This window comes from Salvia hispanica, chromosome 4 (assembly GCF_029641045.1).
Source record: "Salvia hispanica isolate PSC_SH4W2 chromosome 4, Shi_PSC_v1, whole genome shotgun sequence".
Lineage (NCBI taxonomy): Eukaryota > Viridiplantae > Streptophyta > Magnoliopsida > Lamiales > Lamiaceae > Salvia > Salvia hispanica.
The window spans coordinates 7666186-7781746 of NC_142695.1; the positions used below are offsets into that span (position 1 = coordinate 7666186).

Here is a 115561-nt window from a genome sequence, read left to right on the forward strand (position 1 = left end):
ATATACCGACTAAATTTTCGGTATCTCGTGATTTTCGGTACGGTATGATACCTTACCGAGTAACGGTGTAAATTTTCATATAACTAATACTCTTTATGTCCCACTTTAGGAATCCCGGTTGAATATTTGGTGTCCCACTTTAGGAGTCCCGGTTGTAATATTCTATAAATGGTAATAGGCCCCAAGTTCCACTAACATTTTTCCACTCACATTTTATTATAAAACTAATAGTATATTATTAGGACCCACATTCCAATATCTATTATCACCCACTTTCCTTTGCATTTCTTAAAACTCGTGCCGAACTCAAATCAGACTCCTAAAGTGGGACAGAGGGAGTATAAAAAGTAGGACTCACATTCCACTATCTTTTTTTACCAACTTTCCTTAACATTTCTTAAAACTAGTGCCGAACTCAAATGAGACTCCTAAAGTGTGACGTGAGGTAGTATTGATAGTAAAATAGTCAATGAAATATTAACTTATTAATTATAATGGAACTCAATAAGTTGTAAATAAAATGGTACTCTATCCATTCCCTCATAGGACTGGGAAAAAGTACCGAAATACCGACCTTATCGTATCAAAAAAATACCGGCTGAGTTTTTGGTGTACCGTGATTTTTGGTACGGTATGATACCTATCTTTCGGTAAGGTAACAGTATGAATTTTCTTATACCGCGGTATAATATTGCATACCAAAATTCGGTATATACCGTAAAATATAAATATATATAATATATTTTATATAATTTTAAATTATACTATAAAATCTATTGTAAATATAATAATTATGAATAAAATATATTTAATATATTTTTTAAATGATAAAATATAAATAATACTTTCTTTGATATTGTAAGTAAGGGATGCCACAAAACTATGGTATACCGAACTTCGGTACGATATACCAAAAATGAAGTACGGTATCAGTATGAAAATTCACCTTACCGAAGTTCGGTATACCGAAAATTTTGGTAAGGTAAATGTATGATTTTTTAGCATACCAAATTTACGGTAAGGTATACGGTATGGTGGTTTCGATAAGGTATACCATACCTACCCACCCCTACTCATAGTTGAGTCATTTTTCCATTTCGGAAAGTTCCTTCATAGTTGAGTCAAGTCTATATATGGTAACACTTTTTCTCACTCTTACTTACTCTCTCTTACTTTATTTTCTCTACTTTATTCACTTTCTACTCTATTCTCTCTACTTTTTTTCTCTCTTACTTTATTCTCTCTACTTTATTCACTCTCTACTCTATTCTCTCTACTTTTTTTCTCTCTTACTTTTTTATCTATTTATTTATACTCTCTCTATCCCATTGAAAATGACTCACTTTCCTTTTTAGTGTGTCCAACCAAGATGACTCATTCCTAAAAATGGAAACATTTTTGTCTCTTTTTTATTTCCTTTCTTACTTAATTCTCTCCACTTCACGCACAAAATAAAGTTGCATAAATTCATATGCCGTCCAAGAAAGGGTCATCTTTCTTGGGACGACTAGAGTACAAAGATGTCCAACAAAAAGTTTTGGAATTTGAAAATTATTCAGTAGACTCGGATAATGGACAACTGCCACGTGTAAGAAATTATTCAGAAAACAAAATAATTAATTCCGCTCATAACTCATAATGCATGCAAAACTCTCACCTTTGTACACACACACAAACTCTCTCTATATATATAAAAGATTCATTTTCACAGCTCAAAACACACCTCTTTCTCATGGCGCAAAATCATTCTTTCACTAGCTTCTCCACCAATGCCATGCCTCCTGCGGTCGCGGTCACCGCAGATCCCCCTGCTCTCGCGGTCGTCGTCGCCGCGCCTCCTCCTGCACTCACGCCTCTTGCTCGCGGTCGCCGACATCGCACCTCCTCCTGCACTCGAGTCTCCTGCGTGTTAAAGCAAGTAATAAATCAACCGCCCACCATTTATTGTATTGGAGTTCCTAGAACACATTTATTGTTGTAGAGTCTCAATCCTCATTTATGGTTGTATTTGAAGAGTCCCAAATATCAATATAAATACTAAGGTGATGAGCACTACAATAACACACAAGAAATACAAAAGCATAAGCATTTTACCGGTATGTTCTCTATCACTAATCTCTCATCTCTCTATTACCATCTTAAGACTGTGTTGTCGCCGTCGCCGAGCCTCTGATTCGATTACAAATCTGTATCACTCATCTGGTTCTGAAATGAGGTCCTCTTCTGCTTGGAACAAGTCCAGAAAAACACAAAAGAGAGGAACAAGTGAGAGCAGCATGAGTTGAAGTGAGTAGATCATTTTGGTAAAGTAAGTAGATCCTTTCAATATTTTGGTGAAGTGTATTTCGTTTGTTTTTAAGAATGTGAGTAGTATTTTGTTAATCTGAAATCATAGAATGTCTGGTAGTTGAATGTCTATCTCGCTAAATGTATGGATCCAAAATCATAGAATGTCTGAAATTATAGAATGTTTAGTAATTGAATGTTCATCTCATTAAATGTATGGAACTGATATCATTGAATTTTTAATATGATTTGAGTATCTGTTTGTTGAATTGAGTGGATTATTCTCCTGTTACAGTTATTGAGAAGGAAAAGGAAAATTAATTTAATAGATAAATGCAAGTAAAAAATATTGGGAAAAGAAGACTTGTTTAATTTCTCAACATCAACTTGAACAAATTGCACTATTCCGGTGCCAGACTATTAAATTATTAAGGATGAATCAAACTTCCTTTTCTACTTAGATGTGCCACAGCCGGTGGTTTCTGCCAGCTTTATGAAGTAGTCGTCTACACCTTGACTTGCTTGGATATCTCGATGTAGTAACTCTGCACGGTGTTGCAATCCTTTGGGAGGACGACGGATTGGAAGAATATGATCTACCACAAAACTACGGTATACCAAACTTCGGTATGATTACCGAAAATGAAGTACGGTATCGGTATGGAAATTCACCATAACGAAGTTCGGTATACCGAAAATTTTGGTAAGGTAAATGTATGATTTTTTAGCATACCGGATTTACGGTAAGGTATACGATATGGTGGTTTCGATAAGGTATACCGTACCTACCCAACCCTACTCATAGTTGAGTCATTTTTTCATTTTGGGAAGTTCCTTCATAGTTGAGTCAAGTCTATATATGGTAACACTTTTTCTCACTCTTACTTTATTCGTTTTCTACTCTATTATCTCTACTTTTTTTCTCTCTCTTACATCTATTTATTTAACACACTAAATCGTGCCAAAAAATTGTCTCAACTAATTCCTCTGTTCCAGTTAAGATAACTCATTTCGTTTTTCGCACATGTTTTCATAATAAATAGTTAAAGTAGAGGGAAAGTAAAGTAAGAGAGAGAATAGTGTGGAAGAATGCCACGTGTAAGAAATTATTCAGAAAACAAAATAGTTAATTCCTCTCTTAACTCATAATGCTTGCAAAACTCTTACCTCTGTACACACACATACTCTCTCTCTATATATATATATAAAAGACTCATTTTCACAGCTCAAAACACACCTCTTCCTCGTGGCGCAAAATCATTCTCTCTCCAGCCTCACCACTCTACTGATGCCACGCCTCCTGCGGTCGCGGTCGTCGTCGTCGCGCCTCCTCCTGCACTCGCGGTCACCGACACCGCGCCTCCTACTGCACTCACGCCTCTTGCACTCGTGGTCACCGACACCGCGCCTCCTCTTGCACTCGAGCTTCATGAGTGTTAAAGCAAGTAATAAATCAGCCACCCACCATTTATTGTATTGGAGTTCCTAGAACACATTTATTGTTGTAGAGTCTTAATCCTGGTTGTATTTGAAGAGTCTCAAATATCAATATAAATACTAAGGTGATGAGCACTACAATAACAAACAAGAAATACAAATCATAAGCATTTTACCGGTATGTTCTCTATCACTAATCTCTCATCTCTCTATTACTATCTTAAGGCTGCGTTGCGGTCGCCGTCGCTGTGCCTCCTCCTGCGCTCGCCGTCGCCGAGCCTCTGATTCGATTACGGATCTGTATCATTCATCTGATTCTGAAATGAGGTCCTCTTCTACTTGGAACAAGTCCAGAAGAACTCAAAAGGGAGGAACAAGTGAGAGCAGCAGGAGTTGAAGTGAGTAGATCATTTTGGTAAAGTAAGTAGACCCTTTCAATATTTTGGTGAAGTGTATTTCGTTTGTTTTTAAGAATGTGAGTAGTATTTTGTTAATCTGAAATCATAGAATGTCTGGTAGTTGAATGTCTATCTCGTTGAATGTATTGATCCGAAATCATAGAATGTCTGACATCATAGAATTCTAGTCTAGTAGTTGAATGTCTATCTCATTAAATGTATGGAACTGATATCATCAAATTTTTAATATGATTTGTTGAATTGAGTTGTTTGTTCTCCTGTTACAGTTATTGAGAAGGAAAATAAAAATTAATTTAATAGAAAAATGCAAGTAAAAGTCCTGGGAAAAGAGGACGTTTAATTTCTCTACATCAACTTGAACAAAGAGGAGTATTCCGATGCCAGGCTATTAAATTATTAAGGATGAATTAAACTTCCTTTTTCTACTTGGATGTGCCATTGGGGAAGCGGCCGGTGGTTTCTGCCAGCTTTATGAAGTAGTCATCTACACCTTGACTTGCTTGGATGTCTTGATGTAGTATTTTTACACGCCATTGCAGTCCTTTGGGAGGACGACGGATTGGAAGAACGGGATCAGTTTTTTTTTAATCAAAGCCACCCAGTGTGGGTAGGGGTTTAGGAAGACCCCCAACCGGTGAATAGAACCAAAATATATTATTCCAAAACATGATCCAAACCGAAAAGTGACTAGGATCCAAAAGAAGAACAAGAACAAATATACTAGAGGTCCACCAAGTCAGGTATCTCCATGCTATCAAAACTAAACTAGAACTATAATGGACAAGTGTAAAAGTGAAATGACCAATGTAAAAGTGGTTGACTGGTTATATTTCAATAATGCTGCAACACAACGTAGCTAATAAATGAACTCGGTTTTTTATTATTTAGTAATATTATACTTCCTCCGTCCCTCTGTAGCTGAGTCGTATTTCTTTTTGGGTTGTCCCACTGTAGTTGAGTTGTTTCCTTTTTTGGCAAAAAAACAACATTTCTTCTTTCTTACTTTACTCTCTCTTACTTTATTCTCTATTCATCTTTCTACCTTTTCCTTTCATGCTTTATTATTCATTTACTTAACTCACTTAATACAACTTTTCTTAAATCTCATACCGAAAAAAACGCATCTACTACAAAGGGACGAAGGAAGTACATTTTTCAAAATTTTAATATCATCACATGTCATTTTACAATTGAAAATCCTTAGAAGAGTTGTATTAATATGACAACCCACGTTATTGTAACACAATATCACCATTTTAGACTGTAGATCTGAAGAATGTGTGATTCTCAAATTGCCATGTGACAACCCATTTTAATTAAATTGGAACATAAAAAACACTGAAGGGGAAAGTCGGCACTCTCTATTTTTAGTTTGTTACCATATTGCAGTGTTACTATATGCATATTATAGTGTTACTCTATGAATATTGCAGTGTTACGCGCCTACAACATTCGTAATAGTTTTTTAGCTTACTAGATTGTAGTGTTAGTTTATGAATATTGTAGTGTTACCATGTAGTATTTGCAATTTACATATTTTAGAATTGACTAAAATACTCACGCCTGCAATATTCAACACATAAAACTGCAATTCGAACTCTATTTCACCAATTCAATCCTAGGCGCCATCTTTAAGGGCTATGATTAGTGTTATGGTGTCACTCTAAATATGGTGTCACCCTAATGCTCCCCTCCTTAGATATCTTTATAAATCTTTAAAATTTAAAATTTTATACTCCCTTCGTCCCTAAAAGGTATGGACTATTTCCTTTTTTTCGTCCGTCCCCTAAGAGTATGAAAATTTCAATTTTGACAAATCTCTTCTCTCTAATGAGGTGAGACTCATTCTCCACCAACAATACTTAAAAAACTTTATCTATTTCTCTCTCTTACTTTATCAATAATGCATTAAAACTCGTGTTGAACCCAAAGTTCGTACTCTCTGGGAACGGAGAGAGTATATTTCTTTAAAAAATAATTCAGTTAATAAAAAAATGTAATTTGTATATATGTATAATTTCATACAGTAAGTCCTCTTAGGATTTCCATAAAATTATAAATTATAAATTTATCTATAAAGTTACAGACTTTAGCTAGGATTTTCTGATATTTTTCAAATTAATTTAAAATTCAAATACAATTAAAAGTTTAGTGTTTTAATGAATTTTCTCATTACCGAGCAATATCAATAGAATTAAACTATTTTATGTAGTCCTAACGTGTCAACCGGGCAACACCACATGTTAAGAACAAAACAACATACTGTATATGAATTTTAGAGAAAAGCTCTAATTAAGTTCATGTATTTGAATAAAAATTTATCATAATTAATAATTATATATCAATCAAAATTTGATCATAATATAATTATATGTCGTGTAATTAAAGACAAATAATCCAAATATATACACTGAAGATAAAATAGCTCTACGCAAAAAGGCGTAACTCTTTTTCAAGAAAATGATAACTATAGTTTCTAGGTTTATTATTTATGATTTCAATATATTGGGCATATGATTAAGATGTTACCAATTGAGCGAGGTACGATATCATGGCCTAATCCACCATTTTTTTATTAGAGACTCAAACACGAGCATTAAGAATATACTATACAGGAAGAACATTAATTTATTGTGTCGTATTTTATAGTCTTTAAAAACTCTTGTAATTTGAATTGGTTCAGAGAGATTTTTATATGAATAATGCTCTCATAAACAAAGTTTTTTGTACAGTGTTGGAGGCGAACACTATTCAACAATCAACTCTATACATCGATGTAACGTAATTGACAAATAAAAAGTTATTATTAAATTTTAAAAAAAAATCAATTAAGGAATTTTAAAAGAAAAAAAATTATAACTATACCATGAATCAATCAAATTCAGTAAAGAAATAGAAATAAGTTAAATTTGTTCGCTTTAGCACTATATAAAAGTAAATATAAGCAGTAAAAGAAAATAGATGAAAATATAAAAGAGGTATTTTAGAATACCTTCACTTTCTTCTCCTTTTCTCTCCTCATACCAGCTATCGAACCCCCAACCTAGAGGTTACTCAATGCCTCACCAACTAGGCTAGGAACGGCCGGTGTTAATGTGCTTGCTACTTATTATATGTATTGATCATAATATACCATATAAAGGTGGGAAATTTTCTGCGATGCTCACAGATGAGACCACGATACTTTACGCAGAGAGAATTAATACAGACAAGATTTTTTGCTAAGAAGAATTTGGTGACGTTTAATTTTATTTTCGCTTGAATAGTTGGGCGTTATTGATTTTAACACAAAAATTTGAGTGATTATTTGTTAGTTTAGTCCACTATGCGAGGATTTCGTGCTAGTTTATATGCTACGAAAATTTAGGAGATAGTACTATATATTGATTTGTTTTAAGTAAAAAAGAAAAGATATTTGACTATATTAACATAAATTGTAAAAAAGTTAAATGTATTCCTGATAATTTACTTTTTAAAAAATTAAAAAAATATTATCTTTTTCAAAATAATAGAATGGAAAGTGTGAAATATTTTGAGGGATATCAATTAAAAAATTAATTTTGAAGGCCACAACTAGGTGTCTGATTAAATTTCAAATATAAATATTGTGTATCTAATGAATATTCAATCCACGAGGAAAATCGGAATAATTAATTAAAGATATTAGTAAAAGAAATCAAATCTAATTGTTACGCTATAAATCCGATAGGTACTTTGCCCATCCCTCAAGAAACCACTATAAGAGCACTCCCAATGGAGTTCCCTTATTTCTCCCTTATTTCTCCCTAACTCCTGCCACATCAGCGCCACATCAGCATCACATTTTATCCCCAGTTTTTAGCCAACCCCTACAATGGTTTCTCCCTTATTTCTCCCTTATTTCTCCCTAACTCAACATTTCATTTTTACATCATCACTAATTTAATTGTTTTATTTTTATATATAATAAAGCTAGCTTATTTAATTTATAAAGATAAATCAAATAAATAGTAATAAAGTTCGTTGTATTAAACACGGGTACACATTACAACGAAGAAAATTAAAAAAAAAAAAAGTACACGAATGGAAATAAAAAATCAAAAAAAAAATTCAAAGAAAAAAAAATTCAAGGGCGGTGGGCGCGGTTTCTATTTGCCCACAATTCTTCGATGATATCGTGTTGTAGTGCTTGATGGGCCTCCTTCTGGTGTATGTCCATGAACGCCTGGAACCGTTCATGTTCGTTGTGCGGTACACCCTGGCGGGCGGACTCGGTTGAGACACCGTGACTCGATGATGCAACACTTGGGTCGTTGGTGACGTCGAGGACGCCTTCGTGTTCATCTTCGATGATCATGTTATGCATGATGATGCACGCATACATGATATCGGCAATATCCCCCTGGTAGAAAAAGCGCGTCGGACCCTTTACCAGTGCAAATCGCGATTGGAGCACCCCAAATGCCCTCTCCACATCCTTGCGCGCAGACTCTTGCGCTCGGGCAAAATACCTTCTTCTATCTCCGAGTGGGCATCTGATCGTCTTCAGAAACACGGGCCATTGCGGATAGATGCCGTCAGCCAGGTAGTACCCCATGTTATGCACATTGCCATTGGCCGTGAATTCGATGGAGGGGCCTAATCCGTTGATCCGCTCGTTGAAAAGGGGCGAGGAATTGAGAACATTTAGGTCGTTGTTCGACCCGGCTATACCAAAATAAGCATGCCAAATCCAAAGCCGTTGGTCGGCAACGGCTTCAAGAATGATGGTGGGATGCGTACCTTTGTAGCCGGTAGTAAACTGGCCTCGCCACGCGGTTGGGCAGTTCTTCCACTGCCAGTGCATACAGTCGATGCTGCCGAGCATCCCCGGAAAGCCGTGGGTCCTCCAGTGCCAATCCAGTAGGAACTGGCAGTCAGCTGCGTCCGGCGAGCGAAGGTAGTGCTCCCCAAATATCTCTCGCACGCCCTGACAGAAATTCTTCAGGCACTCGTTGCCAGTCGTCTCGCCGCATTGCAGATACTCATCGAACATGTCGGCGGACCCTCCATATGCCAACTGCCGGATGGCAACAGTGCATTTCTGTAGGGGCGATAGTCCGGGCTTCCCTGCTGCGTCTCGCTGGAGCCGGAACTCGGGGTAACGCGCGGACAACGCATTAACAATGCGCAGGAAGAGGGAGCGGCGCATTCTGAACCGGCGACGAAATACATCTGCCGGATAACGTGGTTCCTCCGCGAAATAATCGGCGAACAGCCGATCGTGCGCACCAGTGTGGTTGCGAGGGATGTATCGGCGCCGCCGGCGGATTGGCCGTTGGGGGGGTGGCTGCTGCATTCGAGCGATCTCGCTTTGTATGCAGCGGGAGATATAGTTGTTGATTGGGTTGTTGGCGAAACCCGCTACATCCCATCCGGTGGGAGCGGGAGGTACCTCTTCTTCGGAAGAAGAATGTGATATTTCCTCGTCGGACTGAGCACGAGACGATGAATCAGAACTCATTTAATAAAGATGGAGAGAAAAAAGATTGAAAATTTGTGTGAATGAAGTTTGTGGGTGATGAATGGAGGAAGAGGATGAAATATTTATAGGGGTGGGATAAAATAGCCGTTCGGCCAAAAAAAAAAAAAAAAATTTTAAAAATCGCCGATTATCGCCGAGCGTCGCCCACAGTGGCCGGCGATCGCTCGGCGATAATCCGGCGATAAATCGCCACTCGGCGAAGCAACGGTAACATTATCGCCGAATTATCGCCGACTTCGCCACAATGGCCGGCGATAATTCGGCGATAATCGGCGATTTATCGCCGAGAATTCGCCACCTCCATTGGGAGTGCTCTAAAAACATCAAATAAATAAAACTTGAAAGCAAATCAAATTTTTTAGGCGCAGACTGAACTTCTTCTTCTCATAATCCTTCTACAGTTCAGTATAAACCCTAACCTCAAATCTCATCAGATCGAAAGCCTACATTTTTGGGTTATAGAATGGCTGAATCGGCATCAGCATCGGCATCGGCATCGGCATCGGCATCGGCGGCGACGTTGGTGAGTTCGGCGGGCGCGCTTCTGGCTATGCTGAATGAGTCTCACCCGGCTCTCAAGTTCCACGCACTCTCCCATCTCAACACCTTTGTCGACTACTTCTGGCCTGAAATCTCCACTGCTGTCCCGATTATGTAAGCCTTCTTTTAGTCAGTTTTTTATTTAATTAGTTTAATTATGAACTGGAATTTCGTGCATTACTATGACTGGGGCTCATGTTGTCAAATTGTGGATTCTTGGTGTTGTTTCTATTGAGGGAATGGTGGAGTTTGTGGTTCAATTGGGTTGAATTAGGGTAGCATTGTGGTTATTTACGAAAATTTGAGTTCTTTAGTGTTGATGCCACCAAGTGGTGAGAAAATTGGGGTTGTTCTTGTTTGTTAGTAGCTATTGTTTTAGAGCATAATCAGGTGAACAAAGCTAAGAGCTTGGTATTGTTTGGACTATGGCATTCAGTTTTAGATTATTGAATGTTTGTATTATACGTTTCAGCTTCTTGTGTTTATCATGATTATTATGTAGGATCTGTTGTTTGGGTTTTATTCACTAGACGCTGCATAAATTATGCATATAAGTTGGGTGAACTACTTTGTTAGTTCTGGAAAGCTTTATACCGTTGGTTGAGTTATAGCTTAAAGTTACCAGCTTGCCCTTTCTGACTTGTTAATGCATTGATTGTGCTCTTCAGTTCTTTTTGGCTATTTGTGCTCTCTGCAATATTAACTTTCCATATTGTGATTTCATGTGATATCTCTCTTGATTTTGATGACTGCTACATGGTGATGAGCTTTTTATAGTATATGTTACCAACCTTTCTATGAGCAATTTCTCCCATATTGAGTCATTTTTAAACTGTTTTTTTTCGCGGTAATTGAATCCTCTCCTTTTGCTTTTGGTTGCAGAGAAAGTTTGTACGAAGATGAAGGGTTTGAACACAGACAGCTAGCTGCCTTGTTGGTTTCAAAGGTTGAATTTTCTTCTTCTGCATGCATATTTTAGTTGGCTCATGGCTGTGTAGTTGGTTGGTCCATCAGAAATTGCATATCCGTGTCATGTAATTTTTCCAGTATTCTGCAGACGAGTCATGAAATATTCTCTTGGATATTTAATTTCTTAAAAACTATTAAGTATCGTGCTTTTAAATGAAAATAGATTTGTCTCACATGCCTTTTCTCTTTCTTTGTAAAATTGTCTTAGTTTTAGTCATTGATTTGTAATTCGTTGTCTCATATTGAGTACAGAGACAAAAATATGTCATGTAAACGTTGGTTGAATCAACTAAAAAAAGCTGCAGTTTTTACTCGGAAGTTTGGGGAAAAACTCATATAAGGACGTAATCACTGGTGATACCAGTAGGAATATTGATCCATATCCACATCAGGTTCACATAGGAGATGCTGTATTAGATTCACATAAAGTTTATTATATTATGGAATAAGTAGTTGTAAAACAGATTCATGGGTCAATTATGCTTGTGAGAGATAAGAGTGAGAGCCTGTGTTCTAACTCTTGTGATTTTGGATTACGGAAGTGTTGCTATTGTTAAGTAAGATTATTTAGTATAACAGAACTCTTATGTATTCTTTTTGGGTTATAAAGAAATTTACATTATAAGACATATCTTGCTATCTGGATATAAGTATATTCCAAGTATCATAAAGAATGCAGCAACTGCTGCTGCTAGGTCTTGAAGAAGTTGCATGAAAGGGCATCATGCTATCATATTTTGTTTGCTTACTTTATACTTTGTGAAGAAGGGAAGCATAGGATCTAATTTTTTATAGTATCTATTCATAAATCATAATTATGCATATATCTGGTATCAACTATATGAAAAGTATTTAGCTTCTTTCAGACTTAGTTTATTTCACGTTGTCTTTCTCTTGCAAATTATTGTGCGTTCTATCATTAGGTTTTCTATTATTTGGGTGAGCTCAATGATTCATTGTCCTATGCTCTGGGAGCTGGCTCTCTTTTTGATGTATCTGAGGACACAGATTACGTTCATACTCTACTCGGTGAGAATTCTTACCACCCCTTTGAATTTTTTTTCACACTACTTTCTCTTTTTCATTAAGATGATGTGGCCACTTGTTATCATTTTTCTCTAATAAGTAGTGCTGATGTCCTACTCATATGGATGTCCTTTAATGCTTTATTGTTTATAATAGTTATGCTCTATTATTGTCTCACTCAGCTAAAGCAATAGACGAATATGCAAATCTGAAGACAAAAGCAGCTGAGACAAATGATGAATCTATACTGATTGACCATAGGATGGAAGCTATTGTTGAGAGAATGCTGGATAAGTATGTGTAATAACCTTGTTGTTGGAAAACCTAATTATGTGGTATCCTGACATATATTCCTGTTGGCTATTCTCAATGGTTTACAGATGTACTGCAGATGGAAAATATCAACAAACCATAGGGATGGCAATTGAATGTAGAAGACTGGATAAGCTTGAGGAAGCAGTTATAAGTAGTGACAATGTTCATTCGACAATTAATTATTGCATAGATATCTGTCATTCCTTTGTGAACAGGCGAGAGTATAGGCGTGAGGTAACCTCCTTTAGCATATTTCGTAAAATATTCTGTAGGCCCGTTCATTTTGGTAGAAATTTAGCCTTCTCGTTTTGAACAACCCTATTTTCTAAATTAGTGTGGTATTAGTACATGCTTTGCCTTTCTTGTGCTATTTCTGTTATATACAGAGACTGGAGTAGACCTTGATTTCTAAGGTGTCTGAACAAAATTTGTTACTTTTACTAGGTCTCTAAATTACAATGAGACGATAATTTATTTCAGATTGAAATTATTGAATTTCATTCTGATCCATATTTGAGATTTTTCTGAATGCATGTATTCTTACACGTGGCTCTACAGATACTCCGCCTTCTGGTCAAAATATATCAGCAGTTGCCATCTCCTGATTATTTGAGCATTTGTCAGCGCCTAATGTTTCTAGATGAGCCGAACGGCGTTGCAAGCATATTTGAAGCACTCATAAGATCAGAAAATGTTGATGATGCACTACTGGCATTTCAAATTGCATTTGATCTTGTGGAGAATGAGCATCAAGCTTTCCTTTTGAAGGTGAGAGATCTGCTTCCGGCTCCCAAGTCAAAGCCTTCAGAGCCTACTCAGTTGTCTGAGTCAGCTCAGCCAGATTCTACACAAACTGAAATTGCTGTCACATCTGAGGATGTTCACATAACAGAGGCAAATCAAGCAGATGAAAGCATAACATCTACTGATCCACGTGAAGCAGTTTATGCGGAGAGGCTGACAAAACTAAGAGGAATTCTGGATGGAGAGACTTCCATACAGTTGACCCTGCAATTCTTACACAGCCATAACAAGTGAGGCTATTATTTTCATCTTTATAATCTTATATCAAGTCCGAACATATTCAGTCCACATAATTTGTTAGTAAAATTTAAGAGGCCTGATGGATTTTATTTTCCCATCTTTACAGATCAGATCTCCTCATTCTCAAAACAATAAAGCAGTCTGTTGAGATGAGAAATAGTGTCTGCCATAGTGCAACTATACATGCTAATGCTATTATGCATGCTGGAACAACTGTTGACACATTTCTGAGAGAAAATCTGGTAAGTACATAAGCATTTTCACCAGATTCTGTTCCGTCTGTTTTGGTGTTAATTTCAGCCATTATGTATATAAATTGTCAGGACTGGCTGAGTAGGGCCACAAATTGGGCAAAATTCAGTGCAACTGCAGGACTTGGCGTTATCCATCGGGGCCATCTACAGCAAGGAAGATCCCTCATGGCACCTTACTTGCCACAAGGTGGCAGTGGTGGTGGCAGTCCATACTCGGAAGGTGGAGCATTATATGCTCTTGGTCTAATTCATGCAAACCATGGGGAAGGCATTAAACCCTTTCTGCAGGAAAGCCTAAGGAGCTCTAATGTTGAGGTCCAGCCATTCCTTAAAACCTGTTTTTCCTCCTTTCCCCTCGAGCAATGAGTGTAACTTAATGATATGATAAATGGCACAGGTCATTCAGCATGGTGCCTGCCTGGGTCTTGGTTTGGCTGCATTGGGCACTGCTGATGAGGACGTCTTTGATGAAATAAAAAATGTGTTGTATACTGACAGTGCTGTTGCTGGTGAGGCTGCTGGGATTAGTATGGGTCTACTGATGGTTGGAACAGCTAGTGAGAAGGCTGCTGAAATGCTTGCATATGCACATGAAACCCAACATGAAAAGATTATAAGGTGACTTGAGTCATTAGTCTTAGTTTTATGGACTCTTTAACCACATTTTATCTCGCTTTTATATTTATATTTGTATTTGACTGTGACGTGATAACAGGGGTTTATCCTTAGGAATAGCACTTACAGTCTATGGAAGAGAGGAAGAAGCTGATACACTCATTGAGCAAATGACAAGGGATCAAGACCCTATACTGCGTTATGGTGGCATGTATGCCTTAGCCTTGGCATACAGAGGAACATCAAATAATAAGGCCATTCGTCAGTTGCTGCATTTTGCTGTGTCAGATGTAAGCGATGATGTCAGACGGACTGCTGTTCTTGCCCTTGGATTTGTGTTGTACTCTGATCCTGAACAGGTTGTGTATTTGGTTTTCCTTTTATACCCTTTTGGTCCTTGGATGCTGTCTATTGATGGACTCTGAGACTTTTGAGAAGTCAACTTGCATTTATTTGAAATTGTATTATCTTTTTTTATATTTAGTGCCCTCGCATTGTCTCTCTGTTATCGGAGTCCTACAATCCACATGTGCGTTATGGTGCTGCACTAGCAGTTGGGATTTCTTGTGCGGGCACTGGACTTAGTGAGGCCATATCATTGCTAGAGCCATTAACCTTGGATGTTGTCGACTTTGTCCGTCAAGGTGCTCTAATTGCAATGGCAATGGTGATGGTTCAGATCAGTGAAGCTAGTGACTCTCGTGTTGGTGCTTTCAGGTGTTGTATCTGAATTTTATGTTCACCTTGTCTATGGTTTATATTTCTCATTTCTCCCTGTTGCTAAATACTTAGGCGACAATTGGAAAAGATAATCCAAGATAAGCATGAAGATACGATAAGCAAGATGGGTGCTATATTAGCTTCGGGGATTTTAGATGCTGGGGGACGGAATGTGACCATCAAGTTACTTTCAAAAACAAAACATGATAAAATCACTGCAGTAGTAGGCCTTGCTGTTTTCAGTCAATTCTGGTACTGGTATCCACTCATCTACTTCATCAGTTTGGCATTCTCACCAACTGCTTTAATTGGTTTGAACTATGACCTGAAAATACCCAAGTTTGATTTCCTATCACATGCGAAGCCGTCATTGTTTGAATACCCTAAGCCTACTACTGTCCCTACCACTGCTTCAACTGTTAAACTGCCCACTGCAATTTTATCAACATCAGTAAGAGCCAAAACCAGGGCTAGTAAGAAAGAAGCTGAGAAGCAGGCCGAGAAGGCAGAAACCAGTACGGAAAAGGGTAAATCAAGCGACATCAAGGATGGAGATTCTATGCAGGTAAATGTTTTGTATGATGCCATTGTTTATAATTTTGATACTTTTCTTGTTAGAGTAAAAAGGCGAGACGGCTAACAAACAGTAAGAAGTAAGAACTGAAGATATAATATATATATATATATAGGGTTTTGATCTATGAAGACCAGATTTAAATACAGAAACGCAGAACACGGTCATACGTAAGGCATTTTTAGGTCATAGTTAGTTTATTTTTAGGTCATGCTAACAAAGCATGACCTAAAATGATCTTAACATGACATAAACCCAAATATTATAATATGACCTAAAACTACTTAATTATGACCTTCCGTGTTTTGGGTTAATTATTGACCATTAGATCATCTAATCCTAGGGCCAAGATTTGGGCTGCATTTCTGGATTTAAATGCATTCTTATTTTGATATCTCCCTATATATATATATATATATAATCTTGAACAAAACAAATGATAATCCTCTTACAAGGTCATATCTCTAACATGTTCCTATGCTAATATACCGTCCTTATGCTAAACTTAAGGTTATTCCTTGCTCTCAAACCTATAGGGACTCTCAACTTACTTAGTAGCTCGTCTGATTAATTACGTAGTAGCCCAAAGTCGCATAGAGCATTAGATTCTTCTGTCAACTAAGAATGATTTGGGTCAGAAAGTACTTGGTACTATGATCACTAGAGGAACAATACCTAATCCTGAGGATGCTCCTGAATCATTTTGACTGCTTGTTTGGGACTTATAGACTCCCAGCTTTCCAACTCTTGATCCATATCATCTCTATCTCTTGCTATGGGATATAAATATTGTAATCACGATCCTTCACTTTGTTTATGATTTATTTGCTTTCCTTTTCTGGGTCTTTCATGAAGCATATCTTTGAGGGTGGATATTACATCTCTTGATCCTAAGTTGCTAAATTACAACGACATTTCAATATTTCAGTGCTTTTGCTGCTCGGTAGGTTTTAATTGAATATTTGCTCAACTCGGATTCTCTTTGCTTCCTTTGTCAGGTAGATAGTAACACAGAGAAGAAGACGGAACCTGAGCCGTCGTTTGAAATTTTAACCAATCCTGCAAGGGTGGTTCGTCCACAAGAGAAATTCATCAAATTTCTTCAAGACAGCAGATACGTGCCAGTTAAGACGGCACCTTCAGGATTTGTGCTATTCAAAGATCTACGTCCGAATGAGCCTGAAGAATTATCTCTCACTGAGTCTCCCTCGTCAGCGACCTCTAATGCTACTGGCGGATCAGTCCCTGGACAGCAGGGATCGGCCACAGCAATGGCTGTCGATGAAGAGCCTGCACCTCCACAACCCTTTGAATACAGCTCGTAAACCTTAGCATTGGAGGTAACGTTCTGTGTTTACGTTTTGATGGAGAAAGTTGATGGGTTCTAGCCGGTCAGCAGGTGTTCAAGCAAGTGGCGTTCTGCTGCAGAATCTTGAAGTCGTAGCCAATGTCGATTGCTGCTGATGTTTCCAACTCTTTCTCTGCCATGTTTTTTTCTTCCATTTTATTATTTGTGGTTTTCAATAAGGATTATGTACACTAATGGAGGGCCAAAACCTGGACTCTAGAAGCTGCGATGTCTAAGTAGCTATGTACGATTTATTCTTTTCCATCTTGTAGTCCTTATTTAAGTTGAAAATTAGGGTGTGAATTATTCTTTCTCTGATTCTTACTGTTATGATTATTAATGCCAAATTATAGTGCAGCTATCTTAGTTAATCTCTAATTATTGAGATGCGCATGCCCCAACCGCACTCATGTGAAGACACAACCCTTTTTAATTAATTAATTTAATTCATTGAATTCATTAGTATAATTAGAAATTTCAAATTAGAATCCATATCATTTCTACGTACTAATCCTTAATAATTGTTAAAGTATTTAATATACTAATTAACATATATTGTAGGCGTCCGCATAAAAATCATTGCACTTTGCCGTAGTTCATCTACGTACAACCATGTTTTTAAAATTCATACCTCTCTCAACCCCATATATACCTCTCCTCATACATCTCCCTTTAATTTTATATTTACATTTTTAATCACTATTTAATTTATAAAATTGAATAACAGAATAAATAACAAAATCATTCATTAAAAATCATAAAAATTTATACAGAGTAAATGTGTTGGTATTTATAGAGTTTGTAATTTACAAATACAAAAAATTGCATAGTTAAATTTTGTAAAAATTACACCAGAAGTATATACTAATATAGATTTCTATTTTTTATTTAAAAAATAATTTTCAATTAAAAAGATAAAAACAAATTCTTTATAATAAAAATTCGAATTTATATAAAAAAATTATTGCAATGTGAGATTGCGTTCACAACAAGTGGCACGCTCCGTCCCGCGCCTCCAGGCTCCAGCACCACTCGGTGTCATCTCCCCGTATCCATCACTCCGCCCGACGCCCCCTCCCCACTCCCTACAACGGGCGCACATCACCATGCACACCTCTCAGTGGTGCAGTGCCCACTCATTACCGTTGCGCTAATGAACAACACGCACAATCCATCATTCATTTTCTTAACTATTCATGGATTCCACATTTTTATATTATATTCGTTACTCTACTATTTAAATTTATTTAGTATGAAATTTAAGTAAATTATATTTTCAATTGAATTAAATACGAGATTCTTTAAAAATAAAATATTCACCTGAAATTTTAATTTAATTAAATTTTTATAATAAAATATTCACATAGTTGAGTTTTGAACCCACAACTTTTAGGTATTTACTTAGTACTCCACTAGACAAAAGATTAATTTTGTATTAAAATTCAACAAATTATATAGAAAGCAATAAAAACTCTCTTAATTACATACTCCATAAAATACTACTCCATGAAACATACACATTGGTACTACTATCATTTACTCCATTTTACTAACAAAATAATTCTGTTTAGTCAAATATATCTGTGTGTGTGAGTGTGCCCTAAATTAAGATTTGATTTTACACATATAGGTAGAGAGAGCTTAGAAGCAAAGTCAAGATCCAAACCAATCTCCATTTTCAAGATTCAAAGTTCAAAAAAGGAGTTTAGATCTCTCGAGCGTTGGTCAATTACAGCAGTCATGAAAAAGAAGGTGGTGGTGCTAACCTGTGATATGCATTAATTAAAGAGTGAAAAAAGTGTAGCATGATAATCTTTTGTGTGAGGTGGAAATTAATCCACAGGCTCCTCTCTCCCACCTCATGACTCACACACACACATATATATATATGCATATTATAAAGTTAAAATACAGCTGCTTCAGACAACAAAATCTGTCCATTTTCTCTCAGATAAGTATGTATCTTTATTCATCACGATTAGATTAATAATTTGTCTCTAACTTTCTGTACAAAATCTACTCTTGAATTTTCTCAGGGATGGTATAGCAATAGTGTTGTTTCATCATGTTGTGTCTTTATTTCTTTTGTATGCTTGCACAATTAATCTTTTTTGTCATCATATGATATGTCAACCCAATCATTATACTTTTTTTCTTCTTCTTGGTATTTGACAAGATTTATATTCATAATTGCTGTTTCTTGAACAGGTATTTTTGGTGGACCCTTTTGAGCTGTAATAACATTACTACAAGGTTTTTTTGTTACTTGACTGGAGCCCAACTAAAATTTCAGCTATTCCACACATATATGGAGAAAGAAGGAAGTTACATGGTATGAATAACACACACACACACACTCTCTATATATATAGGTCCAAGAAACATTTATTTTCCATAATTAACTTACATATGATATAACATTTCAAAAAAATGTTGTCTTACTTGGAGCCTTGTATTTGGCAGGGAAATTTTCCTGGCCTTGATTATGAGCTTCAAAATCATCAACTACAAGATTCGATCAATCAAGAAATGGGAGAAAAATCTACAGATCACAACAGCAGCCAAATGGTGGATTGCATGCTACAAAATCCACCACAAAACCAGCAACCACCTCTTCTATCATCATCCAACTTTTGCGGGTCGAATTCATTCGACAAGCTGAGCTTCGCAGATGTGATGCAGTTCGCAGACTTCGGCCCCAAACTGGGGCTGAATCAAGGCAAGGCGCCCGAGGAAGGAGGGATCGACCCCGTCTTCTTCCTCAAATTCCCGGTGTTGAACGATCATCACAATCAGCAGCATGATGATGATCATCGCCACCACCTCCCCTTGATGGCCTCTCATTCGCTGGGTGATGAGCAGGAGAGAGAGGATGGACGCGGTGATGATGGAGGCCGAATGGAAAAGAGCCCTCAAGTGGAAGGCAAGAGCAAGAGGAAACGGCCTAGAACTTCTAAGACTGTTGAAGAAGTTGAGAGTCAAAGAATGACTCATATTGCTGTGGAGAGGAATAGAAGGAAGCAAATGAATGAGCATCTTCGTGTTTTGAGGTCTCTCATGCCTAGCTCCTATGTTCAAAGGGTAATTAATTAACCAAATCTAAAATTTTAATTAGGGTTACTTAATTGTCTGATTTTACATTACTTCATTTTCTAATTTTTTATTAGGGTGATCAAGCATCTATAATTGGTGGAGCAATTGAGTTTGTAAGGGAGCTGGAGCAGCTGCTCCAATGCCTTGAGTCACAGAAGAGGCGGCGGCTGTATGGAGACGGGGCGAGGCTAGGTGGAGATCCATCGATGGCCATCCCGAACGAGCAAGGGGGCGGGTATGAAACTGCGGGATTGGGAGAAGAAACGGCAGAGAGCAAGTCATGTTTAGCAGATGTGGAGGTGAAGGTTTTAGGGTTTGATGGTTTGATAAAGATTCTGTCGAGGAGGAGACATGGACAGCTTGTGAAAACCATTGCTGCACTTGAAGATTTGCACCTCACTATTCTGCATACTAATATTACTACTATTGAACAAACTGTTCTTTATTCTTTCAATATTAAGGTAATTAATCTTACTCTAATTCTTTTATTAAATGAGAAATTGTTTTTTATGAAATGTTTGTTTTGTGTGATGCAGATTAATGGAGAGGCAAGTTTCACAGCTGAAGACCTGGCAAACTCAGTTCAACAAATTTTCAGTTTTATCCATGCAAACGATATATAGCCTGTGATTACGATGTATAGATATATGTATACAGTATTTGTAAGAGTGTGGCCACTAATATATTCATTGTATCTTATCTAGTTTTTTTTCCCTTCACATTCTTTAATATAGATCTACTTGTATATATTGAGAGAAATGATATGTTATGGAGTAGTACCATACTGTTAGCATTATCTATTTTATTCTGTACATTTTATTTGATTTAAATTTCCTTAATATTATTGACATAATTAATTTTATAAATTACATGCACAATCCAAATTCAATTTTATCATTAATATATTTGAAATTATAGTGAAAATGAATAAATCAAGTTTTGATTTTTAAGTAGTACTATAAGATTAGTAAACTAAATATATAAACAAAATAAATAATGTAAATATAAACTAAACAAGAGAAGTATTATTGGACAATGCTCACAAAACCTATGTAACATAACATTTCTGAATTTATATGGAGTGTAATTTTACATAGCACAAATCAAAATTAATATGTGATAATGTATATCTGTTTGTCTTTTATAAATGATGATTGATATAAATGTCGTATTTTACGTTTCGTAGGTATTGATAACTCCATAGATATTAGTAACACGCGCATGTCAAAACATTGTTTAGACCCTCTGATTTGATTGCTCAACACCCATATGTTATATGTCTGTATGCAAGGCCTATTATTGGTTTAAACATAAGCCATGGATATTATGTAGGGCAAAGACAAAATGTGCAGAAGGTGTCTCTCTCATTTTGCAATAAATTAGAACATATATATGAATTCAAGGTCAACGCTTCTTCCCCACTCGTATATAGGTTGACTTGTCAGAAATGGGTCAGAATTGATTAAGAATTGATACAATTGCATGAGTAGTGTTCTCTAGTGTAATTTACAGAAATATCCATTAAAACTGAAATTTGATTTTGCGAAATTAGCTTGTCAACATTTGTTCGTATAAGGCCCATTCTAGGACTGCACATGGTGGTGGGGTATTGAACTATTGATATTTTTTTTGTAGTCGATATTTCTCTATAGTCAATTTAATTACTCTGCCATTTTCTAGTTCCTATACCTCTACTTTTTCTTTATATGATATGATATGTTTTTGGTAGAAAAAAACTACACCCTCGGTCCCCCAAAGTTTGCCCCATTTTACTATTTTCGTCTGTCCAACAAAGTTTATTTCACTTGAAATCTTATTAAAAAAAGACATTAAATACACTCTCAATCTCCTCAAACAATTTCTTAAAACACGCACCGAATCAAATTGGAACAAACTTTGGGGGACGGAGGCTACATTTTTAACCTGAATTTTATTATAATAATATTTACTTCCATTATTTTAAGAGTGAATTGCGAATTTGGTACTCCCTCCGTCCCGGTTAAGATGACACATTGCTTAGTCGGCACGGGATTTTAGGAGTTATTGGTTAAAGTGTTTAATTGGAGAGAGAGAAGGTGGGTGTAGGTATTAAAGTAGAGAGATGAAGATAGATGAATATTTTAATAGGAGTGAGAAAAAGTGGTTGAGTGTATTAATTGGAGAGAGAAGGTTACCAAAAAAGGAAATGTGTCATCTTAGTTTGGACAAACTAAAAAGGAAAACGTATCATTTTAAGCGGGACGGAAGGAGTATATGAAAAGAAAAGTAAAGGTTGTATATTTATAGTATTTTCATAACATTCAATGTCTCTGAACAAAAATGGAGTATTTCATTTGAAGTACTTTTTAACTTTATTGATGGTAAAATAACTACATTAATTAGAGGTCACTTTTTTTTTATATAAAATATGGTATTTATAAACGATTTAAGAATGAAATTGGAGGTTAAAAAATAAAATATAAAAATCGAAAAAAACGCTACCATTTGAGGAAGTGAGAAATTATATTTTACATAGATATTTTTCACTTTAAAATAAATATATAAAAATTTCAACGGTCAAAACGCTGCAGACTCGCGGGGGACGAGTGGGCGCCACCGTGCACTCCATATCGCGCCACGTGTGCCGGACACGTCTTCTCCTCAGACGGAGACGTGGTCTCCGCGGAGGGCGGCTCTCTCAAGCAAGACACATGCAACGACGTCCCGATGGCGGCTCGTCCCGATTGGACGAGACAACCCGTCCGACCAAACGCCGTTGCAGATGCTTCTACTTACATTTCAACAATGTGAAATTTGGATTCCGATCCGTTCCCGATTGCCAAACAGTTAATCTCACTTGATCACGTTGTACAACCCATCATTGCATTGCATGATTGAGTTGTTCAATCCAATACGTATTTGTTTTATGCTATGTTCCCCACCCACCAAAAAAGGGGTCGGGGAAGGCCCAAACCACGTGCATTTTACACCAAATTGGACCATCGGCCAAGCCCAATGCACCTGACTTTTGTTGGTTGGACAATAGACATGAAAGGATTAATTTAACAGTGGGAATTGGGAAAGAAATCAATTGGTGTTCCAAAACGTCGGTGGTTAATTTCACAAGCTAGTTGCAGATCTCTAGTTTCCATACATGCGTCTTGAATTATTAAACAAAATTTTGTATAAACTCGTAAATCAGATTCATTAAGAGTATTATTAGATATTATATTCCTGATATTCCAAATTCCTAACCATCATAAATTTTAGAAATCATAATCTTAAAAATTATAATCCAAAAACCCATAATCCTATGAATTATTTTCGGAGAACTTTACTTTCCCGCCAAATAAACATGGTTTAAAAACTCTCTCAGAGTAATCGATCACCATCACCCAGGGATGTGTTGGCAATTGAAATATAAAATGAATGTAACAATATCCCACATCGGTATACTAAAAAAGCTTAATCCACTATATAAGTCTCATGGACCCCTCCTCCTATCACCAATTAGTTTTACGATGAAATTCATGGATTTCTATCAGGATGGACCCATGGGGTCGGCCAATCCCACCGCCGGTCACGACACAGGATAACTCGATTTATTTGTCCGTGGCCCTGCGGCGGCTTCGCTTTCGACCCCACGGCAGCTTCAGCTTGAAAGAGTAATGACAAGAAAATTGGAAAATCATAGAAATATAGACGTAGATAAACAAATTACGCAACTAAAAAGAAAGAGAAAGAACAAAATAAGAACAAAATGCTGAGTTTGAACTCTTTAATAGCGAAGTTTGTTGGAAAACAATGACAGAATTGTGTGAGAGCGTTCCAGCGAATAAGAGAGGATGCCATACTTTTTATTGCTTCCCGTTATATTTAGTATTTTTATATTTTAAATTTAGTTACTAGAATGTTTAATAAGCTTGTTTAATTGTTTATGACAAAGGATGGTGCTCCTACTTCAATTTTTATGTTTATTTAACATAAATAATATTCTAATATTATTTTTAAATAAAATATTAATTTAAATATATATTTAGAATAAAATTAATTTATGATTAATATGTACCGTTAATTCTTATCTTTATTAGAATCCGTCACTGTCCTGTCGTCGCCCCAAACCCCTAAATACGAATGCTGTCGTCAATGTCATCATTCCTAAAATGTATAAACATATTACTATATTAGTAGTTGGCTATTAAAATACGAAAACGTACATTTTGAAAAAACTCAAGAATAATGCCTCTAGATTTGCAATTTCTCGATAACAAAAAAATATTCCGTATAAAACTGAATTGCACCAAGATTTTTCACACATCTCGCCTTGACCAACTGGGTAAAGCATAGCAGCCGTACCCAGTCGTCAGTAATATGGTGGGATGCCACATCGTGGCGCTGCCTTACCCCGGCAGAGGCCACATCAACCCAATGCTCAACCTCTGCCACCTCATACTCCACTCCCACCCCGATATCACCGTCTCCTTCATCGTCACGGAGGAGTGGCTCGGCCTCCTCTCCGATACGCCACCTCCGCCATCTCCTAATTTCAGATTCCACGCGGTGCCTAACGTGATTCCCTCAGAGATAGGCAGAGGCAAGGACTTCATCGGCTTCTACAATGCCGTTCTCACGAGATTGGAGGCGCCTGTGGAGCAGCTCCTCGACTGCCTTCCGCTGCCCAAGCCCACCCTCATTATATATGACACCTACTTAACATGGGTGTTGGACGTCGGCCGTCGCCGGAATATTCCGGTGGCTTCCTTTTTTACCATGTCTGCCACAGTCTTCTCCATCTTCCACCACTATGATCTCGTCTCCCAACACCGCCGTTCCCCGCCGGGTTCTATTTTCTTTTACTATCTCCATTTTTCTTATTTTCATGCATTGTAGATTTAATCTTTTCAATAATTGTGATGTTCAATTAATGGTGGATTTAGGATTCGGTTGATTTAAATTCAAAATAGAGGAGTACTATATTTTTATTTTATGGTTACCAACTTACTATTAATTATTGTTTAATAGTATAAATGAATATTTTATATTCTATCTCGTATTTTTTCCAAATAATTATTGCCTAAATACATATTGAGTTAGATATTATAAAGTGTGCACTTAAGGAGTAATAGTCCGTAAAATCACAAAGTAGATTGAAAATTTATCGAGAATATTTTTCACTATATTCAAATTTAACGTGACACACCAGATTATGTAATTGAGCAATGCGGCCAACATAAGAATCGATGTCGCTCTAAATGAGTGTAAACAAACATTATATTGAGTGTTACTCGAGTTTTAAAATCTCTTTCAAATTTTGTCAAAATTCGAATTCATTGGAAATTCAGTACATTACATGACTTCTTGATATTTGCTTCCAAATTTTAACTTCGTGGAAAATACTGAATTTTGATTTGTGATTTAGGGAACACCGTTACTTAATTAGTAAGACTAAAATCCACCCCCCCTACATATATTGTAAAATTGTCATTTTGCATTGGTGTTTCCATAAATACAAACTCAGTCTACGTTTGAAGATGTGCCTAACTAAAGATTCACATTGCATTTTTTACAGGTCAAATAGGAGAGGAAAACATTGTAGACTATATCCCTGGAGTCCCTCCAATAAGATTCACAGATCTCCCAACTCTAATCCATGGCAAATGCAATGAAGTTTTACCTCAAGTTTTACAAGCAATTCAATTAACATCAAAAGCTCAATATCTTCTCTTCGCCTCTGTTTATGAGCTTGAATCCCAAGTCATTGATGCTTTGAAACAAAAAATTTCACCCAAAATCTACTCATTAGGCCTTGCAATACCTACCTTGAACTCCGCGGTAGGTGAGAAGCCACACTACCTCAAATGGTTGGATGCTCAGCAACAAGACTCTGTTCTATACATCTCACAAGGTAGTTTCCTCTCGGTTTCCAAAGCTCAATTTGAGGAAATTGTTGTTGGGGTGATTCGTAGTGGTATTCGTTTCCTGTGGGTCGGGCGTGGAGAGGAGGATCTCCTTCAAGAGAAATGTGGGGGCAGAGGGATAGTAGTCCCTTGGTGTGATCAGTTGAAGGTTCTGTCACACCCGTCTGTAGGGGGGTTCTGGTCGCACTGTGGATGGAACTCAACTAAAGAGGGCGCGTTTGCTGGCCTTCCCATGTTGACATTCCCTATATTTTCAGATCAAGTTACCAATAGTAAGATGGTCGTCGAAGATTGGGGTTTTGGAATGAGAGTGAAGAAGGAGGATGATAGTTTGGTTACAGGGGATGAGATTGCTGAGCTTGTGTTGAGCGTTATGGATTCGGAGAGTTCGGAAGCGAAGGAGAGGAGAAGAAGGGCCAAGGAGATGCAGGAGATATGTAAGAGTGCAAGTGGTTTAGGAGGATCTTCTCATCTAGATCTTATAGCTTTCATCAAAGACGTTTGTGGATGCTAAAGTTTGGGCATGAGATTGCAATCTTGCTTGATTATAGTATTTCAGTCAACTTTATTCAAATAAGTATTTTGGTGTATTTCTAAATGTGTTGTTGTATGTTTAAGATGTATTGACAATTTGTGATAATTTTCTTCGTAGGATGGACAACATATTAGTGAAATGGCATGTTCTAGGCTATGGACACAAAACATGTAAGACATGTGAAATAAGATGCAATAAATTTTATGTTTAACAAAATTAAAACTAAATGCAAATATTTAAAAAAATAAAGGATAATTTGCATCACATTTTTATCACCAAATAGTCCGTACTGTATAATTTTTAGCTCATATAAATAGAAGAAAAAAGAGACTGCTTACAAATTGGAAATAAGAATGTGAAAGTCCAATCTAAATGGGCCGAATTGATAGCCCAAGCCAAACCCACTATTAAAGCCCAACTAACTAAACCCAACAAGATAAAAATACCACATTCACCTCCACCCTCAAACCCTAATCTCCGCCAGCGCCAGCCCCCATTTCGTCCGCCTCAGAGAGAGAGAGAGAGAGAAAAATGGTGTCGGGTTCGGGGATCTGCGCGAAGAGAGTGGTGGTGGACGCCAGGAACCACATGCTCGGACGCCTGGCCTCCATTTTGGCCAAGGAGCTCTTGAACGGCCAGAGAGTCGTCGTCGTCCGCTGCGAGGAAATCTGCCTCTCCGGCGGCCTCGTTCGCCAGAAAATGAAGTACCTTCGCTTCCTCCGCAAGCGTATGAACACCAAGCCCTCACATGGCCCCATCCACTTCCGTGCTCCTTCCAAAATTCTCTGGAGGACTATTCGTGGGTACGATTTTTCGTTTTCGATTGCACTCTACATTTTATTCATGTTTAAACTGTGTCAATTTTTTATTTAGTTTTCTTTTCATTATTTAGATATATTTTGGATATCGTGTTAAATGCTATGCACTTGTAACTGTAGTTTGACAATCAAATTTAAGATATGATCTATTGCTTAGTTTATTGAGATATATGGGACAATCAAATTTAAATGATATGCATTGTAGTTTTTCCACACTTTTGAAATTGATGACAGAAATTTCCAGCTCTATGCATAGAAATATCATTCCTTTCTTATATTTAGGATGATGGTTTAATTGTATTTGCAATGACTTATGTTTTAATGTACTATTTGTATTCCTTTGGATGATAATATTGAGGTTATGCTCATTTTAGTTATGCATTATCACAGAATGATTCCTCACAAGACTAAGAGAGGAGAGGCTGCTCTTGCTCGTCTCAAGGTTTACGAAGGTGTACCCCCACCATATGATAAGATCAAGAGGATGGTCATTCCAGATGCCCTCAAGTGAGCTTTTGATGGATCAAATGGCATTATAATTTGTTTGTCTGTTTTTGGTAATTAACCTTTTTACATATTTTGCCAACAGGGTTTTGAGGCTTCAAGCTGGGCACAAGTATTGCCTGTTGGGAAGACTGTCATCTGAAGTCGGATGGAACCATTATGATACCATCAGGGTATGTTCATCTATCATTTCTATTATCTGTATAGTTATTGATTATACTCAATAATACGTTGAATTTTATATCACTACCGCATAAGTCTATTTCGCATAGCCATACGTGTCTAACTCTGGGAGATTACTTTGTTAAAGTTGCACCATTTAGGATACAGTTATTGTAATATTGCACAGTTCTGCTATTTCTTTAATACTCCCTTTTGTTTCAAAACTTAATTCACCCTCAGCTAAATTACTCACTACTTTTTTATCCTGAATTTGCTGTTATTATATCAAATTTTGATTGCTGGTATTATAGTATATGTATCCTCGTATTTATATTGTGGCGATGTTTTGTAGGAGTTGGAGAAGAAGAGGAAAGAACGAGCTCAGGTAACATATGAGAGGAGGAAGCAGTTGACAAAATTGAGGGTTAAGGCTGAGAAGATTGCCCAAGAGAAGCTTGGTTCCCAACTCGACGTTATTACTCCGATCAAATATTGAATTTAGTGTTGTAGTCCTTTGCTGTGACAATTTTGATGGTTACTAGTTTGCTTTTTGGATTTGATTTGATTAGTAATTCATGTCCTCGGAATATCTTATTTTCGCATGTCAATTAAATCAGAATTTTATTGTGTATGAGCCTCGTTCATACCAATGCAATGCTGTTGAGAATGTTTTCAAATGGAATCGTTGATTTTCGAGTTAGATTAATATTATCTCTAGACCTCAGTAAGAGTTATAGCATAGGCTGAGATCATTGGTTTAAGTGGTTCTATTTGAGCTATTTTATAAACCTAGACCTGGCTCAGGCCTAGGACCATATGAGTCACGGCCTAGATCCAGGACTGGCCCAGCCTATGAACAGTCCATTAGTGGCCCACCTTATATAATTCATATTTTTTAATATAATCAACTCTTTAAATATAGCAACTTTCTACTTTAAAAAATCTTTACACTCCTATGTATCAATTTATTAACTTTTATACTAATACAATTAACAACTTAAAGTGGATCCCATAATTCATTACTTTTCTCTCTCCCTCTTTCTTACTTTATCAATTTTTTTTTCTTTCTCTTACTTTACCAATTTTTTTCTTCTTCTCTTACTTTACCAAATTGTGCATTAAAACCCGTGTCGTTTCAAACCTCCCTATTTTTAATAAACAGATAGAGTAGTATATTTCTCAATTTGTGCATGTCATCTTGTATATGAGTAATGCTAATATTCTCTATATTGTTTCAATTTTATTAGATGTCACCGAATGGATTTAATATATACTCAAGTTCTCAACTAAATCTACTTGAATGCAATATTCCATCTCGATTGTATTCAATTTTTTTTCTTATATTTATTTTTGTCCAAGATGTAAAAAGAACGATTCTAAAGTTTATTTTTAAAAATACTACTTATGTCTTGGTATTCAAACCACATCTCTAATGAATAATTATGGAATATGTTTTTTAAAATTTATTAGTTAGTTCATAAATTATATGTCATCATCTACTTATAATAGTGGTTCTTCCTTTAGTTATGCACTTTTAGATAGAGTAAAGAACATGAAAAATATATTAGTACAAAATCAGCAAATTAACTTGATCATTATTTCAATTTAGATTTCGTGTAAATGAGAAATAAATACAAGTAACAAATTATGAGTATGTTTTATTTTTCCATATAATATTTTTGGAATCTCTTTAATCAACATAAATAAAAAAAATTCAAATAAAGCTCAGCCAGGCTTAGCCAGGCCCACTTGCCATGTGGGCCTGGACTTGACCGGGATTAGCAAAATTAAAAAAGTCCAGTCCCGCCCAGCTCGACTCAGATATGAGTCTGGGCCGCACTGGGCCAAAATATAGGCAGGCATCGGAGGGCCTGGGCCGGGTCGACCCAGCCCACTTGACAACTATAGTCACATTTCATTTTTGTCATAAATGGTAAGTTGGTCCTACATTTCACTAACTCACTTTACTTATATTTTATTATAAAATTAATAAAAAAGAAATAGTAGGCCCTATATTCTACTAACTTTTTTATATGTGACTCGTATTGTTGGACGGAGGTAGTACTATTTATGCTGAAAATATTTTGGTGGCAGAATGACTTAACAATTAGACAACCAAAAAGTTTTTTTTGTTGATTTTCCATATTTTTTTAATTTCCGAGTTAGACATTTTATTTTCTTTAAGATTTCTTAACAATTTTAGTGGGTTTCATTGTTTTGAAGTTGGGATTTTGATTTTTCATACTTCCCCCCCGTCCCCAAAGAGTATGAACTATTTCCTTTTCCGTTCGTCCCTAAAAAATACTTCCTTCGTCCAGCAATAGAAGTCCCATTTCTCCAAGGCACGGGTTTTAAGAAAGTTTTGGAGTGTGCAATAAATGGTGTGTGATAGTGGAATTTGGGACCCACTTCAGTTGTATTAAAAAAATTTCTTCCATGCACGTTTATTGCTATGAGATGCAGCTGCCAAATTTGAATAAGGAGCAGAATTTTAAGAAGCTGCCAAAATTTGAATAAACATCCAAAATTTAAGAAGCTGCCATAATTTTTTAGTTGAATCACTGCTGGAGTTTCAATGGCATTAATTAGAATGACCAAATTTTGTGTCCTGTTTCCAATTTATTCACGGACAGAAATTAAAAAATGGATTTAAAAATTACACTCAACATAATCAGAATCCCTTCAAAGCCTAATTCTTCACATTAACTTCAAATCTGTTCAAAATACAAATTTCAAATCTGCTCAAAATACAAAGGGGAAAATGAAAATTTCAAATTTCCCTCTACAAAAAGTTTGAGGAAAATTTGAACTCCAAAAAGTACACCTCCAAATCTACTATAAATACATCACCTACCATCATTTAAGACATCTCTTACCAACCTCAAATCTGAAAAATCTCCCAAAAAAAAACTCCCAACATTTATGTAGATTTAAATCCCTCAGAAAATATTCATCATAGGGATGGATAATGGGCAGAGGTAAACCAAACACTTGAACAACAACATCAAGAAAAATATGGTGCAGTTTTTACTCAAGCACAACCATGATGGAGTGCTCGCAAGAGGGGTTGTAATGGAGGCAGCAAAGACGTTTGAAGTCAGTAGGAAGACAGTGTACCGGCTATGGAAGGCAGCCAAGGAGTAGATGCAACGGGGAGAACCTGCAATCATGGAAGGAAAGATCAAAGGCAACCATCATGCTGACAAATTAGAACTTGATGAAGAAAAGGTTAGACACTAATCTACTCTTGAGAGAGGTTCACTGCGTAAAATGGTTGTAAAATTGAATGTGAGCAAGGGTACAGTAGGTCAGTGGGTAAAGGAAGGTAAACTAAGGCCACATACAAATGCAATCAAACCTGCCCTCACCAATATCAATAAGCTAGCAAGAGTTAGATGGAGTCTTAGTCAACTTCAGCCACAAATTACTCAAGGTAGAGTTCAATATCAAAGCATGCACAATGTAGTGCATATAGATGAAAAATGGTTCTATAAGACCAAGGCATCAGACAGGTACCACCTCTTGCCGGATGAGGATGAGCCATATAGGTCATGCAAATCCAAGAGATACATCACCAAAGTTATGTTTATGTGTGCTGTTAGTAGACCACATTTTGGTATGAATGGGCAGGCAACTTATGATGGTAAGGTGGGAATATTTCCCTTCACTGAAGTACTGCCAACACATAGGAAATCAAAGAACAGGCCCAGAGGGACCATGGAAACCAAGGCAATCCATTCAGTCACAAAGGCAGTGATGAGGGACTGCCTTATCAACAAGGTATTCTACTTTTTTCATTCTATCAGATCTTAAAAACTCAATAAAGATCGTCATTTAGCTATGTTATTGTTCTTCATGCCAGATTATACCTGCAATTAAGGCCAAGTGGCCTGTTTGGGCAAGTAAAGACATTTACATTCAGCAAGATAATGCAACCCCACACATAACAACCATGGATCCAGATTTTCAGGCTGTTGCCAATTCAGATGGATTTAAAATCCAACTGATTTGTCAACCAGCTAATTCCCCTGACACTAACATCTTAGACTTGGGCTTTTTAGAGCAATTCAGTCACTGCAGCATGAGAAACCATGCAAGACTGTGGATGAACTTGTGGGGAATGTGTGTAGCTCTTTTGCAGAGCTTTCACCACAAACTCTCAACAGAGTTTTCCTAAGCTTGCAGGCTTGCCTCACTGAAATCCTACAGTGCAGAGGTGGAAATGGCTACAAAGTTCCACACATCAATAAGGATAGGCTACAAAGAACTGTGGGACTGACCAATGTGCTTGAAGTGGAGGAGGATGTTGTGAGAGATGTGCTACACTACTTACAAATGCCAAAGAACAATGATGGGTCAATGTATGATATTGGCCCTCTGTCAAATGCATTTGACTTCTAAGTAAGCCAAAGTGAAGTTTATGGAATAGGGTAGTCTGATTTTTTGGGTGTGTTGGTCAGCTCTATTATTTTTTGGGCTAGGGTCTGCTGTTTTTGTTTTTTTGGTGTATAGACATAGTGCAAACCTAATGTAATGCACATATTCAGGATGATGATACAAGACCCTCAGAAAAATTTCATCATAGGGCAGCAAGAAAAACCTCCAAACCAACTCAAAGGGTGGCTTTTACACATAATATAATCAACACATACAAACCCCATCATCACAGCAACAACCAACAACATATTCCACCAAGTATAGCACCAATTCACCATCACAAAAGCACCTCAGCAAAATTTCATCATAGGACAGCAAAAAAAGCCTCCAAACCTACTCAAGGGGTGACTTTTACACATAATATAATCAGCACATACTATCCCCATCATCACAGCAACAACCAACAACATATTCCACCAAGTATAGCAACAATTCACCATCACAAAAGCACCTCAGCAAAATTTCATCATAGGGAAACAAGAAAAGCCTCCAAACCTACTCAAGGGGTGGCTTTTACACATAATATAAGCACCACAATTGGATTAATCTGCCAAACATAAAAAATTTCATCATATAGCAATAGATTGAACCTCCTAACCCAAATTGGGGGTGGCTTAAACAAAATACAATCACCACAGAACCTCCAAATACACAAATTCCAGACCCCAACAACAGATTCCATCAACATAATCAGGCAAACATTACTAATTTCAGCATATAGGGCAAGATTAAACCTCCTAACCCAATATGGGGGTGGCTAAATCAACATAACAAAATAACCCTATGGAAACCCCTAAATACAGACCAAGCCAGAATCTCCAAACCCTAGATAGGGGTGATTATTACACAATTCACAATATTAGAGGAGATCTTTCATGTCGGGCAAGAGAATCAGGAGGATCTCCTTGAACCACTCATCTTCCTCAACAGGACGCCTCCGCCTCTTCACCCGTGGAGTTTCTGTTGGGGTTCGTATACTAAAAGATGCTTCGAGCGTACATGCCTTTGTACAGTCAGCTTGTGCATGTATACGAGAAACGCCACGTCCACTTGTTTACCTAATTATGAGAATAAATAATTTGATATAATGGTTTATTATTGAAATATGATAAACAAGTCTAAGGCTTTTTACTAAGAAGGTCAAGTAGGGAAATTCGATGAATCTCCTCATGAGTTTTCCAGTAGGGGACTTGGCCAGATCTAGTAAGAAGAAAAACGTATTCACAACCTAGATATGCTTTGGCTACCTATTGGTATGGTTGCGGTGTTTGTGATAATTCTCTCTTACCTAAGATGAGATTAGTAACACCGATGTTGTAAAGCACTGTAGAATCTAATCCGAAATGTATTCTTTATTGCTATCTACTGAAAGAATATATTTCAGAAAGTTTAGTATTTTCTAGTCTATGATATTAATATCAATATTGTTTATTCAATCAAACGCCACTTTGACTTATCAATATGTGAGAGTTTGTACGTAACTCAAGTTCATGATATCTTGGGTGGTAGTAATTGAATAACATGAAGGTATTGGAGTATTATTTCATAGAATTCGCGTGCCCAGTGTGGTATGATTAAATCCCTAAGGGGTGATCCCCAAGAGGTGTTTGAAAAAGGAATTTATTATTCAGAAAACTGCGCAGTTGGAATTTATTCCACGAATAATAAATAAAGTTTCAAACTAGAAAAACTCTTTGGAGAATTAATTTAATTCTAGTCACATAGCAGACAAAAGAATTAAATTGACGGATCAAGATAATCTTAAACGCGGGAAATATTATAAAATAAAATGGACCCAAGTTATTTGTAATTTGATGATTTAAGTGGGAGTGCAATATTATTCTTTAGTGAAACAAAATAATATTCCATTGATAATATATTAAATCATGGGTCATTTGATTTAATTAGTTAATTATCTAATGGGTGAGCCCAACACTTAAGTCATTCCATGAATCCCCTTACTAGCCCAATAAGGTCCACTATAAATAATGAATGAAAGGGAAACCCTAGCACACAACCCAAGACAACACAAAACCCTAACCCTAGGAGGCAAATTGGCGCATCCCTCTCCTCTCTCACTTGGTCTCGATTTTCGTGCCTAGCACGTGAGAGAATTAGGGTTTTGATTATTGTTCTTGATCTATCCTAATTCATAGGATTAGATCTAGACAATTTGGTGTTTGTATTGGGTTTCCCTAGATCCATTCAAAGTTATTTAATTGTTTATCTAAGATCCGCCCACACGGATGGAGAATCAAGGACAAGGGAATAGTACGGAAGATTCGTGGTCGATAAACCAAGGATCTCCGGGTGGTGCAGCTAGCAACGTCAATCCAATGATGGATTATGAGGTAACAATTGAATCTACATCGAATATGCATGATTATGTGTTTATTTGATGTTATATCTATAGATCTATGTTTATTGCATTAAATTGGAGTCGAATGCATAATCACCTAAATAGATCCGTTAAGGACCTGTTTGTTTTCCGTGTCTTCCGCTGCGGTAGTCCCAACAGTTTCAGGTACCACAGTGGACTCAGGACTCTCATAACCCGGCGTATCAGGGACGATAAGCTCCGAATCGAGCATGGTCTCCGGTGTATCAGGGACGATAAGCTCTGAATCGAGCATAGCTTCCAGATCTGGGGTTTCAAGGAACATATCGGGCTGAGAATCGGTCCAGGGGGGACTTCCACCATCGGAGTTTCAGGAACTATGGTGGACATCGAATCGACCGAATCTAACCAATAGATGGGGGTAAGGGTTTCAGACAGTAAATCATCCATTTACGCTAGAGTGGGGAATATGAGGAGGAGACGGCGATTGGGAGGAGGAAGAGGAGGCAGCGTGATTAGGGTTTCCACAGAGATGAGGGTGAGAGACCGAGAGAGAGAGAGAGAGAGAGAGAGAGAGAGAGAGAGAGAGAGAAAGAGAGTGAGGGTGAATTTGAGTGATCGAAAGAGTGAGAGAGAGAAATTAATTCTGGGAGGGGGGTGTGTTTTGTAATGGCAATAGAGTTAATTATTGATGAGAAGGGGGAGGGTAATTAAATTGTCCAAATATGGTAAGTAGAACCGGGACTCCTATTGTTGGACGGACAAAAATGGAAAAACGGGACTTCTATTGTTGGACGGAGGGAGTATGAACTTTCTAATTTTGGAAAATTCAAACAACATATTATCTACCCCTACACATTATTTTATTTACCAATTATACCATTAGCATTAACAACTTATACCATTACAATAGTGAGGACCTCATTTTCCACTAACATTATTTCCACTATCATTTCTCTTTCTCTCTCTCTTACTTTTTTCCTTATTTATTAAAACATGTGCAGAACTCATTGTTCATATTATTTGAAGACGGAAGAAATAATATTTTTCTTTTTAAGAAACTAGGATTTATCTGATTACTCGTTAATTTCAATCAATTTATACACGTTTTTGCATCACACACCTTTTTGGTCTAAACTATAATGTTGGCATCATAGTTTGCATTTGATTCTTTGGTCTGAACTATAATGTTGGCATCATAGTTTGCATTGGATTCATAAATGCAAGATTATTTAGAGAGAAATATGAAAATAAATTGAGAGATACTCCCCCGTCCACCAATAAATGTCCTATTTTGCTATTTTCGTTTGTCCATTAAGAGCATCCACAGTGGGGCGCCCTAAAGTCCGACCTATAGGGCGCCCTATGCTCCGCCACATCAGCATTTTATCCTCCTACCCATTCACCTGCAGTGGGATGCCCTATAGTCCGCCCTAAGCATTTTATTTATTTGAATATTTAAAACAATACAAAAAATTGGAAAAAAAAACTTCATTTCATTGAAAATTCAAACATTACGGTACGAAATAAAAAAAACTACAAATTCTCAATGACGGTCACGGTTCCAAACTTCTTCAATCATGACGTTCATGTGCTGAACATGGTCTTGTTGGTTGCGCATTGGGGCATGTCTAGATAGAACCTCATTGAAGCCCATCGGTAATCCTCGAACGTGGGGCGGGGTCGCCGTGCTGGAGCTAGATCCAGCTTCATCATCGCCCCAATCGGTGACTCTTCCACCTTCGTGTTCGACTATCATGTTATGCAAGATGATGCGCGCATACATGACATCGGCGATGACGTCCTTGTACCAGAACCGCGTCGGACCCTTCACTATTGCCCACCACGATTGGAGCACTCCAAATGCCCGCTCCACATCCTCCCGCGCAGCCTCCTGCTTTTGCGCGAATAAAACTCTCCTGTCATCCATTGGGTAGCTGATCGTCTTCTCAAAAACAGGCCACCTTTGGTATATGCCATCGGCCAAGTAGTAGCCCATATGATATTGGCGTCCGTTGGCAGTGAACTCGATGGTCAGGCCGTTGCCATTGCATTGCTCGGTGAAGAGGTTGGATAAGTTGAGGACGTTGATGTCGTTGTTCGACCCCGCTACACCGAAGTAAACATGCCAGATTCAGAGCTGATGGTCAGCGACGGTTTCGAGGATCATCGTCGGGTGGCTGCCCTTCTATCCACTAGTAAATTGGCATCTCCACGCCGTCGGGCAATTCTTCCACTCCCGATGCATACAATTGATGCTCCCTAGCATTCCAGGAAAGCCGTGCGCCATCTCGTGCATCTTCATTAGGGCCTGGCAATCCACAACAGTCGGTTTTTGCAAATATGTGTTGCTAAAAGCCTCCATAACTCCCCTACAAAAATTCTTTAAGCACTCGCGGCCAGTTGTCTCCCCAACGTGAAGGTACTCGTCGTACATATCCGCCGCGGTGCCGTATGCCAACTGCCGAGCGCAACCGTGCACTTCTGCAACGGCATAAGTCCAGGTCTGCCGATGCCATCTTCCCGATACTGGAAGTATTCATCTCGAGCCTCCAACGTTTGGACAATGCTGAGAAAAAGTTCTCGTCGCATTCTGAAATGGCGGTGAAAAACGGTCGGGCCCCACCGTAGTTGCTCGGCAAAATATTCTGCGAACAGACGTTGGCGTGCTCGTGGAGGACAAATGTCCGTCGTCGAATCGGCCTCGGGATCTGCTTCGCCTGGACCTGCTCCACCGCTTCGCGCTCGCGTTCCATTTCAGCCAAGCATTCCGCCGCAGCCTCGTGAAAGCAATCGAATAAGGCCCGAGTAATGCCCTTCGATGTACTCCAGTCGTCGCCGAGTCTCATTTTTTAGTGAGAAAATTAGGGAGAGAAATATTGGAAAGTGAGAGATGGGAGAGAATAATTGGTGTGGGAAATGAAAGAGAAATGGAGGTTTAAATAGATTAAAAAAAAAAAAAAAGGAAAACGTGTTGCATTGTCCGCGTCGCCCGCAGTGGGGCGGACGATGCAACGTCGAACGCCTATCGTCCACGGAAGATGGATTAGCCATCGTCCGCATGGCTACAGTGGCGGACGATAATCCGCCCGATGCATCGGGCGAACTATTTTCATTTGTCCACTAATAAATGTCACATTTCTTTTTTACTATTTTTAGTAATGAAGTAAATATTCCACTAACTTTATTTCATTCACATTTCAATAATATACTAATATATAAATGTGGGGCCCGTTTTTCACTTACTTTCTATTATAGTACTTATTTTTTTAAAATTCGTGACTGGTCAAAATTGGTCTTGTATTAGTGAACGAAGGGAGTATTAATGAAGCTGATGAAAAGTGTGGAAAAATGGGATGGGTTGGAAGTTGGAAGTTGAACTTGGAAGTGATATTTACAGGAGGAAATTGAATTAATAATTAAAAAATTCAAAAACGACTTTGGATAGTTGGTAAATTTAATAATGAAAATTCACACTTAGTTATTATGCTTGACAAGTTAAAGCCGGAGTACTTCCTCAGCCATTATTTATCAAAGTTAAATCGATTATATGCTTGTTTAATGATACTGCTGATTCAATATTTATTAGCAGTAGTATACTTTAGTTTCGAAAAGATACTGAAATGCGAAATTATAAATTAAATGCTTGTAAGCTACCGACATTTTCTATTCAAAGTCAATTTAAATTATTGAAGATAAATGACAACATACATTAATAGGAATTAGCTACACTTAGAGCAAAAAGACATATTCGCTACGACCGCAAAATGATATCACTTCCCTATTTTGTTTATGTCACATATCTATTTTATGAAAAAATAATCCTTTCATCCATGTGAGACAATTTTTTTAGGCGCATGTTTTTAGGAGCGTAAAAAAGGAGAAATAAATAAAAGAAAGAATAAAATAAGAAAGATAGAATGTTAATTTTTTTCTTAATATAAAATGTTTTTACTTATCTAAAAAGAAATATGCCTCACTTTTAATTGGGAGGAAGGAGAAGTAGTTATGAATTTATTCAATTTACCTTTTCTTTTTTCAAACAAAGCATATTATTATTATTAATGCATTAAACTATTTTTTTATTTCTAGAGTGACATATCTAATTACTCTTTTCTCTTAATTTAATATAGCAAATATCTCTTAAAATTTCGTATAATTCATCTAGTATGTCATCTTTTCTGAGACGGAGGAAGCATAATTATTTCATTAATCTTCTTTTGTACAATGATTCTAGTATTAGTAAATGAAATCAATGTTTAATTGTTTAAATAAAGCTTTAATTTATGAAAAGAAACAAATATATGAGCGCGTTCTCGGCCATATAGTCCTTAGAAAGCTATTGACCTGGTATATATTCTCTTTGTCCGCTATTAATTTTCCTTTGTTGCCATTTTATATGATGTCTACTTTATTAAATGTCATATTTTATTTTTATTATTTGTAATAAATATATATGCATTATATTTCACTAACTTATTTAATTGAAAAACTAGTGGGACTCACGTTCTACCAAAATTTCTTACATATTTGAAAATACTTATTTAGCGATAAAAAGGTGCATGGGACATTTAATCTTGAATAATAAAATTACACAATTGATTTCATCTTATTTTTTGAGTAAACTTTGACCATGAGCTAACTAATTAGGAATAGACATTAAGGGGTGGACAAAATGAAACTGGCAAGTATTAATTAGATTTGACGAAGTAGTATTAGCTTCCACCGCATCCAATCTCCTTATCTCTTTTCTGAAAGCATCCACCTCCATAGTTATGAACTTGCAGGATATTCATTGTTGTTTCTTTCATGATACAACTCTATATAAATATCTCCTTTGAGTTTCAAAAGTTATTATCTTTCTCTCTACCATATCCCATTATCCATATTACTTGAAAATGCCTAGGTTTCTGCTATGTGCACTGTTCATTAGTGCAATTATTTTGACATGCAATACATTCACAAATGGCATAGAAGCTATTAAAACAATCTATGTGGGTAAGTCACAAAGTATCCAAGCAGCCATCAATTCTGTCCCTTCAAACAACAAGAACTGGATTTGCATCTCTGTCTCAGCTGGAGTTTACAAGTACTACTGAATTTCTTAGCCAACTCCATGCAATATTGCATATATGTAATTTTTTTTTGTTTAGAGTAGTATTTATATATATATAGTATTTTTTTTGGGGGGGTATTTAATACATCTTCTGAACTGAGCTGTATTTGATGTGATTGTAATGGCAGGGAAAAGGTTGTAATTCCAGCAAACAAGCCATTTATTTATTTGAAAGGAGCAGGAAAGGATAAAACTAGTGTTGTATGGAGTGATTCCTCTGGCACAATCTTTCAAATGACAACTTTTAGTTCCATAGCTGACAATATTTTGGTACAAGGCATCACTTTTGTGGTAAGAAATGGAGTAATTATGGTTTTGGTTTATTCCGTTAAATACACCGACTTTAATATTTTTTGTTAACAATGTACTCACTTTTAAATCTTGGCAAGACATGTAGTTTTTGTGGTTTATTATATGATTAAGAAATTGCAGCTATAATATTAACGATCATAGTTAATTTTTCCTTATAAGTGTAAACCAAGAAGAAACTCTAAAATTAAATCTGTAAATTTTCTTGACAGAATGGTTACAATTATCCGCCAAGCAAGAACATGAATCCGGTGAAGGTGGCGGTGGCGGCGAGGATCTCAGGCGACCAATCAGCCTTCTACAGCTGTGGTTTCTCGGGGTACCAAGACACGTTGTTGGACGATAAGGGTAAACATTACTTCAAGTATTGCACCATTGAAGGAGCTGTGGATTTCATCTTTGGAAATGGTCAATCGATTTATGAGGTAAATAAAATTTAAACTGCTTAAAATTTGTGTTACTAACAATAGTATGTCTACTCATTTATTTAATTATGATTGTATTACTAATAATAATGTTGGTGACAGAAATGCAACATATTATTGAATGTGGGAATACCAAATCCTGCTTCAACAGGTTACATAACTGCACAAGCAAGAAAGAATAAATATGAAACTGGTGGGTTTGTGTTCAAAATGTGCAATGTTTATGGAAAAGGACATGCCTTCCTCGGTAGAGCATGGTACCCTTATTCAAGAGTCATTTTCTACGCTTCCTCTCTCTCAAACGTAATCGTTCCCGAAGGATGGCAACTTTGGAGCCGTGACGAGCCTAAGTAACTTACCATTTCTTATCACCTTCATAATTTTATTTGATTTTGTTATAAATGTAACTCTTGCTGCCATTTTATTGATTAGGAGCACAATAACTTTTGCCGAGGAACGATGCAAGGGAGCAGGATCGAACAAGCCCAAGCGCGTAGCATGGGAGAAAACCCTAACGCGGAAAGAATTTAAGTATTTTACAAGCTTATCTTACATCGACAATGTGGGGTGGATTCGTAGGCTGCCTGTTAGAATATAAGAAGAAAATAGCCAAATCCAATAGATACTTCTTGTCAAAGAAAAAGACAAATATGGAGTCAACTTACCCAAACAAGTATTAGGGCTTTGTGTAAGAGTTGTTAGAAAAAACATGTTTCGAATGTTTTTTATATGTAAAACTCCATATTCGTTCTATCCATTTATAATAGTTAAGAAATAATTTTGTTACATTGTTATTTGCTTATTTATTTAAGTCTTACTTTTATCATTTATGTATTATAAGGAAATGAGTTAAGGTTTTCTACTTTTTATTATAAAAATATATAAATGACTATTCTCTACGTTATTCTCCCACTTCCTTAAGTCTTTGGATTTAATAAGACTATCTAAATTAATTAATTCTGATTAATTAATTTTAAGTATATAATCAAGGGGATATACTAATATGCTAACTAATTTTAAAGTGCTAACGTACATCCAATCACGTGCTGACATATGGCATGAAAAATGCAATATTGTATACAGAAAAATGCAACACAAATTTGTAGAAGCTATAAATGAATTTCGGCAGATTGCATTTTTGTTATATGTAGATTGCATTTTTAATTGTTGAGTTTTGCATTTTAGATATTGACTGTTTAATTTGCATTTTATATATAAACGGATTGCATTTATATATAGTTTATTTTGCATTGTAGACAATTTATGTGAAATGCAAAGCTTAACAATATAAAATGCAATTTGCCTATAACTAAAATGCAATCTGCGGAAATGCATGTACAACTTGACAAATGTGTATTGTATTTTTTTGTATACAATATTGCAATTTTCGTGCCACGTGGCAACATGTGATTGGATGTACGTTAGCACTCTAATTAAGGATGCGTTCTAGTGCTCCTCTATAATCAAGTCTTGATATGATTTAATTGAGGTCACTTGATTAATTAATTATAAGAAAATGAACCTTTTAATTGATAAAGAGTTAATTTAGTCGATCCCTGATTAATTTTGATTAAATTTCATAATTCAATAATGTGAGGAAGAGTTTCGGAAGCTCCATAAAAAGACATAAGAGTAGGATGTATCTATAAATTCAAAACAAACCCTCAAAACTATCAAAATCTTTAGGGAAATTTTTGAAGCACAATTAGGATGTGATTTTTTTCAAATAGACGATATTCATTTTAATCATGACTTCGATTATTTTAATTCAAAAATAATTTCTATTTTTATTTTGAGAAATAACTTATTGGTTGGGCTATGGTTTGCTTGGTGGTTAGCCCAGGTTAGCCATTTGGTAAATTTCACAATTAGCCCCATGTAACTAATGGCGGCACATGAGTCAGAGTGTACCTCAGGGCGGAGCTCGAATGAGTATATCTTTAGTGGAGAAGTTCGAACAAAAGTATACCATAGTGTCGTGTAGCTAGCGAGAGAGTCTATATAAATGATTGCTTGTAAGAAAGTAGCCAAGGGTTTCCACGATCATGGTGGAGGTCCTTGGTCTCCAAGAGATCGTTTGTTCACTCCTCAATTTCTTCCATTTCGATCCCCCATCCATTCTATTTTGTTCTTTCTTATTGTGGGATGGAATCCCTTTTAGTGTAATGTTTATTTTTTTTATTAATTAGTTTAAATTTAAAAGTCGCTCCACCGAGGACTCAAATCTAAGACTTTTGGCCTCAGACATTAATCAATCTCTACCACTTGGTCAACTCTCACAGTGTAATATTTATTTTTGTTTCTATATAATGTTATTTTGATTGTTATTGCAGTGTTTCTTGTTAATATTTAGATTGTAATTTTAGTTGTAACTTTTGTTGTGTTTTTACAAGAACCGGGTCTTGGACTAATTTTGAAGATTTTTATCGCAAAATCAAATGCCTAACCAATAGAGATTGAAAGTCAATTTGAATTATTAAAGAAAAATGACTGCACATATGAATAGGCTAATAGGAATCAATGATATTGTTTTTCTGAAAATAAGTCAGTTATCAGTTTTTATAAAAAGATAAATAATTATTAATACATACAATTACATTTCTCTTTTGTAGAACAAAAGGTATATTATTATTAATACATCATTAAAATATTATATTTCCATATTTAATAAAAGGTAAATTAATACTAATACACCCATCTATTTCTTATTTCTATTTATTATTACTTAATTCACACTTTTCTTTTCTACAATAATATACCCAGTTAATTTTTTTCTCTTTATTTAATACACCAAACATTTCCTAAAATCATGGTTTTCTTTTGTACAATGATCTTACATTAGTAAATAAATTAATTTCTGGTTGTTCAGATAAAACTTAACATTGAAACAAATATATGCGTGTTCTCTGTCATATATAGTCCTTAGGAAGTAATCAACATGATATACTGCTATTAATTGTCAACTTTGATATGACTATTATTGAATATCTCATTTCTTTTTTGCTGTTTGTTATAAATGTACGTGTTTTTTTTTTAATTCATTTCACTACATTTCATTTTCATACTAATATATAAAAGTAGAATTCATGTTCCACTGCTTTTTTTTTACCGATTTTTCTTCACATTTTAAAACCCTTTCCAATCCAAAGGGAGACATTTAATAATGAATAATATAATTACACAATTCATTTCTTCGAATTAAACTTTGACCATGAGCTAATTAATTTGCCTATAGAATTTGTAGGTGCTATGGTAGGTATTACCTTTCCTCAAAACAAACATAAGAAAGGAAAAAAGTGAAATTAAAGTAGAAACGTGCATAAAAATAAAATGAAAGTTACTTTAATTAGAATTAACAAATTAGTATTAACTTCCACCGAATTCAATCTCTATATCTCTTTCCTGAAAGCATCAACCGCCATAAAAATGAACTAGCAATATATTCATTTTTGTTTCTTTGCAGGTAGAACTCTTTATAAATACCTCCATTGTGTTCCCTAAGTTATATCTTTCTCTCTACCATATACAATTATCCATATTACTTGAAAATGCCTAGGTTTCTGCTATGTGCATTATTCATTAGTGCAATTCTTTTGACATGTAACACATTCACAAATGGCATAGAAGCTATTACAACAATCTATGTGGGTACGTCACAAAGTATCCAAGCAGCCATCAATTCTGTTCCTTCAAACAACAAGGATTGGATTTGCATCTCCGTCGCAGCTGGAGTTTACAAGTACTACTGAATTTCTTAGCCAACTCCATGCAATATTATTATTGTTACATTTTTTCTGAATTGTGTTTGATGTGTTTGTAATGGCAGGGAAAAGGTTGTAATTCCAGCAGACAAGCCATTTATTTATTTGAAAGGAGCAGGAAAGGATAAAACTAGTGTTGTATGGAGTGATTCCTCTGGTACAATCTTTGATATGCCAACTTTTAGTTCCATAGCGGACAATATTTTTGTACAAGGCATCACTTTTGTGGTAAGAAATTACTAATGTTTTGGTGTATTCCATTAAATACACCGCCTTTAATCATTTTTGTTTACAACGTACTCACTTTTAAATCTTGGCAAGACATGTAGTTTTTGTGGTTTATTATATGATTAAGAAATTGGAGCTATAATATTAACGATCGTAATTAATTTTTACTTACAAGTGTAAACCAAGAAGAAACCCTAAAATTAAAATATTTTTCTTGACAGAATGGTTACAATTATCCGCCAAAACCGGGCATGAACATTAAGGTGGCGGTGGCAGCGAGGATCTCAGGTGACCAATCAGCCTTCTACGAGTGTGGTTTCTCGGGGTATCAGGACACATTATTGGACGATAAGGGTAGACATTACTTCAAGCTTTGCACCATTGAAGGAGCTGTGGATTTCATCTTCGGAGATGGTCAATCGATTTACGAGGTAAATCAAATTGAAATTGCTTAAAATTTATATATTGACTTTGATTTATGACATGTTGTAAAAGCACAGACATGTAAGATTAAGTCTTTTAATTTTATCTAAAGTAAAAAAGAGAAATAGGTTGATGTTGATTGCAAGATTTCCCAATTTCACAAAATCTGCATTTATTATAAGTTGCTCGTCTAACGTTGACTCATAGTTACGCCAACGGGTTTAGGTTAAGGATGAAAACATTATTGCTAAAAAAAATAAAATGCATTGTAACAATTGCAATTTATTCCCAAGGCCAAAATAGTAATAACCTCTTTAAGATTAAGAAAATTCCATAACATCTATTTATGATTGCATTACTAATAATTTGTTGGTGGCAGAAATGTGACATATCAGTGAATATTGGAGAAGTAAACCCTGCTGGAACTGGTTACATAGTTGCACAAGCAAGAAAGAACAAAGATGAAACTAGTGGATTTGTGTTAAAAGAGTGCAATGTTTATGGAAAAGGACGTGCCTTCCTCGGTAGACCATGGTACCCTTATTCAAGAGTCATCTACTACGCTTCCTCTCTCTCAAACATAATCGTTCCCGAAGGATGGCAACTTTGGACTGCTGACGAGCCTACGTAACTTACCCTTTCATTTCTCACCACCTTCATATTTTTACATGATTTTGTCATAAATATAACTCTTGCTGCTATTGTTTTAATTAGGAGCGATATAGCTGTTTCTGAGGAAAAATGCACAGGACCAGGATCAGACAAGTCCAAGCGCGTAGCGTGGGAGAAAACCCTAACACAAGAAGAAGTGAAATATTTTACTAGCATATCTTACATCGACAATGTGGGGTGGATTGGTAGGCTGCCAATTAAAATTTGAGTATTAGGGCTTATGTAATAGTTTGTGCAAGAAAATAAGATAATAGGATAGAACTAGACATAGCTTATTCTATAATTAGAATACATGACAAATACAAAAGCTCAATTTTAGCCTACAATGTTTTCTCTATGTTTTAAACATCTCGATATGAAAATGGATTGAGAAGAAGGTCATTCCTAACTCAACTCGGAGAATCCGTGATTTTGTTATAAACAAAAAAAGGATTAATTACGTAAGCTCAATTATGATAATTAATCTGTTTCCAGTTTAACTGTCCCGATCATTTTATTTTAAACGGCCCAAATAATAAATATTAAGAACCCATCAAAATTTAATCTAAGGCCCAAAGTTAAGGTTTAATCAAGTTTCGTATTTTAAATTTCGCATAAAATCAAATTTTAGGTAAACATTTCTCTGCAAATAAATTCAAATAATTAAATTTCAATACGAACTAAAAAAATACAAAAATTAAATTTCTTGTAAAACTATAGTGAAATTGTATGTTTCAAATCTTTTCTGGACGAGAATATATGATTTCATTAGCTTTAGACGACAAAATTAGATAATTTATTTTTAATCTATGCTTACACAGTAACCCTTTATATACTCTAATTAAATAAGTATAAGAGAAACATCTTACCAGCGAGACATCCATCTTTCTAATTAACGGTTTGAGTTTAAATTAAACAATACTCCTACAAACTAAATAAAAATGCATGATTAACTCAAATTCATTAAAGGCACACATGAATAAGCACATGTATCATGTATTGTCTTTGTGATGTTTATTTAAGCTTGGCCGGTTGGGATTTCGTCATTTCTTTATTGTGGAGATGTCCCCAGTTGACTTCAATGATTGAACCTCTCAATAATGCAATGTTATTTTTATAAAATATTTTTTATTTATAAAATGTAGACCATACAACTTGCTTCATATACTCTTAGAAAGTTGGTTTGGAAGACCTCATGGACAAGGACTTGACAAGACCAAACTATTTTTCTATATTGGGAACTCTCATTTATTAGTAAATTCATATGTCAACATACATCGAATGTTTCAGATTCTTCATTTTATTAATCATCTATTATATCGTTTTTATGCTAGAGACATATATATTAGCTTTATATTATTCATTCATAGGATCTGATTTGATAAGGGTGCAACGAAACTATTAACAGCATAACAACTATGACCTACATCCCCATTTATCTTATCTTAATTAAGATCATCTTTAAAATATAATTGGCTAAATCTTTAAAAAATGAGTAAGATACATTTAATACTATGGAATTGGGGTCTGAATTATTAGAGTTCTGAATGAATTTGAAAGTAGAGTCTTTGATTCAAAATTCACTGTTTAATATCAAAAATAAATTTGGATTTATAATTAAATTACAATTCTAAATATTCTAATTATACAAGTTGACTAATGTAGGCAAAATACATGTCTAGATAGTTATAAATTATGTTACATCCAAACACACTGAACACAACGCACATTCAATACACACACAGAAAACACAAACAAGCACACACAATATTGGACACAGATACGACACACAACACTCATCATACTATATATATATATATATATATATATATATATATATATATATATATATATAAATAATGTATAGCTATACAAATAAAAATAAAAAATTGTATATAATCAGTTAAAAATTAATACTATCAAATTTGGGTTAATTTTTTTTACTTTCCAACAAAAAATTTGGAATTACACTCTCATTTTGTATCAATTATTTAATTTTATTAAACAACTAATTTAAAATTGAATTAGAATATTAGAAGTAACTTTGAATCAAACTCCTTAAAATTATAATTACAACATAACTCCAAATTCTAATTTTCCAAATAAACTCAAAGAATTTTACAAAATAAATAGATGTTGAAGTTAGTTTTATATAGGTATAAAAGACAACAAGAAGACAAAAAAGGTGGATATTAATCTTACATTAGTTTCTTTGTATTTCCATTTCCGTTATAGTTGGTTAATAAGGAAAGCTTTAATTGTTGCATAGTATATATTTTCTTATTAAATGAACGCATTTCCTTGCACAGTCTTCAAATCCAATAAGGAGCAAAACTTAGCTATAATTTTGATTTTATTTATTGTTGTATTATAATGTTCACACAAAATGTAGTACTATATTGATCCAACAAAATTGTTGCCTTTAACGAGTAACTTTTACGATAGCTAAGACTGAAATTATTGCCCTTAACGAGATTTATACCCTTGTCCTATATTGATCCAATAAGATGATGCACTCATTGTATATCTTTGCACCTAATGAGATCTGAACGTATATGGTGCATTCATCATATAAGGAGATGCATTCATGCACCATCAACCTTTATGATGAAATAGTTGTAAATAATTCTCATTTCTCACCAATATAGGAGTACTATTCTCATTTAATCATTTTCCTATAGTGAAATTAACAATATTAAAAAAATGAAATATTGTCATTTATGTGATTTAAACCATGGGTGTTACACTCATCTAGAAAGGAGATACATGCATCGACAATAAATCATTGTGATCAAAGAGCTGCAAATTGGTAAAATAGAGACATTTGGGACGACATAAGAATCAATGCATAATCGGTAAAGAGAGATGAGGAGAAGATTAGTTAAATAGTGGGACTCACATTATAAGAGCATCCTCATCCCTGCTCTTAGCTAAGAGCACGGAAGTGGGCCCGGACCCACTTTTACTCCTTGTCCTTAGCTAAGAGCGCAACACTCACATCCGTGCTCTTAGCTAAGGACAAGCTCAAGGGTCCCACCATTCTATTATTCAATTTAAATACTCCAATTATTAAAAACATTTCTACATTATAAAAATACATTAAAAAAATAAAAATTACATAATTAAAATCCTAAAAAATAAAGATTGCATAATTAAAATACTAAAAAATAAAAATACATAATTAAAATCCTAGAAAAAAAAATTACACACGTGGAAGACTAGTCCTCTAACCCCAATTGTCTCTTAAGACCCCGGATCATTTGCTCATGTGTTGCAAGTTGATCTGAAGTCATCTTAGACGTATCGTTCAAATAGAGTTGACCTAAGAGGGTCCACAACGTATTGTTCGGGGGTGGAGGAGGCACAAAGGGAGTGGGGGCGAGGGCGGATGGAGTCGAGGCATGGCGGCGGGTGGTCGTCGCCTTCTTCTTTCCTTGCGGCCGGCGGGAACTGCTCGGGTCAGCGTCGGGGCTACCTAAGTTAGCTCCGGCAAGCTGGGTAGCCACATCATCGGAGGTGCCGTCGGATAGGGCTACCGACCTCGACCGTTTGCTAGAGGAGCTGGAGGAGGATGCTACTATGCCGCCCCTATACTTTGGATGTTGGCGCCCCTCCTGCCAACAATCGAGGTACTTGAACGGTTTGAACTCCGTGCGTTGGTAGGTCGCCAAGGCGGCAGTGATGATGTCGAGCTCACTCGTGCCGCTCCCCGCCGACCGCTCTTCCTGAAGGTAAATCCCTTGGAACTTACTGATTGCCTCGTTGCATCTGAAGATGCAATTGCGCACCATACTATCATTGCGATAGATGGTTCCCTCCGGTCGGGTTTCATTGTAAAGACGAGTGATGCGCCACCAATAAGTTTCCCCGGTCTGGTTCATGTCAACTTCCGGATCTTCGAAGACTGCTAAGTAGGCTTTGAACATCGCCATCATCTCACCCGAAGTGTACGGGGTGCGGGTGCCACGAATAGGAGGAGTAGGAGTAGGAACAGAAGTAGGAGTAGGAGTAGAGCTGCGGCTCCCTCCCGATCCAGGTTCGGGTGCCCACCCGAACCCGGAGGCGTTTAGGTCGTGCACCGGGTAAGGACGGTAGCCACCCGGAGCTTGCGAACCTTGGGTTTGAGAAGGGGCCGTAAATTGTGTTTCCGGACTAGGGAATTCGCCGAAGTCGAACCAATCGTGGTTCCAACCACGATTGCCGGAGGGGTGATTGCCGGAGCCGGACATTGTGTAGTGTGGTGGGAATTTAGATGAGAGAGTATGAGGAAAAAAGATGAGAGAATGTAGATGATGATAGAATAGATGAGAATGTGATTTTTTTGTGTTGAAGTGGGGGTATTTATAGATGAAAATGTGAATTTTGGGGAAAAAAAATTGAAAAATAAATTAAAAGTGGGAAGAAAACGGATATATTTTTTTTGGGAAGTGGGAAAATATTTTTTTTATTTAAAAACATTTTTTTCAATTAACTTCGCATTTAAAAAAATTAAATAAGCCAACGGCTATGCCGTTGGTGAATGAGGCGTCGCCACGTGTGCTGCTCAGCGGCACGGACGGACGAGCATCATCGGCGGACGGACGGCACCGTACTCAGCGGCACGGACGGACGAGCACCGCAGCCTTCACCGCTGCGGATGCTCTAATTAGTGTTTATAGTGATAAAAATTGTAAATAAATTGATGTATATAGGTAATGAGTTGAGGAGAAATTTTCATAAATGGAAATAGGTTATTTTTATGTGACGAACGGAAAAGGAAAATGTTTCTATTTTTATGGAACGTAATGTAATGCGTACTACAATAACGAATTCAAGGGCTGTTGGGGTTGGTTGAAGCACTATCAACCACATATTTTTGCTATATATTTTAAATTTTTTTATAGATCCAGTAAAAATTGTAGTAGTACTACTTAATTAACTTGAAATTTGAGAATGGGGCTTAAATGCTTGTTAAGTGTTTGGTCAGACTGAGACAACCGTGATCTTGGCAAGAGTTGAAGCAAAGAGAAGTGAGTACTGAGCTGGAGCAGTTTCAAATATTGGTTGCAACAGCTAGTTTGCAACTAACCTAAGTCTCGAAAGCAAGGCTGGGAACCGAGGCGGTTAGCTCACATATATGATCAGCGGATATACTGGACTCATATTTTGCTTTTGAGTTGAGAAAAGAGAGTGATCATACAGAGAGTTATATAGTTGATGGAGAACACGGCTGTACTTGCATAGTAATCTCTTGTTCTTGGTTTTTCTTTTGTGATGCACATTGTAAGTTTGATCGATTTAGTAAAGAAGTTCCTTTGTTCGCTCTTGGATGTAGGCTTACACCGAACCACGAAGATCATTGTCTTAGGGTTATTTTCGTTGTCTTCTCGTGTCATTTTCATTACTCCCTCCGTCCACGAATAAGAGTCTCGTTTTTTTCATTTTGGTCCGTCCACGAATAGGAGTCCCGGTTCATAATTATCATAAATGGTAAAGAGACCCCACATTCCACTAACTCATTCCACTCACATATCATTTAAAACTAATATATACAAGTGGGACTTTTATTCCACTAATTTTCTTCCACCCATTTTTCTTAACATTTCTTAAAACCCGCACCATTTAGAAATGAGACTCTTAATCGTGGACGGAGGGAGTAGGTCGCAAAGTTCACAAACGTGAATTACACATGCATAATCACTAAAAAATTTCATACGTAGGAGTTTCCTAAATAATTTGACACTAATTAATGCGTGTGTATTAAAATATGCTAACTCACGACTTTAAAATTTTCTGACTTAGAGCATTTGTTGTTTCATAGAGCCATAGAGGTAAAAAAAGGCTACAACAATAATAGTTATTCAAAAATGAAATTATTATATAGAATAATTAGCTCCGAAACATTATTCCTTATATATATAACTACAGACGTAAAAATGATAATGTATTAAGGCAGACTAACAATATTGAACTTTTTTTGAAGTCTCCATCCAAATTTAAAAGACTTTTTCTTCAATTCAGAAAAGGTAAAATTGCTTAAAAAGATGATGAATATTTTGGTAAATTTTACTCTATCTCACAATTTTAAAAAGTGGAGTAGTTGAAAATCATAAAGTTGGTTTTGAACGTAATTATTCCACATGTGGAGTAATATATTATTGAAAATTTTCATCCAAATAATTTTTGTATGATCGACGACATCGTTAAACTCAGCCATTATTATGTCTACTTATGATTTCAATGTTGTTATATTAGAAATAATTTTATCAAAATAGAATAATTAAAATAAAATAAAAATTTATTATTTTTTCAAATAATTTATAAAGCTATATCAAAATTAATTAGTAATGGAGTATTACTATTTTTATGGCATTAAAAAAAAAGATGGGTAGCCTCATATTTCCACAGTCCCATTCTATGAGTCCTATCCCATTGTTGCACATTTCCAAAACTTTAGAATAGCAAAATAAAGAGAAATTGTATAGAGAGAGTTGTACCATATTGGTGCAAATACAGCCCTCCATTAAAAAAGCAGTCCATAGAAAACATCGAAAATGGCAGTGCCAGCCCATGCTGCATGTTACCCTCCCCTTTCTCTCTCACACACTACACACACTCCCCCACACCTACATATAGTACCGCCGTGCCTTAGATATATATAATGACAAATACAGGCCAAAATAACAGACAAAGACAGTACATAACAAGACATCGCTGTCTTGTTTACCTCCCTCACCCCACCCCACCTTTTCCAACTTCAAAAACAAACCATCCCTCCTCTAAAACCACACAAAACTGGATTTTATTTCCCCTTCAATCTTGCTGACATTTTTTCATTAATCACACAGAGAGAGAATGTATTCGGCTTTGCCGATACACAGTTTAGCCATCGAGGCTGGAGCCGGTGACTATCCGGGCCCTTTGGACGGCACCAACTTGCCCGGCGATGCATGTCTCGTCCTCTCCACCGATCCCCGCCCGCGCCTCAGGTGGACTGCCGACCTCCACGAGAGATTCGTTGATGCCGTCGCGCAGCTCGGCGGCGCTGACAGTGAGTCCCTATTTCGTTTTTTTGAAAAATTTGGACTTTGTTCATCGTCTTCAACGAAATTTTGTTGGAGGGCGTGTTAAAGATTTGATTTTTATTGTGAAAGTATTCGTGTATGGTGTAATTTGTTGGAGATGAAGAAGTTGAGTCAATTTAGAAGGAACTGGGGTTTGAAATGCAGCAAAACAAATGCTTTTTGGATTCAAGTTTTGATGAAAAGCAAAAAAGTATGATCACATATTCCTATAAATGTAAATTTTTCAAATTTTGTATTTTTTTTTACCTTCAGAGGATATCCAGTTGGGCCTGTCTTCTGCAAATGACTTTTTTCCTTTTCTCTTTTTTTTTCTGATCATGTTTTTGCATAAAGCACCACTTTTCTGGTGAGGAGGGACACATATTTGTTCAGTTGTTTCTGTTTTATGTCCCCTGTCTCTTGCAAAGCTAAATTTCTTTAAAAAAATCGAATAAAATAATAAGCAGAAGGAGAAAAGGATCAAGATCACCATATATGCTGTACTGTGTTAACTTTAATGATATATTTAATGTCAATTTAGATACTTTTATCTCTTCATTGGTGTCTAATTGAGAGGGATGAGGGTGGGGGTATGTGTTACAACCCCAGAAATCTTGATGGAGCTTAATTCCTTTTCTTGCATTTGACTCTTTGTGATAAGCTATGGGTTGGTCAGGGGGATTCTCTTGGATTTGTTTGGTGTTATTTCATTGTGTTTTTAGAGTCCAACTTTGTTCTGTTTGACACAAAGTTGGAGAGCTGGTGGAATATATAAGAGCTATGGTTTTGACTAATTAGAGTCGAGGTATCAGTCTTTTTGATTCATAAGCATCTGTATTAGCCGGTCTTCCTTGTAATTTAGCTTGTCGTACAAGAGCTTCCCAGGGCTGTCCTTGGCCCATAACGAAAAAAAGATTTACTCTGGCTTTTGGTAATTTTGAAATATTGCAACCATATGTGAGATTGCAATAATCGATCTTTGTATTTTGAAGGCAAGTTTGTAGTTTTAATGGCAGGTGATGCTTTAGATATTTAGGTGGGTTTCATTCACTCCATCGTGGAATTCTTGAGAAAATTTTAATGGATTGTAAGGCTGTCTATAGTTATATTGATTGCACTGAAACACATTTTTGAAAATTTAATGAACATAGCTCGTGGCCATCTCTATCCATAGCATTACATTAGTAGCTCATTCTGACTTTGGCAAATCACCGGTAGATTGCATTGTATTGCAGAAGCAACACCAAAATCAATTATGAGAACGATGGGAGTAAAAGGCTTGACTTTGTACCATTTGAAGTCTCATCTTCAGGTATGCTAATAACATACCTCCGGCCTGAATCAGAATGCTTTTCCTCAATATGTGGCATACTTTGTGCACAAACATGCAGTAGTATTGAGTAATCTGATGATGCAGAAATACCGGATGGGGAAACAAGCGAGCAAGGAGTTAACTGAAGTCTCAAAAGATGGTAATCATTCGTGCTTATTCCTAGTACTTTTCAACTTACCATATACTTTAGCTATTGCATTGGCATCTATTAGCATGTTTTTAAGTAAATACTCATATCTTAGAATGCTAGTGAAGAGATGACTGAAAATCACATCGACACTAGAGTGCTACCCGTCTGAATAGTTATCAAGGGTTACAAATGTAGGAATTATTGAACAATAAAGTAGGAGATGAATCATAACCTGCAATAACACCATTAGCGTGAAGAAATGTCATAAGAATGGAACAGTCACTATGTTTATTCCTAATATGATGATTGATTACAATTTAGATTTCCCATTCACAAAAAGGATGGTTTAACCATTCCTTCCTTCTCCATTGTGTTAGCTACTCTTTCCAAATAGAAATGAATTTAGATATTCTTTTACCTTACGGACTACATTTATCAATAAAAAAATTTATTTTTTAACTTAAGTAAGAATTAAAATTACTAATTTAGCTAATGTTATTATGATTTTCTATAAGAAATTATTGATTTTTCTATTGACGTAGTGTATATACTAGAAAAAGTAACTTAGGTTGTGCTAGATTTTTTTAAGTTTTTTTATTTGTTAAAAGGTATGGGTTGTAAATGAGTTCCAAACACATAGATATGTATAGGGTACGGTAAAACCATGATGAAACCAATCCCTGTTCCTTTTTAGTTTGTTGAAGTCTTGAAAGTTGAACATACCTAGAGTTGGATCATCGTGTTTATAATACTCTTTTTTCCATCTTCATTTTATTCATTCATACTACACTAATCTCCTCCTACAAGAATGGATACAAAGCCCAAATGGTTTATGCTTCTTGGTGACTGTCTTGATATAGCATTCTTAGTGAAACAAAAAATCATTTTACGACATTTCTGAATTTGGATAAGAGTAAGAGATGGCTCATGAACTAATCACTTTTTGTTATTATACCTGTCGCAGTATCTTGTATCGCAGAGAGTCAGGATACTGGTTCGTCTACATCAACTTCATCGAAAATGATGGCCCAAGATATAAACGAGTACTATATCATTGCCTTCAAAGCATTGCATTTCACTAAATATTTTTCCTGTTTATATAGATATGTAGGATATGTAGTTATGTTCTTCACATTTTTAACAGTGGTTACCGGGTAACTGAGGCTCTGCGTGTGCAAATGGAAGTTCAACAAAGATTGCACGAGCAGCTAGAGGTTCGGTTTCTTGATATATCTGCTTACTGGTTGAATAATTTGAACTTATATGACTACTTATCTTTTATTTACTCAATCTATTGTATCACTCAAAGTAAAAGCCTACTAAAGTATTTCTTGTGATATCCGAACCAGGTTCAACGGCGCCTGCAGATCCGGATAGAAGCACAGAGCAAGTACCTACAGTCGATACTCGACAAAGCTTGTAAAGCACTTGATGACCAGGCAGTGGCCTCGGCTGGGCTGGAGACTGCTCGGAAGGAGCTCTCCGATCTAGCGATTAAGGTTGCAGACGACTGTAATGGTGTGCTGTCCGTACCTCCCGTCTCCCATAACGGCTCGGAGATGGATAGGCACAGCATCCCCCTCCTGCCCGCCCGACTCGGTGACTGCTCCATGGACAGCGGCGTGATGTCATCAAATGGAAGCCCGATTTCTCCCTCGACTCTTGAGTCGCAGGCGGCTGCCGCGCTCAAGAAAAGACCGCGCCCTCTGTTCAGCGTCGGGGAGTCGATGCCTCTCGACAGCGGCATGAGGCCGGTGGAGTGGATGATGTCAAATTTTGGATGAAGCATTCAAATCTAAGAATGGAGAAAGGTTGGGTTGGCTGGTTTGCCTTATTCTTCCTATGCTTTTGGAGTACATCAGTTGTTTATACATTTCCTCGAAAGTGATGATAGGAAGCTGTTTTCATGTGAAATTGATCCTTCTGTGTAATCATTGGGACAATGTCTCGTATATTATAGTGAAAGTGCAGAATTCTTTGGGTATGTCAATGCATAATCTATGTTCATCTTCATTATTGTTTAATGCTGAATTAGGTCCATTTTGTGGAAGTGAAAAAAACAACAAAACCATAAAGATAATAGTAACATTGGAAACATTTCTCACTAACTAAATGTGTGTTTTTTCTTTTAATATACAAAACCTGGCACACTCTGAAAAACAAAAAAACATAATCTCAAAAGCATATGTAATTACACAAATGAAAGAAGAAACATATATATCTGATCATTGCACTCCAAGAGCTTGAATTCTTCTAATCAGACACACTGACGGGGCGTTTCTCTGTCTCCATTCTTCCTTCCCTTCCTTCCTCGGGCATGTCTGCACCAGCCACTGATCATGACCATCAAGTATACTCACTATCTGCCTCATGCTCGGCCGCCTCTCCGGATCCGACCGTGTGCACGCCAGCCCTAATTTCACCAACCTCACCAATTCCCTATCCTCATACTCCCCATCCAGCCTCCAATCCACCAAGTCCTTGTATGGCCTTTTCTGTCTCTCAAACTCATGCACTCGTTTCACTAACAACACATCACGCTGACTGAAATCGACCGCCATACGTCCCGTCACGACCTCCAGCAGCACCACCCCGAAGCTGTACACATCAGCCATCGTCGTTGCCTCACCCGAATCCACATATTCCGGTGACAAGTAACCGAAAATACCTCTAACCGACTTTTTCTTATCTATGACTACATGATGACTGTGCTCGTTTCTAGTCAAGAACTCGGCCAGAGCGAACGACCCGAGCCTCGGGTTCATGTCTTGGTCTAGGATTATAGCAGAGGAAGTGATGTTCCTGTGGATCACCTGCTCATCCCACTCCTCATGGAGGTAGCAAACAGCGGAAGCAAGCGATTTAATCACATTGTATCTCTGTCTCCATCGCAGTTTCGACTGCCAGTGGTTTCGATCGTCGTGGTGGAAGAGGACGTTGCTGAGGAGGCGGCTGGCAGAGTAGTCGTAGACGACGAGCATCTCGCCTTGCTCAGTGCACCAGCCGCGGAGCTGGATGAGGTTGCGGTGGCGGAGCCTTCCCATGTTCTTGAACTCGTTAGCGAACCTCATCCGCAATGCAGGGCACGTCTTCATCCCCAGCCTCTTCACTATGACGTGGCGCTGCCCCTCCAGGAATCCGCGGTACGCGGTCCCGAAGTCGACCTCCGCCACTCTCCTCGAGTCTGAGAAGTTGTTAGTGGCGGAGACGATCTCCTCGTAGGTGAAGACTCTCGGAGTCTCCACCAGAGGGAAACATTTACCATTTCCGCCACCACAGGTCTTGATCGAGCTCCTGTCGGACTCTGCAGTCATGTATATGGTCTCTGCATTCGCTGTCACGAAGTCTGACGAGTAGAATGCCGTTGTGGTGGCGCTGCTCGTCCGAGACCCCGTGTTGCTCATGCTCGTGTTACTCGTGTTGCTCGAAGAGGTTAGGCTGATGTAGAGCGGATGCGTCTGAAACGACGGAAGCTCGGGGAGCTTGCCGTATATGTTGCCGGAGAGGACTTCCACCACCCATTTCATACTCGGCCTCGACTGCGGGTCGTGGAGAGTGCACATAAGGCCGAGGCGTAGCAAGAGCTCCATTTCAGAGAGTTTCGATGATCTATCGCTGAGGCGGCTGTCCCCGGCTTGCACGAGCTTCTCCTCATCGGAGAGGCGTCTGATCCAGTCGAGGAGGATGATCTGATCATCGGGGTACGTTAGATCAACGGCTCGCCTCCCCGAGACGAGCTCAAGCACGACGATACCGAAGCTGAACACATCCGCCTTTGCTGTGGCTGTGCTTCTCTTCTGGAAGCTCTCTGGAGGGAGGTAGCCTATTGTGCCGCCAATTCTTGTGGATTCAACTAGACGAAATTGGCGATTCTTGACAATTGGCGGCGTCTTGGGCTTGTAGGCGAGGTCGTGCTCGAGCCAACGGGCGAGGCCGAAGTCGCCTAGGCGGGCGTTGAAGTTGGAATCGAGCATAACATTGCTGGCCTTGACGTCTCTGTGGATGATCTGCGTCTCCAGCTTCTCGTGAAGGTAATACAGAGCAGCTGCTAATCCGTTGACGATCTTCTTCCTTGTTTCCCAGCTGAGGGGAGCGGAGTCTCCGTTTTTTTCGGGTTTTTTGAAGAGTACTCGGTCGAGGCTGCGGTTGGGCATGTAGTCGTAGACGAGGAGCAGCTGCTCGTCGTGGATGCACCAGCCGCGGAGGCGCACCAGGTTGCGGTGGCGGAGGTGCGCCACGGCCACCAGCTCCGCCATGAAGGTCTTCTCGAACCGCTCCCCTCGCTCGGTCAGGCACTTGACCGCCACCACGCTGCCGTCGCTGGGCAGCGTGGCGCGGTACACGCGGCCGAAGCCTCCGCTGCCGAGGACCTCGGCCGCGTCGAACCCGTTGCTGCCGACGTACAGCTCCGAGTAGCTGAATATCCGGGGGTTCTCGCCCCCGACCTTCTCCTGAATCTGGACGCCCTCCGCGTCCACAAACAGCGACGCGGCGGCGAAGGGGTTGGGCCTCTTCGCCTCCGCGTCGTGGTGGCAGTGGCAGGGGGGCATCCACTTAGAGTGGAGGAACCGCTGCAGCGAGCGGCGGAGGTGGGCCAGGGCGAGGCCGCCGCAGCCGCGAGTGGGAGGCCCGCTCGCGGCTGCTTTCTCGGGCTCGTCAAACTCTGTGGGTAAAACGAAACAGAGGCTCTTTAGATGCATGGTGCGGAAGGATTGATCAAAACTTTTTTTTAATGAACATCGGTGAAAATGGGAAAGCAGATTGAGCGTGAACTGATTTGATATGTATATAGAATTTCTAACAGGATTAGGTTGAGAGGGTTGAAATTAATGGAAGCGGCCAAGTCACAACTAAAACCTACCGGCTTTTGTCATTGAATGCGGAAAAATTAAAGCGGAATAAAGACAAGGAAAGAAGGTTCTTGGTTGTATTACGTTCACACACTGCAAAAGCCAAAAGGTTTTGTTTGGTTGTGATATTTAGCAAGTTTGCAGAGGTGGATTTGGTGAGGGTGGTGATGATCATAAAATGTACAAACAACTTTTTTGGGAACAAGTGTCAAACAAGTACAGCTTGTAAGAAACGCGCAAGGAAGGCGACTGTTGACCATGTGATATCCATGTCAATGGCGACTAGTTAATCCTATTAGGCAGTCTACGTGGAATTATTTGTTTCTTGTCAATCAAGAATAAATTTTAGATTGGGGTACTTGTGATATGTTATGATTTCCTAGTAAAGTTTTCTCTATTTATTGTAAATCAAGGGCATGGTATTTAAGAAAATGATATTTATTTAGTTAAGTAGAAAGAATAAATGTATGAGAAAGAAAAAAATAAGAGAAATAATCTTATATGATGGGACAATCCAAAATAGAAAATTGATTGGGAGTTGGACAAAGTGAGTAATGGAACAGAAGAGATGTGAATAACGTTTCAATTAGTGGATGAATATTACCAATGCGTCAAAAGTGTGAAGCATGGATGATGTTAGAATATTAGCCGATGAATGAAAGTCATATGCCTCAATATATACTAAATGCATTATATTTTAATTTATAATTGACCATCACACATAAAACTATAAAAGTAAGTATGAAACACGTAGTATGATTTAGAAACACAGATCCAATTGAAAACAACGAAATCTAGATACAATTCAATTTGTTATAAATTGATTGGCTATCAGTTTTCTCTTTTCCTTTTAATAATATCATCCACAAACTTGATAACACCAATTAAGCACAGTAGGTCTCAAAATTTTATAAAATATAATTTTCATTAGTGAAAATAATGAATCAATTATGCAGTCATTATGAAAAATCAAAATAATTGAAGCTTAACAGACAAGACAACGAGACTATTTTAATTGTCGATATAAAAGAATATATTTGTGGCGGAAAACATAGTGAGTTGGATGCCAAATTACAGGCTGTCGTAATAAAATAAATTATGTTGAAAAGTTTGAGGTCTAAATTATTATGAAAACTAGGAAAAGAATATGAATTAAATGGCACGTGTGGAATTTTCAATGTTTTTTATTCATTTATTTTTAAAACTAGTTAGTACAATTTACATGCCCCACTCTAATTCTTTTTGGTCAATTTATTTATTAAAACAGGCTACATTGAATAGTTATTGTCTCATGCTGTCTGCCCAGATAGCCTTTCGACTTCTACGGTTTACGCCGTTCAGAAGTTTGAATGCAATTCTTATTCTTTTGACCTGAGGATTAATCGTACATCTATAACTCCTACGAATATTAAAATAGAAGAACTCCACTAATTATAGCTTTTACGTCGTGGAAATTGGATGGTTATTTAGTTTAAAGTGATACTCAATCCAATAAAATCTTATAAGAATCCAACCTATTAAGTAACGGCTATATATTTAATATAATGCTCATTTTATTGCACTGCTACTTTTATATAAAGATTTTATTGCTATATATTAAATATAATGTTTATATTTTTCAATTATATGGTGTTAGGGTCATATTCTAGTGCTTATAGCACCCTATCCAAAATCAAGACCAAATCTCTACCCTTAGATTTTAAAATGTGGATGAGATTAAATCTTACGAATCTCAATAAATAGTAGACAAAATATCAACAAAAGGGTAATATCGTCATTATGTTATCATATGATAATTTTCGTGAATGTTTTTTATATCAACATAGTGTATTACAAATATCAACAATATGACATAAGAATATCAACACTAGTACAAGAAAATATCAACACATATTTATTGAGATTTTTACGTGGTTTTATTGAGATTTTTTTATTTATTTGTTGATAAAAATCTGATTATCAACATTTACGAAAACTAAAATAAAAAATATCAAATTTCATCATCCGAACGTCGTCGGAATTGATATCTCGTTGGAATCCTTATAAAATTATTTTTAATTTGATATATTTTTTGCGAAAAAATAATTTAAATCGAGAGATTTACGTAAATTTAAAGTTTTAAGATGATTTTAATAAGAGAAAATTGACATTAATACCCTCTAATTTTATTTATTAATTTTCTTAATTAAAAATATAACCCATGTGACATTATTTCAATCACTAGATCTTCTAATCTAATGGCTAAGATTTAGTCTTAGTTTGGGATTGCTAATTAGTTAGCAATTGATCACTCCCCATATAGTGTTGATATTTTATGAATATGCAATATAAAACAATATTGTTTAACTCATAAGCGGTGACGTCCACGTATGATTTTTTCAATTTCCAGATGAAATTTCACCAAAAAATCAACATGAGATAATTGAGAATAAATTCATATCAATTTCATATTTTTTCTAACTGGTTTTAAAAGTTGGATAATATATAAGAATTTGATCAAATATAGTGTATGTACAAAGAAAACGACAGTTTTAAAGAATTTCTTTAATTGGATTAGTGAAATAGGATTATAGCTAGGTTATTGCAATCAATGTGGATGTTAAGCCACGATCTCTACATCAAGAGATATACACGAGGCTAGGTCGGGAAGGAGATACAAATTTTGATTAGGTCTATCGTAGTCGTGATGTTTTTTTTTTGTACCCAAGAGGAACTTTTATTTAAGAGTATTTTAAAAAAATCTTATGTGAGGTACGAATCTTAAACTAATTTACAATAAAATAAATTAGGAATTTAGTACTACTATATACTAGATGTGTCATGTGACTCATGTGTGTAAGGATCGCCGCCAATGTGCACATATATTAGGAAATATTAATGTCAAGACCAATTTTAAATTGGGTTGTTGTAATACCTAATCATGGGACTTAAAAGCTCGAACCTCATCAGTCATTATTTCAACATAATTGGTAAGATATTTTACTTGGAATTAATAAGTTGGGGTAGATCACCTAATATGAGTGACTCTTTTTGAGTGTGAGATTCCGATTCGAAATTAAAAATGAAAGAAAAATTTGAATCCGAGTAAACAAGTTAATTTTACTTGGGCGTAACAAATTATATGAAAAGTCTTGCTCTCAAATAAATAGAAGAAAAGTATGTACATGTCAATCAAAGTAATACATGTTCAAATTTTTATTGAGTGGATAAGTTTTGATGTTTAATTTAGTGGAATTATAGTATATATACCTTGATTTTAAATTTCTTCCTTGAATCATTCACAACTTTGTGTTCTTTCTAGAATGATGGAATTTTGTAATTGACATTTTCTTAGGAAAGAAGATATTTTTTGTTTCCCATACTGTTCACAAATTTAATGGTGAACAAGACTCTCATCAAAGAAATTCACTTCCCTACTTGTTCCAGAAAATTATAATTTATAGAGATATTATCGTAACTTTTATGTATGAAAGGACACGCTGAATCAATAAGTGTGAAAGTGAAAACGATAAGAGCTATTTTACGTGTGGACTGATAAATAAATTTCAAAGTTCAAATAATCCTTTATATATATTGATTCGTTGAAGAAACGTAAATTTCAAAAGTATGGAATTTACTCATTTGTCTATCCAAAAGTAAATAAATGAAAATAACGCACACAAAAGACAACCTACAACATATATAAGAGTAGTAGTCAAATAAAAATGGAGACGCAACAAAAAGAGAGTAGCTCTGCAAATTTGTATTGGAATCTAAATTCTAAATTTAAAAGCTTCAAATCTAATTACACGACGTCGTTTGAACTTCACCAATTAAAAGGCGCTTTTGTATATTGATTAGACAATTGGGAAACATATGTTATACTACTACAGTATAATACTCCTACGGGTAGATTGGAGTACAAAAAATCAATATTCATCTAACAAAGAGTCAATTAGCTCTGACTAAAATCAGAATTAATTTTCACACAACCGTTCAATTTGATATACTTCTCTCAGTCACAGGATGCTCATATATATAGACCAATATATACTTCACAAATTTATCGTAAGGATCACATCATACCGAAATTTTGGTCTTGAAAATTTGGAAAAAACAAATGAAACAAGTGATTGTCTGTCTAATATTTATTGTTAGTAGTGTTCATGTAAGGTGACACAGCATGCCTCTTGCATATCTTAAATACTACTAGTATTATTTAAATGGGTTAATATCTTAAATACTATTATTTAAATGGGTTTAGATGGCCAACAACTACATTAAATCAATAGTTGGTTTCATGGTTGACACCAACCAAAGAATTTCATAGCAATGTTATAGATTAATCATCTTTAATTTGCCACGTCCCTGTCAATTTTGGTAAGAATTAAATCTAGACACATTTTTCTTGGATTCAAATAAGAATAAGTAGGAAATTAGGAGGGATGAAAAGAATATGAGGGTGGATTTGAGTGTGTCATGTATATGATACTCTTTGTATATCAATTACTTTATAGAATGCAAGGTAGTTGGCAATGAAAATGACACGCGTGACGATGGAAAGGAGAATACGCAATTCCCTCAATTTTTGTATATATTCCTAAAAATTGAAGGAGAAAGGGACTAGTAGAATAGAAATTTGATTGAAATGTTGAAAAATAGTGGCGATATGAAAAGTGATATTTGGTGTGAGATGGGACAGGCATTAGTGGCGGTAGTTTAGGCGTGAAATCACTCATAAACCGTAGATAAATAAGTTATTAAAAATTACAATATGACATTTAGCATATAGGAATAGGGGGTGTGTTTGTGTCCTTATAGCTTTTTAGTAGTATAAAATATGCATAAATTATAATTCTTGGATCCTTAGATTAGATGATTGTGATAAATTATATTATTAGACTGAAAATCTACATTATTAGCCGATGTACATTATTAGACTAAAAATCTACATTATTAGCCGATGTACATTATTAGACTGAAAATCTACATTATTAGAATAAACATCTATATTATTAGACTAAAATACTACATTAGTATCCGAACTACATTATTAAAAATCTACATTATTAGATGACACGTGGCATTAATCTAACCGTTAGATCACAAGATCCAATGGACAAGTGTTTTGTATTTTTCAAATATTTAGTTTAAGGATATGAATACGTCCCTATAAGGAATATGCTTATGTGAAAACTAATTAATTATTTTAAAGTTCTTTTTTAACAGATAAAGTTTTGTTATAATATTTGGAATTAGTGTGATAAGATATCTATTGCTGTGGCAAAATATCAATTGAGAGATGTGGGCTGATTAGGTCGAGGCGTTTGATTTAATGAGGAAAGAATTAGTGATTGGCATCATCATATATATTGCAATTATAGCGGATCATGAATTAACTTAGTTTGCAGATTATTTAATTGATAAGAGTCGTGTGAAATCTTTCTTTCCGCAATGGTTATAGTATTGTTTCGAATGATTTGGTCGACTACTTGGAAATAAGTTATTGGACTTAGTTTTATTCTTTAGCATCAAAATAATGGTAATATTGTATAGTACTTTAGACAAACACAACGTTGTTAATGCTTTAACTTAAACTTAATTTCATCGAGCATACAGCTTCAGAGGAGTGCGATCAAACAAAATAAAAAGTATAAACTGCAACTTCCACCTAGCTATGACTAATTATGGAGACCCTCTACCAAATTCAAAAGTGGTAGCAAAATTCCTAAATTAGCTTATCAACTTGCCAGAAAAAATTAAAACGAAAAGGATTGGTAACAGTGTTACGATATAGTGCTATAATTAGGGGAATCTTGAAAATTTAATATTAGTAATCACTGCTACGAAAGAGATATAAATAAAGAGGCAGAAAAGCGCCGTCTGTGGGAATCGAACCCACGACCACATGGTTAAAAGCCATGCGCTCTACCAGCTGAGCTAAGACGGCTGTGCATTAGATTCTGTTTAGATTTGTTTACAATTACAATTACAATTGAAATGTTTGTTAGAATTGTTTGAAATTTGGATAATTTGAAAAAACATGGAATGAAAGCAAACTTTCGAGAACTTATCTGACTTATCTTATTAGAGGTTGTGATGAAGTTCGTATATTTAGTGGCAATTACAAAATGGAGTATTACTATAAGCTATTTTTTGAATTTTCTTTATTGGTGCATTTCTAGATGCAAGAGAGAGTCAAACTGCATGTTAGATTAGTCTATAAATGTACACTTACGTCTTGTCTAATTTCTCCAAATTATTTTGAAGGGAAATGTTAATTAAAGAACACTCCGACATCTCAGATGTTGTGGAGATTTCCGATTGAGTATTCTAAATTGAAATCCTATTTGTTAGATTCACACATTAGCAAGAAAGAAAGAACTAATACATGCTTACGAATGGAATATGGATTTTTATATTTGAAGACACGACGATGAAATGCTCTCACTCACAACCACTAACAAATTATAGCTAAACTATGATGATATATCTCGAGAACCTAAGGCTGCTGGGCTAGATTTGTGGGATTGGACTATTACAAATATAAATGGACCTCCGACTTGGACCCATTATTCAATATCATGGGCCAATGCAAATTTTGTAATATTTCTCACACATCCGAATATTCAACCACCATTTTATCCAACAATGATGGTTTTCGGAGATAAGGACTCACTTCATCATGTATGCAACTTAAACTTTCGTTACATAATACTTGTAACACAATGTTATCAACATTTGACATAACATTACAAGAAATTACTATATACTTCAATCAAAATTACTAATTTTATCATTTTATCCATAAAGAAATAGTGGACATGCCTCTTTGGGATAATGTGATTATGTAAATTCAGCCATCAATGTTGACTTGCGAATTTTAGTCGTTTTTACTATAAATCATCTCAAGATTCAGTTGACTACGATTAATTATAGTAATAATTTATTTTTGTTATTTTTAAATGGTTTGTGTTTGTCCTTGTATTCATTTGTATCTACTAATTTTTTTTTTTATTTATATTTGATACTATTAAACTTCTTTATAAAATGCAAATGTGATGTCTCATTTCATTTATTAAGATTCAAAATCTGTATGTTATATTGTCATTTTTTTATCGTTCCCTAAATTTTATAAATATTTTCTTATAATAAACTTTCTGATAAAGAATAATCTTATAAATGGACGGCATGATTTTAATAATAAATTGGTAAAATGAGAGAAGAATGAAGAAAAAAGTTGATCAAGTATGAAAGAATGAGAAAATGTGTATAAATGGGAGGTACAAGTTACAAATAAATAATAATAACAGGTAATGATTTGAAATTTTTTTCCATTTTTGAATAAAATTATTTTTTGTGTAAATTCCAAATTGAAAAAATGAGATTATTTTTTATGGTGGATGAATGAAGTATATTTAATACTCCCTTGTCCCTTAAAAATAAGGAATTTGGGAATATCACAAGTTTTGAAAAAAAGAAAAGTGGTAAAGTGTGAGATAGATAGAAAAAAAAGGAAATGGAGTTTTGTTGGTAAAATTTTTTAAAAATAAAATTAGATTATGGACAGATCAAAATGTACAAAGAGAACTACTTTTATGATGATGGGTGGTATCTAACAAGACTTGACAATGATGATGTTTTAGAATAAGCTCAGTAAGTGAGGCAAAGAAGCTATTGATTCACCGTACAATCGATTGGACCGATCCAGTCGAATATGCACAATTCTTATAAAATATGTTGAATTTTCTTTTGCATATCTGTCCTATAAAAATATTTTCTGGAGTATTATATATAAATTTTTCTCTTTTTCTTTTATTTTATTATTCATTGACCCACAATTCACTATATATGAACACGATATGGCATAACACTATCCATTAATTTCGTGTGTATGAGTTTTTTCTTGTCATGTCAAAAATTCCATAGTCATATTTATCGAACATATGTATCAATTTCCACGTAGGCGGTGACACTGAATGCTAGGTACCGACGTCGGTATCTATCCTAATTTTTGTACTGTTAGAAGTCTGATTCTACGTTGTCGTTTTGGGAAGAGTTATTGATGTGAGAAAATAAGGCGAAGAAAAAACCTTTGGCTGGCAGTTCAATTCCATCCCTAGCAAACAAATGCAGCACGCATTTATTATGATTCCATTTTCTCGCCTTTTATTTTACTCCTAATACATTTCCAATCATGAACCCCTATACCCTCTCTTATGAGAAAGTTTACCCTTTTTTTATTTATTGCCAAGATTCCGATTAATTTATTCCCGTAAAGATTCAGTACTTTACTCGATTTCGGCCTTCCTTCTGCATATTAGCTATTGGTGTTCTTGCTTTGCTGAAAATTGATACGGATTTGTGGCCAAATTATCTTATTTCATCAAAGTGTATAGAATCCCTGCATGTTTCGTGATGTTTCGGTCTCTATCTCATGGGGGTTATCTATACATAGTCGCTTTTGGTCAGAGTTCGTGATTCAACATGCCTGGTTTTGTTATTTCTTTGAGAAAATTGATACCCTTTTGTTAGTTTGTTGTAAAGTTTGAATCTTGGTTGGGATCAGCTGGAATTCCAATGAGAAATGGCGTGCCACGCTGTGCAAATGTGGAGCTTGAGTGGTTTGGTGGCTGCTTTTCTTGATCTTACAATTGCATACTTGTTGCTTTGCGCATCCTCTGCTGCTTACATTGCCTCGAAATTCCTGGGCTTTTTTGGGTTGAATTTGCCATGCCCTTGTGATGGAATGTTTATCAATGCTCATACTAGAAGTTTGTGCATTAACAGGTTGTTAATTGATTTTCCTATTCAGAAATTGTCAGATGTTCATCTCTCTGTTAGGCAGAAATTCCCATTTAGTAATTCCGTGTCTCCCAGAAAGTATGATGCTAGTGTTTCTGGTGATAACGGTGGTTTTGGGATTATTGAGCTAGAAGGAAATGCATCTTGTAGCTCTTCTATATCAGATTCTAGAAGGTCTGCAGATGTGGCACGGAGGGAAATTAGTTCAAGGACTGGGAAGATTGATGTGAAGGGGAAAGGGGTTTTGAGTTATAGGCCAAAGATTCGATTACGCGGCAGGAAAGGGGCTGGTGGTCATGGGAGGAGTTCATCTATTTTGAGTTATGATTCTGCTTCTAACGAGGAGGTCTTAGATTCACAGCCTCGTCTTAATTTGAACAAAAATAAGAGGGGCAGCTGGTGCTCGGGACTTGGCTCGCTTCTGACTGATAATGCTGGAAATCACAAATTTGAATGTGAGTTAAACCATCTTTAATTATGTTTAAGTCTCTTTCTGTATTGGGTTATTTAGTTATTTCAATTTTCAAGGCCATCTAATGTTGAGATTTGTTTGAGAACCTGATTTCTCTTGGTTGCTTTACCTGTACTAACTATGACTTATACCTATATCTCCAACCACTTTACCCACTTGGATTTAGTTGGCTGTCTACTTGTATAATAACTAATGCACGCATTTATTCTTTGTGACTTATCGCTACTCATTGCTAAAATCATTTAATGGGGGCCTGTATTTCATTTTCCTATTCTTGATCTGTCACTCAATGTTTTACATGTACTTGTATGAATTTAATTGCATGTTTCTTACAAACCTTTAACCATATTCAGTAAATTCTCTGAATCACTTGAAACTTTATCCATTCCTTGAAAAAACCACTGTTTTTTAGATGAAATAGGAGTGTAAGTAAAGCGAGCAATTTGCCATTTTTTGGATTCCATTCGCCTCGGTCATTGGCTTAGTTGAACAGAAAATTAAATCATTTCGGTCAGATTATGTGCTAGCATCTGTATATCTAGTAAAACTATAAATCAATAACTCAACAACTAAAGTTGTATTTATTGCTAGTTTGTAATTAATGATTATATTAAGCAATTCATCAAGGCCCCTCTTTTATTATTTTTTTCTTCAATCAGTGTGTATCTCTTGAAATATATTCACATTTTTCACCATGATTTGTATTTTTCATGTACCTCTTTGAGGAACTTGTTGAAGCATTCTGCAGCAATGCAAACTAAAGGGTGATAATGAATTTTGATGGTACAAATCAGTACTGATCTTCTTTCCTTGTTGCTTTTGAGGTTTTCCTTCTGTTGTGAGTTTCTTAGACAATAAGTTACGAGTAATACTAATACATAAGGTGTGCCAAGAGCCATGAACTACAATTGACTGATTCAAAATCCCGCTTTAGTTTGCGTGTGATGATTGGAGTAGAAAAAAGGAGAAAAAAAAATGAAATATATTAATAAAAGAGAAAGACACATATTGCCTATTTAGCCTATAGCCACTCATCTGAAGTAGATGTTTTATACCCATTGAAGATTCATTTGTGCCTTCCATTAAATACTAGGAAAGTTTTGGTTTTTTTTACCTACATACAAGTCTAAAATTCTTGGAAAACTTCATTGAAGGAGTGAGTGGAAAAAATTTATGGATTGACTCAACCGGAATGAAAAGAATGTAGTCGGGCGAAGGAATAATGAACTGCAAGACGGGTGATATTAAACTAGGCTAATGGTATCTGAGAATATCATTAATGACTTTCTCATGTAATGTGTTAGGGTACAATTTTTGTGGTGTTTTGTTTTCTGAACAAACTGATTTATTTGGAGAAGACATAGTGGCGTAAGCTTTGTGCCCTTTTTTCCTGCTGTGAAACCTTGGCATTATCCCATTTTGTACATGCATCTCTGCTCTAGGTCTCGTGTGTAGCACCTTGGTTTGTATGCATAGCTTGCATCATTATTTTACAGAACTATGGCGTCATTGCAGCTTTTTCTACCCGAGTGAAATTATTTGTGCCATATCTTCAACAAATAAATATACATATGCATATCAGTTCCAGTTACCATAATCGTGTAAACTTACAATTCTTGAACACCTTTTTAGAAGAGCTCATTGTCAAGACCATTGTTTTCTTCTTTTAAGCGTGACCGGCTTGTCGAGTGGGTGGGTGAGTTGTGTTGATGTGAGAGGGTGAGAGTGAAAAATAAGAACATAAGTGTGTTTATTGTATGACAAGAGCGTGTTGGTTATTTTTTTTAGGCAGGTATAGAACTTCATTTTCTAAAAGTTAGTAGAAAACTTTCTTGCGCTGTGAAAATCGGCATTCCCCTACTCTGCATTGTATTATTGTTTCTGTTTCCTATTCTTCTGTCTGATAGTTCAGGTTTTAAGAAGCATCTACAGCATGAGATGGACATATTGGTTAACATTAAATCTTCTGTGACATTTAGTTACAAAATGCCAATATAATGCAAAATTTGTTTATCTGGTATTTAATCATCCTCATGCGTAATCCTAAATTTATGGGTTTGAATTTAGATAATAAAGCTCCCAAGAAGATGAAAGGGAGGATGAGGACTCTCAGCAGAGACGAAATATATCTGTCTTCTGATGAAGATAAGAACATGAAGGAAAATGAGCTATCTGGCGAAGAGCGGCAATATGATCAGCTAGAGGTTCAAAGTTGTGGTGGATATGAGAAACACAAAATCAGGGTCTTAGAACAAGCACTTGAAAGAGAACGTGTTGCTCGGGCTTCCCTTTACATTGAGCTTGAAAAGGAGAGAAGAGCTTCTGCTAGTGCTGCCGACGAGGCTATGGCTATGATTTTGCGTTTGCAGGAGGAAAAGGCATTAATTGAAATGGAAGCTCGGCAATATCAGAGGATAATAGAAGAAAAGTCCGCTTACGATGATGAGGAAATGGACATTATCCAAGAAATTCTTATGAGAAGGGAAAAGGAGAAACTCTTTCTAGAAAAGGAAGTTGAAACATATAGAGAAATGGCTTTTCGAGGGAATGAACAATCAACTGGTGATTGTTCAGATGGAGATGATGCTACACAAATGTTTAGTCCTCGAAATGATCCCAACGATGATCCAGTTTTATTTCAGGACCAGCTTGCTGCATCTTTTGACGAGAAGGTAAAAATGAAAAATAAAGGTGTGCACGATGTTCTTGCAAGTCAGTTCAAATGTAAACCTACCTCTGGTATAGAATCGCCATTCCAACCATACGATGAACAATCTTGCTTTGAAAGCCTTAATGACTCAAATGAAAACTCTGATGCATCAATTCTTAGTTTTGGGACAATGGATCTTCAGGAAGAGGTAAAATCTCCTGGCAAAAACATACAATTGCCGCCAACAGCCATTCCCTGCCATACAAAAGGACTCAAGGTAATGCAAAAGTTGAACCAAGGACATAAACTTGCTCACAAGGTTATTAAAATTTGTTGTGAAACCGAGAAAAGCGATCCGAATTACAACCCAGCTCTGAAGCAGCAGGAAAAAGATGCACCTCTTGGATACTGCAGTTCAACTGATCCAACACTAGGTAAAATTCCTCACGATGTTATTGGTGACGGCATCAACCTACGCAGCGAGGCAACTGAAGATAAAGGCGAGCAGCTTACAGCCAGTAGTTCTTCAAAAGTACGTGAGAAGGACTGTGTTCAATCTGGAGCTGCACCAGAGAGGAAAAATGAGTCTTCTGTGAAGAAAAGAAGTCTAGAGTTACCTAGCTGTCTTCCACCAATTTCCCGAAGAAGTTCTCTGAGCCTGCGACGTAGTTCCATGTCATCCTTGGATACTGAAATGCTAAAAATCGACAGTGAGATCGTTCAACTTCAAGAACGCTTAAAGCGTGTCCAAGAAGGAAAAGAGAAACTTAACTTCTCTTTTGAGAACCGAGAAACTAAAACTTTACAGTTGAAAATTTTGGAGGATATAGCACAGCAGATTCAGGAGATTCGCCACTTAACTGAACCACAAAAGGCAGCAAGACAAGCGTCTCTGCCCCTTCCAGACTCTAAGGTACTGTGTTACTTTCTTTCTGTTCATGTTCTGTGTTTAAGAAGTGTATATTGTTGCATATGCATATCTAAGATAGTGAACGACTTGGTCTCTCCTCCAGAATTTACCGTCAATTTTAAGCGGAACCTCCATTAAATATCTCATTGCTTTCATCCGGAACTTGAACTTATCAAATATGTTGGTTATGCTATTTTAGATTCTTATCAGCATAGTATTGTCAAAATTTCAAAAGCATGCTTTTTCTGGATTTCTGTTAAAGCAATAGCACTCGCACTAGCACTAGCACGTTGTAAAGACATAACAACGAACTGCTGCTATAGAAAATTGGTATCATTTTTGCCACTCAGATTATCTGTTGTTCTCTTCAGAGTTGATGAGCATCTTTCAAGATGTACCTGTCTGTGAATTATACAGCGAATTCAGTAGTTTTATTCGTTCCTTGTTTATATTCTCATAGATGGATTTAGTAAATGAGAAAAAAGTCAGTGGCCCCATTACTAGACATCTTCTTGGTGACATGATTTTTGCTAATTTAGATAGATGTGTTGATAGCGCTAAATTCATCATCTGGTAGGGTTTATCGAAGAGGAGAAGAAGCAGGAGTGTATCTTCAGGATTCCGGAGGAGCTCCGAAGGTATGTTTTGAAATGTGAAACAAGTAGTACTGAATTCCATGATTCATCTATGAGTCTAGTCTAAGTTTGGTCTGTTGTTTATTGCTTATATACAAGTATTCATATAAAATATTTGCGAGAACGTGTTATAAAGATGTTAGCAAAGTTTAATCCTCAGCTTTGGCAGGATGACACGGGTGCATGGAGCTGGTTTGTTGATATGATAAAAGTGTAGATTCTAAAACTATACAGAAGTTCCAGATGCAAACATCAAGGTTTGTATTTAGGGTAGAAATGGTAGGAGATGGAAGAACAGTTGTTTAGCATGCGACATTTTCTTTTATTTGATGTATTGTATAGACGTATTCACTTTGTAGTGAGCTTATGTTAATAAAGTATTTATTTTCCCCCTCTCCTTCACCAATTTGGGTTACTAACTTTAGATCATGAGGTCTTTCGTGGTTTTGGATTAGGTAATTGTTTGGGAAATTATTTATTGTATAGACATAAGGATGGATTATTGAGAACGAATACAGTAATGAGGAGATCTACTGTAGAAAGACCAATTCTAGTTTATTGATTCATTACAAATCTATACAAAAAATGATACTATTGAGAGCAATTACAATAATTAATGAGGATATATATCTAGTGTAAAAAGATCTTGTAGCTGCGTAGAGGGACTTTAACATAGGCAGCCCAAAGAAGATCAAAGTACAAAGGCAACTGCCCCATTGCAAATAGCATGACTGGTATCATAGCCACCGCGTATATCGGCAGCGACGCAATCCTCAGCTTCTCCCTCAGTATAAAAGTATGCCCCGCGCAGAACGACAGCAGCATCGCCACTATGCCCAAGAACAGACAACTCAGCCCCATCAGCAGCTTCCGAGGCAGGTCTCGCTTGAAATCGCGCTCTTCGAATCGCGAGGTGATGATTGCAAGGAAGAACACGAGCGCCGTGATGGATAGGCAGAGCGCGATCAGCGAAGCGATTGAGAAGATGTCGAAGGCTCTGCGGTCTCTCAGGATGGGGTACCCGTGGCTTTGGTCTAGGCCCCCCGGGACCGTGGCGGAGGTGGCGAACGCAACCGTGGCGATGAGCGCAGCCACCACGGAGCATGATTCCGAGGTTTTGACCAGCCACCCGTTTCCTGACTCCACTAATTTCTCATGTGTTTGTGAGAAGATCTTCCTTGGAGTCTCTCCCTTTGCGTTGTGGTGACTGTAACACACCGCTGGAACACATCTCTTCACATGCTGCAAACAACAACAGCCTCATACGATCACGACGTAACGATGAATATTTACATATGATACAATAGTAGCTTACCTTGTACCATTTGATCTCCCATTGCATCTGCAGAGCAGCACCAGGAATGCGCCACGGCTGCTTCTCTCCCAGCTTTGCAGCAAGGTGGAGGATGCTGTTCCCTTTATTGTCAAAATGGTGAAACACGTATTCGGGGAGCTTTCTCTGCACCAGAAAATCAAACACATATGTCTGCCTGTGCTCTGCTGCCAACATCAGCACATTCTTCCCTTCCGAGTCTTGATCTTGGATGGCTACGGGAACCGCATCAAGTATCTTCTTCACCACTTCTGGGATTCCCATTTTAGCAGCTACCAGTAGTGGAGTACTGTCCTTCACTTCGATGTTAGATTCTATGGTCTCGGATTCTTCAGCAATGGGAGGCGTATCCGGAATACTACTCGATGCTTCTGAGGGATGGGCGGGGCGCTGCCCATTGCTATCGTATTTGTAACTTGGTTCAAACTCGATCATTTTATCCATGATCTGCATCGCATGACAGTGTCGTACTTTCTTCTCGTGAATCTTTTGTATCTTCAAGAATCCTGTTGATGTGTACATGACAGCTCTTTAAAACTTCTACTTTTTTGGTTCAAAGCAAACTAGAGTTAGTTACTACTTACCAACTCCAAGAACTGTTAGGATGACCTTTGTGGCAAATTTGAAAATCAAAATGCAAGTTTTGTAATTGGGAGGATAGGAACCATAATCTTTGCTCTTTGCCTCTGCACCTTTATCTGAAACAGTAAGTCAACAAACAATTACATACAGTTATTAACAAGAAATGTAAAATTGAGATGCAACTAGTATTGTCCACTTTCTTATGATTAATAAACTAATCCATACTTTTATCAGTAGACGCAGCATCTTTTTTCTTGGATCTTGAACAACCAGCTGGAGACGAAGGGTAGACACATTGTTATTTTTCAAAAGACACGGATAACTTGCGGTAAATATGATTTGGGTTATATTCACCTATGAAACTCTCATATATTGGAACACCATGCTCCTCATACGGTTGATCTTCTACATCATTTGGAATACTCTTTTTCTTCTCGGATCTAGAACGGCCAGCTGGAAATGCAAGGGCAAGTAATATGGTTTAATCTAAAAAGATTTGGTCAATTTGAGAATAATACATACATGAAGCATAAAGCTGATTGATGATCACCTTTAATACTCTCGTAAATTGGATTCCATACTAGACCGAAGATGCTCACACATGTCTTGTAGTTCTCTGGGAATTTGTCGTTACTTGAGCCATTAATCAGTGTGGATTTGTGATTGGGTTGTTTCGTCAGAACATCAACAAATACAACTTATCCACATGCCATAAATTCCATTAGCGCCTCTAAAACTTATGCAACTGATAATATGTATACTGAGAATCTGAAACTAGGATTCTTACAGTGGTAGATAATTGATTCGTAGGATCCAAGCTGTGAACTGCTTTTGAACAAGTTAGGCTTCCTTGCTAAAACATGGAGAGGGGTTTCTCCATCAACATTAAAATAATTGAGAAGATTCTTGTAGTGCTCCAATATAAAGTAGGCTAATTCTGTAGCAAGAATGCATATCAAGCACCATATTATTGCACATTCATCATGTGTATATGCAAACATATCTTCAAAAAACACTTACTGAAGTATTCCCCAGAAATTGCAGAGTGCAAGACGGTATTCCCATCTTTCCTCCTGCAGAGAGACCCATCAGCCTTACCCTTGGCTTCGATGTAGATGCCATGGAGTGAGACAAACGTATCAAGGTTTCCGTGATGAGCTGCAATGAACAATGGCGTCTCACCATTAGCATTGCGGAGCTCAATGAGAGTTGGATCCGCTGAAGCTATAAGTGTGCACAAGGTCTCCCATCCAACTGCAGCTGCAAGATGGAGAGGGGTGTCTCCTCTCGTGTTAGGCATCTCGAGCACTTTACATAATGTTTTTTTATCATTCATCAAAGAGTACATTTTGCGAGTGAAGCTTTCATGGGGTGCGTTGCAGCAATCAGGGTTGTAACTGGAGATAGCTATATGGAAAGCTGTGTCCTCTAATTTGGTAAGCATAAGAGTATGAGCATTTTCATCTTCCTCATATTTCTTCGCCACTTTTTCCCATTGCTGTTTCATGGTCAGTTTAAACAGATAGTCGCGTAAGCTTTCTTCATCACTCATTTCTTCAATGAACCTAAGAGGGGTGGAAAGGAAATAATTTATGTTTGTTACAATCTTCTGTGTAATAAAAAAAACAATGCAAGTACTTGTATATTACTAACTGTGAGATAAGTGGCTAGAGAGAAAAAATATACACAAAATAGTTATGTAGCTTAACAGAGATGATATATTCAAAAGTTTAATAAAGATCTAACAGTTGGAGTTCCAAAAGAAATTAGAAATGGTCTATAGTTAGTTCCTTTCATAGTCTGTTTCTCCACAGGCAAGTTATTCCTTATATATCTCTTACTATTACTGTATGTTTTTGAGTTTTCATTTCACTTTATTAAGATTAGAATATAAGGGATCATCTTTTAAAACGATAAAGAAGAATAAAGATATGTTAAAGAAACTAGCAGTGTAGCTTTACCTGTTTAACAATCAAGGAACAACTTTTATCCAAAGCATGGAATAAATGCTGCGCAATTTATGAATTATGAACCTTTTTCTTTAATTTCTTTACTTAATAAGGGTAATATACAAATGCATATGCAAGCTACATTAAAGAATACAAGAACATCACGGTACTAATATTTTTCTCTATTTTAGATGAACAATGTGACAAAAGAATTGGTTTAATACATTTCTTATGTACCTATGGGTACTATAATGGATTTGTCAGATTTTAAATCAATCTGTATTGATTGACTGTCACAAAAAAAAAGAGGATATAGCAATTGCCTCAGGCTGGGATACATCACTGCCTCCTCCAACGTACTTTCAACTAATCCAATTCATAACATTCCTCTCAACAAAATTAATTATAAAAATCCACTACAAGGATGAATCAAAACGTAGGCAAATTTCCAAAATATAAGATCCAATCTTGATCTATGCAGCCAACCAAGTGAGCAATTATTCCTCATATATAATATTGTAGCAACCTAATCTAATATACAAGAAAATGTTAATACTTGAACTATACATAATCTTTATCAGTATATATTGTCTAATACACAGCTCAAGTACTAAATGAGAATGAAATGGCATTCTATTTATGTATATAGTTCAATAAGAAAAGCATTGACAACAGTCGCAGAACAAGGAAAGTTAATGTTATAGAAATAATAAAAAACTGTTTTTTAAATGTATATCACTATGAAGGGATATATTTACGCAAATTGGTCGCGCAGGCTATTGTATATTATAGGAAAACAGTTGTGTTAAGCAAAACACGTTTTCAGTTTCAGTAATCATCCTAATATCAAGACATGCATATGGAAAAATGTCTGCAGAAGTTAAGCAGTCATGAGAGGGATTGCACTAACCATTAGGAAATAAAAAAAGCTATTCACCTGAAGCAGGAGCTACATCATGAATAGAGGTTTGCTCGAGTAAGGGTCTGGCTGGAATATAGTAAGCCTAGAAGAAGGTCCAGGCTGACCTCAGAAGCAGAAATTTCAGGCCCAGGGCATATTTTTAGAGCAGAGTCCTTGGGCTAAATGGGCAGTTCGACCAGTTAGGCAAAAATGTTACCCATCAATCCAGCTCGAAATTGATCTGAACCTCTTTTGACACCTGCTGTCAGTCGGTCGAGGGATGATGACGAAAGGAGCACGGAAAACAGTGTTGAACTCCTCTCTTTCTCCCAGAAACCCATTTTCCAAATCCTGGCAATTCGGAAATCTCTAGTTCCTCCAAATTTGTAATAGATCTCAGTTCATCTTGAATCTTCCCCAACTTTGGACAGTCCCTAATTTCAAGCTCAGAAAGGATCGGCATGGCTCCTTTCTCAACTTTCCACTCTGTCAAATTTGGTAAACCCCACAGCTGAATGGTTTTGAGTTTACAGAAGCCTGATCTGCTACAAGTCATATTTTTCCCCACATAAGAACATGGCCATAAGCTCAAAGATTCTAGGCAAGGAAGTATCTCCAGCATCTGCATTGGGTCATCCTCTATTTTGCAGTTTCTCAATGTCAAGAACACAAGTCTTGGGAAAACTAGTCGAGTTTTGATTTCTTGTTTCAGGTTCGGTGTGTGCACGTCTATCCACAAGGAATGAAGATTGGGACATGTCAACAGCTTCCTCAGAATTGGCACCTCTTGTTCCAAAGATGTCAGCTCACAACCATCTCTGATTATAAGTGTAGACTCTTGCAGATTATCCCTGTATGTTTTGAGATCATAAATGATTTCTGATAGTGTTTTTACATCATGCACTGTGGCTCGAAGACGTCGGAGATTCTTCATTCTCGACACAGATTTCCAATCATGGAACAAGCTGTCAAACCCGATCAGCGTCTCCAGCTTACTTAGGCCTTCCAAGCTAAGCTGGTAGTTTCTGGCAATGGCATTGCTGGTCTTTCGGTAATCAGGAAGAAACAAGTGCTTTAACCGAATCAGTTTGTGCAAAACATTTGGTATGCGGACATCCCATGAATGGAATAGATCGAGCGTGGACAAGTATATCAAGTTGCTGATGGAGGATGGCAATTCGGTACATTCACAATTTCGCAACCGCAAGTATCTAAGGTGAATTAGATTGCCAATTTCTTTGGGTAACTTTCTTCCTTGGAAGTTGCAGCCTTCAAATACTAAAACTCTGACCAATTTGAAGTTATAGAAATATTCAAGAACACTTTTTGGGAAGTTGATCTTCCTCTGTTTTGAATGACAAATAAACTTGAGAGATCGAATGTGTTTGGTAGTTTCTTCATGATTAGTCGTAAATTCATCATGTTCTACTTCCACTTCACCTCTAAAATGCATTGCCAAGTATCGTGTTTTAATACCCAAAACAGATGGACTCAACACATCAAGTCTTCCCCCTTGACAATTCACAACCTTGAGACGAAAGTCCTCCTTCTTCCCCTTCAGCAAACATAGATCTCGTACAACATCATGAAGATGGCAGGATACATAGCGTTTACTTGATACAGTATCTTGAGCTACAATTTCTACCATGCACCTAGATGCCAATTCACTCAAGTAGAGTTCTGCAACATTCATCAATGTCTTCCCACTTACTCGATTCTCGACTGTAATCAAGCCTTCTGCTATCCACAACATGTATAGATTGTCACCATATACATATTGATCTTCGACAAATTGACCCATATAAAGAAAACAAGGTTTCAAGTAAGACGGTAGGTCCTCATAACTTAAATCTAGTACTACCGCATTAATCCTATTGTCCTGATCCGTGCTTCCAGCACTAAACAAGTAATCATCAATATTTTTATTTACCAACTCCCATTCTTTCAATGATTGTCGTTTGCTCAAGATCCCTCCCAGCAGAGAAATTACTAATGGTAGATAGCCACAGATTTTCACCATCTTCTTACCAACTTCCTCAAACAATTCAATTTGTGGACCAAAGTCTGCAAGATATTAAAGCATATATATTTGTAAATTTGGAAAGTGACTCTCTAAATAGAACGAAAAACTGTGTTTAGTATAACATTCAATGGAAAATAATATTTTTCCTCCTTCAAAATTGATTTACTTTCTCGTGCCCATTATTTCAAAAGTTCTCAAAATATTACTTGACAAAATTTTAGTATTCCTTAAGGCATCAACCTTTTATTGCTACTTTGCTAGTCAATATGAGCAACTCTACTTACTTTTAAGCTCAAATTGGGAAAAGATTGGAATAGAAATACTCCCTCCGTCCACCAATAAACGTTCCCATTTTGCCATTTTCGTCTGTCCACCAATAAATGTCCCATTTGTGTTTTAACTACTTTTGGTAATGGACCCCACATTCCACTAACTTTATTTCACTTACGTTTCATTATAAAACCAATATATAAAAGTAGGACTCACATTCCATTAACATTTTCCTTTCACTTTCCACTACATTCCCTAAAACTCTTGTCCGAACAAACTTGGCCTTATATTGGTGGACGGAGGGAGTACTAAATTATGAATAGCCATGTTTGGATATCATATCCAAGTTGGCCCAATTAACAGGAAGAACATTAATGTAAACTTAATGATAAATATTATACTAAATATTAATACATCTTATGTTTCAAATTAAAAATTGTAGACACTTATTAGAAACTGAAAATACAGTTCAGATTAATATTATAACATGTTTTTTGAAAGAAACTCTTTCCAGGTTATATTGTTTCATTGTTTTCCCCTAGTTATGAAATATTATATAGTTTGATTCATAGTCTGTAATGTTTGCAAGTACACATCTACATAAGCACAACTGGCTGATGGCTCATGGCAGTGATTAGCTGGCACGGTGCATAACAGAAAAACAAAAAAGAACAAAAACAAAACCAATACCAAAACCAATAAAAAAGGAAAATAAAGTTGCCAAAGAAAATTAATATTTAAATAAATATAAAAAACTGGTCCTCTTTTTTCCTTTTGAGAACTGCACACCATATCACCAAGCTGATCATTTTGATTAACAGCACTACTATGTCCATGTTGATATTTGATAAGGTATTGTTCAAAAGTTTGACTTTGAAAATATAAAAAGACCAAGAAAAAGGCATATCATATCAAATTCAGGGACTGGAAAGACTACACTTTGATTTAGTGTCCAGGAATTCGTGAGAATGATAATCAACACAATAGTTGACATAGAAATGGTATAATAGAAAAATAAATACCCAAGCAGAAATTAACACACAATGTGATGAGGACACCAACCTGGTGGGACACAGCCTCGTGGAAATGCTTTGCATTTGAGCAGTTGCCAGCCATCAGCCATGTTTAGGAGCCCAAGTTTGTAGGATAATCCCACATCTGCAACATTCTGTTTTCGAGTTGTCATCAAAATCTTGCTATCTACAAAGACATCCAACAGACAATCCCGGTGCTCAACTTTCCAGAGATCATCCAATACAATCAGACATCTTTCATCTTTTTGGACTTGAAAGAGTTGCTCAACCAACTCTGTATCAGTTAGATGCATAGCATCCTCCTTCTTTTGTGGCATTAACTGCTTAAGGACTTCTTCCAAGACAAATCTAATTCGGCATTGTTGAGTAATACAGACCCAGGCAAAGGAATCAAAGGCATGCTTAACACTGGCATGGTTGTACACTCTCCGAACAATGGTTGTCTTTCCGAGTCCACCCATTCCCCACACAGAAATAACCCGGCTTAGGTTATCATCAACTGTAAGAGAAACAAGTCGCTTCAAATCTTCTTCCATTCCAACAAAGCAATCATTGGTTTCAAAAGAATATGTTTTTCTTTTCCATATTTGGTTTTCACTTCCCAAACCTGAGTTTTCTTCTTGAACAATACTTCTTAGCCCATATTCTTGCATGCTTTTATACACTCTTCCGATATCTGTTCTGATTTCTGAAATCTCCAAACCGATCTTGTGGAGTCTGCAGCAGCGGTTTGAGACACAAGAAAATCTTTGAAAAAAATGTGTAATGCCCCTTCCTCTTTTCAAAGAAACTTGCATAACCGAATACATTTCAATGACATCTTCAGCTTGGTGCACGAGATCCCTGATTTCTAGAATCCAGTAACCAACGCTCTTGCTTCCGTGATGTCTTGATCTGTCGGAGTCTTCTAGCAAACACTGCATCTCCTTGATCTGTGATTCCAATCCCTTCACTTGACTGCCCACCCCTGACAAGAATTTGGTTTCATCAAGCAGCAGATTCCGAAGGGTTTCTAAAGCAACAAGGATTGCTGCTTCAGCCATTTTGAAATTTGATGAACAACTAAAACTTTATTTATTTTTATGAGGGACTGGCTAATAGAGTGAATGATGGAGATAAAAGCAAATGAAGTGCCATATATATGTATTGTTAACTGATAAGCTGTGTTCATAATCTTGAAATTTCTCACAAAATAAGGAAAAGCTACCATCCTATAATAATAAAATACCATGTTCCAAGTGACCAAGTCCAAGGGAACGAAATGATGCTGTAATTTACATAAAAAGACGAATTTCCTCCAATTCTGAGGACCGGACCGAATAACACAGAAGTAAGCATCTCCTTTCTAAACATATCTTATTCATCTTCAAATTATATAATAATTGGACAAGAAATTACCTAGATATTGTGATCGCCATTTCGCACCAGGTTAACATTCTCTTCCGTGTCTCCGCCGGTTCATCTTCAAATTTGGCCACTGAAAAATTAAAGAAATTGAAGATTCAGAACCACATCAGTTAAGAATTGAACACACTAATTTGAGCAAACACCAATCCGGCGCACTGTAGATAAAGCGATACCAAATCGGAGACTTTACTCTCTTCCCGCCACACAAATCTGACACCCGTTGATCAGTGAAATTGTCATCTATAATTAATTGTATTAATTCCCAATAATAAATTCAATTTAATTATATTTAAATTAATTTTTAAAATTTAATTAGGATAGAGTAGCAATATATACGATGGTGTCCACTTCATTAACGATTTTTTTTTTTTGCAATATAAATATATAATGCAAATTTTGGAAAAAATAATTTGTCAAACAGAAAATAAGTATTACTATAATTTAATAGAGAATAAAATATGAGAAATAATAAATTAAAAAATAGAAACGTACTAATTATATCAAGCACTAAATGGAGTAGGTTTTTTGTGCTAATTGTTAACTAAAATGTACTCCTACTACTAATTATATTCATTTTCTATAAATCATACACATTCAGAGCACACATAAGAGAGAAGAATACAAAAATAAGATTGTTCGAGTCACATTCTTGTAAACTTTTTTACATCGATTGTTCTTTCGGTATTCATTTTCAACCATGTTTATTCAGCAGACATTTAGCTTCAATGGATTAGGAATTGCTAATTCATTATCTGAATCTTTGAATAACTCGCAAACATCCTCCACAAATATATTTGTATAATAACCGTGTAAAATTTACATCATGTTCATAATTTCTTTCATTGCTATCTAATTGGTGGTGGAGCAGAGTATTGATCACAAGATTCACAAGAGTGTTCGAAACATCCTATTAGCATCTATCAGAGGCACATAACTTTGTAAAGTTTCAGAATTAGGCACTAATCCTACCAAAAGCTCTTCTTTAGAAGCACACAACTTTCCCAAAACTACTTTTCTACTATGTAGGGGAGCAAATATAGCAGCAACAGAGACATAGCTAGAGAAGATCAAACTCCCAACTCTATCTTCATTATCAGTGAATCGGAAGATAGTGCATAGTTACTCTTTACACTACAAAAAGCTGATACTGATATGTTAGCATAACTTGTGAAAAATAGTAAGTCCCTGCATAAATATGAATACCTCCGCTGTCACCAAAATCCGTCACATTCAATCAATAAGTTATTGCAGGAAACCGGACGAGTAAGGGACTGTCATGCTTAAAAGAATGCTCGCACTTCATCAGAAAAATGTTTTCTGATGTGTGGTGAATAATAATGAACATCCGGGAGGATCAACGATTGATATTCCTCGAGTCATCTGCTAATCGGTAAGGATGTGATATGCACATTCTATGATGCTGCAAAAGTCAACCATCCAAGTATGTCACATTCTTAGTAAGAATAACCAGTATACATCTATTATATGCAAATCTCAGAGCATCTTGCTCTTCGTTTCATCTCTGATCCCAACAAGTCGGCCATTTCATAGATTTCTTTCGACCGACGATGTGACTTGTCTCCAGATGAAAATCCATGCAAACCTAGTGAGCTCTCAATGTTTCCAACATCTGCCCAACTAAATCCTACTTCTTTGATCACTTTTCTCTGTCTCATCATTATCCTAATTTTCGCAACCTTTTCCCACTTCCCCTTCTCAGCAAACAAGTTAGACATAAGAACGTATGAACCCGATTCATCAGGCTCCATTTCAATCAAAGTATCAGCAACCCTAGTTGCCATCTCTACATCTCCATAAATTCTACAAGCCCCAAGAAGGCTCTGTAGGACAGATACTCCAGGCCCTCCAGGGATCTGGCTCAGAAGATCTTCAGCTTCCTTCAGCTTCCCTGCCCGACCCAACATATCCACAATACAAGAATAATGCTCGGCTGATGGTTCTACAGAATGATCACAAATCATTGAATCGAAAACTTCACGTCCTACATCAACCATCCCATTGCGACTGCATGCTGTCAAAATGGAAAGAAATGTAATGGAGTCAGGCTTTACGCCTTCCATCTCCATTTCCTTAAAATACTTCATCACTTTTTCATAGTCCCCGTGCCTTGAGTATGCAGAGATTATAGCTGTCCAAGCAACTTGGTTTTTCTCTGTCAACTCAGAAAATATCTTCTCGGATTCAAAAATGCTACCCCGTTTTGCATACATGTCAAGAAGTGAACCAGAGACAATTGGATCAATGTCCAATCCGAGTTTCTTCAAGAATCCATGGCATCGTTGGCCCTGCCTAAGAGAAATCGATTCAGATGAAGCTATTGCATGTAAGACAGCACCAAATGTATAAGGATTAGGTGTTAATTCTTTGGAAGCTGACGAGAATACTTGTAAAGCTTCCTGATACATGCCATTCAGGGAATAAGCAGAAATAAGAGCATTCCACGATATGATTTCCCTTTCATCAATCAGCTCAAACACCTTAATGCAGTCTTCTATTATCTGAAACTTGCCATACATGGTAATGAAACTATTTGCCACACTAGTTTCTGAAAGGAAGTTCGACTTCATACAGAAGGCATGCACCATTAGGCCTTCTCGCATCATATTGTGTTTTGTTATTGCATGAATCAATCCAATGAACGTAACGTCATTCGGCCATACTTCATCTTGTATCATCTCCTTAAATAAATTCATAGCATGCTCTTCATCTATAGAGATCATTGTTGTCCAAGACACTACATTACGGTCAACAATATTTTCAAAGACAGATACTGCATCTCCAACAGCTTCACATTTCGAATACATAGACATGAGAACATTACAAACCTTGACATGATCCCCATATCCTCTTTTCACTGACAAAGCATGCACCTGCTTACCAAACTCGAGGTTCCTCTCATGACCACAAGCTGCAACCACACTAGTAAACGAGACATGATCAAGCCTGAACCCTTCCATCACCATTTCAACAAATCCCTTAATGCATCCCAATCCATTACTGCCCTCCTGAGCATAGCCGGAGAGAATAGCATTCCATGAAACCAAATCTTTGTGTGGCATTTCATTGAACACTCTTTTAGCATCCTCAACTTTTCCACATTTCGAATACAATGTAATTAGTGCATTCCCAGTAAAGTTCTCTGCCTCCAAACCTAACTTAGAAACAAGACAATGCAACTGAAACCCGAGATCAAACTCCTCGCCATCTGCACAATGGGCAAGGGCACTAGTAAAAGTTGTCGAATCAAAAGCAATCCCAGATGAATGCATCCCGCGAGCAAAAAGGAGTGCACTTTTATTGTCTTCAAACCCCGATAGCACTGTATTGTAAGAAACACTATCAGGGTTCTTCAAATTCACAAAAATACACAAAGCCGTCCTCAAATTCGACGACTTGCAGTACATGTTCATCAAAGAATTACATACAGAAACACTGGCAATAAAGCCAGAAACCACAGCAAAACCATGGGTCTGACGTCCAATTCTTGGGTGCCCAACGCAAGCCTTTGAAGCAAGCGCTAGCACAACTTCATTAACTCCCGAAATATCCGTCCGCAGATGATTCTTAAAAACATAAAGTGCTTCGCACCTGCGGTTTTGGTTCATGAGATTGAGCATGAACCGGTAAACAGGGACATTTGGTCGTTGTGGCATTTCATCAAGCATGTGTTGAGCGTGGTAATATGAATATGAGGAGAACGTATTGAAACATATTGGGCGGTGTATGAATTGTTTCTGAAGGATTTGAAGTTGAGGGATTAAAATTATATTCTTCATCAACAGCTACGAAACGTCGATTTGCTGTGGGCATGTTACTGCCGTCGACGGCGGTAACTGGAGAGAGAAGAGGCGCGTCTGTATTGTTTAGTGAGAGAGTAAAATTGAAGTGAAAATATTTCAAGGGCCGAGCTTGGGCCATATTGATTTGTAAAGTGCAACTAATTGGACTGGGCCATTTTTATTTGGGAAGTGAGTCTAATTGGATTAGACCATTTAGTTCGACTAAGTGAACTGGCTTAAATGGCTTTTTATAATAATTTTCTTTTATATGCAATTCATTATACACTTTTCAATAACAATCCTTTAATATGTAATTATCAAATTAGTATATCATAATTAAATTTAATTTATTGTACTAAATAATTCAATCAAGTTTGAATTATAACTAGTTAGATTTGTGGGGATGTTAAAAAAGAAATAGAGCATATTATTTTGCTCATCATAATATGACTTTAAGGATGCTCCAATAAACTAATTAGTGTTTCTAATTATAATGTGTTTCTTTATACGGAAATGAGAACACAGTAGTACATAAATAAATATATATTTATTTGTAATTTTCATTATTAAGATAGTACTTATTTTGTAAAAATACAATTATTATAATTATATTTGTAATTTATAGTACTCCCTCTGCCCGCCGCCATTAAGAGTCTCATTTCTTGGTGGCACGAGTTTTAAGAAATTTTAAGAAATGTTAAGAAAAGTGGATGGAAAAAGTTAGTGGAATAAGGGTCCTACTTGTAGATATTAGTTTTAAATGAAGTGTGAGTAGAATGAGTTAGTGGAAGGTGAGACTCTATTACCATTTATGGTAAAAATGAACCGAGACTCTTATTCGCGGACAGACTAAAATGAAAAAACGGGACTCCTATTCGCGGACGGAGGGAGTACATTTCATCATTTTGTTGTGCAGTAGGTGTGTGCGCGCAATTTGTGTGCAATGTGGGGATGTGAGTGTAAGTGAGTGCAGTGTGTGTGTGCGTGCAGTGTGTGTGCGCGATGTGTGTGAATGTGTATGTGTGCAGTGTGTGTGTAAGAATGTGTGCACCGTGTGTAAATATGTGCATTGTGTGTGTAATTTAATATTCCCTCCGTCCCATAGGAATATGCACTTTTTCCTTTTTATTCCGTCCCACATGAATATGTCCTTTCTAATTTTGGAAACTCTTTTCTTTCTAATCAGGTGGGATACATTATCTACTAATAATACTTTAATTACTTTTTTCTACATCTCTTTTACTTTATCAATTTTGCATTAAAATATGTGTCGAACCCAAAGTGCATATTCTTTGGGGACGGAGGGAGTAAATATTTAAAATTCTAGTACTACTTTTGATATGAAATTATGATTGTGGAATTGGAGAATTTGGAATTGTAATTCAATACCAAATCCAAGAAGTTTTATGAAACTAAACACTGAATTTGAAATTAAAGGCTCCAATTTCAATTCCACACCTCCAATCCACGAACCAAACGGAGCCAGTTACATGTTGATAAACCATGAATCCTATCCTATTAACTTTTTATTTGAGGCGAGCTTGGCCGGACATTGTTTAAATATTTTATTTTTGTATTTCAACGAGAGACTAAAAATATTACTCACTCCGTCCCCAAATAGTATGAACTTTGGGTTCGGCATGAGTTTTAATGCATTATTGGTAAAGTAAGAGAGAGAGAGATAGGGAAAGTTTTTTAAGTATTGTTAGTGGAGAATGAATCTCACTTCATTAGAGTTTCCAACATTGAAAGTTCATATTCTCTGGAAACGGATGAAAAATAAAATAGTGCATAATCTTTGGGGGCGAGATAGAGTATATGTAAAATTAAAAACATATAACTTTTATTTATATCTCATTTACACTAATCTAAACTTATATAATGTGTTTAATTCATTTACTGACTTTGTATAAACATTATTTTTCATAATCCTTATTCTATATAAAAATAAGTGCATAACTAAATGAATAATCAATATTGTTACTTTTGTTAGTAGACGATGACATATGGGTTGATGTTATATTTTTTAAACTAAAAATATATGAACCAACTAACAAATTGAACAAATTCTATAATTATTCATCATATATTGAGTTTGAATACATCATATTTTTAAAGATAAACTTCAGAACCATATTTTTTACACCTTAGATAAAATAAAATAAAAATAAAAAATTGGATGCAGTCAAGATTGAATGTAGCATTCATGATTTGGTTGAGAACTTGTGTAGATATTAGACTAATATTGTTTGATTCAATTAGGAGACATCCAATAAAAACGATATAGAGAATATTGACATGTCTCATGCACAAAATTACATGCATAAATAAAGAAAAATATAGTTGTTCGGGCATCCACAATGGGGCGCCCTAAAGGGTGCCCTATGCTCCACCACGTCAGCATTTTATTCTCCTACCCTCCCACCTGCAGTGGGGCGCCCTAAAGTCCGCCCTATAGTTTTTATACATTTATTTTGTATTTAATTTTATGTTTGCAAATATATCAAGCAAAATAAACAAATAAAAGGACACCACAATTAAAAGGCAAATCCTACATTTACTTTATTAAAAAAAAGTTATAAAGTGGAAATAAAAAACAAGTGCACTATAGATGAAGAGGCTAGTCTAAATACATCCCAACTTGCGACGGAGATACTCGATCATCTCCTTGAGGTATTCATTCTCAGTTGGGTCGTCCATCTGCCTGAGGGAGTTGTGCGTGTCCAATAACGTCCTCCGGTCGGCGGCCGCCACCAACTCCACGTAGGCATGTCCCACAACCAAAGTCGGGGTCGGGGTCGAGGCCGGCGGCGCGGCCTGTGAGGATGTCGCCTTCGCCTTGCCCTTGCTCTTGGCAGCCTTGATGCGAGAGGGACGCCGAGAGGATATCGGTGTGCCGAAACTCTCATCCTTGTACAACGGATGAGAGTTGTACTTCGTCCTCTTCGCCGCAGCCGATAGGGCGAAATCCCTCCTTGGAACTTTTGCTTCTCCTTCGAGAGGAGCCAGGACTGGTAGTGCTTGAAATCGCCGTACAATGAAACGTACGACGCAAACGCTTTGTCGCGCACATCCGTCAGACTCTCACCGTTGCCCTGCTCCCTCGTGGCCTTCTCGTACTCATTGGAGAACAAATTGACCTGTCTTAATCTGATCTCAGTGCTTGCGGAGCCGCTCCCTGTGGCGCTTGTAGGCGGCTGGTGACTTGCCCTCGTTGTTGCGGTCAGCGATGCGCTCCTAGTACGCGATTTGTTTCTGGTTGTTGGCGAACACCGAGTCCTCTGAAATATCAATCCAACACCTCGTCAAGACGGTGGATTCATCCAAGTTGTAGTTCGTCCTCCCCGGGGCGAACTCTTCATTCTTCTCCGGAAGCGGCAACTTCTGGGCTTTGGCCTTGGTCCGTTTCTTCTTGGTGGCGGAGCCCGAGGCGGCGACGGAAGAGGAGTGGCCGCGGGGTGGGGCGGGTGGGAGAAGGCTCCATGTTTGACAGCCTGTACGAAACCATGCTGAAATCGGGATCATACTGGTGCCGGTATTCATCGTGGTCCGTACCCGGCCACCGTGCACCACCATCAAACATCGGACTATTCGGACTTGGGTAATCTCCGGAATTCATTATATTTAGTGAAACAAAGAGAATGAGAAATAGAGAGAATTGAGAGAATGGGAGAGTGAAATGAATGAAAAATGTGATGTATATATATAGTTTTTTATTAATTTTTTTTTTTAAAAAAAAAGGAAAACGCGTTGCATCGTCCGCAGTATCATCCGCGTCGCCCACAGTGGGGCGGACATAACCGCAGACGATGCGTGGTCGACGCATATCATCCGCGGACGATCTATCAGGCACGGACGATGGATTACCCATCGTTCGCATGGCTACAATGGCGGACGATCGTCCGCCCCACTGTGGATGCCGTTAGTGGTTAATAGTCTAATTAGGGTTTGTCTGGTAGCTCTGAATAGCTCTGAAACACACTTTCCTTTACGGCTATTCCGCTGTTTGGTAGGCCGAACACCAATCCACCGACCCGGTATTCAAAAGCGGGTTTCAGCCCTACATCTACAACTATCAGCACATCCATGTCAAGTGTATCAAGGTCGTGAGGTGGTATACGGTTTTGGGGGTTTCAAGATTTGGCTGGAAACGGGGCCTTTGTACCATTTTGCCCTCTGATTTTGTCAACCACATCGTTGTTGTTATCGTTGGCAACTCAATTTCTGCCGTTCGAGACATCGTCGACTTAGCTTCGTTCAAATTGGATTCTAACCTCGCCGCAGTGCAATTCGGATTCCGTCGGCTTAGCTTCGTTCAATTCGGATTGTGTCCTCGCCTTAGTTCAATTCTGATTCCGTCGGCTTAGCTTCGTTCGGGTATGTTTGAATTCGAATGTTCGATTAATCTGTTCAGTTCGATCTGTTGCTGTGAGTGATTTGGTGTGGTTGTTTAATTGAATTCGGTTCGATTTGGGGCCAATATTGTTGTGCAACGGTAGCTATAATTTTTGCTCTTCGATTTGGTTGGCTTGCATAATTGATTCGTTCGGCAATGAAGTGATTATGAATTGGTTAGTAGATTGTTTTGTATTTTCCACATAAGGTGATTTGTGTGAAAAATTCAATCCGGAAAGTGGTCGACTTGTTGAGTGCAGTGAATATTTTCTTTGCTCTGCTTCTCCCCCTTTGATTTTCAATTATGAATGGACTGAATTTAGATTGAGTATTGTGGTCCGTACTCCTTATTCACATTTTGCACATACACTCTCTTCCCTTGTTGCATCAAGATATTTATTGTTATGCTTCTATGTTAGAAAGTGGTTAAGTATATCTTCTTGTTGCAGTTTCATCTTCTCTCCAAGAGTTCTCACCTTCAGAGGCTCGTTGGTAGGGTAAACGAAGAAAATGATGAGATACGCTTAGACGACATTCCAGGAGGACTTACTGCGCTCGAAATATGTGTCAAGTTCTGCTATGGCATGGTTGTCACGCTCAACGCTTACAACGTGGTGGCAGCGCGTTGTGCAGCAGAGTATCTAGAAATGTATGAGACCGTCGAGAAAGGGTAATCTCATATGCAAGATCGATGTCTTCCTCAATTCCAGCATCTTCCGAAGCTGGAAAGATTCCATAATTGCTCTTAAGACCACAAGGTCTCATTTCCCCTGGTCCGAGGACCTGAAGATTGTCAGCCACTACCTTGATTCCATCGTTTCCAAAGCTTCTATTGACCCTTCCAGAGTTGATTGGTCATATACCTATAACCGGAAGAAGCTTTTGCCCGAGAACGATCCTCTGAAGAACGGTGTGATGAAACAACAAACCGTGCCTCAAGACTGGTGGGTGGAGGAGCTTTATGACTTCATATTGCTCTATACAAACGGGTGATTTCAACGATACGAGCTAAAGGGGGAGTTTCTGCTGATGTGATCGGAGAGGCGTTGCAAGCTTATATCACGAGAAGGCTCCCTAGCTTAAGCAAAGGCACTATACGAGGTAGAGATAAGCTCTGTGTCGTGTGGATTCCTGCTCAAATTAATGCAAGCATCGTTCATATTGGGAATGTGGAGAGCTAGGAAGAAGGGAAATGATGCAGAAAATCGCACAGCAGCTCGGGTAGGAAACCGTGGTTGATTTTCTGATCCGTTCGCCTAATGGTGAGACGACCATTTATAATATAGGCATAGTGTATGACTTGGTTGAGCAGTTTGTGTATGGCTCGATGTTTACCGCCATGATTTCACACAATTTGTGAGTGAGGATTGGTAATTCACCAAACAACCGGGAGAGGGGTAGTTTAGGCGGATGATTGTTTATTGGGCTTCGGTTTCAGCCATTCCCCATTTTAACTAAACAATGAAAATAGGCTTATAATTCTGGATGGGCTGAACCAAACATGGGTTAACACTATCCACCTACTCATGAAAACCCATTTACCATGCACCCATGTTTAATATTTTTGCAGCTACCGGACGAGCCCTTACATGAAAAAACTAAATTCCTGGACCTGGGTTTACAAAAAAAACTCAATCAAAACTCATTTCAACCAAAGAGCCCAGGCCAGACCCGCCTCATTTCGTTGATGGATCGGGTCTGGGCTGAGCTAGCCAGGTTAGGTCAGCCCACTCCATTTGACACTAATAATTATGTACTCCTATTCTTTTTTTACTTGAGTTGATTAATATATAAAAATTAGTAGATGAGAAAATAAAATAGTTCGTACTTCACATATGCTTGACACTAATTTCTTAATAAATGCGCTAGCAAGTTGCATAAATAAGATGTGATACGCCTGTGATTGAATTTAAAATCGAATTAATTGAAGTCCATTCTATATTATGGACTATGAATATTCTAAATTTGTGCCGGTCAAAGTAACCTTCTCAAAATAAGGAAAGAAGAAAATAAAATAGTTATACAAATTGCGGTCAAAAGCTCGTGTAATTTTCTTGTGAATCTGTATAATATTTAAAATTAAAAGTATAATCAAGAGACGTATACTTAGTATTGCCCATCATCATTAATCTAAACATACAGATTTATTAAAATGAATAGCCAGAAACAAACAAAATAAACATTGCAAAAACATGGAAAAAGGTGAACATTCAGCCACTCTTCATGTCATTTCTATAATTCCTTTCCTGCCAATATTTGTTTTTCCCATTCTTGCTGCATTCACCAATAAACTATATATTATTATCCATCACTTTCGTGCTACAAGATGAGATCTTTTTCATGAATCCTGTCTTTGTATTATTTCACACATTGAAATTGAAACACCCATGCTCGCAATTTCATCAGATTCTTGTCATAAATCAAGAATATACAACATCAAGATCATGAGGCAGACGACATTTCAAGATTGTCTTTTTATTTCATTTCAAGATTGTCTTTTTATTTCATTTCAAGATTGTCCTTTTATTTTCTTTCTCAAAGATTCGATTTTTTTACTCTTCTTCCTTCCCTCTGCGTGTATGTGTAAATTAATTTAATAGTTGCAGTGGATTAGGATGAAGAAATTCATTCCTAGAAGATGTGACAAAACGAAAATGACATTGCAGCATTGGAATATTGGGAGTTGATCGAGAAAAAGGGATTTTTATTTGGGCAATCTGTGACAGTGTCAGCATAAAAGGGCTGGAAGGAATAGAATAGACCTCTGGATGCAAGCAATGTATCAAATAAGTACTTAAGTGAATCACTATACATTATGTCATATCTTCGAATGTCAGCCAAAGATTATATAGCCCATATAGACCTGCAGTATATCCAGCCAGTTCATTTACAGGCTTTTGCATGCGCACATATTTTAGGAGAGAGAAAAATGCGATTTTCTATACTTATCTTTAATGTTGGCATTTACTTCTTTATGAAATTATAAGCAGCATTAGGCCTCAGAGCTTTGTTTGCGCACACTGCACTTCTTCATTATGGTTTCTATACCTACTCACTTTAATTAGGCTTTTAGGGTTAATGTTAGTAGTTGGGAGACTATATATCATCAATCAATTGCATGAAAAAGTGTTGCATGAAAAAGTGTGTCAGCTGCTTTTTATTTGGTGTGATTCTACTCTATTTACAAATCTACAAAGTAGCTAGATAGCCAATAAATATTTCACTTTTAAATTGTGTTTTCACTTTTGTGGTATTGGGATTTGCTACTGGAGTTACTTCATCAGGCAACAAGGGCTGAAGTTACTATTCACAACCATATGTATTTACAAATATTTGGTTTGACCCTTTTGTCCTTTCTAGTGAATCTCACACAACACTGGGTTGTATGTGTTCAAGCTTTCTTCCAGATTTGTCTCTTTTTCAATTTTGCACTGTTTTGCTTGCTCAAAAAACACGTTTCACAGTTACTTTTTCTTGAAAAGTTCTGTGTTTACAATATGTCTCATTTGCTTGGATTTTCTTGCTCATGCCATATCTGTGATTATTTTAATGTTTTCTGATGTGGGAAGGAGACTAACCCTTTTCTTTGATGATTCCCTTTTTGTTTTTGTCTTTTCTTTTTGTCCATAAGAGTAGTAAAAACCTGAACGTTGAAGTAGAGGAAGATGACAGTTGAGCAAGGTGATGATGGAGGTGGAGGCGCTCAGGCATCTTCCACTTATCATTCATATCCACCTCCATTGGCTGCATATGAGGATGTTGTTTGCTCTCGTGACCTTTTCATGGATTCTTTGAGGAAGCTCCATATTTCTATGGGAACTAAGTTCATGTAAGATATTCTCACTTAATATTATTTCAAAGGTGTATGTTGATGGAAATTGAAGAATGGTGTACTTATCTCCAAATTTAACACACAAATTAAGGGTAGTCAAGATAGATTCAAGTTTCTTTCTTGGCTGCATATCTTTAATTATATGCTAGATGTGGCTAGTTTTGTCTGCCTTTTGTGCTGTGACTAGTTATTTGATAAGAGTAGTTGTGTTTACATAAGTTAGAGTTTGATTAAAATTTCCCATATGTTTGTATATCTAGCATGATCATGATTTTAGTGCACTGTCTATACATATCTTTGTTATGCCTCAGTAAATTAGTTTGATGTGGGTGAGAATTTAGTAGGGCTAGTTGATACTTATTCCAGAATGTTCCATATGTTCAACGTCATCGAAAGATTCGAAACAAGATATGATGGGATTGTATGTAAATTAGTAAAATCATGTTGTAAAAGCAAGTGTGGAACTGAAGTGTAAAGATGATGAACTGCTAGAGTCGTATGAAGTTTGTTTTGAAACCCTGATAAGCTTAAGAAATTTTATTGAATATTGAGCTCGAACTTCATATATACTACTCATTAAGTCGTGATTGCTTTGTTCAGGATCCCAATTGTAGGGGGCAGGGACTTGGACTTGCATCGCCTCTTTGTAGAAGTTACTTCCCGTGGTGGCATTGCAAAGGTTAGCCTCGTCCGTTTTAGTGGTTTTCAGTCTTTTAGTTTAAGCTTTGCATCTGTGTTAATTTCAGCGTTGTGCATCTGCTATCTTCTCGGTTTGCAATCTTACTATCTTGGTGGTGATGCTGCTGAAAGGGCAAATTAAAGAATGTGTTTAGTTTCAAATTACTATCCAACTACGGTGCCTGTAACTTGTTCTTGTGCTTGTTCAAAGGGCGCTATGCTTTGTTTCTTCTGCTTATTACTCTGATAATTTGTTAGCCTATAGTCTTAATTGTTACCGCATATGGTAACATTGACATACACATGTTTTAATGCTACGTCTCGTTTGAGACACGTGCACACTAAAAATACATACTGAACATGCATTATGCATACATGTTGGTATATTAGTAGTGTAAGACATAAATTTGAAATTTGATGATACGGGCATACTTTGGATTATATGAAAATGCTTGGATTTGATCTCAGTTCAGTGGTTGCTCATATCTGTTTGTACTTAAAATGCAGATTTTGAAGGAAAAGAAGTGGAAAGAAGTCACTGCAGTTTTCAACTTTCCATCCTCAGCTACTAACGCTTCTTTCATACTTCGCAAGTATTATGTTTCACTGCTTTATCACTACGAACAGATCTACTTCTTTAAGGCAAAATGTTGGTCTCCTGCGCCTACTGGTGAGTTACGTTCCCTGGGATACTGTGTAAAATATTTCCCATTCCTCCTAATTTTATCAAGTGTACATTTCCGCAGATGCTATGCAAACTTTGCCTCCGATCACACCTCCTCCCCTTGGATTCCACGAGTATGTGCCTTCAGTGTCACAACGAACGCATGCTGCTGCTTCACCACTACTTAAAGCAAAAGCTGAAACATTGATTCCTCAAGGTTTTGCATACTTCATATTTGATTTACTATTACTCAAATCCATCACAAATTATTGCCACTTCCCAAATTATGCTTGGTCTTTTTAATTGTATCTAATGCTGCATCATATTCCTAACTATGTGGCACAAGGATAGATTTGCATAGGTGCTAAAATATTAAATGGTTAAAGTCGATAGTTCAGTTCAGAAATAGATAAATTATGATGGATTTGAGTATCATGTCAACACCATTAGCTTTTGCTTAACTGCCTTTTGCATTAGTCCATAAAGAGGTTTTTGCAAAACACACCTTCAAACTTGATGCTTGAGGCTGCAGTTGATAATCTTGCAGACGAATTCTCATCCATTTGATTTTGCAGTATCATTAACACCATCAGCAGCTGGCTCTTCTGTCTGTGGCGTGATTGATGGCAAATTCGAGAGTGGATATCTCATCACCGTGAAAATCGGAATGGAGGAGTTCAAGGGAGTTCTCTATCAAGTCCCAAACAGTGAGAATCAAATGCTTCAAACACACATCAACAATCCATCACTAAAGTCAGGAGCTCCACGCCGCAAACGGAGGAAGAAATCTGAGATTAGAAAGAGGGATCCCGCCCACCCGAAGCCCAACAGGAGCGGCTACAACTTCTTCTTCGCAGAGCAGCACGCTAGGCTCAAACCACACTACCATGGCAAGGACAGAGAGATAAGTAGGATCATCGGTGAATCATGGAATAAACTGCAAGAACCTGAACGAGCGGTAAACACTCAACCTTTAGTCCATCCCTTTTTCAAGTGTTCATTAGTATATCATCATGCATTCTTGATTCAATAATTTGCATAGATTTATCAAGAAAAGGCGCTGAGAGACAAGGAGCGGTACAAGATGGAGATGGAAGTGTATCGGGAGAGGCTAAGAACCGGGCAGATCACGACAAGCGCAGCAGCAGCACCCTTGGGTCATGCCCCCGCGCCCCAAGTGGCATTCGCCCCCTCTGCCTCTGCATGCAACGAGGTGAGTTCGGATAAGAGCAACATGGAAGGGTTTGAGAGCGGTGGGGACAAGGACTCGGAGGAGTGCTCACAGGCGGAAGCGCAGCTGAAGAATGTGGACGTTGAGGTTGTGGCGGATGGTGGTTTCGATCTGGAGAGGAGGGTGGACGGGGAGGAGAAGAGCTCGGATGAAGGCAAGATGTTGTGTGAAGGTGGGATATCAGTTCCTGTTGAAGGGATAGAACAGGAGGCACCTAGTTTTGGTAATGATGACTCAGTTGCAGGATTATAGATTTTTTCTGCTGCAGGAGGGAATTAGTTTCTCAGTAAAGCAGTTATATATTTATATGGAAAAGTAGAACTTGTTTTCGGAAGTAGTATTATTGTTAATGATTTTAGTAGATCATTTTCTCCCTCTGGATTTTGTTATTGTTTCATTGGTATCTTTTGTGAAGGAATTATGAAGTTGGTATCGTCAAATTTCGTTAGTACTAATATCACTTCTATGAGTTCTTGCTAGATTTAGTATAGCAACTGAGAATTTGATTGTGCTATTGAATGGATCAAATCTGTAAGGAAATAAAAAAGAGATGAAGAAAATGGGAGAGGGGGAGAACTAGACTTGGCTTGGGCCAAAACTGAGGTATTGAATTTTACTAGTATTAATTAGAAAAAGGCCAAGTTCCACAAAAAAGAGGTAATGGTATAAATAAGTCTAGAGTGAACTACAAAATGGTCCATGGACTATGGGTTTATCTCGCCTATAGTCCCTGGACTTTAAAAATATCGCCAGTAGTCCCTGGACTAAGGGTTTATCTTGACATTGTTCCTTTTGGCTTTTTTTGGTATGAAAATACCCTTTGATAATATTTTGGGGGGTTTGGGCAATTTGGTCTTTTTACACTTTTAACATTTTAAATCTGATATTATTTTAGTTATGTACTAACTTTGATATTATTTCAAAATTATCATTATTCTTCCATTTTGTTATCCTTCACTGAATTTATTTTTTTATTTCAATATTAGATTTAATTTAATTTTATAAAATTAAATTTAATATTTAGATTTTTAAATATCAATAAATTTTTTTAATGAAAACTATTAATTCATGGACACTATAAATATTGATTAAAACTATTAATTTTTGTTATTTAATATAATATTCAATTGAATTGAAGAAGTATAGAAAAATAATATTAATCATGATGGAAAAATAAGAGTTATTCTATTTAGCCTATGTCCGGTTGTTATAATTGCTTTTGATTAAATATTATGAAGTTGACTAAAAATTTGAACCTACTAAAAATTTTATATAGGAGTATTTTTGTTGAAATTTTCTAGTAAATTTTGATTGTTTTCAAATTAATAAACGAAAATTATATTAGTCTTACATTAGATGCATATTTATTTCAGAATAAATTGTGTTATATAATCTATTTATGATTAAAGCTACTCCCTCCGTTCCACGTTACTTGAGTCACTTCTTTTTTGCACCCGTTTTGAAAAAATATTAATTAATCTAGGTGCAAGGTCGTTTGACATAGACGGCCAGTTTGACAAATTAAGATATTAAATGCTGATACTGTAATCCACGTTTCGAAAAAGTAAGCATTAATAGTAAAATATTGATCAAATTTTATTTGCACATTATCAACTTTTATTTACAAAATATGAACTAAATGTACAGGAATATGCCCATTTCACTAACTATGGTTCGGTACACTTCTTAAAGTTTACTGTATTAATTTTTTTTGCAGACGAACAATTTTTCTCGTTTGAAATATCTACCCATATGTATATAATACTTGTGAAATTAAGAGTTCAAAATCTATACATATATAAAAGCCGAGTTTTGACCATATTTTGAATATTCATGAATTTTGGGTTTAATTTTTAATATTTAAGAGTTTTGGATAATGACTTTTAATACTTTGGGAATAGTATTGACTTTATTACTCAATGGTAATTGCTGAAACGTTCAATATTTTGCATCTAATTTAAATCCATGACTTATAAATCATGTAACGGATTCTATGGCCACAATAGATGTAACCGCCAATGGTGTGGGAAAATAAATAAATTTGCCTTAATTTTAAGACAAACCTTAAAATAAATCATCATTGATGCACAAATAGTGAATCTTGAACTTTCAGTTATAAACTTAATTAACTCTTCCAATTAACTCTTTCAGTTACAATATAATTTAATTTATTTTGATAACTAGCTGTAATAAAGAAACTATTATACAAAATTATTTGGTTTATTTTTGTAAGGGGTATAGTAATCATGATTTTATTTATATAGAACGGTGCTAAAAGAGTGAATGAATCAATATCATTTTTATTTAATTACTAATACGAATTATTTTTATTTTCCTCATAATTAATTGTTTGTAGCACCATTTAATATTAGCGCCGTTACTAAAATCATTCATTGTTTATAAATATGTATCATTTGCTAGCTTATAATTCATTCCTCATTGTCATGTCCAATTGCATTACGGATTCTTTGCAAAAGGAAGAATTTTTCTCGATATGGTTATTACTCTTTACCTATGGTAGTACATTTATTTGAGATTAATTTGTTTCAACGATGTTAGTTCATATTTCAGTTTTTTCTTGATGTTAGTTTGTTTTATTTTTATTAGTTTTATTTTAATTTTTTTGTCCATACTATAATAGTTCTATTTTTACAAATATAGAAATCACAAAAGCTCGGACTAACTTCGTCACTTCATAGTTTTCATGCAAAGAAAACACCTAAAGCAACGAAATAACGAAAGGAAGCAAAGAAGACGAAGATCATAAATATCACATTTGTTTTTGCGCATATGCATAAATCATTAATTTGGAGATTAAGGAGGAAAATAAGGTTGAGGAAGAGTCATCGGGGTATTGGAGTTTGTGTTTTATTATTTATTTTATTTTCTTTATACTGCTATTCTTATTATTGTACAATTAAGATTGTTCACATATAAGTTTTTTAATGTCTTACAAACTATTGTTTTATTGTTCTAATGTTTATGTTTTATTCGTTTTGTACATCATTTTATCTTTGTATGACGATGTTATTGTCCTCTTTATACTTTTTAGTTGCATATTTAATATTTTATATCAATTTAATATTGAGTATTTTAGTCCTAAGTATGTATGTTGTAACTATAAGTGTCGTAATTAACAAATATTATCATGTTATTTAATTAAAAAATTATTTAATTTTATATCTATAATTATTTAACATATTATTGTATATAGTACTATATTTTTTATTTTTTTAATCGTATGTAATGATGTTACTTTTATTTTATTTAATTTATTCAAAATATCTAATTAATAGAACAAAAATATTATGTGTCGCGCATAGCGCGTGGGCTAACACTAATTAAAATTAAAAAAGCAGTAGCTTAGCTTAAGTAATATAGTATATGGCACTAACTTTTCAATATAGAAGGCGAGTCTCATATTTCACTACCTTTTTTAACTTACTATTCTTTACATTATTAAAACTCGTGTACACAATAAAATTGACACCTATTGTGGGACGGAGGGAGTAATATATTTGACATATATTTATATAATTACAATTAAATTTTAGTAAAATTTAATTATACTTGTCCAAAATTAAATTTAATAATATTTTATTATTCACTAAATTATATTCCATCCGTCACACAAAAGATGTCATACTTGTGGAACGGCATATGATTTTAGGAGGTTTTGCTTTGTGAGTGAAGTTAGTAGTAAAAACCAAATTTCTAGCAATTAGGTCTTTCGCGCATCAATGGGAAAAACATGTGCTATTTGTTGGAAATTACCTGAGCCAAAATACATTCTATGATTAGAGCAACATTACATCCCAGTGAGTGATACATATTCCATATTGATTATTTCTTTTATTATTGATTTATCTTTTTCAGCCTTTAATATTCCTAGAGGAGTCCCTATGAAACAACAAGTTGCGGCTAAATATGCACGAGTTCCTATGATAATATAAAACTCTTTAGACAGGGGGTTGGAGCAAATGTGTGTCCTAAGATACACTCATTACCGTGCACAATTGATGGTGCATACGTGATCGATGAAATTCCTATCAACATTCCACTTTTGTTCTTTGCCTCTTGAACTTTTCACCAAATACTCCCTCTGTCCCATGTTACTTGCACTTTTACTTTTCATGCTATTATCACTATTCTTTCTTTCTTTTTCTTTTCTTTACCGAAACTGCATCCTCTTTTGCTGTCGAGGCCCCTGTCCAGCCGCTGACTGGTATTACTTGTTCATTTTTCTTTTCTTTTCATCTTTTGCCTCCTGAAATACTTGTTCATTTTTCTTTTCTTTTCATCTTTTTTTTTTCTTTTTCTCCGTGCTTTGCATGATATTATCACTATTCTTTCTTTCTTTTTCTTTTCTTTACCGAAACTGCATCCTCTTTTGCTGCCGAGGCCCCTGTCCAGCCACTGACTGGTATTTAATCATCATTTCGTGATATTTTACTTTTAATTTATTAATTGAATATTTAATTTTTTAATGTTTACCCTACATGATATGCAGATGATGAGATTCATGCATATGAAGAGTGGATTATCAGCTTCAGTGACTCTCCTCATATAGCATCTGCTCCTCAGATAACCGCTCTTCAGTTAACCGCTGCTTTCCAGGTATCTACTGAAGTAATTTTAATTTCCTTAAGATATCTCAGTTTTTTTAATTTCCTTAGATATCTCAGTTTCTTGAAATATATTTTTATATAACCGCCTTGTTTTTCATTTGCTAACACCACTTCCAAATTTTCATTTTCTTTGATTTTTCAAAATTAACACAAGAGAAATCAAATCCTTGTCAAATGAAAGGTTTATAGGCTCAAAGTGGGCTAACAAGGATTATTAACATAATAATGGTTAAGAGTAAGATTTAGCTAACAAGGATGACCTGACATCCTCTCTTATCTCTATAAACACTATAAAGACTCAAGGAGATCGCGAGCAAGTTTTAGAAACATATGACATGTTTGAGATAAAACACACCTGAGAGATTTTTTATAGTAGAACATAACTTAATTTGTTGCGAGTTTACGGTCAACATGGTTCCTTACAGGTTTCAATTTCATCTTTATGGAACATTTGAAAGGACAACAAAAAGATTTACCAATAGCTTCCAGTAACTTACTTAACCAGGATATATTATAAAGTTTTAGATGATTAATACTAGAATATTTAAGAATTTTATAGTATTTTAATTTTAATTTTCTTTTCTAAAAGTTTAAGAGAAAAAGAAAATCTAATATAAAATGATTGAAAAGTGAATTGCAAGTATTATTTTGGGCATTCAACTATAACAAAATATCATATTCAATACTATAAAGAGAGATGGAGAAAATATCATATCCATTATAAAAGTTCAACCCCTCCATGCCTTTGGGGGCATTTTTAGTACAAATTGTGATGACTAGTGAAAAAGCACCATGAATGTGATTACACTTGGTTTATGGAATACATGTAGCCTGTCATATCGGGTATAAAAATAAATTATTAAAAATTGTATATACAAAATGCCCTTCAAATTTGAATAGGATAAGATCCAATTATTTTTAATTGATAGCTTCATTAAAATTCTTTTAATTTTTTTCATTTTATATTTCTTTGTAATGATATATTTTTTTATCTTTTATGAATAATATTTTGCTAGTATATATAAATATTTATTTACCATTTTATATAGTATAACATACATTGATAAGATTTCCAGATGAACATTTTATATAATAAAAAAAACTATTATGATTGAATGATTTTATGTGGATATATGACATTGTCATAAAATATTATTAATATTGCATTGTGACTCAATAAATATAATACTCCAAACAATCTATTAATCCCTTCATCCCATAATAAGAGTCATATTTTACAATTTTGGTACGTCCCACAATAAGAGTCACACTTAATTTTTCCCATAAATGGTAAGTAGGCCCCACATTTAGACATGCCCAAGGTTTACCAAATCGGATGTTAAAACCGAAATCGTAACCGCCGGTTACGATTTCGAACCAAAACTGTGAGAATTTACCCGAACCGAAACCGTTGATTTTTGATCCGTGGTTCGGTTCAGGTTAAATTTTTTTTGAACCGAAACCGTGCCAGAATCGGCGATTTCGAGCGGTTCCAAACCGGAACCGTGAAAAACCACCGAAAAATCTTGAAATCAAGCCGGAACCACAAAAAACTGACAGTTCGAAACCGTTAAAAATCGTAAAAAACCATAGGAAAACCGCCGGTTTGGAACCAAAATCGAAACCGACGGTTTTGGAACCAGAACCGTAACCGCGAAACACCCTCGCGGTTCGGTTCCGATTCAACAATTTCCAAAACTGGAACCGACGGTTCTGAACCGTAACCGCCGGTTCCTAAACCATGGACACCTCTACCCAAATTCCACTAACTCATTTCACTCACATTTTATTGTAAAACCAATATAAAAAAATGGGTCTCATATTGCACTAACTTTTTCAATTTACTATTCTTTACATTTCTTAAAACTCGTGCCAACAATAAAAGTGACTCCTATTGTGAGACGGAATAATTAGATATATATTTATATAATCATAATTAAATTTTTACTAAAATTTAATTATACTTATCCTTAATTAAGTTTAATAATATTTTATTATACACTAATTATACTCCCTCCGTCACACAAAAGATGTTACACTTGTGGGATGACATATGATTTTAGGATGTTTTGTTTTGTGTGTGAAGCTAGTTGTAAAAACCTAATTTCTGATAACAATTTTCATGTACACAGAGCTCTGGATCGAGCACATGCGTTCCCCTTACATGGATTGCTTATGAGCCCGGTGCACCGAGGAAATAGACTTCTTTTTATAAATTCAAACTCAGACAAGCCTAGGACCACCGGTGAATTGGGTTGAGCCCACCGGGGAAACATATACTTTTGTACAAAATTTAATTATAATTAGCTACTTGCTAAAAAATAATCATGAGGCATCGCCTAATTGGAACTATGTTATAAAAATGATGTAAACTTTAATTATGCTAAAAACTTAATCTGCGACGACAACGTTTTACTACATGACATTTTCTAGTAAATTTTGATTGTTTTCAAATTAATAAACGAAAATTATATTAGTCTTACATTAGATGCATATTTATTTCAGAATAAATTGTGTTATATAATCTATTTATGATTAAAGCTAGTATTAAATATTGATTAAAACTACGGCGTTGTCATACCTTATTGATTACATAGTACTATACACTATCAAATATTGATTATAACTATTAATTTTTGCTATTTAATAATTTTTATAATTAAAAAAATTTCTTGATATTTAAAAATTAAAAATTAAAATTTTGTAAAATTAAATCTAATATTGAAATAAAGAAACAAAGTGAAGGATGACAAAAGGGAAAAAAGATTATAAATTTGAAATAACATCAAAGTTAGTACATAACTAAAATAATATCAGATTTAAAATGTTAAAAGTGTAAAAAGACCAAATTGTCCAAACCCCCCAAAATAATATCAAAGGGTATTTTCGTACCAAAAAAAGCCAAAATGAGCAATTTCGAGATAAACCCTTAGTCCAAGAACTACTGACGATATTTTTAAAGTCAAGAGACTATGGACAAGATAAACCTATAATCCAAGGACCATTTTTGCAGTTCACCGTAAGAATAATTGTGTACGTGTAGTAGCAGTAACTTTTTTTCAATTATGTACATGTAGTGTTATTAATACTAGTTTTACCACCCGTGCTATGCACGGGCCATAAGATTTTTAAATAATGAAGATAAATTCTATGGTAAGTAGATTAAAATATAAAAAAGGGATAACGATAATATAATTATGTTTATAGTGCTAATTAAAATAAATATTTTAATAAGCATTCATAAAATTATAAACAATAATAAAAAGAGAAATGTACTTCTCTCAACCCACTCTTTTGAAACATTTCCTATAAACCAAAACGATTATATACCGTTTAAATTTTTTATATGAGTGAAATAAAATAAAATAAATTAAATGACAAAGAGGAGGTGTGCGACTAAGGATTAAACAATTTAGAATCGTATTATAAAGTAATTAAATTCACGTGCTAAAAGTAAAATCCTTTGATGAACCAATTAAAATCATTCTTCAACTTTAAAAATAGAAACAAAGTGCAATTATGTGGATGTTAAATGAAACAAATGTACTCTATGTGTCTCACTATAAGTGAGGCGGTTTTTTCGGCCGTTGTTTTGCGAAAATAATAAAAAATAGTTAGAATGAAGAGAAAGTAATGTAAATAAGAGAATAATGTAAATATGACTCTCTCTTGTATTATTCTCTCTCTTCCTTTACTTTCGATCCACTTTCACTTTAAATATTTATTATTATCTTCGCAAAACAACAGCCGAAGCCCGAAAAGAAACGTCTAGCTTATAGAAGGACAGAGAGAGTAGTAAAGAATAGTAACATCTTATTAATCATATAAAAGTATATAACTAAATAATTTGGAAATTAATATAGAAAACACAAACGAATGTGTAAATTAATTATATATATAATGGGAATATCAACGGATCCACCGATATCAACTACCCCAAAAAAATTATCATTAGATGAATAAAAGTAAATTAACTATAATAAAATCACAAATCAATAATTAATTACAAATTTTAGAAAATTAGAGAGAATTAACACATTTTCAAAACAATTACAACATAAAAGCACAATTTCATTACAAAAATCCAAAATTTTCGAAATGAAGACATAAATTGATAAAGGGGCCGATTTTTTTTATTAAATTTAACTCACAATCCAATTAAATTATAAAGAAAAGTCCAAAAAAAATAAAATGTCAAGTCCAATCTCAGATACATTACAATAGCCGAAAAGAAAGGCCCAAACGATTTTTAAACAAAAGCAACACTTAGTTACTCATACTTAGTTCTAAAACGTTATTAACTCAAAAATATATAATGCTTCTGTCAAACAATTTGTGCCGCCACAAGTGTGACATCTTTTCTGGGATGAAAGGAGTATTAATAAAAATTTAGTTAAGAAACTTATATTCCAACATATGAATATTAGTTGAAGAAAAACGTCTTTCATGAAAATGTGGCATTTCTAAATGCATTTATAAAATATTGATATTTAAAAGAAAGAGTGATTAAAAATCCTCCATGTCAATTTAAAATTGACGAAACAAATTTATTCTGATTCAAATACATGAATTATGTTCGCCATAAATAATAGGACTTCCAATTGATCCACCCACATCGACTAAAAAAAATAAATAATTATTAGTACGACCGAAATAAATAAAATATAATTCAAATTTAAATTTATGTAAAATAAAAAAATAGAAATATATTTTACAATAATAAAATAATTAATCTTTGAATTTAATTCTAATTATATTAGAATTAGAACATCCAAACAATCCAAAAAAGTATCTGTCCCAAAAAATACTATATAAGAGCAATAGCCCAAAGAAACAATACTCATGGCCCAAACGTCATATACACAAAATGGCCCACAACTCTAATCCAATTACTTTAACAATTAAAACAATTACACTTTGCAGCAGATTAAATTAATGAGAGATTACAACTAATTAAATTAATCGTACTTAGGAATTTCTAAGCTTGATTATTACAACATATAAATACAGTTTTTCACCATTTCTTCTCTCCTCAGCAGCGCCGACACACAAACCCTAGAAATTCGAAGACTCCGCGATCTTCAACTCCGGCGACTGAATCACCGCCATCAACAAACGTAAACTGCGACATCTGACCACAACGGACTGAATTGCGATGTCTCCTTGCCAAAACTGCGTCGTCTCACCACAAACTCTAAAGCTTCTACCCTACTCCGCCGATTTTTAGCGGCGACAACCAAAGCGCCGACGTCGCCGGCACAAAACCTAGCCAGCATAGTCTTATCCACGCCGCCTGCGCAAACTCTTGCCGATACAGGCTTATCCACGTCCAACAGAAGCTATTCAATTTAACCGACGACAGTATAGAATCGCAAACCCCAGCCCCAATTCAAGGCGTTCAGAAGTTATTCGGTTAGATCGAAGACGGTTTTGATTTAAGGTAAAATCAAAACAAATTTATTTTTTCTCCAATCCTCGAAATTTACTTATACTCTAACATCTTTCATGTACTTTTATTTTATACAAACTGAATGTCACTGAACGTGTTATTCTAAGTTTTTAGTACCATTAAGTTTTTAAATACTACTTACATTTTAGTATTAAAGGTAATAACCTATAAAATATTTTAATTTGTATCTGCAACATGTTTATTTTAATTAACTCATAAAGTTTACTCTCTTATTCTGCATAAGAAGAGAAAGACATTTAAGTAGTACAAAAAGACTAAATTTGGTGTTTTGCGTTCAAGGTAATTTAGTAATTACTCAACATTAGAATAGTAATTTAATATATATGCAATACTTCAATACTAAAAAACAGCAATCTGATTTTTCTGAGTACAAAAAAACTAAAACTGAAGCTATGCATTAAAGGTAATTCAAAAATTTCTTGAATTGCATACTTTGCTAATATTTGTGATAATGTGATCATTTTGGTTCAATATGGGTCTTTGTAGAAAACATAAGCTAATTCTGAAGTCAAATAATTTACTTTGCATGATTTGTATATTTTAAAATAGGTTGATGCATGCTTGCAATATATGAGCCTGCTTTACTGATATACAAAAATTTTTGTTCTGTTTGGTCTCAATATGGATGTTAAAAGCTAATTAACTATGCATTCAAGATGAGATTTTCAGTTGGTGAATGTGATATACAGATCTTATAAGCCTCATATTTAGTGTCTCAATAGCTTCTCCTCATTGTTACTTGCTAAAATCAGTTGCATGAATTTGCAACCAAAAAAAATACAAAAATTTACAACTTAGAATCAAATATAAAATGTCTTAAGATATATACCTAATTTGCTGAAACAACATCAGAAACACTTTCCTAATAGATGGGTAGCCTCTCGGTCCCAAAGAATGATTCTTCCGTAGCTTTGAAAAGTTTTCCTAAAGGGTCTTAAATGAAACATGCAAAATTGGAATTTACAGTCGGTCACTTTAAAACTTCCTGTTTTAGCAACCATGGTAAGCCTATATTGGTAACTGGTAGTCTTATTTCTGAGATTGTTTGCCCTCACAAAAATCCTAATGAAGAAAATCACTCCTTCCCTTAGTTGAAAACCAACTTTCTAGCATGAATTCTTTGGAGATGATGCTTGGAACCTGGTGCCCTATAAACAAAAATTAAAAAAAAAAAAACTTCCAAGAATGAATACATCTTTTTTATATTAAACTGATCTTTTAAAGGCCCCTGTTTCATTTAGATAGTTTACTATAATACTGATTTTTTGTTTATAAAATCAGTTTTAGAATGTGCTGAAATTAGTAAACTTACCATACGATCATGGTAATGAAGGGTGCCATTACTTCAGTTGGTGCTTTCTGCCAAAAAAAATATTCAAAATCACTCAATTGTTTAATGCATATGCAGTATTTGAAGAAACAAAGTGAAGGATGACAAAAGGGAAAAAAAGATTATAAATTTGAAATAACATCAAAGTTAGTACATAACTAAAATAATATCAGATTTAAAATGTTAAAAGTGTAAAAAGACCAAATTGTCCAAACCCCCCAAAATAATATCAAAGGGTATTTTCGTACCAAAAAAAGCCAAAATGAGCAATTTCGAGATAAACCCTTAGTCCAAGAACTACTGACGATATTTTTAAAGTCAAGAGACTATGGACAAGATAAACCTATAATCCAAGGACCATTTTTGCTGTTCACCGTAAGAATAATTGTGTACGTGTAGTAGCAGTAACTTTTGGGAGAGGGTTTACTTGTTGGAGGGAACAACCTCTGTTCCTCTTTTTTTTGATTCGCCTCTTCCTGCTATCAAATAAACTTTCCTAAGAATAATTTGAGAGGGATTTAGAGCAGGCAGATTAGGATTACCTTCGTTAAGAATTGGAATTTGGCTGCGCAATTGTAAACGATGCATCAATTATCAATTCTCTTTTATTTTATAATAATAATGTAGCCACATTATAATTGAATGACGCACATATATCAAATTAAACCTACATAAAATCGCCCTGTGCACACAGATCGCCTTCTTCCTTTGTCGCGCCGTCTTCTTCCAGATTTCTGCCTCCTCCAGAAATTCTCCTGCTGTTTCTTCTCCGGAAATTCATTCCCCCAATTGATTCTTCCTCCAAGATCATCATCATCCAGGTATGTTTTGTTTTAGTATATTTTGAGCACCAAGTAATTCCTAAATACTCTGTAATGGTAAAATTTCTACTTTGTGATATAAACGTTTCAATTTTTTTTTTCTTCCTATTTTATTGAATTTTCTTTGTCATATCTGATAGAGAGATAATCTGTGGCCTAATCTTTGACCTGAATAATGCTCTTTGCTTCTTGTTTTGTGTTTCTCTTATAATCACTGAAATACCCAATTTTACTCAAAATCTGGTTAGTCACTGAAAATAGACTTATAGAGACTACTATTAAATTGCAAACACAGTTTTTGCACCTCAAAACTTACAAATATATCGAATTTTGGTTTCATTTTTACAAAGTTGTAGTATCAATTTAGCATAAAATATAAAATAATAAACCGCTGAAGAACATTGCGAAACCAAAAGCTACGAAGCTATGATGCAGCTCAGTTTTAGGCATTATGATCAATTAAGATATCATCTCACTCAATTTGGCTAAACAAAATGAGCACCCCTTGGCCTCATTAAAAGTTATATTTTCAGTCTGAACCGGAAGAGCCAAGGATTGATTTAACTTGGAATGGAATCAATGGATGCAAAAGATGTCCTGGGCAACAATGACATAGATGACGTTCGTTGGCTCTGTTCTTTAACCGAATCTGAAGTTGTAAGCGTAGCCTCTTTTCTGAAAAAATCTTTATTCAGATAGATTTTGTTCATGTTAGGATTTTATTGTATTGATATGTGTGTTCTAAACTATGTTGTTGCTTGCACTAGGATCTGTTAATTGGCCTAAAGAGTTTGGTAAATATGCGAGCTAATACAATTGGCCACAAAGATTTGGCAAAGAAGTTTGACTTGCATATGCTGCGGACCTTCAGTATGTTCTTTCTTACCATACTTTATTGTTGTGTAATCCTGCTAAGGCATATTGTGTATGATCGTATAATGTAATCTGGCCAATCACTTTATGTGAATAGTACAATTTTGTATCTGATGGAAAGCATGGTTTACTTGGTAGCTATTTTTAAAAATGTTGATTTTTATGGAGGTACTATAGTTTGAAAAACTGATGAAAAGCAGTGGCTCACATTTTCCCCTATGAAGTATGCACATATGTTTTTTCTCTGTTCATACATTTTCTCTTGTCTGCTGGACACTAATTTAATTTCTCATGTTTTTTATCAGTTCAATTCAGTTTTTTTTTTTCTTTTTCTGTTGCGAGTTTATGGTCAACATGCTTCCTTACAGGTTTCATCTTTATGGAACATTTGAAAGGGCAGCAAAAAGATTTACCAGTGGCTTCCATGGTTAACTTACTTAAACAAAGCCTCAGTGGTAGTTTTGCGAGCATGACCGCTGAAGATTTACATTTATATTTGTATAAAGATTATAGGAAAAGGCATATTTACAAGTAAGTAAGTTCTTTAGTATTCCATTGCATGCATTTTGATCATTTGATGTGAATAGTTACATTGCATGATTTGGTATATTGATACCTGATAAGTCTATGCTTCCCCTGATGCAGCTTAAGAGATAAGTAAGGTCGTAGGAATCACATACCTCTATATCCTAATAACAATTATGTTATTGATGTTGGAGCTTATGATCCATGTACTTGTCTTTGCTTTAATTGATCCTCGAATCTCATTATATTTTCTTCATTCTTTTAATTCTTAAGGTGCGTGGGCTTGTTGGCTGGGTTTAGAACATAACACTTGATTAATCTTTGTTTTTTTCTGGATATCATTGAAACATTAAAATAATTTGAATAACAGCTAGTTATAAAAACCTTCCCATGCTACTTCCAATAGGGACTATAATTCATGATGTTAGGAAGCCGAGACTAGTACTAAAACTTTGCTGATTTGAGTTGCAGTGTGCACGAAAGGTGTTTCACAGCTTTTAATTAATAGGTTCAAATGGCATCCTGTAAACTTTGACATGGTATCCATTGAAAACACACAAGCACTCTTCACACATACATAAACATATATAGTATATACATCTATCTATATTTATGTACCAAAAATAAAAATTCATGAACTTTTTTGTACTATCAGGAGTGTATTGAATTATGGGAGGATTAACATCATTTCAGCAAAAACAAATAAATGTATTAAATAGAACATTCAATTAGACTACGATAGAGTACTTTAAATTGTTAATTTACACTTGATTTCTGTTACCGTATAAGTTTGCTTCCACCTCTATATGATAAATAAAAGCTTGTTTTGAGATCACTCTTCTTAGGTCACAACTCTTTGTTGCGATTTTTCTTATTAATGCTTGTCTTAATTATTTTTGTATCTATCTATCTATTGTTTTGACACGACTGGCTTGATATGTATAACTAATTGTTATATGCAAAATTTACCTCTTACAGGTTTTTCCAGGAAATGCTTCCCTCCCAAGAGCAAAAATTAAAGGAAATGCCTCCCTCCCAAGAGCAAAAATTAAAGCGAAAAACTAGAGAGTGAAAGTTTCAAAGAGACTTGTAGTACAATATCCTCTTGCTCAGACACTCGTCACCAGTATTGAAGCTTGTTGCTTGTTCAACCAAAAGGCACGAGCCGAGTGCATCATGGACTTATGAACCTCTGTGTGGTTATCTAATTGTTTAAAAAGGGATCACACAAACCACTTGCTATATGTTTTACTTACAGAATTTGAGTGTAAGTTCATTTCTTTGCAATCCATGTTTTATTTTTCTACCTCAACCCATTCCCATCATAAAAATGTGGATCTAATTTTATCAAAATATTATTGGTGTCTCAAAAGTTGGGTGTGGATTAATCTTCGGAAACCTACTTTGACAGCCCAACCGCTGCACACTTTGTGTTACAGCTTGATAACGAGTATCATCTTATGAAACCTTCAACTGTGACAGCCCAACTTCTTACAAGTATCCTTGAACTTGCCCATAATAGAAACAACTGTACCCATGCATCTTCACCTCACACTATAAACATACACAAAGTACACATTTATGGCTTAATTAGGATTTAGTGTTTATGATTTATGCCTCAGTATTGACGATTCAGTGACTAATTTAATTCTACATGTGGTTTAAGCCTCTACCAATCAACTATTTTTGTTATTCATCCCCATAAATTGTCGGTGTTTCATTCAGATTGTTGTGCAAAACTCATCACCAAACACAACTCTAGAAAATTCTCTCGTCCTAGTTCCGAATAGATAATTTAGAGAATTCAACCTCCACCAATAATTAATATTATATACACCTGTCTCAAACTCAAAACTTTTATATTCTAATACTAATAATAGGTCTTATTCCATCTGTTCCACCGTCACATATTTGTTTTGGGTGCATGTTTTTAAATAATGGTATTTAGTGGAGTAATTAAATGACGAGAGAATAAAGTAGGAATAAGAAAAAAAGTACTTCATCCGTCCTAACTAAGTTGAATAAAAATTTTAGGGCACGAATATTAAGAAATTATATTGAAAAGTAGAAGAGATGAATAAAATAGGAAATATAAACAGAAAGTAAAGTAGGTGATAGAATAAAATATGGGTGATTGAATATTTTGTTTTTTGTCAAAAAATGAAATGTCAACTTAGTTGGACATCTCAAAAAGAAATACGACTTAACTTAGTTGGGTGGCGAAGTAAGAGATTGAATAAAGTAAAAGAGAGATAGAGTGTTGTTTTTTTGTAAAAAAAGAAATTGTCTCACTTATAGTGAGACGGTCTAAAAAAGAATAAGTCTCAGTTAGAGTGGGACGGAGAAAGTGTAATATAGTACATAAAGTAATGTGGGCGGAGTGTGTGTGGCCCTTAATCTCTCTATGAGGAATCTAAGTTTATTGGAGTGGGGTGGGATGGGGTAGGATGAGACATGTATAGTGCCTAGTTTCTCTTTGTGCATGCATATCCTCAAAGCAAGGGGCAATGGAATAGGGTCAAAAAGGGGTCAATGTGAAAGATTGAATTAGAAAAGTGGCCTTAATTAATAGAAGGGTTAGTGCTAACAACTTGGAGATCCCACACTCTTTATGGCACCCTATGCCCACACTCTAAGCTGTCTCTATTGGGTTCAATGCATCTACTTCTATAGACATGCATATATAGGTGAGATTTCACTATTTTATTGTTTATTAAACTCTTATCAATCATTCTTATCATGAATTGGCAACATCTTTGAGATTTAGTGAGTGAATTATTAGTAGGTACCCACTTGCTTTCATCTATCATGGATAGACATATTTGTTCCCTTCCCTCAATATATAGAGAGAGATATTGGTAATGATCATTCACTTGCATGGTAACTTAGACTAATTAATCTAGTTTTGCTACTAATGAAGGTGTCTATGGATATAAATGCTAATTATACAAGTATTACTTATGATGTAACATCTGCCGGTGTTTAGATATCATAAAATAATGGCTTGAGTAAGTTAGAGGAGAAAAATAGTGTTTAGATATAAGAGTGAACTACATAAATGGTACCTGATCTTTCAGTTTCGCACATAAATGGTATCTGATCTTTATTTTATATCGTTTTTGGTACCCAGTGACAAAAATAACCTTAGGTACCAAATATGTGATTATTTTTTCTTCCTTTCTTATTTCTCTTTTTCTTATTTAGTTCCTTATTCTTTCTTTTTTCTCATTTTCTTCTTTCTTTTTAGTATTTTATCTTCCTTTCATTTTATGCATACATCTTATTGCATTATATAAATAAAAAAATAAAATACCTAATTAAATTAGTTATTTAAAGTAATTAAATTAATTTATTTTTTATTAAATTATTTTATACTCATTTTAAGGTTGAAACACCTGACTAATAATAAATTATTATTATTATTATTATTATTATTATTATTATTATTATTATTATTATTATTATTATTATTATTACATAATATTATGTGATTCATAATTTATATAATTATACTATAATTATTTATTAATTACTATTAGTTTTTAGTATAATAATAATAATATTATTATAATATTTAAATATAATTATAACTATAATTATATTTAAATATAATTGAATGATATTAAAAATAAATTAATTATTAATTTATAACATCAAAATAATAATATTAATATTGATTAATAATAATAGTATAAAGAATTAGAAAAATGAAAGAAGATATTATAATATCACTTTTGGTACTAATTTTATGGATGCCCAAAATATCCTCTATGACATAAATGGGAAAATATATTTGTTTAAAGGGCATTTTGGGAAGAAAATTGCATCAGATACCAAAAATGTGATTTATAGGTACCAAAAACGATATAAAATAAAGATCAGGTACCACTTACGTGCGAAAGTGAAAGATCAGGTACCATTTATGTAGTTCACTCTAGATATAAAGAGCATAAATGGTGGACACCATATATTCGCTTCCCACAGACGACAACGAACTTTTTTCTTTTCTTTTCTTTTTTTTTTTGCTTTTTTCTGCTTATATTTTCTATTTCTGATGATTGTAGTATATAAATAGTAATTATAACTTGTATTTTTAATAATTTTGATGTGACCAAATTATATTGGTGGTACAATTCAAATGATAGTAAAGTTATACGTACAATTTTATGTGACCAAATTATAAAGTTACATATAATTATAGTAATTTTTAGAGAAGACTAAATATTTTTTTAAACATAATTATGAAAGTAACTAATTATATAACAACAGTTAACTGTCACCACTAAAATACTAATAAATCATAAAAATAGAAAGAAAAAGAGGAAGGAAAAAATGCAATAAACACAAGAAAATACGGCGTCGTTTGTGGCACAATGATTTGCATTCCGGAAGATTCCAGTCCAAAAATGGGATGTCTTATCACAAATTGTAATTATTATCAATATTCTCCCTATATTTGGGTGGTATCCCAACCAAATCTAGTTTATATAATTGAGTATGATGGTTTAGTTGTTAATTAATCAATTAATTAATTCCATGAAAATAAATCTTATACTATGTTGCATCAAAATCAAGTAGTTAGCTAGGAATTTTGAGGAACAAACGAACTTTCAAAGTTCCAAATATAGAAATATTTTCATTGTGACCGAGTTCATATAACGTGTTCCTACTGACATTTTCTTATTACTCAAATATTTGAAGGTCATAATAATCAAATGAACACAATTACGTATCTACTCAAAAATACGAGTTCTATAATTTATTGGATATCAGTAGAGAAATTCATTGGACATTATGAAGAAAAAAAATTCTATTATATTAGTGTTTTATTAGTTTACTAATACTATAGCAAATAAATTCTACTATCCATTAATGCCATGTTTGGTATATATACATAATATTTTATGTACTGCACCATAATTCCTTTAGGGCATCTACAGTGGGACGGACTAAGCGACACCCTATGCATCGTCACATCAGCATTTTTATCCTCCGTCACTTCCACCTGCAATGGGGTGGACTATAGCTCGCCCTAAGCCCCGCCCTAAGCATTTTACTTCTATTTTGTATTTATATAATTTATACAAATATATCAAGCAAAATAAATAAATAAAAACAACACAATTAAGACAAATCCTACATTTACTTAATTTAAAAAAACTTACAAAATAAGAAATTAAAAAAAATTACAAACTAAGAAATTTTAAAAAAAGTTACAAACTAAGAAATAAAAAAAAAGTGCACTACATATAAAAAAACCC

At 35.7% G+C, this 115561-nt stretch overlaps 15 protein-coding genes, 2 non-coding genes and 2 pseudogenes across 23 annotated transcripts; 12 read left to right on the plus strand and 7 right to left on the minus strand.

Moving 5' to 3' along the window:
• The first annotated feature begins 9972 nt into the window (after positions 1-9972).
• Positions 9973-17368, plus strand: LOC125194163 (26S proteasome non-ATPase regulatory subunit 1 homolog A-like). The gene is made up of 13 exons (XM_048092230.2): positions 9973-10299; positions 11068-11131; positions 12078-12183; positions 12363-12474; positions 12561-12729; positions 13054-13529; positions 13646-13781; positions 13863-14108; positions 14191-14411; positions 14509-14767; positions 14893-15125; positions 15201-15693; positions 16701-17368. Exons 1-13 carry the CDS (start codon positions 10109-10111, stop codon positions 17025-17027), a joined length of 3033 nt encoding a protein of 1010 aa, XP_047948187.2. The 5' UTR covers positions 9973-10108; the 3' UTR covers positions 17028-17368.
• A 1526-nt stretch (positions 17369-18894) lies between these two features.
• Positions 18895-20925, plus strand: LOC148927177 (transcription factor FAMA-like). 2 transcript variants are annotated; one of them, XM_089056074.1, is made up of 5 exons: positions 18895-19005; positions 19259-19382; positions 19514-20131; positions 20218-20604; positions 20680-20925. In XM_089056074.1, exons 2-5 carry the CDS (start codon positions 19359-19361, stop codon positions 20764-20766), a joined length of 1116 nt encoding a protein of 371 aa, XP_088912200.1. In that variant the 5' UTR covers positions 18895-19005; positions 19259-19358; the 3' UTR covers positions 20767-20925. The 2 variants fall into 2 exon arrangements, with proteins under 2 accessions (XP_088912200.1, XP_088912201.1); XM_089056075.1 differs by lacking the exon at positions 18895-19005 and adding an exon at positions 19073-19091.
• A 3489-nt stretch (positions 20926-24414) lies between these two features.
• LOC125193504 (UDP-glycosyltransferase 87A1-like) lies at positions 24415-26705 on the plus strand. Its single transcript, XM_048091313.2, has 2 exons — positions 24415-24962; positions 25692-26705. Exons 1-2 carry the CDS (start codon positions 24494-24496, stop codon positions 26552-26554), a joined length of 1332 nt encoding a protein of 443 aa, XP_047947270.1. The 5' UTR covers positions 24415-24493; the 3' UTR covers positions 26555-26705.
• A 333-nt stretch (positions 26706-27038) lies between these two features.
• LOC125191760 (large ribosomal subunit protein uL13w-like) lies at positions 27039-28690 on the plus strand. Its single transcript, XM_048089173.2, has 4 exons — positions 27039-27378; positions 27784-27900; positions 27983-28070; positions 28412-28690. Exons 1-4 carry the CDS (start codon positions 27107-27109, stop codon positions 28553-28555), a joined length of 621 nt encoding a protein of 206 aa, XP_047945130.1. The 5' UTR covers positions 27039-27106; the 3' UTR covers positions 28556-28690.
• A 530-nt stretch (positions 28691-29220) lies between these two features.
• LOC125197568 (U6 spliceosomal RNA) lies at positions 29221-29322 on the minus strand. Its single transcript, XR_007172107.1, has one exon. It is a non-coding gene; the product is annotated as a U6 spliceosomal RNA (small nuclear RNA).
• A 1689-nt stretch (positions 29323-31011) lies between these two features.
• On the plus strand, positions 31012-32460 carry LOC148927178 (uncharacterized; annotated as a pseudogene).
• A 3920-nt stretch (positions 32461-36380) lies between these two features.
• On the minus strand, positions 36381-37683 carry LOC125194566 (uncharacterized). Its single transcript, XM_048092824.2, has 3 exons — positions 37365-37683; positions 37085-37318; positions 36381-36943 (listed from the first exon to the last, which is right to left on the minus strand). The coding sequence occupies exons 1-3, from the start codon at positions 37681-37683 to the stop codon at positions 36381-36383; spliced, it is 1116 nt and encodes a 371-aa protein (XP_047948781.2).
• Positions 37684-39732: 2049 nt separating this feature from the next.
• Positions 39733-41360, plus strand: LOC125191775 (putative pectinesterase 29). Its single transcript, XM_048089186.2, has 5 exons — positions 39733-39923; positions 40079-40241; positions 40472-40684; positions 40787-41034; positions 41117-41360. Exons 1-5 carry the CDS (start codon positions 39733-39735, stop codon positions 41280-41282), a joined length of 981 nt encoding a protein of 326 aa, XP_047945143.1. The 3' UTR covers positions 41283-41360.
• A 2872-nt stretch (positions 41361-44232) lies between these two features.
• LOC125194567 (putative pectinesterase 29) lies at positions 44233-45977 on the plus strand. The gene is made up of 5 exons (XM_048092825.2): positions 44233-44423; positions 44511-44673; positions 44895-45104; positions 45476-45723; positions 45811-45977. The coding sequence occupies exons 1-5, from the start codon at positions 44233-44235 to the stop codon at positions 45974-45976; spliced, it is 978 nt and encodes a 325-aa protein (XP_047948782.1). The 3' UTR covers position 45977.
• A 6496-nt stretch (positions 45978-52473) lies between these two features.
• Positions 52474-56243, plus strand: LOC125193867 (protein PHR1-LIKE 3-like). Its single transcript, XM_048091792.2, has 6 exons — positions 52474-52777; positions 54026-54102; positions 54208-54262; positions 55218-55296; positions 55398-55467; positions 55603-56243. The coding sequence occupies exons 1-6, from the start codon at positions 52582-52584 to the stop codon at positions 56035-56037; spliced, it is 912 nt and encodes a 303-aa protein (XP_047947749.1). The 5' UTR covers positions 52474-52581; the 3' UTR covers positions 56038-56243.
• An 87-nt stretch (positions 56244-56330) lies between these two features.
• On the minus strand, positions 56331-59240 carry AP4.3A (protein kinase family protein). Its single transcript, XM_048091791.2, has one exon. The coding sequence runs from the start codon at positions 58951-58953 to the stop codon at positions 56479-56481; it is 2475 nt and encodes an 824-aa protein (XP_047947748.2). The 5' UTR covers positions 58954-59240; the 3' UTR covers positions 56331-56478.
• Positions 59241-64959: 5719 nt separating this feature from the next.
• Positions 64960-65032, minus strand: TRNAK-UUU (transfer RNA lysine (anticodon UUU)). Its single transcript has one exon. It is a non-coding gene; the product is annotated as a tRNA-Lys (tRNA).
• A 2098-nt stretch (positions 65033-67130) lies between these two features.
• On the plus strand, positions 67131-72956 carry LOC125195723 (uncharacterized). Its single transcript, XM_048093904.2, has 4 exons — positions 67131-68342; positions 70427-71922; positions 72497-72557; positions 72724-72956. The coding sequence occupies exons 1-4, from the start codon at positions 67670-67672 to the stop codon at positions 72726-72728; spliced, it is 2235 nt and encodes a 744-aa protein (XP_047949861.2). The 5' UTR covers positions 67131-67669; the 3' UTR covers positions 72729-72956.
• Positions 72957-73088: 132 nt separating this feature from the next.
• LOC125195724 (uncharacterized) lies at positions 73089-77490 on the minus strand. Of its 4 annotated transcripts, none has more exons than XM_048093905.2 (9): positions 77356-77490; positions 75490-76034; positions 75257-75406; positions 75020-75166; positions 74824-74922; positions 74695-74742; positions 74472-74585; positions 73870-74393; positions 73089-73796 (listed from the first exon to the last, which is right to left on the minus strand). In XM_048093905.2, exons 2-9 carry the CDS (start codon positions 76019-76021, stop codon positions 73185-73187), a joined length of 2226 nt encoding a protein of 741 aa, XP_047949862.2. In that variant the 5' UTR covers positions 76022-76034; positions 77356-77490; the 3' UTR covers positions 73089-73184. The 4 variants fall into 4 exon arrangements, with proteins under 4 accessions (XP_047949862.2, XP_088913275.1, XP_088913276.1 ...); XM_089057149.1 differs by having other exon boundaries at positions 77329-77440; XM_089057150.1 differs by lacking the exon at positions 77356-77490 and adding an exon at positions 76123-76357.
• Positions 77491-77584: 94 nt separating this feature from the next.
• LOC125195720 (putative disease resistance protein At1g58390) lies at positions 77585-82251 on the minus strand. 2 transcript variants are annotated; one of them, XM_089057148.1, is made up of 4 exons: positions 82227-82251; positions 82045-82123; positions 80675-81603; positions 77585-79383 (listed from the first exon to the last, which is right to left on the minus strand). In XM_089057148.1, exons 2-4 carry the CDS (start codon positions 82080-82082, stop codon positions 77585-77587), a joined length of 2766 nt encoding a protein of 921 aa, XP_088913274.1. In that variant the 5' UTR covers positions 82083-82123; positions 82227-82251. The 2 variants fall into 2 exon arrangements, with proteins under 2 accessions (XP_088913274.1, XP_047949855.2); XM_048093898.2 differs by lacking the exons at positions 82045-82123; positions 82227-82251 and having other exon boundaries at positions 80675-81689.
• A 580-nt stretch (positions 82252-82831) lies between these two features.
• Positions 82832-85941, minus strand: LOC125195722 (Pentatricopeptide repeat (PPR) superfamily protein). Its single transcript, XM_048093902.2, has one exon. It carries the CDS (start codon positions 85848-85850, stop codon positions 83535-83537), a length of 2316 nt encoding a protein of 771 aa, XP_047949859.2. The 5' UTR covers positions 85851-85941; the 3' UTR covers positions 82832-83534.
• Positions 85942-89711: 3770 nt separating this feature from the next.
• On the plus strand, positions 89712-91608 carry LOC148927179 (phototropic-responsive NPH3 family protein NPY3 pseudogene; annotated as a pseudogene).
• A 1844-nt stretch (positions 91609-93452) lies between these two features.
• Positions 93453-97087, plus strand: LOC125191952 (high mobility group B protein 9-like). The gene is made up of 6 exons (XM_048089390.2): positions 93453-94077; positions 94681-94759; positions 95266-95428; positions 95505-95639; positions 95998-96380; positions 96465-97087. The coding sequence occupies exons 1-6, from the start codon at positions 93914-93916 to the stop codon at positions 96903-96905; spliced, it is 1365 nt and encodes a 454-aa protein (XP_047945347.1). The 5' UTR covers positions 93453-93913; the 3' UTR covers positions 96906-97087.
• A 9212-nt stretch (positions 97088-106299) lies between these two features.
• LOC148927180 (uncharacterized) lies at positions 106300-111612 on the plus strand. 2 transcript variants are annotated; one of them, XM_089057533.1, is made up of 6 exons: positions 106300-106721; positions 108776-108902; positions 109436-109559; positions 109670-109772; positions 110144-110306; positions 111279-111612. In XM_089057533.1, exons 3-6 carry the CDS (start codon positions 109473-109475, stop codon positions 111370-111372), a joined length of 447 nt encoding a protein of 148 aa, XP_088913659.1. In that variant the 5' UTR covers positions 106300-106721; positions 108776-108902; positions 109436-109472; the 3' UTR covers positions 111373-111612. The 2 variants fall into 2 exon arrangements, with proteins under 2 accessions (XP_088913659.1, XP_088913660.1); XM_089057534.1 differs by having other exon boundaries at positions 108812-108902.
• Positions 111613-115561: the final 3949 nt, after the last annotated feature.

Coding starts and splice junctions, on each gene's coding strand:
- LOC125195723 (XM_048093904.2), top strand. CDS start 67,670: ATGGCGTGCCACGCTGTGCAAATGTGGAGCTTGAGTGGTTTGGTGGCT. Junction 68,343..70,426: donor TGGAAATCACAAATTTGAAT/GTGAGTTAAACC, acceptor GTTTGAATTTAG/ATAATAAAGCTCCCAAGAAG. Junction 71,923..72,496: donor TGCCCCTTCCAGACTCTAAG/GTACTGTGTTAC, acceptor ATCATCTGGTAG/GGTTTATCGAAGAGGAGAAG.
- LOC148927180 (XM_089057533.1), top strand. CDS start 109,473: ATGGAATCAATGGATGCAAAAGATGTCCTGGGCAACAATGACATAGAT. Junction 109,773..110,143: donor GCATATGCTGCGGACCTTCA/GTATGTTCTTTC, acceptor GCTTCCTTACAG/GTTTCATCTTTATGGAACAT. Junction 110,307..111,278: donor AGGAAAAGGCATATTTACAA/GTAAGTAAGTTC, acceptor TACCTCTTACAG/GTTTTTCCAGGAAATGCTTC.
- LOC125191760 (XM_048089173.2), top strand. CDS start 27,107: ATGGTGTCGGGTTCGGGGATCTGCGCGAAGAGAGTGGTGGTGGACGCC. Junction 27,379..27,783: donor CTCTGGAGGACTATTCGTGG/GTACGATTTTTC, acceptor GCATTATCACAG/AATGATTCCTCACAAGACTA. Junction 27,901..27,982: donor GTCATTCCAGATGCCCTCAA/GTGAGCTTTTGA, acceptor TTTTGCCAACAG/GGTTTTGAGGCTTCAAGCTG.
- LOC125193504 (XM_048091313.2), top strand. CDS start 24,494: ATGGTGGGATGCCACATCGTGGCGCTGCCTTACCCCGGCAGAGGCCAC. Junction 24,963..25,691: donor ACACCGCCGTTCCCCGCCGG/GTTCTATTTTCT, acceptor CATTTTTTACAG/GTCAAATAGGAGAGGAAAAC.
- LOC125194567 (XM_048092825.2), top strand. CDS start 44,233: ATGCCTAGGTTTCTGCTATGTGCATTATTCATTAGTGCAATTCTTTTG. Junction 45,105..45,475: donor ATGGTCAATCGATTTACGAG/GTAAATCAAATT, acceptor TGTTGGTGGCAG/AAATGTGACATATCAGTGAA. Junction 45,724..45,810: donor TGGACTGCTGACGAGCCTAC/GTAACTTACCCT, acceptor TGTTTTAATTAG/GAGCGATATAGCTGTTTCTG.
- LOC148927177 (XM_089056074.1), top strand. CDS start 19,359: ATGGAGAAAGAAGGAAGTTACATG. Junction 19,383..19,513: donor AGAAAGAAGGAAGTTACATG/GTATGAATAACA, acceptor TGTATTTGGCAG/GGAAATTTTCCTGGCCTTGA. Junction 20,605..20,679: donor TTTATTCTTTCAATATTAAG/GTAATTAATCTT, acceptor TGTGTGATGCAG/ATTAATGGAGAGGCAAGTTT.
- LOC125191775 (XM_048089186.2), top strand. CDS start 39,733: ATGCCTAGGTTTCTGCTATGTGCACTGTTCATTAGTGCAATTATTTTG. Junction 39,924..40,078: donor GTCTCAGCTGGAGTTTACAA/GTACTACTGAAT, acceptor TTGTAATGGCAG/GGAAAAGGTTGTAATTCCAG. Junction 40,242..40,471: donor TACAAGGCATCACTTTTGTG/GTAAGAAATGGA, acceptor TTTTCTTGACAG/AATGGTTACAATTATCCGCC.
- LOC125194163 (XM_048092230.2), top strand. CDS start 10,109: ATGGCTGAATCGGCATCAGCATCGGCATCGGCATCGGCATCGGCATCG. Junction 12,475..12,560: donor GTTGAGAGAATGCTGGATAA/GTATGTGTAATA, acceptor AATGGTTTACAG/ATGTACTGCAGATGGAAAAT. Junction 12,730..13,053: donor GGCGAGAGTATAGGCGTGAG/GTAACCTCCTTT, acceptor GTGGCTCTACAG/ATACTCCGCCTTCTGGTCAA.
- LOC125195724 (XM_048093905.2), bottom strand. CDS start 76,021: ATGAGTGATGAAGAAAGCTTACGCGACTATCTGTTTAAACTGACCATG. Junction 75,167..75,256: donor CGAATCAATTATCTACCACT/GTAAGAATCCTA, acceptor CATGTGGATAAG/TTGTATTTGTTGATGTTCTG. Junction 73,797..73,869: donor GGGAGATCAAATGGTACAAG/GTAAGCTACTAT, acceptor TGTTGTTTGCAG/CATGTGAAGAGATGTGTTCC.
- LOC125194566 (XM_048092824.2), bottom strand. CDS start 37,683: ATGAGACTCGGCGACGACTGGAGTACATCGAAGGGCATTACTCGGGCC. Junction 37,319..37,364: donor GCTCGAGATGAATACTTCCA/GTATCGGGAAGA, acceptor ATGCCGTTGCAG/AAGTGCACGGTTGCGCTCGG. Junction 36,944..37,084: donor AATGCTAGGGAGCATCAATT/GTATGCATCGGG, acceptor ACTTCGGTGTAG/CGGGGTCGAACAACGACATC.
- LOC125195720 (XM_048093898.2), bottom strand. CDS start 81,689: ATGGCTGAAGCAGCAATCCTTGTTGCTTTAGAAACCCTTCGGAATCTG. Junction 79,384..80,674: donor ACGAGGCTGTGTCCCACCAG/GTTGGTGTCCTC, acceptor AATATCTTGCAG/ACTTTGGTCCACAAATTGAA.
- LOC125195722 (XM_048093902.2), bottom strand. CDS start 85,850: ATGAAGAATATAATTTTAATCCCTCAACTTCAAATCCTTCAGAAACAA.
- AP4.3A (XM_048091791.2), bottom strand. CDS start 58,953: ATGCATCTAAAGAGCCTCTGTTTCGTTTTACCCACAGAGTTTGACGAG.
- LOC125191952 (XM_048089390.2), top strand. CDS start 93,914: ATGACAGTTGAGCAAGGTGATGATGGAGGTGGAGGCGCTCAGGCATCT. Junction 94,760..95,265: donor CCCGTGGTGGCATTGCAAAG/GTTAGCCTCGTC, acceptor CTTAAAATGCAG/ATTTTGAAGGAAAAGAAGTG. Junction 95,640..95,997: donor TGAAACATTGATTCCTCAAG/GTTTTGCATACT, acceptor TTGATTTTGCAG/TATCATTAACACCATCAGCA.
- LOC125193867 (XM_048091792.2), top strand. CDS start 52,582: ATGTATTCGGCTTTGCCGATACACAGTTTAGCCATCGAGGCTGGAGCC. Junction 52,778..54,025: donor GCAGCTCGGCGGCGCTGACA/GTGAGTCCCTAT, acceptor ATTGTATTGCAG/AAGCAACACCAAAATCAATT. Junction 54,263..55,217: donor AACTGAAGTCTCAAAAGATG/GTAATCATTCGT, acceptor TACCTGTCGCAG/TATCTTGTATCGCAGAGAGT.